The sequence below is a fragment of the Megalops cyprinoides genome, chromosome 3, assembly GCF_013368585.1.
Source record: "Megalops cyprinoides isolate fMegCyp1 chromosome 3, fMegCyp1.pri, whole genome shotgun sequence".
Classification (NCBI taxonomy): domain Eukaryota; kingdom Metazoa; phylum Chordata; class Actinopteri; order Elopiformes; family Megalopidae; genus Megalops; species Megalops cyprinoides.
Window position 1 is genome coordinate 48,682,266 of NC_050585.1, and position 123,203 is coordinate 48,805,468.

Genomic DNA, 123,203 nt, shown 5'->3' on the forward strand with positions numbered 1-123,203 from the left:
TCTCTGGGACACGTGGATAAAGGCTAACACCCCAGCTTCAGTTTCGATCTCAGTGTATTTACAGAGCTGGTGTTCTTACCACTGCCTGTTTCCACCTGCACATTTCCATTTGTCATTGTGGCTGGTGTATAAGGATAAAGGCGTTACATTCTAGACTACTGTGGTAAGAAGGCCTCTTCCAACCAAACAATTTGCGATTTTATTATACGCGCTTTTGTGGTCTTACTTCATATTTGCTCTGGGTAAGATCGAATAGATGTGTTGGATGTATCTGTTGGATAACAAAACCTAAATGTAATATAAACAATAACTGCAAATGCTTTAACCGCATGGATGTTTTCTCCTCTTGCTGCTCAATACTGAGCAAGTATATAGCATATAGCATCAAGCATCATATACTGTATATACATAATACACAATATATGCTTGTTTATGTGTGAATGCTCTCTTTGTCCATCTGTTGTCATTGGTCCATTATGGTACTGCCGTCCATCTGTCTTGCTGCATCTAATTGTCCACTGAATGTTCCTGGACCTGGCATACGCATGTGGCAAGATACTTAGCTGTAAGGTTTTTGAGGGAATCATTAGGCAAGCCAGAGGGGTCTGAATGCCAAAAGACAAGAGGCAAAGTCTCAAAGGGCCACGGACCAGCGGGAGCTCCGAAAACACAGAGGAGAGATTAAGAGGGCCAAGCAGAGAGAACATGCCGTGACAAATGATATACCTTTGGGGTGTCCCTCAGTTGTGCAATAAGACTACCGAACTGGAACAAAGCTCAGAACTCTTATTATAGTTATTAGAGCTATAAGTTAGAAGCAAAAACAATGGGACTGTCTTGCTATTTTGTAACAGAGAGGGCGTTCTCAGAATCATAGTAGTCAGACAGGACCTAGATCTTATGTGCAGCCTGATTATCATGAATAAAGGCTAAGATGAAATTTTTTTACATCTGTCATATAACCAAACCCATACTGAAATTCCCATACACCCATAATTCATTGAAGCCCTGGAAGTAATTGATTAATTTGTTTACACCACACAGTGGATTTCTCTGAAACTGTGTCAATGCATTTTCCATTTTATAAAAATTAATGAGCACAGACAGTAAAAGAAACATTTTATCACAGTGATTACAATGCATCAGAATCGCTCATTACATTCCAGCAATATGGGTTTTGTAATTTTGGGGACACACTTATAGTGAGGTACTGATTCTTAACTGTACATCCACTGAGCAGAGGTAACCACCTCACCATTGACCCCGTTCAGTAATCTGATTTCAGTAATCATGCTCATTTCTTGAGGTGTGGACTTAGCGGTGGACGGTAATTGCAAAATGAAACTGGTTGAATAGGTCTATTCTGTATATATTGACTGCATACATGATTGTGTTCATGATTGTGATCAAGGCAGATTCTCTGCGGGCTCCAAATCAATACAATGGATCGAGCATATATCTATATCTGTATCTATATCTATATGTCTATATCTAAACACGTATATTCCAAATCAATACATATTATGGTACTTGAAACAACACAGAGATTTTAAATAACATTCTTGATATATACCCTACATAGCAGTATCCCAAACTACACAGTCCAATCCTCTACCCTTCACTGCTGGCCACACACTGTATGGCTTGTTCTGTATTAATGAAGTTTTTCAAAATGACAAATAAATAACAATAACTCCATCTCCCACCCTCATGTCAAGAATCATTAAAGTGACTGCATGTGAAACAGCCTGTTGGTCACAGTGGATATAATGTATATAAAAGTACAAAGACTGCATTAAAGTACAAAAGCAGAAAACACAGTTGCATCTCTTGTCAAGGGCAAATATTTATGATGGACTGCTCTGCCCTTTAAATTAGAGCTTTTTGTCATCACAACATCTTCTAAAACTGTCCCTGCTAATGTTTATATTTGATAGGATGAAAATCCAGCATCTTCAGTGGCTAGGTTAGTATTTCACAAAAAAATGTGAGGAGTATTTTTCAGAACACCACTCATATCATACACCTACTGGAAAAAAAAAAAAAAACATTTGACTTTATATGTGGATCCATCAAGGTACCAGGTTAAAAAACACTGAAGAAGTGGTCTAGAGGTCAACAGCTATCAAGAAATCCCCTCAAAACCTCCAGTTCACACTGACTGCCAGGATATAATAATGAGAGATTTATCCTCTAAAATCCCCCTTAGATTCTGTGAACAGCTTTTCCTGGCTTCTCGTTCACATCACTATGTCTCCAACTGCAACTACAGCTAGAGCAAAAGTGCAAAGCTATGATACCTGCCCTACTCTGTAATTACATTAGGCTTTGGTACTTTAATGCTCATTTTGTTGAAAAGTTTTAAAATGGTTTAAGGCTTGACCTGCTGAGGAGGACACTGATCCTGTTTAACTGCATCTCCCTAGGCCATAGGGCTGCTATCAGGGTACCAAATATTTTGTATGAAACAGGAAAAACAAAAAAGTTGGCCAGGGTTTGGTGCCGTTTAAGAGGATGTACTCCAACCATTATAAAGATACTGTGTGTCACCATACAGGACATTATTCCTTAATTCTTCCACACCTTAAAGAAACACTGAGACAGCTGTCATCTCTACATAAAGAATCATATGTAATTCATTTTCTTAACTTACGCCATACTATGTGTTGAGCAACTATGTAGTTATGCTTTTATTGAACCCTTTTGTGTGTGTGTGTGAGTGTGTGTGTGTGTGTGTGTGTGTATATGTATACACACACACACACAAATGAAGTAGAAGGCTTACAGCAAATATGTGCTTGCAAATACTTGCAAATATGACAACAACAGAGTAAAAGAGTAAAACAGAGTAAAAAGAAATAAGCAGTTCTGACCTGAAATGGTGTATCTCTTTATGATACATACTGACATCCTTGGCACTGTGAGCACAGATATCCAGGTGATCAGTGGGTTGAGCGTATGGCAGAAGGATATCACAGTAAAAATGAAATGTTCCAGCTGAAGGAAAAAATATTTAACAGAAATGCATAAAAGTATATATCCGGTTTTCTTCCTTTGAATCAGTTCGTTGAAAAGGATTTGCCACCTTTTATCTCGCTTGATTTTGAAATCAAAATAAAATCACAGACATCTTTCTGGCCCTTCAATACCAGAAGTTAAAAAAAGTTTATCCTTTATCCAACTGCTTATTTGTTTCAGTTTGTTCAAATTCCAGACAGAATTCTTTCAACCTTGCACTGGAAATTAAAAGGTACTAATGGTGGCTGCCTCCTTTTTGGAACTGGCCCCTGCCTCAAACTGAGAAGTGATTGACAGTCAGGGGAGTGCCAAGAACAGGCTCAGCCTCCCCAAGCCTCTCACAGTACTGGAATCAGAGGGAGAGACTGACAGAGGGAGAGAGGAGGGCAGGAGAGGAGACTGCAAGCATTGCCTCCTCAACCTCTTTAGCTTTTAATCTATGAAAACAGTGTGGGGGCCCAGTTTCTGTGTGTGTGTGTGTGTGTGTGTGTGCGTGCGTGCGTGTGTGCATGTGTGTGTATGTGTGTGTGTGTGTGTGTGTGTGTGTGTGCGCATGTGTGATTCAGTACAGTGTAAATGTGGTCTGTAGACATCAATATATTAATTTTTCATTGCATCTACTACTGAGGGCAACACAATACAAAAATCCACATCATACTAACATGCACACAGTGCCTCACACTGATGTGTAGCACTGCATCAGACTTTAATTCAGATAAATGGTGTTGATGTTGTCAGCAGGTAGGCAAATAATACGGTCTGGTTCAGGAAACCATAATTTAGTCCCAACAGTGGCAGCAGTGGCATCTGATTGTGGTTGCAGATACCACATTCCACCACTGGGGGGCCACTGAGGGAAAGAGGAGAGTTTTGGACATGTGGTCTGAGCAGGCAGGGATTTTTCTCATCTAATCCAATGCTCTGTGTGTAAATGATGAGGATGTCTGCTAAATAATTACATTAAAATAATACAACACTAATGCAACAATCTTTTACTTTAATTACAAGCAAATTATGGCAACAGTACTGATGAGACTATAGAAAAACAGCTTGAAATACAGTTGCTATTTTTGAAAGAAAACAGGGGTTTGAACACAGAATTATTGCACCAACAATCACTGACCACAGTGTAATCTTCTACTGTTAACATACAGCATACATACAGGTAAACACTATTTTTAAATGGTGTTCATTTTTCCTGACAGCACGGATGTCCAGACAAGCCTAAAAATTGAAAAGGAGTATCCGGCGTCTTATTTTAGTCTAGTGGCATTCACTGTGTACTGCTCTGAGGTGAGTCAACACACAGACATCTTCTGAGCAATTATGACATGCTTGCCAACCAGTGTTATTTTTAGCTGATATTTCTTTGCAGACAGGGAAGACCTTAATTCTCATAAATACACCACTGCCGCTACAAACAGTGTACACACAGACACATTCTTCTCTCTCCAAGGTGCGGGAGAACTGGGCATCACAGTCCAAATAGACAAGAAGGCACAAACCGGATTTTATATGGTGGAGCAAAGAACACCGGTGGAGGAAATATATTCAGACAGTGTAGTCCTTTCCACGATATCTTACAGTTAAGATCTGGTGTAACCCAAATCAGGCATTAGCTAGTCAAAACCTAAACAGCACCTCACATTATATTTGTTTAGCACCTTATTTGGTTGCACCTATGCAAAGTGACTTACAAAGCTCACATTTTCACATTTTCACCCATCATTCCTGTACATTCTACAGCTTCAGCTGCAGGTAAAGGGCAAGTACAATGTAGAGGTGGAGGGTTAACATACGATGCCAACAAGATTCTGGTTTGTGCATAGCAGTTGGCTAAATAAATTCCTTTGTTTGCAAAGGAATTCAGGTTCAATTTTGTTTTCTAGAAGTGAAACAAAGCTTAAAAGAAAAAAAAAGGTGCATTTCAAAGAAGATCCAATACAAATCAGCTGCAAGTACGAAGGTACCCTTATTCTATGTATTTTGGTAAAAAATTAGCACATTTCAGTACTAAACATATGTGATATTGTTTTATATTGTTAACCTACTACTGTACTGTACCTAACATTGTATCTAACATCATATTAACCATTGTACCTAATATTACAGTAAGCTTGACAATAATATCTCATCTTCTTTATGACAATTTAATACACTGTTTATGTGTATGACACATCCAGAGCACTTTCTAATACCACTGCAGCACCACATCTCTCTGTGTTCAGTCAGAATGGTTTCTATTTGCTACCCACGGTGTAGTATTTGTACTAAGTACTAAGTATTTGTACTAGGTGCTATAAGTAAGTAGTACTATAAGTACTATAAATTTGAATGACACAGGAAGAAATCCTGGCCTGTACAAATTACTGTTAGTGATCTCTCTGATGACAGCACAATTAAACACAGTGAGTTGGGTTATGCCCATAGGTGGAAGGTGAGATTAGAGGCGTGACACAGAGGCTGAGCTCAGATGAGGAACATATGCTCCAGATCTGATCTGCATCTCTGGGGCTTATCGTTGGCAAATGTTGGCTTTTGACCTGGCACATGGCAGAAATGTGCCAGGGTGACGTAGTCAGGAGATGTCATGGTACATGAGGGAGCTCCCTAGGTCTGGCGCTATAGGGGGTGCTTAGGGGTGCATTGTACCCCCAGACGGACCTCAGAGCATCCCCAGTTGTCTCCTTACATCCTGATGTCTACATAGTATTTATTGTGTTTTTTTAAGATATGACTTCTTGTGCCACCTGTGGATTGCAATTGTACCTCTCTGTATTTTCTCCTGGTGCCAAGCCTGGGGGTCCTGTCAGGAGCAAGAGATGGGCTGAGGGAAGCAAGACACAGAGCTGACTGAATCAGATGGGGGGCTGGTATTGTATACTAGATCTTAAAAACACTTGGAAGGACCGGAATAGGATACATAATGTGCTCAAGCACACTTGCCACTCATGCCCATGTGGGTGCAATAGGAGCTGAAAAGTAATGTGGGAATTCTATCAGTCCGTAGTTGTCTTTAAATGTGTGTGTGTGTGTGTGTGTGTGTGTGTGTGTGTGTGTGTGTGTGTGTGTGTGTGTGTGTGTGTGTGAGTGCGTGTGTGTCTGTGTGTGCGCGCACACACGCATGAGACCTGTCTCTCTCTGGTGACTCGGAATGCTCCTGACCGCTTACAGTAATAAGATTAGTCCAAGTAGGTCCTGCTAAACTCAGCTGCCACTTGTAAGATGCTTAGCAGCATGTGAGATGGGCTGACAGTGATGATGGAATTCTTGTTACTGCAAGGTCACAGACAGGCCTCACATCGGTCCTGGACTACAAGGAAGTGGAGGAGGATGAAGGAGAAGGAAAGGGTGTGATAACATCAGACTGGAGAGTGGGAACAACACCATGAAAGCGTGAAGAGGAAGTATAGGAAAAGGATCAGGAGACAGAACAGGAGGGGCAGAGGGTACGAGGAAAACCAAGGCAAGGGCTAATATTGGGGAGGGATGGAAGGAGGAAGGAAGAGGAATATGGGGACATATTAAAGGCAGGAGCAGGAGGGAGGAGAGAAGAGAGCTGCATGCGGAACAGGAATTGGACAGGAGTGTTGAGCTTAAGAAACCAAGGATGCAAAGACTGCAAAACCTGAAAGAATATGAGTCTGGAGAGTATATAGTAATGGAGGACAATGCCCAGCCCCCATCCATGACTCCTGGCTGAGAGCAGTGATTGACTGTCACAAATAGCTTATTGAGAGAGGAACCCCAAAAAGAAATGAACAGGTAGCAGATGAATTTTAATATTTTCTGAAATAACATTTTGTCATGGCTTGTCAATGCAGTCTAAATATAGAGTATAAACTTTGTACTCTATTGGTCACCCGTTCAAGATAATTGTACCAACCAGTCAGTGCCACATACAGTATAACACTCTACAGACAAGCTGGTATCACACATATAATACTCTCAAATTACTCGTTACAGTTCACCTTGAACAACTGAAACATACTGCTTCACTATGTTGCAGCAGAATACTTTGTCTTCAATTATAGGTGTATACCTATACCTATACCCACTGTATACTTAATGTTGGAAATTATGAAATACAAATTGATTAAAAATAAATAATTATACACACGTAAGTTAAGCTGAGGTCTTGACTCACTGAGGTCACTGGCTTACTGTGGCGATTAACAGTCATAGCAGGGGGTTGCCTGGAGTCCTGGCCAAATTTCCAGTCTGCCTCTCTGAACCTTCTGATCTAATTATACCACAGTTTAATTGGCTAAATGGTAAATCTTTACTTCTCCACCTAAATAGACGTGTGATGAGCATTCTTGCACAACACGAGAGCAAATGCACCTAAAAGCGACACACAGCCCTACTGTGTAAGGTGCCTTGATGTCCTCGAAAGGCATTGTATAAAAACAATCAATGCACTTATTAATTTAATCATTCTTGTCAAAAAACTGGTCTGAGTACGAGGTTAACAGTTCAAGCTGCCCAGCACACTGCAAGGCTGGCTGTGGGAAAAGTTCACGGAAAGAATTTTTCATTCATTTTGGTCGCTGTTATCATAATGGTAACAGCCAATGTGTGTCGTAATGGTATCAATTCAATAAATGGGGCAGTAGTGTGACAATGAGTGTGGTAGAGGTCATGAGCAGGGCTCATAACCAAAAGGTTGCTGGTTTGATTACCTGCTGGGGCATTGCTGTTGTACCCTTGGCAAGCTGCTTATAACCCATATTTGCCTCAGTAAATATCCAGCTGTATGAATGGATAAAACTGTAACTCATGTGAGTTGCTCTGAATAAGAACATCTGCTAAATGACAGTAATGTAATGTCAATGTAGATGGAAGGGAAGAGGAGACAGAGAGAGAGCAAGAGGCTAGAAGTGGAGGAAGACAGCAGATTAAGAGAGAGAGTGTGTGTGTGTGTGTGTGTGTGAGAGAGAGAGAGAGAGAGAGTGAGAGAGGCGTATGTAGCTGCATGAATCATCCATAGCTCCATTACATGAAGCTGCATGCCTGGGGCAAAGTTCACATATTGCTGCCCCCCCCTTACCTCCATGCTCACAATGAGCTCAAAGAGTAAAGCACATTCAACTGTCTGGCAGCTGCTAATCAGGCCTGTATGGGCGGCATGAATGCTGCTTTAACAGACAAACCCTCCCCGCCCTCCTCACCACTCAACACTGCCCACGCTGCCCAGCCACGCACGCACATCATGGAACCCCGTTAATGATTAGGCATGATTAAACACGTAGAAAACATTGCATGTTATGAATTTTACTTTATATATTGAATTATGCATCAAAATAGCCCATTAATTGCATATGTATTATTGATTGCCGATATTATATACCTGTGTGTAGATATCATATTATGTATTTGGTTTGTTTGTACAGTATCCACTGCAATGCATGAGTATAATAACAACCATGTATGGAGGTATTAAAACAGCAAATAAATCAACATTTATTGTAAAATTCACTAATTACATATTTGATATTATATTTATATATTTATTTTTAGGCGTTGTTGGGTATCAGGGTAAAATATACCAAGAAAAGAGACTAGATTCTGTATTAAGATCTGCGGTATTTAGGGCTTCGGGGCATGTGGCTGGCATCCAATTAAGTGTTTCAAGGAATGTTCCGTTCATCAAATGGAGCAGGGGACCCTCTTCAAATAACCGCCTTGTGCTTAAATCCACTGTAGAAAACCCCAGTATATTCTGGCACTCTCCTTAAATAATCTTCTTTTGCAACACCTTTAAGCCACTGTGGAAACCCCAGTATATTTATGGTACTGACCTTGTCACCTGTGAGGATTACCGCTGCACACCCGATTCCAAAGAGACGTTGCATTTAATGAACCAGCGCACACGGCTATATGTTTTGTGTGGGACTGAGATATGCACTCATCCATTAAGAGTTGGCCATACTGGCTTTGATTGCTTCCTGGTGTCAGAAGCAAACTCAGGACAGTTTGTAAGACTCATATCAGCATGTCACAATCATTGATGATCCAACAGTTCTGTGTTCCAGACTGGGACATTTGTATTCCATTTGTGCTGTTCAGAAGCAGAGGAGAGGGGAGATGGCTTCCTCTCTCCCAAAAGAGGAAGCAGGAGACAGGAGACAGGGTGTGTGTGGAGAGTATAATAGAAGAACAGGAAGATCTATCCCTCTGCACCTTACTCACCCAATCTCTCTGCTCTTGTACATAAATAACAGCGTGCATGACAGTTACGTTTTAGGCAGTTTTCACGAACATTCTTGGCCCACAACAGAAAGAAGGTTTATTGTATGTCACCCGAGTGTGCAAAGTACAATTGCATTAATAGCGCAAATTATCATGGCAGTAAAATATCTACTCAAGAAACAATGTAGCCATGATGTTGTTCGGCTGTGATCAATTTTGCTAAACTGAGCTCATTTCTTTCTAAAATGGCTGCGATGCTGTAAGAACATGCTGTGATGTTTTTGGAGGCATGCTATGAGAATGAACTCAGATGCTCAGAGTTTCCTATTCCCCACCAGAACTATCATCATTATACTCATTCTCATTATATTCATCATCAGCAGTCATCTTAAAATGATATATTGATTCTCCAATTTTAATGTTTTATAACATGGATCCTTCTCTTTGTAACCAAAAATTATGATCACTTCACAATAATTCTCTGTCTTTGCCAAATCAGAATAAGCAATAATGAGTTAATGGGTTTGACTTTTAAAATAAAGGGGCTTTAGCGCCATCCTCAGGATAAAGCGTCCTTTACAAGTCAGAGGGTTTAGAACAGTATTTCTCAGTGTTGGCCCTGGGGACCTGCTATTTCTAGCTCTCAGTTATTTAGACTTTACTGTACTATTAAATGAATGCTGATTTGAATTTGGCATCCCTCAATAAGTAACACTTTAAGGCTTCTGTTGCCTTATCTTTCAAAAACAAATTTCAGAAAGTGCTGCGTAAAACAGACTATTCTTTATTTCAGGAGCAAACTAAAAATCTACTGCTATTTCAGCACAAAGGTATATACATCATACGACACTGCATCAAAACACAGAACCCATTATTAAAATAAACTGCATTAATGTATAATCAGCATAATCTGCATTAAAGTCTATCTGAAAACCATCTTTGAACCAGACAGTGAACAGTAAACAGTGACTTGCATTAAATCAAAGAATAGTTTTAATATTTAATTCACTCACAGAGCAGATAAAACAGTACAGGTAGACTCACCACATTAACAAATATTTCTATATGATTTCAAATTGGTCATTGGTCATTTCTGGTCATTTCAAATTATCACTCTCTATTGCACAGGTACAGATCACTCTAATTTAAATAGCTACTAAATGTTGCCTTTCTGTATTTTGCACTGGTTGTAATACGCCTTCTACAGTATGTACAGATGTACACCTAAAACTCCAATTCTCTTACAGCCTCACTATTATCAACTATAGTGCAAAAGTAACCAACATCATCCATAACATCAACATCAGCATCACCATCAAGATCATCATCAAGATCATCATCATCTCCATTGTCATTGTCGCCATCCTTAATTTCTACGTCTTCACCATCCTCATCATCATCTTCTTCTTCGTCATCTTCATCATCACTATCATCATCATCTTCATCATCACTATCATCATCATAATAATTGTCATAAATGTAATAATCACAATCCTCCTTAAGGCAGCGAAAGCAGAAAAGTGTATTGCAGTGTGGACATGTGATATTTGGACACCCCTCCCCAGAGTGTGTTAGAAGGTTCTTACAGCTGGGGCAGGCCCGGAAAAGGGGGCATCCCACCACGGAGCTGACCGGATCAGTGATGACATCAGAGGAGAGGAGAGCAGCCCGTATCCCACAGCCAGGAAGGCTGCAGGAGTCGCCCCCAGTCCCCTCAGTCTGGTGCCATTCCCGCTGGCATGCTGAGCAGAACTGGTAGACCCGCCGCAGCGCCTTGGAGCAGAATTTACACACCGTGCGCTGGTCCCCGAGTTTTTTAGGCCGCTCTTGCTGGCAGCGGGGACACTGTGGTGGAGACATACACACACACACACACACACATATTCAGAAAAATACAGAAAAAAACACAGCAAGAAGGAACATTCACATACATCAGGACTTTCAGTTAGCCTACCACTCTAACAAGACATTTTTGGAGGGTGGGGGGTTAAGTATGTACAAAAAAGATCAACTAATACATTCCAAATGTATAGGCATGTGCTGTTTCCTAAAATCAACAATCATTATCAAAGCAGATACAGGATACAGGTGAGTGCATAGGAAAGGGCCAAGGGGGGTTGAGGCCCTGCTCTTTTGGTTCTGCCTTTGCTGCCAGATTGAACATTATTTGATACCCTGCTCTCCAGATATGGAGGAGCATCAGAGGGAAATAGAGTGCTCTAATAGAAGATTTACACGAATAATCCATTTTAATTGATATACTTCACTCCAATTAAATCTAGTATTTCGATAACTTACAAGTACGTTAACTTAACAACTATCTTTAATGTCTTCATGCAGGTGCATGACGCTTTAACCTACCCGCGTCAGTTCAGGGGAGTCACTGAGGTCCATGATGCTGGCGGAGAGGGGGAGAGAAAGAGGACAATTCACATTATAATTTATTTTTACTTCGCATGCAAATGTTTCACTATCGAGTATTCAAGCACAATATTCAAGACCGAATAAAAATGGCAGCTGGACTAAACTGTCCGTTCTCCCTGATGCCCAATACAGCCTGTCAAAACTAAAGTTGTAGTTACCACGAAACTTTCATATTATCTTTACCTCTCAGTACATACGCATATAAGCGCTGAGTAAGCCACAGTTGTTGGAAAACAAATACATTTCTTTATTGCTCTTTATTGGTTCCATCTAAATACGGCGCACATGAACATGGGCGCACATGTCATTTCAGCAAGGTAGCAGTTGAAAGCACAATGAGATTCACGAAATACAGGTAAGGTGTAGCAAGTGGTCGACTCGCATATTTAATTATATACTCAGATATTTCAAACGATGGTTTTATACTACACTAACAGTAGCCTGAAATGTCCATTCATTGACGGTAGCTGGAATTCTGACAACGTCGCAACGGAAGTATTTTTGTATCCTGAAAGCAGAAATTAAACGGTCTGTTAAGACAGTTTTCTTGGTTAACATTTTTTGGGGGGCTTTTGGTGGTTGTTTTGGCAATTGTAAAACCTTTCACACTGATTTCTTTTGAAGATCTCTAATGCAGCCTGCTTCCGAATCCCTTAACTGTTTTTACGGGGATACTAATACCTGGTCTTGCTTGCTTCCCCCTCTTCCCGAATCATTCGCGCTGATCATAGAACTTAAGGACTTCCTTTGATTAATCATACATGGCAACAAAAACGGTATTCATGAAATGTTCTTCTTAAACCCAGAGATACGTTTCCATAAATCAGCTGCACTCCCTTCAACTCGGCAGGCCTGCACAAACTGTAGGCTGTCAGCGCTCTAGTCATTAAGCTGTGTTTTTGGTTTCGCTTTTCCTTACAAAAATAAAAAGAAGAAAAAAGTAACACGTGTGTGCCAAAATGTTTAAGGTGACATAAACGCGTCTAAACTTGTAGAATTCCGTATCATTCTCAGTCATTAATATAAAACAACATTTTAATGCCTATACTGTAGAGGAACAAAATGATGTGTAAGAAAAGATTTTTGACCAGGAACGTATCAAAATGACCATGCAAACAGTTTCCTGTTATAAGCGATCTAATTTCTTTACCAGTTAGATTTTTTTTATTCTTTCAACACATTGATTTTTTTTTTTTTTTTTTTTTTAATTTTAGGAGTTTAATCAAAATTTGCGACATTTTTTTAAACAAATATCGCTGGCAGACCAAATAAATATGAGTGATTCAGATGTGAGCCTTGAAACTGAGCCTCGTTTGTTGCGATTTCGTTTGTCAACACTTATGTTCAAATATTCAGCTTACTGTAACTTACCTGAGTCAATCCTCCCAAAATTAGTTCAGTTCTAACTTTCAAAAACAAAATTAAGTTCCCGCAGTTTTTAAAATTAATTTTAAGAAGAAATACACAAAAGTGTTAATCTTGTTTTATTTATTCCCACAAATTTGTATATATTCACAAGTCAGTGCAAGAAAAATAAAACACAGAAATGAATTTTGAGTAAATTTCAAGATGTTACATGCCAGTAAGCCCACTCATGAAATGTAGTTTTGATACAGCAGGCATACAGTAAAGAACCAAGCAAATATATGTAATGAATCAACACTATTAACATGTCTTTCACTCACAGACCAGAGAGAAATAGTACCATTTGTCACAGGACAGAATTAAATACTTATATATGATTTCTGTGAAATAATCTGTAAAGTTGAAGTATCACTCTCTATTGCACAACCACAGCTACTTCTAATAATAACTGAACTGTAAATGCACTCTTTCTGTTTTTCGTAATTGCTGCAATGCCCTTTCTATAGCATACACAACACCTAAAACTCCAGTTCACTGACTGCTTGATTATTATCAACTATAATGCAAGAGCAATCCGCATCATAATGATCATCATATTCATTACCATCATCATCATCATAAACATAGTCCTCCTCATCATCATAACAGTCCTGCTTAAGACAGCGAAAGCAGAACTCTGTAGCGCAGTGTGGACACATGATATTTGGACACCCCACCCCAGAGTGTGTTAGAAGGTTCTTACAGCTGGGGCAGGCCCGGAAAAGGGGGCATCCCACCACGGAGCTGACCGGATCAGTGATGACATCAGAGGAGAGGAGAGCAGCCCGTATCCCACAGCCAGGAAGGCTGCAGGAGTCGCCCCCAGTCCCCTCAGTCTGGCGCCATTCCCGCTGGCACGCTGAGCAGAACTGGTAGACCCGCCGCAGTGCCTTGGAGCAGGATTTACACACCGTGCGCTGGTCCCCGAGTTTTTTCCGGCGCTCCTTCTGGCAGCGGGGACACTGTGGTGGAGACATACACAGACACACAGACATATTCAAGTAAAATCACAAAAACGACAGGTAGGAGTCTTCACATATGTTGAGCCACAACTTTTGTTAGCTATTTCGGGACATTTTTTGTGTGGGAGAAATTTGACCCTGTACAAAAATGATCAACTGCATTACATACTGAAGAGCTACAAGCATGTACTGGTAACCTTCAAAATGAACTAAAAATGCAGGTAATACAGAAAATCTCACAGGATGACATCCAACACGATGTTCAGACTGAAACGTGACATTTTGCTTCATGTATTTCCCTTAAATCTATTCTTTCTGAAAACCTGCATGCAGGTCCTTGTGAAAGTGCATATGGTTTTAACTTACCCGTGTCATCTCAGAGGAGCCACTCATGTTCGTGATGCTGGTACAGAGGGTGAGAGACGACAAATCACATTATGACTTATATCACCTGCAAATTACAAAACTTTGCTCCCTGATGCCTGATGTTACATTACATTACATTCATTCACTCTTATGCAGTTAAGTGTATCCATTGAACTTCAATGAGCAACAGTGAAAGACCGGGCTAACAACACGCCCAGACCAGTATGTGCGAGCATAACACTATTCAAGCCCTACCACAAGTTACTTGTCATTTGCTTAGGCCTGGAGCTATAACAAATCTTCCATATTACCTTTGTACCCATTATACCGCTCACTAAGCGTGTGTGTTCTGAGTATGTAACTATTTTTTGAAAACAATTTTTGTACAAATATTTCAGTGTGGTGTAGTGGTAAGGAGCAGGTCTTATAACCCAAAGGTTCCTAGCTTGATTCCCAAGTGGAGCACAGTTGCACGCTTGAAGTAAGTATTTAAACCGGATTGTTTCAGTAAATATCAAGCCGTATAAAAGGATGCCAGGATAGGGGCATCTGCTAAACAAATAAAAATGTCATGCCACCGCAGGATTCAGGAATTGAGATTCACGAAATATAAAGCAACATTAACATAAGTTACAGTGAGTATTAGCTATTATTGAGATCACTCAACGCTATGTCGGGCTATACCACAATGTACCCTAAGACTTGAAATCACTTGAGGTCTAAACGAGATTAACGGTCTGACATCACGCGGAAAGCCCACATCGCATCGACCAGTGAACATTAAAATAAATTGCTTGAGTAACAGAGTTGTCATTTTGCCTCCTGGAAGCTGTTTGAATGAACACTTACTTGTTTTGCATAAGGATAAAACTGAATATTTGTTATTGTGTTTTGATAATTCCCTTCTTCTTTCCGAAATTGGCGCTGACTGTAGACCTCCAGGACTATACTTCCACTTAAAAAAATAGAAAAATCCAGCAAATCTTAACCTCAAAGATATGTAGCTTTACAAATAGACTTTTACACAAGACTTTCCTCCCATCAAGATGGGGAATTATATGTATATATATTTTTTACTTCCGTTATGGTCGCTACCTTCAATCACCAAGCCTCGTCTTTTGTTTCGCTTTTTATTTCGCAATACGCATGTACCAACACGAAGACAACATATCCAATGCCATGAAACGTCCAGGTTGTTTCGACAAGTGGAGGACAACTTCGCTTCAGATCAGGTCTAACACCGTTTTTAATTTTATTTATTGTTTAAAATGCTCTTAACTAAGCTGCTACAAAATACATTTCTCACTCTGGCAGAAAAAAAGTAAAAAAAAAAGTCTTCGTGTACCCAATGTGTTGTCGCCAGACAAATCGTCACACTGTCAAATCATACTTTGATTTATTTAAATACAGTTAAACAATATCTGGTTTTCGGCATCACTGGCTATAAATTGCCAATTATATGCTTTAACGCATGAAGCACACTAAGAACCAATTCTGCCCCCCTGTGGCGGAAACTATAATGTCACAATCTTGATCATGCATCGCAGTATACCCTTCAATAATCCGATTTTTCTATTCGATTCATATGCAACATCGTTGCCACTGACAGAATGTTTTAAAAAGGTGAAATTTACAAATACATTAATTGGATACATCATATAGCAAATGTGTACAAAATGGTCATGTACAGTTCATTTCAATGTGGGCCTGGTGGACTGCACAGTGGTTTACCATCTATCTAAAATGCCATTTTGATAGTCATCTTCTGTATGTCCTGTAACCTGATAGACATAAATTCATGATGCACATTCAAATTAAGCTCAAAACCTTATACCTTATTTTATAACACTGATATCCCAATCATAATAAACACAAAATATATCACCCTGAATAAAACAGTAATGACTCCAATTGACCAAAGTGAGAGGCACTGACACCAGTTTTCATGATACTACCCTGAGTTCAAAAGAACCTTCAAGAACCTTAATTTCTCCTGACTAAACCTGTAGGAAAGTGCAACTGTTAACTGATTTATACTAGGTGAACTAGGTGTACCAAGACCAGTAAAAACTTGACCACTGGACCATACAGAAAAGGAAAACTTGTGAGGAGTGTACACATAAATGTTATATACATGCTGATTAAAGAAATATCACACAAAAAAAATAAAATTCAAGTAAACGGATTCTCCAACACTGTAAGAATAGCTAAAAATGCCTGTGTGAAGCTGTGTGGCAGACCACTGTAATCACAGTCCATCTCAGTGGTTCCCCAGTGAATAGTCTGTCTCTTGCTCTCTCCTTGAATGGCATGGCTCATTCACTTCTTTGATTTAGTAGTAACTGATTTCCAAGACAAGAACCATTACTGGGAAGAGAGAGAAGGCGGTATATGCATCCATCTCCCCCCCTCTTTTCTCCCTGGGCTCAATCACAATGTCATCTTTGTGTTGCGGAAACTGGAATTGTCCCTGTGGGAGAGCAAAGAAATCATTAGCTTACAGAGAGAGATGAAGCAAGGCTAACCATGGAGACAAGAAAGCATGATCAGTTGTGTATGCATGTGGATTCATGTGAGGTATGCACAATATTTTGACGGTCCTTTTAATTTAAGTGCCCACCCCACCAGCAAAAAGATTACCCAAGTTTATGTTTATTTATTGGTGTAATGTTTACATTTACATTTACATTTATTTATTTAGCAGACGCTTTTATCCAAAGCGACTTACAAAAGTGCATACAGCAAGTATAGCGACAGTACGGGGACAGGATGTGTACAGTTCCACAATGAGACAGTTCTCAGCTGAGAGCAGCGTCTGTTTGAGGACACAGTACTATTAGATTTGTACAATTACAGCCTATAGGGCAACTAATACGATACACTTTCAAACGGCAGACTTCGACAACTTCAAACGGCGCAATGAGCGTCAGGGTAAAGGCGGCAACAAGAGACAAATTTAAAAGCACAATTTAAAAAGCACAGCAATTTACGACAGCACTGATGGGCGTGGGGGGGTAGCAATTGTGTGCTGGGTCAGTCCAGGTAGAGTCTGAAGAGGTGCGTCTTCAGGCCCCGTAATGTTACATCTGCCTGCTTGTTCTGCTTGGCAACAAGCCTTAAAGGCCCTGTGAAAAATGTTTATAGGTGTGGTCGTGTGACGGCGTTCGTGTATGTGTGCACATACTTGTGGTTAGTGTTGTGGGTCGTGTTGATGTTGGAGGATTTGAAGAGTTTCTGTGAATGTGCGTACGCGTATGTGTGTATGCGCGTACCTGAGGCTGTCATTGTGGGTTTTGTACTCCATTATGGTGTTGGGAGGCAAGTTGAGGATGCGACGGAGTGTGTCCCGGATGCGCGAAGTGGTCACTTGGTCATTGGCCGTCTTGTTCCAAATCGAAAGGATGTCCTCCTGGAGGGTTGAAGCAAAACTGCAAATGGTCAACAACTAGTTTCCACAATGCAGAGAACACATAGCCAGTAACACACAGCACAGCGAACACTGTTGCGATTTACACAGAAAATCACGTGACCTCGCTGTTGAATATGAACACTAAGAAAGTTCTAGAAATGAGAAAGGGTAGTCTTTTCAAAGTTGGGAACCTGCTTCCACACATGAACTGCAGCTCCAGTTTTAAACTACAGCAAAAAAAGAGCAGTTGAGTTTGGGAAAGTGAATGGAAGTTAATTATTTGACCATAACCTGGCTTCCTGTGCAGTATAATATAGTGTCTTCACACAGTGACATCGTTTCACCCCTCTGCCTGTGAACCTTGATGTCTGACCTGGAAATGCTCTCTCCCTCAACCTGCAATTCTCAACCCCCTCACCCCGTGGTCTGACCTGGAAGCGGACGGACACCACCACCCCGCAGATCTCCTCTCCCACCATGAACTGCTCCCCCAGCATTGCCAGGATGATGTTCTCCCAGAAGCGTGAGGCCAGCCCCTTCCGCAAGCGGATGATCCATTTCCCCCCATTCTTATTTGCCTCATCCTAAAGACATGAGGCAAATGCAGAGATAACCACATCAACAAAAAGTGTGAACGTGCTGCTATCAGAGAAAACCATCATCAAACAAAATGTTTATATATTTACTGAAAATAATTATCTATATATAGACATGCCGCCACAACTACCTACCCAACACAGCCTTGGCCCCCACGCTCTCTTTCGCTTACACAGAAATACAAACACACACACACAATAAGCCTAACCCTGGCTCTGCTCACCTCCCACATGGGCTTGATGCCCTCCTTGAACAGATGAAAGTCACTGTGACCTGTCAGGTCCCCTGGCCGCACCAGGTGACTGTAGAACTTCCAGAACTGTTCAACCTAAGAGACAGAAAATGAGTTTCATTTGAGACAGGCAGAGGATTTAGTCTTAATTGATGATGAGGTGCAACCCTGACCTTGACAGAATGTCAACTCACCAAGTGTTCAGATGTAAATCAGCTATCTGAGATTCACCCTAAACCCAACAGGACTCTGACTTGGAGAAAAGGAATAACTGAGAAGAGAGCAACCCAAGTTTCCCCAGCTCAGAGCTCCTTAACCTTGGTCCTGGAGGCCCACCTGATTCAATTTATCCTTGTTTTAATTCAACATAAGTAAATTCTACGCAAGAGAACTGGAAAAAAACATGCTTCATTAAGGCTCTCCAGAATCAGGATTAGGTATTCCCTGTCCTAATATTAAAGGAATCCTTTACTACAGTAGCATAAGCTTCAAAAGCGTTCTGAGATGGCTTCTTAAAGGAGACTGACCGAGGCCACAGTGCCTATCTGACGGATGCTCTGCTCATAACTCTGGCTGTTGGCAGGACGACTGGGTGTACGGCGGAAGTACCAGAAGGTGTAGTTGTACTGGAGCGGGTGTTCTCCTGCTCCTGGGGAAACGGCCTGATACAGAGAGAAAAAAGGACGTGTCTAATTAATAACAGGGAGAAAAATCCTATATACTTTCATGTTACTTGGTACACACACACAAAAAAACATTCAGCTGAGTTTCATGAGATCATTCAAAACAGCCATAAGTAAAATTGAACACTGAACAAAAAACGGTGCTTTTTAGATATGTAACGTATATGAACGCTATTTAATGTGTATGTATATGCAATTGGAGCAACCTTGCAAGTAATCGGAAATTGGAAAAGTGTCGGCGTTCACGTTTGAATCAACACAAGCGGTCCGTGATTCCTCATCCGTTTATGTAGGAAAAGAGGATGATGTTTAAGTTACAGCGGTGCTAGAGTACGTCAGAACGTTCTGACCATATAAATTTATACCCATCACCAATTAGGCAATGGAATAATGGAGGTACTTCTTGGCCGGTAACAACACTTTTAGACAAAAACTCGAGGCGTTCAAATGTATCTCACTCTAAATTAACTAGGACAGTCTGACCACATGAAACTGTCATTGATGCTATCGTCCGGCTACAAGTTACGGGATCTCTATCAGGGTGGAATCGTTGTTTTCAGAAACTGAACAGCCGACCAAGTCATTAAGGCGACACACACAGCCCCCTGATAGGATACAATGCCTACATATAATAGCACCAAATTCGACAACTCAAACACCAACCTTTCGTCGACCGACGTTACTGTTATTGTTGACTAACGCTACTACATTATTGTCGCTCATCTCTTCTCGACTATCTGCTGGGTCGTCGTTATCTCCGGCGTCATCATCCTTCAGACTGGAGCGGAAGATTGGAGAAGAACTGATGAAACATCTTTAGCAGTGAAATCATTAACATTAGCTAAGCCAATTTAACATTGCTATATCTATAAATGGCTAGTTTGCTTACAGGCAGGGATGTTAGCGATCTGGCAATCTAACGTTAGCTGCGAGCTGGTTCACTTACTGGTCAACTTGATTCATCGCCTGCTAGCTAACTAGCTAACTAGCAAGCAAACCCCAGGACAGCAAATCTCCCTTGTTTTTCCAAACAGCTAGCTTGGTATAATACGCAAAACAGCTTAAAGATATCTATCGATTCTTGAAACATTTGTCGATGAAAGAAAAGATGAAAGTTTGAATTTCATATTAGTTAGGCAGTTCCGTTGTGTGTCAGAGCAGCCTCCATGAATCCTAGCGCAGCCGCACTTCGTAAATTCTGAAAGCACGACTACGGGAAGAGTGGTGGGTCGAAACACCACGATACTTACTAAACGCGTATTGGAAAATGTACGTCGGTGCCGAATAACTACTGTGAACGCAAGATACCCTCGTTACATGACTTCCAAATTACTTATAAACACGAAACACCCGTAGTGGGCTAATTCACAGGTCTTTTTGGGTCGAGGACGTGCATAGATCTTTGACAGATTCAACGAAAACATTTCCATCTTTTCTCAGCGCTGCGCAAGGCGTGCCAATGGAAATGCTGGTTAGGCCACTGGTAATTGTTAGCGAGGAATGGCAGAACCGTATTTCATACTGTGTTCCGTCTGTCAGACAGTGGTTCAAGAAAGGGCGTCTGTTCTGTACAATTTATGGTCGTAGAATTTCAGACAATACTCTTCCTGACAGCTGATATCTCACACAAAACACGTCGCAAATGTCAGTACATACACATTTGAAACACACACACAATCTATTCACGTAAATTTGCCTCTAATTTATAACTAACAAATTATGGCAACTAATTTGAAAGAGGAAGCACTCCAATGATGATCTGTGGGCCAATTCGTTCTTGTTTCTTCAATCCATTTATTAATGCAAAGTTCTTGTATTCACTTTTAAGCAAACTAGAAGTTGACTAACTGAAGCCTACATATCCCCTTTATGGCGTGGCTCTTCAAAGAAAGTGTTTTGCATTCACAGAAGCCTAATTTGTAACGTTAATGAAAACCTGTTGCAACCACTTCTAGGGTTTAGCGTTTTAGTACGGTGAAGCGTTCTAACAATCACTTTCCCTCATTAGTGGAAACTCAATTGTTCTAAGAGGAAAGGGCTTCTCGCAGGACTAAGTTTACTGTTTGGGATTTTATTTACTTACACATTCTGTTCCATATTCTTTATTTATGTAAGTATCTTTTATCCCAGTCAAAGATGTGAACTCTGAATATTCTGTCATTAAATTGCTATTTGGCTGATCACTCAAGATGACGCCGTGAACTGCTTAAATTTAAGCAATTACGCCCGTTCGGTGAAAAACACATACTGAAGTAGCCATCTCGGAATTGAAGGCGCCAGTCTGAGGAAACAGCAGAGAATAGGATCACAGGTTTCACGTGTTGATTTGCTGATAAGATACATCAGTCTCTTTTAGATGAGCAACGCTCGGATGAGAGTAGCTGGTTCTCCACAGGCATCGGTTTAGGAAAGACGCCCCGCACTAAGCATTATCTTACATTGATACGTCAAGCTGATAATCATGTCCGCCGGTAACCAATCTAGATGATTTAAGGATCAGTGGGCGTGCACAGCGCCTGCTCTGGACTGGTGCCTGGGAACAGACAGTAGGTGTCGAAGGGCGGTACTTGCATGGCATAGTGTATGAGGTGACCACCGCCGCAGCACCGTTAAAGGCATATAGTTAACCTCCCGTTTACCTTTACGGTTTAATTGATAGTGTCTCTAGTGAATGTCGACATGGATACAGTTTTTAATTCTTCGGTTCTTCTGCATGGATTGGTCGTCATAGGAAGTTTCACGGTGTTGTTTTATCTTTTTAAGTTTTCTTGGAAATGCTGGTGCGGATTCAGGGCATACGTGCTGTCAGAATATTGGCAAACTGACCTCAAAACATACGGGCAGTGGGCGGGTAAGTTTGTATAATGACAATATCTACGGTATTTGATGGAGTTTGCTTGTATATTTTTGTGGATGTATGGAGTTTGTGTTTTTCGGTAACAGTCACGTGTTAATGCACAGAAAGTTCATACAAATCCGAGCTTCGTAGTGAAATTGCGCAAAGCAGTAAAGGGAACTTTCTCATCCTTGAAGGTTAGCTAAGGTTACCTCGAAAATGTGTAACCTTACATTGACCTCGCAATAATATGGTGTTTCACCTTTTGAAGCCACACTATACAGTACTCTAGCATATCATTTTTGTTTACACGGCAGAATTATGATGTATGGTAGAAGAATACAGTTAGTAGTCTACATTAATCTGGATTTTCGTAATTTTCCACCATACATTTTTTTTTATTTTTACTCGTGTTAAATAAAAACTGTTATTAGAAATATACGTTTCTTTAGAGTTTTAATATGTACATTTTCCCAAAAATGACGATAACATAATGAGGACCACTGTGATTGTCTTGAGTAACCTTGTTGACCAAGGTAGGTGAGTGGTGCAGTGTCCTCGAGTTTTGTGGTAGCAGTACAGGGATTTGGAGGGATTTGGAATGTGTGTAAGCACGTTTCTAATTGGGTGTTCTTGTGCATGTGTATGTGTGTGATTGTGTGAGCGCGTGTATGTGTGTGTGTGTGTGTGTGTGCGTGTATGTGTGAGGCTGTGTTATTGTTTTGACATGCGTTTGATTAACAGATCTCTGTCAAAGGTTGCAGAATGTGCAGGTGACCAAGAATGCAAACAAAATGTATTTTGATCTCAAGATGATCAGGCCACCAATCAGTTAGCTACTCATTGAAATATGTGAACATTGTAAGGGGGTGGGTGTATATCTGGTACAATGTGTTTGTACTCTCAGATGCATTTTTAAACAGTTCATTCCATCTCATTCCAACACAGTAAACAGGTGCATACCTCTAAGTGTCCAGTATGTGCTAACTAGTGTCCATGAGTCTTCTGTGGCATGCTGTCACACCTGAAAAAAGGAATGATCATCCTGATAATTTTACAGGTTCACTCTTACACGTGCAAAATATGCATCACGCATACGTGAAAAACCGCCTTGACAGAGTCTCAGAGCACTGGGTCACATTCGGCTTAGGTCACAGGGCAAGACTTGAAGGTGTATGCACTGTTCCACTTGAATCCTGGCAGAGGCGGATTTGTTTCCCCATTTTGTTGTTTTCATGCTGTAGTGTGGATGTTGTTGCATTTTGAAAGCTTTGCTAACAATATTGAGCCACCGAGTTAATGACGTTGAACTTACTCTCTGTTATGTATTAATGGCAGTGTTTCTTGGATTAATGAGTGCAAACGGAATTTTGGCTGCACGCCATAGCTTTACCCTGAAAAACCTTAGACAGAATTTGAATAACAGATGGGAAAAGATATAGTCAATTCTCAGAAACAGTCGAGGGATGAATTCATCTTTTGAAGATGACCAGAAAAAAACATTAGGAGGACAGTCTAGCATGACGGAGGGGGGAGTTTGAGTGCAGCAGGGAATTGCAGGGGCTTTCTTTCCCGCTTGTGGGCTTTCACCATCAGCAGGAAAGATTTTTGTGTCATGATGATTATAGTGATAGTTTATCCACGGCTCCTTACCCACCCCCTCCCTGTGGACACAGCAGTTTATCTTTGACTTGAGGTTCCTGGAAATGTTTCATAGTTGTGTCCTGACATTGCTAACTGTAATTCGTATGTTTTTTTTTTTTTTTTTTTCAGTTGTTACCGGAGCAACCTCAGGGATCGGGAGAGCCTATGCCAATGAGGTTTTTTTTTTTTTTAAATTAGACAACACCACACAAATTAGAGAACTCTTCCCATGGCAATTTGACAACGCCAGGCCACGAACATGAGCATGTACTTTCATCACAGAGATTTCAGGGTATCCCTACTTAATATGTGGTGGCTGAAAGAAATTGGTTGCCTTTCATAATTTCAGAAAAGTTTCATACATCACAGTTTAATTGGGATTATTTATATGATTGTATCCATAATACCTCTCAGAGACACACTCATATGCTCACATGCTATAAATCATGTGTATATAACATTAGCAGTTCCAATTTGCCATGTGATATTTGTACGCGATTGTCTTGTGTGTGCCCTTTATAGTTGGCTAGAAGAGGACTGGACATTGTCCTGGTCAGCCGTTCAGAAGAAAAGCTTCATGCTGTCGCCATGGAGATTGGTGAGTGATGTTGTGAGGACGTGCAAAAGATGGAGGGAGAAGGAGATGGACAGAAAGACAGAACTGTTCTGGGAGTTTCTGAGCGTGAGCAAACATTGAACATCTCAATCTGTGTCTTTCAGAGAGGTCCTACGGGAGGCAGACACGGGTCATTCAGACAGACTTCACAGTGGGCCATGCAATCTATCCAGCCATCGCAGAGAAGCTGGGTGAACTGGATATCGGCATACTGGGTACCGTGCACAATGAGGAGAGTTGGGAGAAAGAGACAGAGAGCGGGGGAGGGGGAGGGGAGCGTAAGAGAGAAAAGAGGGGATGAGGGGAGCATTAGTGTACTGTTCAGGGTGTTTCATCTCTGAATGATTGAGAACGCAATGGTTTGCGTGCATCTCTTACAGGTTAGTTTCTTCTTTGATTAGTTAGGTTCTCTGATCTTTGCAAAAGTTGAAGTAAACTTGCTCTTACATTATCTTTGGTTGCCAGTAATGTGTGAGTCTTTAAATGCCCTTAGGAGCAGATCTTATGTACAGTAGCTCACCGTATATAACTGCAAGTTGTTTCATTCTAATACTGTCGCCTTGGGTAATTTCTGTTGGCAAAGAACCATTTTCTTCCTTTTCCATCTACATGTTATACCTGCTCCCGTCTTCATGTTATAGTGTATCTGCTATTACTCACATTGTTTTTCTGCTGTGTACTCTGTGACAGTTTCTTGAATAGAGTGTAATATTAAATCAAATTTAATTGAAAGTGCTTGACTACAGGCTAGTCTTATCCTGTAGGGTGGCGTGTCACTGTATAGTGTTACACTGACAGCATTAGTGCTGAGGTATAAACAAGATTATATAAAATGTATGTGTTTTGGCCAATACTGTTGCTCAAATTTCTTTTTTTCTGCACATTTTAAATTACCATTGTAACATTTTCATTTTATCTTATTTTTGTGTAATGGACTTGACATTCAATTCATATTCGATTTGAAAGAGTCAATCTTTTGTGATGACAAAGGTTTGACATCTTTGTCTTTGCTTTCACTGTGTATATTTTTTGGTTAAATTTGAAAGACAATCTATATATTTTAAATGCCTGTTGCAGTGCATTAGATAGCTGTGCAGTAATACCACAGTTTGTTTGGAATATCTGCAGAAATATTGTGCATACATGTGCACTCATAGTTGACAGGATTGTTGAATGTTATCTCTTCTCTGCCTCCAATTTTCCCTCTGTCCAGTTAACAATGTAGGTATGAACTACGCTGGAATGTTAGTGTATTTTATGGATATTCCAAACCCTGAGCAGGTATGATTCTCATTTATTTCTGTTATTATCATTCTAGATTAAATTGTATTGTTTTGAAATGCACAGCAATGTTGTGAGAATGTTACATGTCAGACTGGATTGGACAACCTAAATCTAGAGATCTAAAACAAGGGGTCCTCCAGGAGAAACCGTCGTGGAAGGTTTGTTCTTCCCAAACAATTCTCGTTGACTTGATGCTTCTCATTTTCTGTGATTCTGAGAAAACGGAAACCTTGCATGGATACCAGGCCTTTAGCATTGCCCTTATTATCATGTAGTCTTCTACTAAACTTAGTCCACGCAACGTGCAGTTTCTATTTGAACCTGTATTCCTCTTTTCCCAGAGAATCACGGAAGTCATCAACTGCAACATTCTGTCTGTGACACAGGTCAGAGTCATGCCTGTCTTTGTCTGTCTTCTCACTATCAGAACCATCTGTCTTTCGTGTGTCTCCTAAGTTCCCATTCTGAAGTCAGATTAAATTCATATCTAACCTCCTCTTCACAGGCTGTAAGTCCAGATATATTTGCATCCAAAGTGTCTCAGAAATGACACAGTAGACCTGTGTTCATCTTTAAGTGTTTACAGACCTCTTTTATTGTTATTATAACTATTGAAATACATGATCAAATATTCAGGTATCTCCAGTACATTTTAAGTCACATTAACTGAAAGTAAATAAATGAATGCTACTGTCAAAGAGAGTATGTGGTGGTGAACAAACCGCAGCAAACAAGACTGCCCGTGTCTGGGCAAAGTTACAGCATGCAGAAAAGCTTGCAGATTGAGACACTGAAGTATTGTATCAATCACACACACATCAAGGCCTACAGGCATGCACCTGGAACAGTTTCACCAATGAATATGTAATGAAATTGAAAGTGTGAAGAAGTGTATCTAAAAATAGGACAACTGTACTGTCTTAACAATTAGCAATATAACGGTTAGCAATGGTTTACCAAACTGGACAGTGTGATTCACAATTACAGAAACAGTATAAAGGGAATGATGATCTAACTGATGGATCAATAGTTGAACTGATTGCCAGGGTGGTGGACCAAAACTATACTTAAGATGGTCACTGGGCAGCATGCCAACAAAATGCAACAAACTTACATTTCGGGAAAGTCTATGTATTATCAGGAAATGGTAACACTGTAAGTTTGCAGACATTAAACAATTTAATATAAGAAGTAAATTTTAAAGAGTTGGTTTAATTCTCAGATTTTACAGAAATAGCCGATGTCTGGTCATGCAGTATCGGAATGAATTTGTTGTCATACCATGTCTATTGTCTGGCATTTATACAGCTGTCTAAGTGCCTGTGAAGTATTGTTAGGTTATACAACATTTTTCATAGAAACTTGCAAACAGGAATGTGATAAGGACTTCGGTAATGATCGTACCATCTCTTTGTCTATCTTCAGATGACCAGACTGGTTCTTCCACGCATGGTTGAAAGGTACATGCATAAAGCCATCAAAATAATATCTATCAGAATAGAACAGAATGTAACCTGTTCTTGTGCAGTGACTGTGACTTGGTGCATGTTTATGTGTGTTTATTTGGAGTGGGTGTGGGGTGTGTTTGTGTGTGTGTGTGTGAGAGAGAGAGTGTGTTTGGGGGGTCAGGCACACCCCCAGTTGTCTCCTTGTATCCTTATATCTATATACATAGTATTTATGACTTTTTGTGCATCCCCGTGGATTACAATCGCACCCCTCTGTATTTTCTCCTGGCGCCAGGCCTGGGGGGGTGGGGGGGGGGGGGGGTGGTGTCTCTGTCTTCTCTGTCTGTTTGTCTGTCACCTGTGTCTGTTCCCTTTGTCTGCCTGTATGTGCCTCCTGCAGGGGTAAGGGCCTGATCATAAACATATCTTCAGAGGCTGCCTCTGAACCCCAGCCCATGCTGTCCCTGTATTCTGCAACCAAGGTGAGGCTCTCTGTCTGCACCCACATGCACCGCTGCGGTTACGCTGGCATTGGAAGATGGTACTCCTATTAACACCAGCCCTTCCTCTCTCACCTGATCCCCTGAAACGCTACCACCTGAAGGAACTTCTCATCTCTCAAAACTGTCTCCTACTAAACTATAAAATAAAATTATTAAAAAAATGTAGTCTAATGGTTTAACACACTTAGTTAGTTGTACCGGCTAGTTTGTACTTCGCCTGGCCAACCATTGAAAGCTCGTCATGCAGCGCTTCTGATATTGTTGACTCCTCATGGTTTTTTCGCTTGTGTTGTACTCTACCTCATTTGTAAGTCACTTTGGAAGCATCTTCCAAATCAAGACATGTAAATGTAAATTATAAATGTAACAATACATTAAAATTAATTGCAATTAATTGTCCGTGTAACAAATCATCAGTATTTATGTTTACTCCTCTAATGTGGAGTCATTACTGTCTTAGAGTTACTAGTCTAAAGGAACTATTTTTAAATTGATTGTATTCAATATTGCCTGCATGAGTAGATGAAGGTCGTGTCTTGGCCATATGCGGTTAATTTTTCAGGAATGAGAAATGAATCTAAGAAATGAAATGGTTAATCCTTTCTTCTTCAAGAATAAGATGAAGAAGCTGGTTTTTCTTTTTGATTTTATTAAAGCACTTCGTAATAATAATAATTGCCAATATTTCATACACAGAGAAAAATAATGTAAGTGATAATAAAAATAACTGCTTTCTCAAGCCTAGAATATATTTCACTATCTTATCTTATGAGCTTACTCTTTTTGCTTAGCTGACTATAAAAACTGGCCCATGAACACGTTTCTTCCATTGCATCATCATCTGTTGCAAGACTAGTCGATGCAGCTGTTAGCAGTGAAATATAGTATATAGTAAATATAGTAAATATAGAAGTACATCATCATCAACCTAAAAAAAGAACTTAAAAAGCAGAGTACTATCAGTTGATTCACAAACATACATGGGCATTTTAAATCTCACTAAAACTTAATTGTGCTCAGTGGAAACCTACCAGGCGCCGTCCCACCAGGTGCCAGCACTGCCCTATTTAACTGGTTCCTTTACAAAATACACAGGGAATACTGAGGAGCCAGATGAGCTTCATGTTTGAGTGGCATGTGTCCCATTCTGCTTTGCCTTTGCAGAGCCTTGTAAAGGGGAGAATGGTGTGCTTTGTAGGCAGGACACACCCCTTCCTCCATCACCTTGCACCACAAGTAAAATTTGTCAAAGAGATGACCGCCACTCCAAATATCCATGAACCCCACACAATAGTGAGAGTCCAAGTCTGATAAGAGATGTCTCTCCTCATTTGTGAACATTTGCATATGTTCATCCTGTTATGACTGTATGTCCACATTGTGTACTGCAGTATTAAACAATCATGAATCATCATCTATCAGTACTTTCTATATAATGTATTATATGTATAATATTCTATATTGTATTATAATTGATGTAATTTCTTCCTCCTCTTTAGATTTTTGTGACATACTTCTCCAGGTGCCTGAACTCGGAGTACAGTCCTCGAGGAGTTACCGTACAGGTAAAGGGTCAGGGTTCAAAGAAAATAAAATGTGTCCTTGTCTTGTATCTTCTCCTGATTCACATCTTCATCCTGATTCACACCTTCCTCAGACGTGCAGGATAATCTGTTGTTTTTCCATTATGTCCTCCTCTCTTTCCCTTTCCTTCCTGTCTGTGCTCTGCCACTTGCTCCATTTCCCCCCTTTCTGCCTGCATACTTTCTTCCTCTCCTCTTCTCTCTCCCCTTCTCCTTCATTTTCTACTCTCTCCTTCCTTCCCTTCTCTATTTCCACAAACTCACTCTCTCTCTGTCACTCTCTCTCTCTCTCTCTCTCTGTCTCTCTCTCTGTGTCTGTCTCTCTCTCTCTCTCTCTCTCTCTCTCTCTCTCTCTCTCTCTCTCTCTCTCTCTCTCTCTCTCTCTGTCTCTCTCTCTCTCGCTCTCTGTCTCTCTCTCTCTCTCTCTCTCTGTCTCTCTCTCTGTCTCTGTCTTTCAGTGTGTTGCTCCCTTCGTTGTGTCCACAAACATGACCCACAACGTTGCGGTCAGTGCCTTTGTGAAGAGCGCCCCTGATTTTGCCCGCGAAGCCCTGAACACAGTTGGCCACTCCAGCTTCACCAGCGGATGCCTATCTCACGCCCTCCAGGTCAGGACCTGCACAAACAAATGCGCCCTTCTTTAGGTGGCTCACCTGGGATTCTGTGTTTTTACTTTGGAATTAAGTTAAATCTTTGATCCACCATGAAGCAGGTGTCATGCAGAATTGGAAATGTAGGATCTTAGGAAATGTCAGGCTGCTTTCTAAATTGCAAGGGAAAAAGTTGCTATGCAAGGCTGTGTGGCCACAATGGATCAATGAAATGTCAGCTGCAGCTAATTTCTGTGTAATTGCTAACAAACCAACTTTATGCCTTTGTCATCAACTTCCCAGAAAGTATTCATCCTAGTGACATAAAAAAATGATATATGTGATGCTTGGAATATAAATCAAATAAAGAATAACACATTTCTATGTTAAAAGACGTGGTTATCACAGGGCCATCAGCAGTTCTGAACTGTTGGCTATGAATGCTAAACAGTTAAATGAAAATGACAAGACACTTTACACATGAAAAGCCAAAATTGTGAAAGTGAAAATGGTGTTGATAGTTCACAGGATATGGCTACCATTCGATAGGGGTTTCCTTGGAGTATTCAGAAAACTCCTATTTCAAATTATTAGATAGTTGGAACATTTTGTGTGCTATCTGCTTTGAAATTGAATTCATAAAGGTAAAGTATGTTGCATAATGTGATGATAATTTTTGATTTAATAGTTTCAACATAAGGGCACAACATCATATGCATTTTTTTTTTCAGCTAGCAAATTGTAGAACAGGACTGCGATAAGCAGTAGTTTTTCAGTATAGTAACCTTCCTCAGGCTATGGTACTCCAGATGCATTTATGCAATAATGTGAAGTATTATTCCTTCAGAATAACTTGCATATTATTCAGTCTTTCAACTTACTCTATGTCCTTTTATTCAGACCTAATATGGAAAAAAGAATTATTAATTATTAAATATTAAGATGTCCTTGTAGACTGTAATGTAACTATGGATGTAGACTGAACTTTCTTTTTCCTCTCCCTCAGCACGTTGCTCTGTCTATCTTTTTTCCTGGCTGGTTTCGTCTCTCTGCATTCTGTGTGAGGCAGACAGAGAAATTTGCCCAATCGAAACGGAAGGAACTAGAGGAGATGATGGCAAAATGTGAGAAGAAGGAGAACTGAGAGGACCATTAACACTGGGGCAGAAAAGGGATAAGCAAAAGCTCTCTGTATTTAGGTTTTTGCTTTAGTTGCATTTTCACGGCTTGCTATTTAGGAGATGTTTTGAGTGTAACTGAGCAGAGAGCCCATCTTAATCCATCCAGGAGCTGTCTGAACCTTTGGGGTTATGATTGACAGCTGGTTCATTGATGCTTCCCATTCTCCTTTTTGTTCTATGAAATACAGATTTTGTTAGTGTTACCACGTCTGTATAATCTTGTGAAATTTCTAATCTTAATCAATATGCACATGGAACCGTCGATTACTGTGTGTCTGAGCATACACCAGGGGGTGCTGTTGATGTAGGGGGGGGGTCTCAGAAATGATGAGTGTGTTGGACTATAATTCTGTGCTCTTTCTTGGGTAGTACATAGGCAGTAAAAGAAACCCTCATGTAACTTTCCCTAAAGAAGATGGCTTGATCAGGAAATTTTTGATTAAACTGTAATACATAAATATCTTAATCATGTTTAGCAAGGAACTGGGTGTGTTCCCAGAATGCTGTGACAAGCTAAAGAAATGGGTGGAGTACTGTTGTTTTACCCTACAAAACACTGATAGTATGTAAAAACACAGCACAAGCTCCTTACGTAATCCCAGATAAGATCTTCTAAATAAGATCTCCCTTTTGCTTATACCAAGAGCTTCACACCCCTTTGCTGTTGACCAAAGTTTACAGAGATCCCTGGTTTAACTCCATCCTAATGGGGTTTTCATGTAGTCCAAAACTCCCAGCTGTTTCCAATGGCTCTCAACTGAACTTAATCAGGCAAAGGTGGTGACCAGCGCAAACCCACCTCATTCATTCAGCTCCCACAGTGTGAAGTGGCCTTATATTTATGTTATTCATGTCTGTAGGCTTTTATGGGTAAATGCCAAAGATGTGCCAATGAACATTTACAGATCGTGATGCCAAAAGATCAAGGCATTTTAATAATGTTGTGTTTTGATATAATATGTGTTGTATAGGTAAATTTACCATATCAACATCAGTGGAGCCAGGCTGAAAGACAAAAGGATGCACAGTAATAACTGTTTCACCTGACATGCTAGAAATCATTGAATACCATTACTGTGATTCTTCAGTGCTTCTGTTGAGAATTAAAAATCTGACGTGTTCCCCATTGATTTGATACTGGAAAATTTTAAACTCTCATACATACACACAAGCCAAAATATTGCTATTGTTATCATTCTTGAAACTTTTTTCCCCACAACAGTTATGGTGTATTTTTCTATCAAATAAAATGTATTTTTTTACACCTGTTTTATGTATTTTATTGTCTTAAACTATCACTTTCACACTGTGTGTGTGTGTGTGTGTGTTTGCACACATCACTGTTGTCTCTTTCCCTGGTTTCTCAACTTGAGCACAATCAGAACGGGGAAAGGGGCAGTGTGGCAGCAGGATATCATGCATACCATTTTATTAGTTGTGTTTCTGTTCAAGCAAAATGCATTACTGCAGGTGCATGTGGGAGCATGAATGATGGTATTTTTAACCCTGATCATGAGAGGGCTTGTCAGGTTTCCAAATTTCTTTCTGCCATGCTCCTCTAATTCGGCGGGTAAAATATCCCCTTTCTCTTTCCGCCTTCTATGCCTCAAGGATAAACACATTCATGCATCAGATTTGTCCTCTGAATGCCCCACGTAGATCCATTCGTGCATCTCCTGTGACCTGTACCACGTGGCACGGTGAGCTGGTGTGAGCAGGCATTGTTCCTGTTGGGAGAGGCACGGCCAGAGAAAAAACTCTCACGATGGGAGGTTAGTCACAAATTGCCCAGAGTGTCACACGCTTGAATGGCTGTCAAGGAGACCGAAGAGAACTGCACTGCCACAATGCTGATAATGTGAGCCAGGAGAAGAAGAAATGTGAAATAGTAATTAGGGCAAGGGACTCGAGAGTAATGGGGCTGAATCTGACATAGTACCTTTCCCTGAATTGCAAAGCTAAAACTATGTTGTATAGTTACAGTAATTGCTACCTGCTTCGTATACAGGTATCTGCCAAGCAAATATGGTGATTATGAAGAGGCTTACACCTTTTTGTCTTCCCTTGTCAGTTACAGTGAATCCTCTTTCAACGGGATTCACTCCTCCAAATCTACATGCATTGCAATCATGGCTCGATTATGAACTTGATTGTGTCTCTTGATTGCATCTATGACTCAGCACCTGTCCGTCACCCAAAACGACCCTGTCTTTACCCATCTCTCTTCCCTGCTGTTATTTGTCACTTCCTCTGTGTGTGTTTAGCCATCTACTTTAACACATTAGCTCTTAGGTGCCCCTCTGCTTTAACCAAGACTTTGAGGGTGCCAATACCAGCTAATAATTAGGGAAAGGTTGTTCAGGAATGGAGGAAAACTCATGATGTACTCGGTGTGTGGACTAAACATTAAACCGAATTACTCACCTTACCCATTTGAAGTTCACTGGTTCAGGCATAGTAGAGGAATGTCTCTACATTTCAACTACAGTCTTGACCAGAACGGTTTGACAAAAGCAGAAAAATGAAAGGGCACGTGCGTGGATGCAGAAAACACATGAATAAAGTAAAACAAAGGACAGATTTACCATTTTATTGCACACAGGTAATAAATGGTAAACCTCAACAACTGCATACACTATACATTGTCATGACGTGGCTTTTGGTTAACACTTGCAAAAAAGTGTAACAATGCTCTCATACCTGCATGCAGAACACATAGAAAAACACAGATACATCCATACACCCATAACATACGCTTGGCTAGTCACAGTTTACAGTCGTAGTTTACGCTGTGTGTTCTTAAGCCAAAGTGATGCATTTTCACCATGAGACATGAATTTCATTACAGGTGTGCCAGAGTTATCTCCAGATCGAACATATGGGGGGGGCTTAACCAAATTCAGAGGGGAGATCTCCCTTTCTTGATAAAGCTGTGCGCTATGGTTTGTGTTCGTCCCTAGACTCTCTCAAACTGAACAGCATTCATGTAAAAAGGAGATTTTCATCTGGTCCCTGAATGGCCAGCAGGTTTCCAAATCTACCAAACCACCCAAATGAAGTAATCATTCTGGTTTCAAAGATAGCTGGGAAAAAAACCCTGCTGGTCTTTCGGGACAAAAGACTACAAGCAGCGGCCTTTAGGGAATAAGGATGAAGCTTGACTGAAGCAGCTGAATCTGCACGACTATGTTCCGTTTCTAACCCATAGAGGTAGATAAAGCATAGCAGTAAAAGAGATAAACACAACCAATAATTACAACGGACCTGAGTTTACACTGTGCCAACCAAAACATATCTCACACACAATTTCAAATTTCCAAAACAGGAGCCAACTAGCATACAGTAGAAAACCCATTCCCATATTTAAATACCTCCTGTTTCTCCCTTAATGTACTCCTATCCTGGGTATGCTCAGATACAATGTAAAAAAATGATTATACATAATACTTATGATCACTTAAAGCCAGAGGTGATGTATCGTAATGCATAATGAACATTTGTTGATGGTGAGACAGTTCTTTCATATTTGAGGACTAACAGTATTAAATCAGAGAATTAACAAAGCATGTTCTGAAACACTGGGTGAATAAAACAATTACATTGTTTCCTGTGATTTTCTTCCGGTACTGTAAGATGTGACATGTTTACGTCTAGAAAAGTAAAATTTCAAAATTGACATTCTGAGAAATTGTGGCAGAAAGGTTCATAAAGGTTGCAATTTCCTCAAAACGGCTGTTGCATTTGTTGTGGTCAATTGCACATGAGGCAACTGCAACAAGCTAATGTCAGCCCAGTTACCCCACTAGCTCACACTCCAAAAAAGAGATGACAATTTACTTCAGCCAGCTAGCTAAATAAATTATGCGAATAGCAAGCTGTCAATAGCTATTGTCTCTTATACTGAGGCTGAAAATTCATCTGCAAGCACTAGTATGTTTTTGTTAAACTACCATTTGTTGTATTCATGACCTATTAAGCCCAGGTATTCCTATGTATCAATCTATTTACCATCTTGCATACCTGCCACAAGAAAAATATTTCCCTCTTTCTCAGCAACAACGATCACTGCATGATGCAACAAAGACCCTGCTTTGTGCAGGCTTGTGTAACAAACAACAAAGTAACACTTTCAAATTAAGTCTATAAGGTCCAATGCAACACACTATCAGTAAACTAGCGAAAACCATAGGAATGTGAACATTTAGGGAAAATTATCCACATCTGACAAACCTGTATTCCTTCCAAAACCGAAGTGAAATGTTTATTATAAAGAAATGGTCGATGCATAAATGGGGCCAAAGCCCATTTCTAGGAAGCGCTAGTGGGGTGATGAATCCGCTGTCCTAGAGTAAAAAGGAGAACTTTCAAATGTGTAACTGTCACTGCCAAGAGAGCTTGCGTAACGGTTCATCAAGGGGCACATGATTTTCCATGTGAACTTTCTGACAATCAGTTGTCATAACAGACTAGAGTGATGATGAGGCGGGTCCACCGTCACACACAGCAAAATCATCAGCACCAGAATTCTGCTGTCTGCTGGTGTGGATATCACCACTTTGGGGAAACCCATGAAACTAAACCTATTCCTGTATTTGAAAATGACAGGAGCATGGATCCATGACTCAGCTTAGTTAATGATCTGACAAACATTTGTTTGGTCCACTCAAAAACATAGGTTATCAATAATATTGAGAATAAAACCCTGAGAGAAGCAATAGCACTACATGCACTTAGTAATTAACTGGGAATGTATACTGCAAAACAATGGGGAATGTACCTGCAATAAGCATCCACCATTGGTCGTGACCGCACACAGGTCACCGTGTCCACCTTTCAAAGAATTTTTAGTACATACAAGGTCCCTTTCCCAGTCTAATCACTGATATGATGATCCTTTGTGCCTTATAGTTAAAAAGGCACCGAGAATAGAAAAGGGGTTATGATACTACCACCCTCTCCTCCTGTTTCTCCAAAGCAACACTGATTTCTAATCGTTGGCCAAAACATCTTCTAAAATGTCACTGATGGGGTGGTGTCGGAACCAATGGAGCTTAGCATGTCTGAACAAACATTTTTCCCAAGGTTTAAAGTCAAACACCTCCTAGCCTGTAACAGATTGCCTCTATACCTTACAGAACATAAATTACATGTCAAGCAAAGATAAACAAGAGAAATATTACAATTCACAACGTAGACAAGTGCAGACATGCGGTAAAAGCTCCACATATGAACCTCATACTCCTGTGGATGATGCAATTTCATTTAAAGCTTTTCTTCTAGCTTTTTACAGCTAAAAAGATCCCAAACTGGCTGTAGACATAATTCATCAGTATACATGTGTGTGTGGTTAAGTCAAATCCATCGTCCACTGAAAAAAATGCTACTGTTGCAAGAACAGCCAGCTTTTAATTACCATATTATTAAATAAGTGGATGCCAGAGGGCAGTCAGATTTTAAGCAACCTGTACATTTCCTGATCAACTGAAAGTTAAACAAAATGTCATTCTCAGTACTGTGTCAACACAGCAGAAGCTGTAGAACTGGTTTGCGATTCTCTCTGTCACACACAAACATACCTTCAGAGCTCAGTGCAAGTGACCCGTGTGAGACCATGGATGAGGAGGGTGGGGCCCAGGCCATGTGTCACAGCCTCCAGCTGGGCCAAGTACTGCTGGGATTGGCTGGAGGCAGCAGGGGGGCGGGGCAAATACAGGAAGCGGACAGCAGCATGGGCGCTGTGTTCCGTTAGCAGGCCGTTCACTCCTGTCAGGAAGCTCTCTGAGAGGTGAGGTAGCGCCCTTGCCCCGCCACCCAGCCCCTCCTCTCCTACACCCCCGTCTCCCGGGTTGGGGGCACGCTGCTCACTCCCCCCTCCGTGCAGCCCCACTACCGCATCCCACTGCACGATCTTTATGGTGGCCCGGATTCGCAGCTTCCTCAGCAAGTCGCGCAGGGTCTCCTCCTTCGCCATCCAGCCCTGGTCGCCCAGCGCGGCCTCCACGCACAGGAAGATCCGCATCCTGGCGCGGCGCCACCTGTTGGACATGTTGAGCACGCACGCCATCTGCAGCAGGAAGAGGCTGCAGACGTCCACGTAGCTGCTGCTGCTCCCGGGCTGCAGCAGGTCGAGCGGCCACACGTCGATGGTCCTCTCCACCCCGTCGTTCTTCACCGCGTTGCTCTCCCCCTCCAGCTGGTAGAAGTAGCGCCCCAGGCACACGTTCTTGCCCATTTTGATGGCGTCGGAGATGATGCCCACGTACTCCTCCACGGACAGACAGTGCGGGGTCTCCACGTCACGGACAGGGGGGAAATGAGCTTGCAGAGAGGGCAGGTCCACCCCGAAATTGTCCCCTCCACCACCATCCTTGTGTCCCCCTGTCCCCTGAGAGAATGCAGGATCTTGCAGGAAGTAATCATCTGGGACACAGTTGTCATAGAAACCCAAAACCAGGGTGTTGGGCTTCATGCCTCCTGTACAGGTGATGACAGTGGAAAATCAGAGAAAGAGGAGAACAGAGATAATAAAATAAAACAGACAAGACTGAAAGACATTAATGTACTTGAAAAAAACACTTATGACACTCACTGACCTCAGAACAACTGTACAATTGTTTCTGCAAGGATAAAAATAGCCTCAGAAAGACAGACCTTCTAACCTACATCAGTATCCACTTTTATATTTTTTTCCACTTTGGTTTATCATTTTCTATTTCGTATCCATTTTAATTTGTGTTTTTGGACCTCTGATCCAAAAAATGTTACTCACTTTATGATGGATATAACTCAACTTTGCACTACTGTGCTGAACACTGAAGGACATGGAACTTCTCTAAATCTGAAGCATACTTCTGCTTTCACCTTTGGAAGCTCCTCTGTACACTCTGACATCTGGTACTATAAATGGATTCTGCACAAGCTGCCTGTGTTGTCATCACTGTAAATGAGTGGTGTGTAACAGAGCAGTGTAGCGGAAAGGACACTTCCTACTCACCCAGTCCAGTGATTCGTAGCAGGTGCTGGGTTCCCTGTCTGACAGAGGGAGAGAGTGTCAGGTCCACAAAGGCCTTCACCCCCAGCTTGTCCACCAGACTCAGCCAGAAGTTATACTGGGGTTGGACAGGATCCGAGGGCAGGGAATCTGAGAGACCCCAAAAAAAGAGCATGTTACTTTCTCTTATGCTATCTCAAACTTCACAGGAATATTCAAACATTCAAAAAATGGGAGCCTTCACTTAAGCTTCTTAAACTTAACGTTGTGTTTAAGAGCACAACTTGATATTGTGTTAAAGAACACTTAAACTTCTAATACTGTGACTCCTTGTATGGCTTTTGCTTCTGTTGTTCTCTGCCTCACTTGTAAGTCACTTTGGAGACAAGCATCTGCCAAATGAATAAATGTAAATGTAAATGTAAATGAAAGCTTCAAGTGTCCCCTGCATGGGCAACCATTTATTGGACAGGCACTTTAAAGCTCAGGTCTCGGCCCCCTTCCCTCCACCCATCCTACCCAGGTCACCCAGCTGCACGTGACCCAGCACGTAAAGCCCTCCTTTCTTCATCTGGTTGACGAAGGTGATGAGCTGGCAGGAGGAGCGGGGGTTGGCCACCATCAGCAGCACCTGTGGCCGCCAGAACTTCACATGCTCCTTCCGCACGTCCAGCATCAGCAGGTATTTCCGCACCTGTACGAGCAGCAACAGACTGTCGGCCTGAGATGGACACACAGCGCCCTCTCTCCAGGAGGAGTGGGGGAGTCTGACGCTTGGTGATGTGTGCTTTTGAGTACACTTCAGTAAAGCACAGAACCCCCACAGTACAATTAACCTTCATGGTTTGGTGGTTAATCATCAACTGACACCTTCCACAGAAAGTCGAGGATTTTGCTATTTTAACCTGCCCAGGTGAGTGTACCTGGTGGAAGATGAGTGCCTGGCTGACATAGCCCCAGCTGCTGGTGGGTGACCTGTAGTGGAGGAAGAGCAGCAGGAGGAGGAGGAGGACGATGCTGGCGGAGGAGTAGAAAGGGTTAATCACGAACATCATCACCAGACAGCTGAGGATGCCCAGCAGGCAGGTGTGCCAGGAGAAGAACTGGAACGTTGGCCTGGGGGGGAGGGGAGGGGGGGCACGCGTGGTGCAGGGGAGAAAAAGGAGAGAGAGTGATTATTAGAAACACACAGGAAAAAAAGGACAAGATGCCCGCTAGAGCAATTAAATGAACATCTCAAGAAGGGCACAATGCACTATGGTCATGCTATGGCTACAACCAAAGGTGTGGCCTTTTCAATTTTTTGGAACCCTCCAACATTTTTCTTGTGTACTGCTGAATGGAGAGAGGAAAGGACACAGAACCAGGTTTCGGTACCTGAAGTTTGGAGCCGAAGCCCATTCAAGTGCCAGACAGGCCAGGTCAACAGCAGCATAAGCTAGCAGGTAGAAGACTGTGACCAGACTGGCAATGAAGTTCAGCTGCCCCGCAAAAACCACACACTGCAATACAGGGACAAAAAACACAGACAATCAAGCACCACAGATGTGCTGCAACACAGGGATGCCAGCATATATTAACATCCATTCTTACCAATATCACAGATGAATGCAGGATGCAGTCATAATAATCCAACAGTACTTTCTGATGGTCATCACTGCCCTAATATGCAAATGTCACACTGTACAACATGACCAAAACAAATGTATGTGCTGAGGCCAGTTATGAGAAAAAGGCAGATAAGCACCCCAACTCACCTGCACCAGAGCCCAGGTGTAAACCACTGACACCCAAGGGTTCCCCGACTTGGAGGTGATAGCTGCTGGTGCCAATGGCAAACCTACAGCACAATGTTATTACGTTTAGCAGACATTTACATTTAGCAGACACTCTTTTCCAGAGCAACTTACATTGGTTACAATTATTTTTACAACGTTACAATGTTATATACAATGCTTTACAATGTTATCCATTTATAGAGCTAGATATTTACTGAGGCAACTGCAACACCCCAGCGAGGAATCGAACCAGCACCACATCAGCATTAAAGGCTACCAGTATTACACATAATATACATGCACATGCAACTCAAACGAACACTCAGTTTTCACTAATGAACCTCCCCAAATCACAACTATCAGCCTCACGATCCCGCCCTGTCCCCCTCGCTGTCCCCCACCAAAGAGCTGGTCCAGGGCCAGGGCATGAAGGATTCGGGAAGCTCCAATCAGGGCGCACATGGCAGCGGACAGGGAGGCACAGTACACCCCGATGATCACGAAGGGTGGCCAAACGTTGATACGCTGGAAGAAGCCGTAGTCCTGGGTCAACAGGGACCTGCGAAGTGTGTGTGTGTGTGTGTGTGTGTGTGTGTGAGTGAGTGAGTGAGTGAGTGAGTGAGTGAGTGAGTGAGTGAGTGAGTGAGTGAGTGAGTGAGTGAGTGAGTGAGTGAGTGAGTGAGTGAGTGTGTGTGTGTGTGAGTGTGTGTGTGTGTGAGTGAGTGAGTGAGTGAGTGAGTGAGTGAGTGAGTGAGTGAGTGAGTGAGTGAGTGAGTGAGTGTGTGAGTGTGTGTGTGTGTGTGTGTGTGTGTGTGTGTGTGTGTGTGTGTGTGTGTGTGTGTGAGTGAGTGTGTGTGTGTCAGAGAGAAGTTAGACAAAGAGAGAGAAAGAAAAAGACAGTTTGTACAGCGAGCATTAAGCTGCAAAAACATAATGAAAAGTCCCATGATAATCACAAATTACTTTATCATAGCATAAAAATCAATTTTGTTGATGACACCTCCTGAAAACTACTACTACTGACTGCACTCCTTAAAAAGCAAACCTGCATATGCACAGGCTGGCAGTAACTCCCACACCTTTATCCACAACCACACTTGTCACCTTCAGCTTCTGACGCACCAGCACCCCCTATCAGACATACAGACCTGTCGCACGTGGAGCTGACAACAATGAAGAGGACCGTATAGACAGTGAAGGTGTAGAGGACTGCAGAGATGGTTCCCCACGGAATCGCCACGCTGGGGTTCTTCAGTTCTCCTACAGACAGACGAGTCAATAAGAGACAGCATGTAAGAGAAAGGGCAGAAAACAAAAGAAAGACAGCTGCCGTCACCAATGCACATATTTACCTGCTGTCACAGCATATAACATTCTAGGCAACTGTTGCCATTTTCATGTCAAATCAAATATCCATCAATTGCTATTTATTTAAGATACGTCTATGCTGTAGGAGATCTCCAGCTGATGCATTAAATTCCTCCTAGCAACTTGCCAGACCTACACTCTTCAGTGACAGACGCATTGGCACCTCCAGCTCTCCTGTCTCACAGTCTACTACGTAACCTGTACTGTGAAAATGTAGTCACAATGGAGGTGTACTGAGGAGTGCATAGGCCTTGCTCTGCGATTCGTGTCTGAATGCAGTAGACACGGAAGGCAGCCCTGTACAGCCTGCCTAATTGTTGATTCCAAAAATAATGGAGGAAAAGAAAATGCCTCTAACCTAAAATGGCTCCAAGCTGAAAACTCAGATCTATGTTCACAAGCAATCGTATAACAGCAGAGAACTATAACAACAAGGACTACGTTTTGAGAATCAATGACATTGATGATGATAAACAATGTTAATGCGATACAGTGCAACAGTAAAAATATGCCTTTACCAGACATGTTTGCCCCGGCCATGATTCCTGTGCAGCTGGTGAACATGACGGCGAACACCGTGGCGAAGGACATGACAGTGTTGGTGCTGTAATCCCGAGAATAGCCCGCTTCAGAGGAAAAGAGAAACAGAAGATATGCCGCATCATGCTGTGCGTGATTCATGCAGACAGTTTAAAAACACACACTGAATTCTATCTATTCAGCACTTCCTGTTTTCACATGGGGCGGCATCATTCTCACGCATACCCCTCCTACAGTGCCAACGGCAGAGGCCGTATGACTTAGAAATGTCTCTTTCATGTGGTATTTCTCAGAAGCTTTTGGATCATCTAAACATCAAATAATAAAAGGCTGAAATGAAGCGTTTAGTAACTTCCATGAGATCCCATATAATAATGCCATTTTCCTCCAAACTTATGCCTCATCGCAAATTCCAATTTTTTGTGTAGGACATGTTAAAATAATATGTACACTTACAGATTGCGCAAATAATATTTCTGCTGATGGTTTCTAGATTGTCTCAATATGTTCTCTAAGAACACTCAGGGTTGATTGGTCTTTGCTCTCTTTAATTTTTCAATATGCAACATCTGTTAATGCATTTATTCCATGCGCATACAACCAGCATTATTTTGGGGTGGCAAATCCTACTTCCACACCCTAAACATGCCTTATGTAGCTGTCTCCTGAAACTACACTTTGCCTGCCACAGACACCAGTCCACACCCCGGGCTCCGCATCACTCACGCCCCAGGTTGCTTCTGAGCGTGGTGGAGTTGTAGCCCGTGTAGCTGGCGTTGTAGACGCAGGTCCTGTTGGCGCCGCACTCGTGGCTGATGAGGAAGTGGCGTGGGCGGACGATGAAGGTGCTGATGAAGACGGACAGCAGCGAGACGGTCACCACCAGCAGGATGAGGAAGGAGGCGCGGGAGTAGATGTGGGCGCCCACCAGGCAGACCACGAGGCAGAGCAGCAGCACCACCGCAGAGTACAGCACCGTGTACCAGTAACCCTGCGGCAGGACCCGCAAGCCCTCCGACACCGTGGCACCTGGAGCGGGAGCGGGAGCGGGGGGGGGGGGGGGGGGGGGGATACATTACTTTAACACTACATTTACATTTATTCATTTGGCACACGCTTTTATCCAAAGTGGCTTATGTGTGGAAGTCGCTCTGGATAAGAGAATCTGCTAAATGCCAATAATGCGATGTTGACAGGTTTTCACACATTTTTGTCATGCAGCGCTTCTAATATTGTTGACTCTGTATGGTTTTTTTCCTCTTGTGTTGTATTGTTCCTCACTTGTAAGTCGCTTTGGGTAAAAGTGTCTGCTAAATTATTAAATGTAATTGTAAATGAGTGAGTACAACACAAGCAAAAGCCATACAAGGAGTAACAATATTATAAGTGATGCATACAGCCATTCAGCAGATGCTCTTTTCCAGAGCAACTTACACAGGTTACAATATTTACATGTTATCCAGTTATACAGCTTGATATTTAACTGAGGTGATTCTGGGTTAAGTGCCTTGCCCAAGGGTACAGCAGCAGTGGGAACAGGGGAATCAAATCAGCAACCTTTTGGCTACAAACCCTGCTGCTTACCACTATGCTACACTCCCGCCCCAATAGCACATGAAGTGCATGACTCAGCTGAGAACAACGGGAACTCACATTCAAATGGGAAGGTTTTGGACAAATTAAAACAAAAAATAGCCACCACGGAATATTAGTAAAAATTCACTGAAAGACAAACCTGGCTCCCGCCCGAAAATGTCCAGTATGGCCTCTACCAGTCCCAGCACATAGACGCCACATGCACACACTTTGGCCAGGTAAAACATGAGTCCGATGCTGCCCCCAAACTCTGGGCCTAGACACCGACTGATCATAACTGCCACACAAATAAGTCAAGGTGTCAAATGTTTAACAACAAACATATGTGTTCCCTATTCAGAGTATTCTTTAAGAGACTATATTATTCGCTGAAAGGTCTTTTTTCATTCTGGTTATGTCTCTGGGCCTCTCACTGGACCAGCAGGATTTGTGAGCAAGCCAGTCTGGAATAACTATGCATAGTATGGTGTGTGCTTCACGTCCTTTATACATTTACCGTTTTCTTTTCTGAGGTGATTACAAAAGCAATGAATGAGACTCAGATAAATGTGCAAATAATCACAAAATAGAAAACAGGCTGAATGTATTCTATGCAGCCAGGTAAATGCATTAAAATCCAGACGGACAACAACTAGATAACTTAACATGGCATACATTTACCTAAAAGTATCTGCTAACGTGTTGAGGCTACTTCGCATCAACACCGCTGTTAACAGTCAGCACTGGCCTCCATTTAAACTTCCTCATTTAACTTACACATATTTTAAGGAGCAATATTCTAACTGAGACTCAAGAATCAGACGTTTAATTCCAATTCCAGTTTCCGTTTCATGAATTCCAATTTTTAAGTGATTCCTCATGAATTATTCTCCCTGCCAAACTTTCTAGCAGAAAATAACCTGACAGTTAGCAAATCATAACAAACTGCGTGATAATTCAGCTCAAGGCGAGCAACAGCATAAGTGAACTGAAAGGCAAGAATGGACCAAATACTTCTTCAAACAAAATTCCTATCCATACAATCCTAAAACATCTATATTAATACATGTATTTTATACATGTATAAAATACATGTATTTTATCAGACGGCTCTTAAGGATACAGTAAGCTCCACCGCCCTCCACAGCGCCATTAGTGGAAATGGCACAGATAGACAGGATGGTCAGAGAGATGATGAAGTAGGCCACAGCCAACATGAGCAGGCCCTGGAGCAGACCAGCATGACCGACCACAAAGCCTGGGGGAGGAGACACCATTATCACTATTGAACTGCTACCACAACTTACCACAGCAATAGACATGTATGCATTTTACAACAAGGCGGTAGAGTCTAAGCGCTGAAATCCTAAGTATGGAAACAACTGTTTTACTTTTGAGCAGGGTCATTCACTTGAATCACACGAGAAGGTAAAACTCTGACCATTCTTAATTACAGAAGAAGACAGACATACATATACAACCTTATGAAACATAATATCTTTTCATTAATACAAAAACAAATATGGAGAACTTTAGACACAACTGCTAGGGGTTAAAAAGACCATAAAGTTTATTAAGCCATGGAGCATGTTGGAGCATTCTCCTTTGCCAAAGCGAAAACGATTAATTCAATGATTAATAGTTCAGATGCAGCTTGGCTTACTTATCTCATCAGTGGTACTGAATATCCTGTGCACCGCTCGACGTTTACCCCAGCAGTACTCACCAGTTCTGAGGAACAGCACGATGCTGAACATAGAGAGCACCGTGGGCACGATCACGCCGAAGAAGGTGTTGAGGCTGCGCGGGGTAGCGGTGGGGCCGCCTGGGTTCCCCGCGTCCGTTCCCTGCGGCCCCGAGTCGGACATCGCGGAGTCGCCGGCAACGCTGTACACGCTATGGATCAGGAGGGCGGTGCGCTCGTCTGACATGGCTGCAAGAGAGAGCAATCGACCAACAGCTGGTAAGGAAAACCTTTTACTTTTTTGTTACATTTGTGATGTCAATGAATTAGAATGCTGAAGGGACTGGGTTCGTTTGTATACAGGGGTGGACACTGTATAGCTGCAAAACTGAAAATGACAACTCAATGATTTCACATTCCATAAGAAAAACTTGTGGGAGTGGTCCATGCAGATGTGTTGCATCTGAAAAAAAAATCTAACACTAGTCGGGAACAACGTGAACATAATTTGAAATTCAAACAGGGGTATAGCACGCGAGTTCAACATATAAAATATCAATGATGGATAGATAAGTAATCAGAAAGCATCGACTGCATCATTAATTTTGACTCGTGAATTCAACCCACCTTGATTTCCAGTTGTATTGAAACTGGAAACTTCCTCAGACCGGGTTGAAAATGAAACTATCCCTATCGTGTAAGCGGAAGCGATAGGACTGCTGTATGTGGCAAACTACCAACAACCAGAGCTCGTTGATGGGGTCACAGGAGAACTGCAGTTCACGTGTCAATAAATGTTACAGTAACAATATGGTATTGTTAATTGCATAAATTATTATCTAGCTAATGAGCCTTCTTCGGTTCATTCAAGTAAGTTAGCGGGTTACTTCGTTCCGGAAATAAACAAGACGCAGACAATCCTGTAACGTCTCCCTCTCTCTCATGCTAGCTAGACTGTTTTTTCGTTTGCAAAAAATATGTTCTCATCTCCCAGATATTTAACACTAAGTTAGCTACGTAGAACACGCATTCAGTAGGACTTACCTGTTACTGATTTAAGTTGTAGAAATTTTATCGATTTGCAGCACTTCCGTGCAGACAATGAACTGATTCGCCCAAGCTCAGGACGACACTGCTTCGGTTGTTACAGCTGCTCAGACAAATAAATCCACCAAACTGCCTAGCGGGGATAACAACCCAATTTTTGCTAAGTTACAGCAAGGTTGCAAATGCTATCATCATCTTGTAGCCTGCTAGTTTGTCATCCTAAATTACAGACTCATTTCTAAAATTCTCTCATCCGTGGTCACACAATAAGCCCAACAGCAAACTGCGTCTCACACAAGCAAAGACATGTGCAGGTAAACTTCACTTGGGTCCACGGACCAGTTTGGCTGTTATCGAGCAACAACGGTTATCTTGCTCCCTACCCTACCCTATGGTCAAACGGACGGGAAAGATGTTACCCCACTCCTCGCATTCTTCTCCTATGCATGTGACGGGCCGTCCAGGGTCAGCGCAAGAATCAGCAGACAGGAGTAAGGGGCGTTTCCCCGGCAAACTTTCATTGGTTTATTGATCTATCCGTCTCTCGCGGGGGCGTGCAGACCAGAGAGCTCAACAAGTGGAACTCTGTAATGCGGTCTCGGGGAGGGCGTCCAAACAGTGGTTAGCATTTTTTTCCCCAGTGCTCCACCGTCACTTTTTAATATTCATTTTCAAAGCACTTAAAATAAACAATGGTAACCACGAGCTGAGACCACTCAGTGAGAAGTAACATAGAGTTCCCTAAATGTTGCACACAGCAGTCTGATGTGTCTCATTTTCCAGATGAGCTACCAAAGGCGGAAAAAACATTAATCCCCGAACAGTGAGAACATTTTGGTTACTGAAAATGTTTTATGCTTTTCCATCCCTAAAGAGTGCACACAGGCGCAATTGATATTAAGAAACAAAGGAAGTTGAGATGGTATGCTTTTGGCCCCAGGTGACCTGTTAAAGGCAGGAGATAATACAAATTTTAATTGTGTGACTAAATTGGTTACTGAAAAAAAAAAAAAAGATGAACAGCACTTGAGTACTTGGAAAGGGGTCTGACATCATGACTCACCAACTATGCTGCCTTTTATGACAAGTCAAATGCTTGTCACGCACATAGCTGCTACACATGAGCTACTTCCTCTTAACACAGTGTGCATCTTGAGTTAATAGCCCTACATACCCCATCTGACATAAGATAGCAATATTACACAGAGGACATCACCTTAACTTCTTTTAATTTGAGTTGGATACTTTCTGCCCAACAGTGAAATGAGACTGCCCTTTTGTGAGACCAACAGAGAAAATGAGATTTTTGTGCCATTCACATATCAGAGAACAAACACAGCACTGTAAAGCCACATATTGATATTGCTAACCAAGATCTCAAACATCAATCAAACATCTACTGCTTGGCCAAAATCAAAAGTGATAAAGATCAATATTAATTCACACTGGCAATTGCATGAGTCTTCCCCAGGCCTTCTCATAGTTAGCGATGTTGCTAATTGAGATAATCAACATGATTAAGTGGGGGGATTGGGTAACAATCTGTAGAGGTGCAGTTTACAAGCTCTTACTCCTTAATAAGTTTGTGGATTGTATCAGACTGCACACCTGAAAGAATCATGCACGTGCTTACCGCGCACACAAACTTACCACATACAACTCATGGGATGGAAAGAAGTGGGTTTGTGCATAACACACATATTTATATTGCCAAAGACTAAAAGCCTCTGCGCTTGAGTGTCACGGAGCATCCATGTCACATGATAAGTGGCGTATGTAATCCTGTACAAATGGAATATATATTTTGGTGGAGAGACAGCTTCAATGTAATAGAGAATATTTATGCTATGAGAAAGCTAGCTAACATCTCAAGTGCTAGGTGTGTAGTCCTTAAGTGTAGATCCCTCCTAATACAATTCTTTGTTTAGAATGAGATTTTTCAGGCAGCTTTAAGTTAGCTCTCAGCTAAACATCTGCTTTAGCTAATCAAGGTGAGTTTATATCTCTCTTAGTTTGTATCTCTACCAGCTAGCTTGTGCCTTTTCTGGCCAACTACTGAAACTTGGTCATGCTGCACTTCTGATATTGTTGACTCATAACATGGCTTTTTGCTTGTGTTGTACTCTGCCTCACTTGTAAACCACTTTGGATAAAAGTATCTGCCAAATGAATAAATGTAAATGTTAAATGTATAACTCCTTCCCACTAAGTCCTCTGATCAGGAACAGGGAAACGTCAGCTGAATGTCTTCTACTCAGAAAAGTATTTTACTGGCATTCTATCTAAAGTACTGAGGAGTGTCTTCGCAAGCACCAGACATCCCTGACAATGTTATATTTAGAATGTGATAGCTGCTGTATTGGCCCACTAACTTCCTCAGGTGAGTAGCTGCCTAGATTTAATAAAAACTGCCAAGTCATACTAAGAAAAAAATGAATTTGAAAAAATTGATTCAATCAAAAAAAAAAAAAGATTAGTCATATTCAGTCAACTCACATGGATCACCTCTCTCTTTATAAGAAATCCACCTTATGCTTCTAAGTGCACAAAATGAACCATGAGCTGTGGTTCTGCCAGAGCATCCTTCAGGTTATAGTCATAGTGCTCTGAGTAGATACGTTTGTCCTCACTCCCGCAGTGATTCCTCAAGCTTGCTTAGATCGCTGTCCATGCATAACTCTTCCTCCTTTAGATTGCTGCGGCAACCAACGCTGATGTCAAGTGGTGCCTTGCGTTTGGATTTCTTTGTTTCTGTGTCGGCCAAATCCTGCTCTAGCTGCCGCAGGGCCCTCTCTTGGTCTGTGGTGTTGCAATCCAAAACCTCCTGGAGAGCTTTGCCTTTGCTTCTCTTCTTCCCAGATCGAATCTTGTCCTCACTGAACGCGTCCATTTTAGCCACAGTGTCGTGTAAACATTTTTCCATGCTCACCATTGCCTGGTCTTTCATCTTCGCCGTTTTCTGGGCATCCTGCAACTTCAGGTAAAGCGTCATGTACTCATTTTGCACCTGTTCCAGTTGCTTCTGCAGGGCATCTTGTAGCAGCATGACCTCCCTCACCTTCTCCTTCTCAGCACGCAACTGCACCTCTGTCTCTGTCAGTTTTATGTGAGTAGCTTGAGACACCAAACTTTGACTCTTCACGCCCTGAATGAGCTGTTCCTCCAAATCTTTTTTCACCTGTGTTGCCTCCTCAGCCACCTTTTGTAGCATTACAATTGTGTTGCTTTGCTGTTTGGTTGTGGCCTCCAGGTTGACGTTTTCAGCCCCCAGGCGCAGGACAGTCTCCTGCAGCTCTTTGATAGTTTTTTCCATGCTTGCAGAGCCTGAACAGACCTGCAGACCTTCGGAGGAGGTAATAATATTAGAGTTCTTTTCAGCAAGGGCTGCTGCCATACTTTGCATATTCTTTTGCATGCACACTTTCTCCTCCTCAAGATCTTTGCACTGGCAGGTGCTAGCTTTGAGGGATGCCTCACACGTTGACAGCCTCACTTGTGCTTCAGCTAGTTCTCGCTGAAGTTCACACAGAGTCGTCCGTTTGTCTGTCTTCTCCAAGTCAAGAAGCTCCTGTAGCTCTGCATTCTTAGAGGCTAATTCTTTGCTTATTTTCTCTGCCGTCTGTACTCTGCCCTCAACATATGCTTGCCTTTCGGTCAGCGTGTTATTGAAATAATCCTGGATGCCCCGAACCTCCTGCTCTTTCATCTCCGCCTTTTTCTGTGCCTCCTCTAACTGTTCACGGAGAAGCACGCACTCCTTTTGGACCTGTTCAAGCTGTGCCTGCAGGTCCTCTTGAAGGTCCTTGGTCTCACTAGTCCTCTCGCTACCCATCAGCAGTGCTGGCTCTATTTCCATCAGTTGTCCTTGATCAGTTTGTATCTCTGGAGTGAGTTGTTCCTTCATACCTGGTTTCGCTGTCGTGGCTTGCTCAGCCCCTTTCTCCAGCGCTGCGATTATGTTAGCCTGCTGTTTGACTGTTTCCTCCAATCTGGTATTCTCAGCCTTTATCTGCTGTAGGGACTCTTCCAGCTCTTTGACAGTTTTCTCCATTCCTGCAGAGGCCGACAGGACCTCCTGAAGCTTTTGGGAGGAGGCAATGACCTCACACTCCTTGTTCTTCAAGGAATTCTTCAGATTGCGAATGATATGCTCTGCTTGGATATACTGGTCCTTACTCTCCTGAAGCATTCCCTCCAGCCGGTCCATACCATTCTGCATGCAATTATTTTCATCCTCAAGAGCACTCCGGTGGTGAATACTGACATCAAGAGACACTTTGCACATCAAGAGTTTCTTACGTGCATCGACCAATTGCTGCTGTAGCTGCAAAAGGGTGGTCTCTTTGTCCGACGTTTGGAGCTCCAGGAGTGTCTGGAGCTCTGCATTTTGGTCGGCCAGCACCTGGCTCTGCTCATTCAACATCTGCGCGTTCTCATTTTCTGCCTGCATTTTACCCACAACGCTGTTGAAACGAGAGTACATCCTCGTCAATTCCTGCTCCTGATCCCTAGCCTTCATCTGGGCCTCCTCCAGCTGCTCGCGCAGCAGCATGGCCTCGGCTTGCAACAGTTCTAGCTGTTCCCGAAGGCCGATTTGCTGGACCCCGGTGTTGACGGCTTGCTCTTTCTCCTGCAACAGCGCTGTCGTCGTCGGCCTCTGAGGGAGCTGTGCATCTAGGGACAGTAGGTCTCGCTTCTGCACCTCCCAACTCAGCTGTTGCTCCAAACTTTGCCTCACTTTTGCTGAATCTTTGGCCTCCTGCTGTAGTATTGTGATCTTGTTAGTCTGCTGCCTGATTATGTCCTCCAGTCTCAGGTTCTCAGCCTCCATGTGACGCAGAGACTCCTCAAGCTGTTTGACAGTCTTCTCCATGCCTATAAATGCTGACAGAACCTCTTGCAGCCTTTGGGAAGATGCGATAACCTCACACTCCTTTTTATCCAGGGCGCGTTTCAAGTTGTTTAAATAACGCCCTGATTGGATAGACTGGTCCTCTCTTTCTTGCAGCATTTTCTCTAGTTTTTTCACATCCTTCTGCAAGCGACGGTTTTCCTCCATAAGGTCACTGCAGTGATGACCCTTTTCTTTAAGTGATGCTTCGCTCATTGAGAGTTTCCTCTGCATGTCAGTAAGCTCCTCTTGCAACTGCCTATTAGTACCCTCTCGCTGGGACCTCTCATACTCCAGGTGCTGCCAGAAGTCAGTGTTTATGGTGGCCTGCTCACTGGTTCTCACCTCCACCTTCTGGACATTTTCTTCTATTTGGGTTATTACCCTGACCAATCTTTCCTTCATCATCTGCTTCTTGACTTGTCTGGCTTCCAGCTTTTGGAGGAGGAGCATGGTCTCAGTCTCCATTTTAGCTTGCGCCCACTTGCTATGCTTCACCTCCTTTAAAGCCATGGACAGCTCCATCTCCAGCAACTGTCTGGCCTCTTTCTCCCGCTCCAGTTCATCATTTCCTGGTGGCGGAGCATCTTTCTCCATTGCTACAAAGCAAAGGGAGAGCCACAATTCTTATACAGTGCATTGACAAAGACATAACATTAATGTTTATGACATCACAAAATAATAGAATTATAGAATAGAAAAAGAGAATTCTAAAAAACATTCCAAACACCAGAATTTCACATTTCACACATTTTCTTATTGTGCTTAGTTCTAATATTTTTACCAAAATGTTGGTAAAATTTCACATTCTAAGGTATGCTAGCACATACACCTTAGGTACATATAGAACTTTCTGAAATTTAGTAGAATAGATAAATAAATTGATGTAAATAACTTCCCCCAGGAACTGCCAAAAGTATACAGAAATTGTGAGTAATTACATACTGTGATATGGGGAGTTTATTGAGCTAAGTAACTTGACTGCACAGTATTTTCAGAGACAGGTTAAATAGGTCACTAATATTAAACCCTTCATCTTCTGTATGTGGGTTACATCAGCACTTCTGAGCTGTCTCCCTCTTATGGTTGCTAAAGCTAAAGATAATGAAGAGCTCCTTGAAAAAGCAAATTAAAAGAGTGGGTGAAGTATCGGGTAAAAACTCAGAGAACTGCCCTAAAGGAATCTTCTGTCAACTCCGATTCTCTTTCTTGATGTGCTTTATTGGGAAGCTGGCCAACACCTCTCACACAACACACAGAAGGAGAACAATTTACAATAAAAATCAAATTATTTATTTGAAAAATTACAAATCCACACCAGCCTGGAACACACATCCAACCTGCTCATACAAAAAAATCAGATGCTTCTCAGCCATACATTTGTTTTATCATGACCAAAATTGCAGCAGGTGTTGCTCAATAACCAACAGTTTCTTCAAGTACCAAACACAGACAATGACAAGCTGCTGGCAATGAAACTGATTGAATAAAGATAAACTATTTAGTAGGATGGAAAATGGAAGAGAGATGATCCTCAGAAACAAATACAAATGACGATTAAACAATTACACAATCAACAGTTTTAGGGAGAGGTGGAAGGCTCCTCCTTTAAATGCCTCTTTGGGGGAATGACTAATCAATTGGAACACTGTGACATGGCACTTACTCTCCACTCACTCCTTTATGTGGAAATGCCACTTAGTCTAGTGTGTGGAAAAACTTTTTTCAGTGACGGAGAAGGAGGAGGCTAGATAGAGGACAAATATTAAGTTAGCAAGAGTGCACTGCCGCAGCTGACAACAATGGGGGTTAGCCAGGACATGACAGATGGATAAAGTTATATTAAAGAAATTATTAGTGCTAAGTTGTGGAGACGTGTGAAGCCCTATCATATTGTTTCATCTGCGAACCATTCTAATGGTTCCAATACTTGCAAGCGTGTGTGTTCAAGGGGTTCGAGGCCGGGTGGGGTGACTGCTCTCGCCCTTCACTACAAGGTCTGAATATGTGACATATTAAGAAGTGGGAGGGAAAAAAACAGTGTGTTTAAGGCACCCTCAGGACCAAGACATATCCCATGAGAGCTCTCACAATCCCATATAACTAATAAAGATGTGAAGTCATGGCTGATAAAATACAGCTACATTGTATCAATTTGAAAATGTCAAAGTCAGTGAATATTCAGTGCTATAATGCTTCCATATGGAAATTAACACTTTTTGTTGACTGTTCTCATTATGATAGTTCTTACTATGAAACATACTAGATACATATAAGGTCCATGTCAGCTGATGATGTATGACCTGTGACAGCCAGGAAATGCTGAGGGGTGTATGACGACTAGGACAGATGAATTATGAGACAGAATTTTATTTTTCAACCAATACTTTTCTTGAAAGTATGTATTAAAAAGAGAAGACACAGCAGGTGGTTAACCACCCCGATTGCACAAAAAAGAATCTGAGAAGATAATCTCAATTTCTGCTATTTCCTTAATTACACTATTCCATCTTAATCTGAGAGTAGTATACAACAGGTATCCAAACTATGGGAATAACAGGAGTCTAGTTTAAGAAAAAAAAAAACCTGATGTGCACCTTGAAATAAAAGTTTGTCACATGTAATCTCCAACTCCTGGTAGCAGTGGTTCAATACAAAGGCACTATACACAAAGTATTGAGCAACATGCAACTTTGAGCAATATCAATACATACACTTCAATTACAAAGGTTTCCTATGCCATAAGGTGCACCATTTCTTGATTCTCTTGATTTATTCATATATATTGTTTGGTTCAGAGTTTCCAATAGCCACTATAGCCATAGTGAACATAAAGTTTCAGTATCTGATTTGATCATTTCACCCATGAAAAACAACCCATCTTTCCAGTACATTTTCTCCTGAATAATGAAGTCAAAGGCAACTGATTCATTTGTCAATGTAACATCACAGACAGCAGAAATCCTGAAAGCCTGAAAAGGAACTGGGTAGCACTGCATATGCACTTCAGTGCTGCCTTGGGGTCAGAGCAGAGCGGGGCGGGGCAGGGCGAAGCGGGGCGGGGCGGTGATGGAGACCAGTGGATGGCTTGGGTGTGGATATGAGTGGAAAACTGTATGAGTGTCACAGAATGAAATCCCCAAAATTCAGATATTTTCGCTCCAACTTAACCCCTACATTATAACACATTTTACTGCAGCCAAAACTGGCTATGTTTTTTTTTTTTTTTTGCACTAATATAATGAACTCCGAATGTGTAAGACCGCAAAGAGCTCTTTAAGACCAGATCAGCCACTCATTATCTTCCCATTTGGTACTTGCAGGACATTCTGACACCTTAAACATTGTTTCCAAAAAAAAAACAAATACTAAAATGAATTGATTTTACCCAGCATAACAACAGGAACAGCAAACCAATGCTGTGTAATAAAATAATTAACTAGACTTTGTGTATAGGAGCATTTTTAAAACTACCTACCATATAAATAACCTTAAACATGGGCTACAAGTGGAATATGTGGCGGTTTACTTCTAACTTCAGCATATCTGCATAAATTCAAGACAAATCAAACGTCTATTTCAAAACAGCTCTGGCCAACACTACACCTGAATATGGCCTTTGAGAAAAAGCCATTTGGCAACTGTCAACCTTCATTTTGGAAAACGAATTCTTTGTGTGGAAAACTGGTTTATTCTGAACCCACTACTGTCCTTTAAACTTGAATGGATACCCTTATGTTCTGTCGTGCTGGAAGTCGCTCTGGACAAAAGCATCTACTAAGTGAATGTAATGTAATGTAATCCTTGTACAGAGAAACACAGCGGTTAAAGTCTCACACAGGACAGTCAAAATCCCAGTACTGTGCACCATTAATTTAGTGCAATTTACGGCACAGAAAACCTTGGTGAAGGAGGAGATGATGCAACCACGGGATTACAAAAGGGTGCCACGGGTTCTGCAATCGAAGAACAGGACAGAGTGCAGACTATGTGGTGTCTGAGGCTGAAATTGCTAGAAGCCAAAACCAGGGAGTGACAGACCCAGTCCTTTCATATTTTACATTTTTAAATATGTTTTTCAATTATCAGCTAATCTACACCAGAGAGTAACCAGATTTCACGTCCAAACTGCAACTTCTGTCAAGCATAAACTCTGCATGAGGCCCTCAAGGGCTGGAGTTACTCATCTCATTGCCATCCTGTTGATCATACTACAAGCAGCCTGAAAAGCAAAAGATTTCAGACATATGATGGGAATATTAAAAAAAAAAACATAAAAACTTATTCATGTAATTACTGCATCTTGAGTCACTATTGTTCTTGACAATTCAGAATCCATGGCTGGACACTGAAGGTATTGGAGTTCATTCCCACAGAATGCCCCTAACTACCCCTACAAATCCCCCTGGAAAAAGTATGGGAGCTTTGTGTTGGATAAAACAAGTATTAAAAATATCTAATATACAGTCACTGTATGCCTAATTTCTATACACTTAACACACAAGTCTCTCACAACTTTGCCACTACACTGTAGCAACATTAAAACATTAAAGTAAACTTTTGAGAACATAATGCATTTGGTAGGATTGACCTTTTCAGGCCTGTGAATCAGTTTCATGCTTAAGTCAAACCCTTATGCACATGAAAAAGTTGCTTTCCGAGAACACGTCATCAGATAGGCAGACACGCTCTTAAGTGGAATCCAAGGCCTGTGAGTTGAGATGAGACCAGGCGTAGGAGTGCGCAGCGGGGGGTAAGGAGAGCGTCGGGTGGGGCGGGGGCGGAACAGGGGAGTGTGTCAGCCTGTGCTTCTTCAGCTGCCCCAGCTCCCGAAAGCAGCAGCTGCATTGGGTGCAGCGGTAGGGCCTCTCCCCCGTGTGGATGCGCTGGTGCTTGTGCAGGCTGTCGAGGTGGCGGAAGCGCTTCTCGCAGTACCTGCACGGGTACGGCCTCTCGCCCGTGTGGATGCGCTGGTGGGTCTTCAGGCAGTAGAAGCGGCGGAACCCGCGGCCGCACACGTTGCAGCGGTGCACCTTGTCGGGGCTCTCCCTCTGCATCTGCATGGCCACCAGATCGGGGTTCTCCGCAGAGGCCGCCGCGAAGCCCAAGCTGCCGCCGCTGCCGCTGTCTCCAGCAGGGGGCGATATCTGCTGGAGCGAGGCTGACGGTTCCGCAACAATGGGCTCCAGGGCAGGCCCCTCCGGGTCGTTCTCGATTTTAACCGTCCCGTCTTTGACGTCCTCCCCGTCGTCCATCACCCGGATCAGGCCCAGCTCATTCACGTCCCCAGCCGGGGCCCCCATCTCAAACTCAAACTTGGTGACTTCAGGCTGCTCCTCGGCGTGTGTCACTGCCCCATCGTGCTCCTGCTGAATTCTCCCAGCATCCTCCTCTCCCCCCAGAGATCCTGTGTACTCTGAGGAAATCATAATAGTTGCTTGTCAATCACCAAGCAGATAGACATAATAATAGTCTACTATTACACCACTACAAAGAACAACTTTGAAGTACATGTAGAAGAAGTGTAACTATCACTATTCAATCATACCAATAGTATTCCAGAGACACAAAAGGTAGTTAATATTCTCCTTTCTAATATGTAAGAGCTCAGATTATGTGGTCTTCAGAATTTTCAGATTCCATGAAATGCCTGTACAAGAATAATAATACTTCGACATGTGGCACCTCTTCTGATGGCTAGCTACAAGTTTTAACACTGACTGGTTTACCAGTGTACAGCAATGAGCACGGTCCAAAATTCAGCTGTAGTTAAAATCTAAGACCATACCGAGAGTTGTACCTTTATCCGCGACTCCTTCGTCTGTGATGTAGAACTGGTTATCCGTATCCTCTCCGGTTCTCAACAATACGTGTTCCGTTTGCAAATCGGAGTGTGTGTTCCGTCCATGGTTTGGAAGATATGTACTAACAGACGCGGACGACCGCATTCTCCTGCGGTTCGTTCCACTTCTAGCCCATTCCGACTGTACTGTTGGCAAACAGAGACCAACGCTTGGAAACGACTTTGAAAACTGAGGTCGTGAAGATGAGTTTCGGAACTTCACTGACCTACGAGAGGCGCCGCTGCCGTAAGCACCGAGAGGCGGATCAGATGTGGAAGGTAAGGAAAATATGGTGTCGCCGGTATTCGGAGACTCTGTGTTTATGGTGTGTGAACGTGGCTGGGTTTGATTAAGAAGCAAACATTGTTTAATGTTCTTCTCGGCCGCTGTCATATAGTAACGAACAGCCTTCAGTTCGCTCTCGGAAATCTCCAGTCTTTCCCTCAAACTCTGGTTCTCTCGATGGGACTCTGCAGCAGCGGTATGAGCGGCAGATAGTTTACTTCCCACTACTCTTGCAGTTTCCCTTAAAACGGTCTCGACGGCGCATCTAACCGCCTGCTCGATGGTGGACGCCAATTCGTATTTTAAAAAAGAGACGTTCGCATCCATGTTCAGTTTATGTAAAACAGAACGTTTATGACCGTATACCTTCTTCTGAGAGTGACTGGCTAGCTAGCAATCCGTCGTTTGTTGTCAGTCTGATACTTGCGTATCAATAAAACCAACGATACTGTGTATCTCTTGATGTAGCTTGACAGTTAAGTTGCTCATACACGGTTTCAGAAACAATAACTGAAGCTAGCGTAACATGCGCAACTAAACGTTCTATATTTTGTTTGTTTCAGAATGGTAGCGCACAAAGAGCACTGAAAACATCCACCATTTTTAAACACTTTCACGTCACGACCTCCCTAACCACTATTCCCGTCGTCGCAGTGTTATGACGTACGCTTGAGAGCGATATGACACATGTGATTTCCACTTAAGTTTTATTCACGAACGTCAGTTTACAATAGGCACTGCGGATCCATTGGCACGTAGGCTATGTCATTTGGATGGGCTATTCATAGACTAATAAACCGATATCCGCAAAACCTGGTAAGTATTTTTATTCTGTTGACTCCTCAGAAGAGCACTATCACTACGACCATGACCATGCTAGAGGCTGCAGAAAGTTGATCCAGCTCCACTCACTCATCCAATGAACGACGAGAGACTGTTGCTAGGGGATACCACTGAGGTCCATGTACAATATTGAATTTTAGCAGCAGAACTGATTTATCAGATTGCTTGCACTGAAAACAAGGTTTCCACGTGGTTTTGCCGGGTACACATTCTTTACAGGGCAATTCACAACAGACAGCACTGCTACAGACTGATGAAATAATTGTCATCACCGCTCTGAAGTCACGACTTCCCAATAGCAACACTACTACACTGACCACTCTAAATGGCACGAAAAGAGGCAGTAGCTGAAAGTTTAGATGAGATCTTTCTGCATCTCAGCGTATTGTTTTCAGAGACAATAACCCCATATGTGCACATCTGAGCACAGCTGAGCTAGGCGAGGTGGAACGATGGCCAACTTTCAGTTCAAAGTAAAGTCTACAGGCCTGGCTAAACCAAGGGTAACATGGATAACAAGTTTAGCCAGGTGGGACTGGGGGTATGTGCAGTGCAGTTGTGGGTCCAGGGTCAGTGTGCAGATTCAGCAATCAAAGCAGTCCAATCTTTGGCTAAGAAGTGGTCATCTTAACCCCAATCTTATCCTATCTGTGCCAATACAAATTAGTAAACCATAGGTACAAAGTGATAAATCGAGGGTACAAATTAATAAACCATGGGTACGGATTTATGAGCTGATTAATATTCGTATAGATATTAAATGTATATTAAATGTATACAATGTTAGTCGGGTGATTAATGGGTGCGGGACAATTGCGTTAATGTTTTACGCATTTGCCCATATTGATATTTCACATGTAACGTTACTTCCGAGAGATTGATTTAATTTTACCTCCCTACTGTCAAGACTGTCCTCGTGGGATATATCACTACGAGGGACCACAAGATTTTTCAGTGTTGTGCAGTGTTAAAACCTACTTTTAGGTAAGCAATGTTTCTCAACATGGTTAGATACGATTTCGATGTAATGCCACCGCTTCTGTCGTTTCCATGGTTTCGTGGAATGTTTTTGGAGTCGCTCTTGTTTCGTCACGAACCCCGGCGCTAGAATGATGACGGCGGAGTGTGGCTCATAAACGGCCCCAGGTAACAGCCTTCCTCTTCCTCCTCAAGCATGTGTTTCTGTCGTGTTACATAAAATATGGACTTGCGCGGTCACTTTCGAATTGGGACGTTTTTTTTTTTGAGCGCGCAGGTTTAGGACAGTCTTTTCTTTTGTACTAATGTAGATTTTTCCGCGAACGACATTCTGTCGAATTTCAACAGACCGTATATATATATATATATATATATATCGAAGCAGTAGCAAAGGTTTCATCATCGACTCTGTACAGAGTTCATTTTGCGTTGGTTAAAAAAATTGCCCTTAGTCTTCGCTGTGGTGTTGCAGGAAGATAAACACATCCACTCTCTGTGATGGTTAACATCAGAACCAAACAATGTCTGCTCTGTGCGATAAGCTGAAAAAGTTGAAGTTGAATCAGAGGGTTTTCTTCCTGATTAGCTGATGTTTTGCGGAGTGTTTCAACACTGGATACCATGCATGTAATCTACATTGTAATAGTACATTTGGGCAAAGGAAAAAACGCTTTGATTGCATCCTGATTGTGTTTGGCTGGCGCGCGCTTCAGTAACTGTCCACCTGTATAAATGGATAATAAATTAAACATGTAAGCATATCATACAGGATAAGGTGAACAAAAAAGTGAAATAATTAATACCTCGCAATTGGTTGCCTCTTGAAGAACAGCATTTTCTTACTTACCCCAGTAAGACTTATCCTTGACGCGTCAATGGTCCAAAATAACCACTAGGTGTCCCTTCTTCCCTTTCTTTCCAAAACCCCTGAACAAGCTGGAAATACACAACTATCATGTTTTATTTGACGTAATGATTTCCTGGACCCGTGTCTGCATGACAGACAGCCATCTTCACTGTAACGAATTCCCTCTACATTCTATGTGCAACCTAAGCCTCCTCAGTGATCGTCCTTTCTCTATCTGGGGCTTTTGACATGATGGGCCATCAGGGCCTTCTGCCCACATTTACTGAGCTGAGGATTTAAGGCATTGTCGTGATCTGGTTCTCCTCCTGTGTGACAGAACACTCTTACACTCTTCTACCACCCGTCATCACACTTCCCTCACCTGGTAACCAGTCACAGCCTGAGTTTGTGTCAGAACCTCATTGCTAGTAAACTAGACCCTTTTAAAAGAAATAGATCACATTCCACTGTGGTCCGTGGTGTCTACCAAACTACCCCAGTTGCCCCCACGTGACTCATCCCCTCTGCATGAATGCCAGGCTTTGTGAGATTTCCATTTTGTCACTTGGTTGCCTGACCAGGGCAGGAATCCATCAGTGTCTTTGCAAACCAACCCATGGACCCACCCCAAAATCACCTCCGCTGCGGGATCCTGATGTGGCAACACATTTCAACAATTATTGCTTGCTGGGTACCGTCAATAAATAGTTGTAGGAGAACTTTGTTTTGGGAGTTGTATTACCTTTCTGTCTAGGCTTGGCATTTCTGTGTGTGCAGTGTGGCAATGTCTACGCAAGTTGCTAGAGGCTCTTATTTTTCTCCCAAAATAATAATGTTCAGTTGGGAAATAAGCTCATAAGAGCTTGGAGGCTGTCCATTGATCTCTGGGTTGGATGGGTGTGTATGGATGTATGTTGTATCGACTAATGTGATTACCAGTGCTCTGGAATATTCGTACTAACTATAATAAAAGAATGTCTGACCTTTAAAACCAGTTCAATGACTTTGTATCAACATTTTTATTATACAAATATGAAATGTGTTCACTGACAATAATACCTTGACACAAATTTGGGTTTTTTTATAATGTAAAAACATTTTTGGAGTCAAGTGCTCTTTATGAACATGCAAATGTTTTAACAGCTGGGTTTAGAACATTTAATGTTAAACCATTAGGATAATGGGTGTAGTATTGATTCGAAGATTGGAAACACACTTTTTCGAGAATTCAACATACTACTGAAATAAACTCTGAAAGAATGATGTCTCACAGCTAATAATTTATCTGTCTTCAGAGGTTAGTTTCTACACTGGCTTATCATGACAAGGCATTTAAGAAGGATGTAAGTGGAGAAATCTGAAGACCTGTCTGTCAGTTAGCTCTGAATCTGAATATTTTGTTGACAATAACAATATAGTAACATAACAAGGGAGAAATGATTCAAAAATATTTTTTGTCCCTTGGCAAAGAAAATGTTTCATAAAAACACCTAATATAATGAAAATAACAAAAATGAAAAACAGCCTGACTGCACATATCAGTGTATAAAAGGTACTAAGATTTGATGCTGGTTTTTCCTCACACTTGTTGAGTTCTAACGTCTCCCTCCCATTGTGTGATGACATTGCAATGCATTCACATTTACAAGAAGTATCAATCAGCATTACGGTTATAGGACGTAGTTAATCCCTAATGATACTGATGTGCACAGTAGATAGCTAAAAACATCTTTAACCACAGGTTTCTTCCAGTCATTCACCAATTTATTCACATCTATCAAATAGAGGATTATTTAAATAAATTCTGCATTTGTCATATTGATTATAGCACATTATGGTGCTGTTGTGTTAGTGCTGGTTCACTAGCTATGAATGGTCTGTATCTGGTCATGTCACTTCAGGGATAACCATAACTGGACAGCAAATCAAGTCAATAACGGTAGAAGGAATTTACTTTTTTAAGCACATCATACTGAATATCTATTCAGTAGAGTATCTATGAAGAGGTTAACCAGACACTTGTGAAGTATAGGATCACCCAAGAATCTGAAGTCAAAGGGGTATATGATATTTCACTCTCTCTCTCTCTCTCTCTCTCTCTCTCTCTCACACACACACACACACACACAGACTCACAATTAAAACCACACTAACCATTCCTTTGAACGTACTACACATTTTGTGAATCTAGTTTTCCATGCATTGGTAGACTTTACAGATTTGGTTCAAGCTTAGATCACATGACCTGCCCCCTGCATGAAATTGGGAGTATTCTTATTTCTTCTTTTCTGTCATGATGTGCTTGGATGTGGTATGGTTGTGCAGAGGTGTTTTCAATTGTGGTGTACATGTTTATACCAGAATGTGCACATTCACTCCTCTGAATTTGTCTGTGTGTGGGTTTATGGCTGCCTTGTATCTCGTGTTCCAGTGTGTAAGCCCTACTGATCTATGTCGAGTCCAACTCTTTGCCCATACAGAACCTAGAACCATTGCGAAGGCAGTTGCCAGGCAACCCATCCTCCTTTACTACATTCCCTAATGAGGCTTGCTGAAGAACCTTTCAGGTGGGATGTACCATTGCTGGACTTTTCATAGGGGGAGAGGGGGTGTCAATGACCAGCACAACAGAGTAGGCTATTATTGATTAAGCCCATGACAGACTCAAGCCCCATCATCCAAACTGACAAAACATTTGCACTAACCAAAAACTGAACACTCCATCCAATAAAGAATTACTCCAATAGAATCCATGGAAAACTATCTTAATTTTGTGGAAAATAATGTTTGCTAGTGTGCATGCCACCACACAACAGGCACAAATTTCTTTGCTCTAAACCAGGCAGGTCCTACTATGAATCTGTCTGATTTTTTGGGACGTCATAAAAGCGTGATGATACCATATACATTGGCTGAATTTAGAGAAACCTTGACATTGGTCATTACTATCTTAGACAAAAATGTCAGAAGGCAATAAAGCACTGGTGGTTTATGTGGAAAATAAGCAAAAAGCACACACTGACATTACTGTTACACCCACTAGCTACAAAGGTGGATTAAAGGTTTTGCAGGCTAACCTTTCTGTGGTTGTTTAACATTATTTACATAGACTATTTCATGTGGAAGCACATCTCATGGTAAGGAGTTCAGTAGCTGACACTCTCTACCTCTAACCTGGAAAACAAAGAAAACTGAAAAACAGACAGAAATAGAAAACCTGCAACTACTCTCCCATATTCCTTATGGTCTTCAGCTTTTCTTTTCATGAGAGTGTAGTTTCAGTCAGGCTGGCATGGAAGCATTTATTTCCAGTGATGATGATATGATCCAGAAGGCATTATACTCAGAAATAGGCATAACAAATCTTGACCTTTTATCTTTATCTTAGCAGTTTTAATTGATCTCAGAATCTCTCCCATGATGTACTTGTGATATTCTTATACCCGAATTTACACTGATATGTGCTTTATTGCCTTCTGACATTTTTGTCTAAGATAGTAATGACCAATGTCAAGAACAGTTGCTGTGTTGTGACTGAAGTGTGAAAACCCATCCTTTTGGACAGTTTGGACCTTTTGGGTGCAGTACCAAATAGTTAAACTCAAAGGCGGTTATGAAACAAATCGGTTTAGAACATATTCTATTATTCATTTCACAATAGTTATTAATATTTTTATTATGAGTTGGAGCGGGGGAAGTAGCCTTCACGTGAAACTTGCCATGGCAATTGGAACCTGACAGGATCTTAAACCCTAACTAGTATTCAAGCAACATGCATCAAATTTCACAAAGCAATAAATATAGCTCAGATGAACTTGTGTTGGTCTAAACATTGCACAATTTTGCCAGTCCCATTTCAGATATCAACAGCTAGTTGTGTTTTAGCACTTCCAAGATTTAAAATCCTCATTAATATCTGAATATGGTCTATCCAGTGCCGTGAGGAGTATATAGCTCCATTAGAGGCATGTATCAGTGACAAAAGTGACTGTGTAGTCCCTGTGAGAGTATCCTAACTCTTGTGTATGAGTGACAGCATAAGGGAGACACAGAAAGACAACAGATTGTCACAACGAACCACTGATAACATCCAATTGGCTCAACTACATTGACTAAATCCAGTTTCCCGCTATGTGTGCATGCAACACTTTCTGGCTCAACCCATTACAACCACTTTCCTGTTCCTGTTTAATCACAAAAATCCAATCTTAACCTCAATCCCATTTGAACAGAACTCATCATTTAATTATCAGCCGAGTGTGTTAGCGCTCCCTTTGGATTGTGTCTTTGGGGATAGACTACTTTAGGATAATTACTGTAAAACATTAATTACCATTGTACCTACATGAAAGTGTGGAGAGAAGGTGTAAATCTTAAAATATATGGTAATAATGTTAAGCTCCTGCTAAATAATGAGCCATCATACAAAGTTAAATTCTTATAACACTTTATGATTCATGATAGTTAATTACCTTTATTTTACATAAAAACCCTTTCATTAAAACAGATACAGTGACTATAGCGTGTAATTGGGTCATAGGTATTAAAGTGGTTCTTCCAAATAAAGAATGTAAGGAGGAGAGTCCATGGATCGCCGAGGGAAATAATTTTTAGGAGGCTTGTTTGCTGCAAGGGTTTGGATTTTTGACATCATGTTAACAGATATAATGTGTTAGTCAGGCTAAAACATTTAAAACCAAGTTTAGCAAACATTTTAGTCGTAAACCTGTGAAGAAACAATTTCGTAACCTTCTGGTTGTTGCAGTTCAAACTGCACCTTTGAACGTAATGCCTGCAACATGCATGTGCAAGTAGCACAAAGCCCGCATAATCAGTGGCGGAATAAACTACTTGAAGGTTAAAGGAAATGGAGAACGTGTGGAAAATTGCTTTGAAAATTGTTAGGACTGATTTGTTGGCAAATCTAATGTCATCTTCATGCTGTCTGTCGCTAGGTCCAAGTACTAGCAGCCACGTGATTATTCAGTCTCCGGCGGCTGACAAACCATGCGTGCTCAGTCCGTTGCGAAATAAAGTCAGAAAAAAACGACAGCAAATTCTTTATAAGGGATCAAACACAGTTTGCTCAAAAACATAGGAAAATAAGTCATATACCTGCCTTATGAAGATCTAGGTGGTTTTTATTTGCCATACTCTTCCCAATAAGTATACCCGGATGACTGTAAAAGCCAAATTGTGCCGTGAGTCTTATTGACTTCCCTCATAACCCCACCTCCTCAGTCCTATGGACTGGAGGGGTGTTGAGTAATGGTACGGTCTCTCTGTAAATGGGTGTGGTTGAATCGTGCTTAAGCGAGCCATCGGTAGCGCTGAACGTATGGTTACATTCGCATAATCATTAAGATTGACCTGTATGTGTGCGTGCATGTATGTATTTATATATAACGTACAGCTGCGTGTGTAAATATATGCTTAATTATTAGCTAAACCATTCTGTCTTTATTTATTGCACTAATAGGTGTGTTTCCTGCTCCACCGGCAAGATAAGTAGCTTTTGGTTGCAAGTTAGTTTTTATTTTATGTTTACCTTTAAAGCGCCCTAGCCCTAACCCCTAACCTTTTTCGGTGTTTGGCGATTTATTCAGTTGCTCCTTTTTGGACAAGAAGGCGACGGACATAACGGAGCGAGGAACAGTCGAGAGGGAGGGAGAACAGCGAACTAGCAAGGGAGGAAGGAAGCGAAGGATCACGAAACACAAACGGAACGAAAACGAAGGCATAGATAGCATTTATTAACCACAAAAAGAATCTTTGTGAATTCTCTTTGGTGCTTGGACTGATTTCTGCAGAAGACTGTAGGTTTTTACGAGGACTGCCTTACGAACATTCTTTTATACACCCCAAAGTCTACTGGAGTTTTTAAAAAAACATATTTTCTGAAGAGGAGAAGGGAATACAGCAGCTTGTCTCTCATCTTTTGAAGAGGCCCAATCAAAAATAGATGATCTCGCAGCATTTCTTTTTAAAACCTATATAGGCTAATATGTATTTTTTGCTTGTTGAAAAAAGCCAATATTCGCGGAGGGGAATAAGAAACTGAAAGCACTGAACTACTGAGAAATTCCAAATTTTTTGTATATCATTTTCAAAAGGACCAAGGAATAAGGACCAGTTGTATGCCTTAGCCATTTAAATATCGCATACTAGTCTTTTTAAACAAACAGATCAACCACCACACCGGACAGATTCAAGTAATAAACAGGTAGCTATCGTTTAAACATTTTCGCTAAAAAGATTTGTGCTGATATAATTGGCTAGTAATCTCCACTAATTCGCTTACACCCATTAAATGTGATGTAATATATGTATTTCTTTTTTGGAATTCTAGCGACTACAGACTATTTGTTCTGTAATCATCGACGGTAGTATTTATTTGTTGAATGTGAGCAAACACGGTCAACATTGAAAAATTCTGAGCTGACAGTTTGGTCAATGAAGTGGCAATGGAGGTACTTAATGCAGCACCGTTAGTTGCTATCTTTCTGTTCTAATTGTGGGCTGTGCAATTTCTGTATTTATGATAAACTGCAAAGTTGATTTGTATAGCTGGCCATATCTGATGTAAATATGAAAACGTATGCGTTTGAATAGTAATTAGAATGCTATGTACCAGTGGGTTTCCTGTCCCCTTTTTGATTGGGGCACACGGACGGTAAAATTGATTTGATAGATCCTGGCCTTGCATTTTTACGGTGATGTTGCCCTGCAGAAGACTGAACTGTGGTGGTAGCTGGCTGTCTGGTTATTGTGATTTTTTTTTTTTACGATACCGTAGTTATTAAATCGGCGTAACATACTGCTATTGCAAGGCCATCGTCCGTGCATCTGTCTTTGAGATGTTGTGTCTTGATGGCAGTATCTGATGGTTTTGGCTTACCCTGGTTTACCCTGACCTATAATCCCTGTACTAACGGGGCTTACAGGCCTTTAGAAGATGCTTGACGATGTAAACGCTAACGAGAACACAAAAAAGATCGGATAAATACAACTACCGACAGAACTGTTATGCGATGATGTATCGCTTACAGATACAAATACATTCAGCAAATCTTCCCAATACTGACGTTTAACATGAAGATGTATCCAGTATGTAACGGGTGGGGCCACACGTTCATACGGCATCCGTGAAACTTATTTACAATTATTATTGTGTTCATATGAGTGTTGTATCAAATAGTATGCCCTTGCTAGGTAGACATCGTCCAAACAAATACGATGCAGATATAGGGTAATCGATTAAATTTATGAGAGATGGTTGCCAACGACGATAGGACAGTAAGTTAACTATTCAGTCCATTTGACGGTGTCTGAGCATTTCTGATATTGCATCGAAATGACACTACTCATGGCGCGTAGAGGAGGCTACATCCTGTTTACAAAATAGCAAGTAGTCAGCGATGTTGCATCTCTTAAATAGCAAGCTAAGGTTAGAAAGGATATCGAAAAGACTGTTTGCGGTCACACCTAGCATTCCGCTTACTTTATCTGTGTTATGGATAAATGGTTACAGTGTTATGTGACTGAAACGACAAGTACAGGCTCTCTTTAGCAAACTATGAAACGCATCCTTGGGCCTAGTTTTTACGCTCTCGCGTTCTGTCAGCCTCCGCACCTCCTCTTTCTTAGCTACCGTGACAACGACAATATCGCAGCAATTACCGATACTATCCAGTACTTGCGTTACGTTAAACCATGGTAATTCCACTTAAGTTTACGTCTGAAAACAAGGTCCTTCGGCACCATCCTGGAGAATAAATGTGCAAGCACCACTGAACCACCAGTTTTGTAGCTGCACTACTAGTTTGTGAAAGTTAATTTCCGCACATACTTGTCGCGACGGCAATAACGCCTTTTATTTCTCTGGATAGCCTACTCCTGTGAGCGTCAGGATATTTCGAAGCTAATTTCGGTGTACCATTTGAAATCCGTGCTTATGATTTCACCCAGACGTAGGAGGTCACCTGCAAAAAAATCCAATGACTAGATCGTAGCACAGAGTTATACGAACACTTTCGCCACCCGTGCGTAGTAGCGTGACACGTAGATTCTTCATGAGGGAAGGGAAGCTCCGATTTAGGGGTGTTGCTGATCTTTCCGCAATTGTTCATTGATAAGTCAGTGATGGGGTTGAAGTCAATTAATTTACCGTTTACAGCTATAAATCAATATCTTATTGAGAAGTAACTTAAAACCCTGTGGCCTGAGCACCTGCACTTGAGTCTGTGGTTCTTGTCCCGCTTCTTAAACATTGCAAAGACGTAGCTACACAATTGTGTAATTTACAACATATTCGTCTTTCTGACCGTGCACACATTGTTTGTGTGGGTGGCTGTATGTGCGTGTAGAACCTTTGTGTGTCTTTGTGATGCAGTCCACAAATCTGCATGGTGCACTCGTGGACATTACTTTGGTATTTATCGAAATAAACAAAGAAATCACTTAGATGCCAGCAGGCGATGACTTCCTGTGCCTCTCACCTGTACTCTCTTTGTGCTTTATTGCCTAATTGAGCAACAGTGCAATGAGACTGGGACCGACTCATTCCCCCCCTGTCGCCTTCCATTAGTGGTGTGTAATCCATGTGGTTGGAGGTCCCCCCAGAGAATGAGGATCCAGCTAATTGCTCTCTGCAGTGGATGGTTGTGTATGGAGGACTTTAAAAACACCACTACATGCCAGTGTGGTGTAATGCTAATATCAAGGTTTCGTCTGCCCGAAACAAAATAGTTTTATATGCTGTGAAAGTTAGCCAGCATGTTTTAGATGGCAGTTTCTTCACACACAGAATTACATGCACGTATGTGTATTTCTGTGTCAGTCAATAATGACAATAAACTTCTGTAGCTTGTGTAAAACAAAAGGAACATAGAAATCACTCACAATACAGAACAGCTACAATGCAAATTTTCTGCAAAGTAGCTGTGGTATTGAAAGCAACACAGACAGTTTGTATGGCATAGGGATGGTTTTGAATGGGCCTATGTCAGCATGCAAAACCTTTGTTTTGTATTAGTCTGACTCTTGGTTTGAATTACTGAGTCCAATATCTTTTTGATAATGCAGAAAGGGATATATTTGTTTGTATTTACAGTGTCCTGTCCTACATATTTATTAATACCTCTGACTAAATACAAACAAAAACATGCTATAAATGGAAAAAAATACATTCTGGACATTTACTGGATATTATTGCTTACAAGTGTTAGAAAATGGTGGTACCTACATTCTGAAGTAAACAGGTACTGAGGTATGGAGACTGAGATCAGTTGAAAACATTTGTTTTGTACTCAGTTAACTATTTCTGTGTGGCTCAGAACCTGGCCCTGAACTTTCATGCATGCAAAATTGCAAGATCTCTTTTACACTGTGTAACCTGAAGATGCAGGCTTGTTCAGGAAATCTGTACCTATTGCATTTGGATTGGCAGCCTCCCAAAACACTTGATCACATAGGTATGCATCCTCCTCCTGAGAGGGTTTGTCACGGTACCAGTAGCCCTCTTAATAATGGACACTACAGTGTAATAGGATTGCACACAGTTTTTTTTTTTGTGAGTTCAATTGTAGCCACCTTCCAGCTTGTGGAGACCATTTACCTGCAGTTGTAAGAGAGGTCTCTGACCTTAATGTATGCTACAGATGAATTTCATGCCTTTTTTTACCACAGACAAACAGAGAGCTACTGTATTGCATAAGATGTATAACTGCCCTGCATAAGCTTCATCTGCAATTCCAATAAGCAGAATGGTGGTGATGGTGTGCCCTTTATCAGATGCTGTTCTAAATATTCCTTAAAGGTGTGAATTAATTTGACCCCCTTGTTTTATAGAGTAAACTTCATTATTCATGAATCTGAATTTGGTCCATGCGGTGCCTGTAAGACTGAAGTATAATTTAAGGCGGCAGTGTACAGTGGTTGAGGAGCAGGACTTGTAACCGAAAGGTTGCAGGTTTGATTCCCCAGTGGGGCCCTGCTGCTATACCCTTGGGCAAGGTACTTAACCCATAATTGCCTCTGTAAATACCCAGCTGTATGAATGGATAACATTATGAAAAAAACTCACAGATGTAAGTTGCTCTGGATAAGAGTGTCTGCTAAATGCCAATAATCTAATCTAATCTTAAGAAATGTAAGCGGAAAAAAGATCCAATATGTACTTTTTTTCTTACAGGTCTAGTCAGGAATATGAATAAATACATATATCACTGTAAGTGTTTGTTTAGTTTCTACATGCAGAAGATGTAGATGTACATCATTCTTTTGTTTTCAAATCATATGACCGGGAGGTAAGATTTTTATCTGTGACACCCTTTGTTGCAAACAGAAAATAATAAATGATACAAATGTGAAGTCATAGTTCTGTTGTGAATTCAACTGTAAAAACGTACGTGCCAAAATTATGCCCTGTCACAGTTAAAAATATAATATAAATATATAATGCTATAAAAGAATGTGTAAAGTAAAGTGTCGACCGAGTAACATTTGTAATGTCATCAGATACCAACAGGGCATGTTGGCACAGTGGTAAGGGGTAGGGCTGTTAATCCTGAGGTTTGATTTCCTGGTGGTTGAGTTCCTTGATTAAGGCACTGTGTAAATATCAGTGTAATGGGTAACATATTAAGATGTTAAGATATGTAAGTCATTCTTGGACAAGAGCTGCTAAACAAATGTCTGCTAATCAAATGTAATGTAGCATGGTTCTTGCTTTTACATTTTGGTATCTTTCATAAGTGATCCTAAACACTTGTCGTGTGATGGAGATCAGATGCCTGTAAATAACTTGAATGTAAAAATTGGGACAGTGATAAGTGTGGGCGTCATAAGTGAGAACTGAGCGGAAACACATGTTTTCTGACCACAGATTTCATATGAGCTTCGAAAAGCAATAGTGGGAATAAGGCAGATAAAATCCGAAACAGATTTTCACACTAATACCGAGAGGAGAAGGTAAGAGAGGAAGTCTTGGAATTTGTAGCGTCATGTGTCTGTTACTGCAGCATGTACAGAAAACACAACTGGCAGTTTTAAAATCTATCTAGATTTGTTCAGTTGGAAAAGTGAAAATGTAAGACTGTGAATAAGCATTCATATATCCGCCTTCTAATGGCCATTTATTTAGTGTGGGCACAGTGTGTCCAATAGTGCTCTTTCCCTAGGGATCATTTTCCAAGATTGAATGTAGAGCGGCTGTAGTTGTCCTTAAAAACTTCTATGGCTTGATAATTTGGTCAGAACTGATTAGTTTTTTTTTTTTTTTTACTTATTGTCTGATTTGAACTGTTTTAAAATAACTTTATGGAATGATACCAAAGTGTTTGTACAACACCTCCATCACGCTTTCTGGGTATCCTCCTTCTCCTGTGTCTTCATTATCTGCTCAGTTAATCAGAGCTAAAGCACCGCTGGGTATGTGCATTAAACGAAATCCATGGTTCCTTAAAAGAATCCATTCGAGGTTTGAACTTTGTCTGTACTTACAATCGTGACTTTTTACCAACACATTTTTGCACATAGATGGTTGCTCTGTCTCTCTCTCACACACGCACGCAGGCGCGCACACGCGCACACGCGCACACGCGCACACGCGCACACGCGCACACACACACACACACACACACACACACACACACACACACACACACACACACACACACACACACACAGAGCATTGCATCTTTATTTAATCCCGCCTGCTAAAATCCTGATCTCATTTCTGTTTTTAAGGGGTTTATGGTTTAACGTCTTAGAAGCGACACTGTTATCCAGATTACATCAGATTACAGATTACATGACAGACAGTAAAACCCATCACTGCTGTATTTTCTGTCGCAAACACACAGATTAGCGTACGATGTCTTTTATGTGCAGTGTCCACAAACCTTTACTGTGAATACAGCATTTAGTTTCAGGTAGGACTAATTTATCCATCATCTGACCCAATCCCATTCTTGTACAATACAGTGCAGTTTTGCCCCAGTCCCAGTTGATTGCTACTACAGTGGTCTCCCACAGTAACGCTATTGTGACCATTCTAAAATCAGCTCTTTTTCTTTCGAAATGATTGCATTTCAAAAGATGCACGGCATGATCAGACTAATTGGTGCACAGGATGATCAGACTAATTGATAGTTGGGTTCAAATCAGCAGTGTCATGACACCCAGCAATATCTTGATCTGGACTTAATCAGTGACAGGAATTGCAGAAAGTGTGAAAAGGGAGTCTGATGTCTCCGAGGCCATATCATATTTTGACTGGTCTCTGCTAAATGTCTGTATTTCTTGGTTTCAGCCCTGTCGTGTATGGGTGTAATTTTCTGTGTAACAAACACTCAATGCATTCAACTTTGATTGGCCCCAGGCTCCCTGTTGAATGCCTGAAAGCCAGTAAGAATTGGAAGAGTTGTTGAAAAAAAGTTTGCCAGAGGTCACAGTATCAGAGGTCTTTGTGCATAAGGGAATAAGTAACAATCAAACATAGTTTTATGTAGATACTAGTCCCTGGAGCCATGCTGATGATTTACTTATACTCAGTAAAGGCTGTTGTTGATTCTGTTATAGCCTTTATTTCAACATGTTCCTCCCCCCTCCGTTCAGTTTGCAGATTGGCTGAGCTGTGGTAGGAGGGACAAGCAGGAGACCAATCAACAATGAGTGAGCTGGAGCAGCTGCGCCAGGAGGCGGAGCAACTGAGGAACCAGATAAGAGTGAGACCTTCTTGGCATTGGCATGGCACTGAAATCCTATTCGAATCACATACGAATTCAGAAAGCCTTTTGAGAGCAATGCAAGTGTAACTGCTACATTTAAATGGCGCTAAATATAGCGGGGGTGGACTATTCCTTTAACATTAAACAACATAAAATTCCTTTCTTCATTGTCAGTCCTCTAAAATTCATAACCCCCCCCAATGGCCTGTAGTGATAGTAAAATCTCTGCATTGTGTCTTGTGCTGTTGAATGGTGGTAGCTATCTAGTGTTGACTCCAACGAAGACGGGCAGACACTGGTGATGATTCAACCAGATGATCAGATTTATTGCTCATTCAAACGCACTTAGGATCTCTGGGGCGTACAAGCCCAGTCTCAGTATTAAAATTCAATCAATTAAATAATAAGAAATGGTCATAACAAATATTAGACCTGTATAATAAAACAACTGCTCACTTACTATCCTAGTGTAAACAAAATGTTTGTTACAACAAGATAGCGGCTGTTTTTTGGATTGGATTAAAATATATCTTCATATTTACAACCCCTTTGACACAAAGTAACACCACACAATCAAAACATATAGGAGATTATATATATAATCTTCTTATAGTGTCCATATATAGAAAATGACACTTAAAGTTTATAATATTTTAGGGGTTCACTGGACTTACTTGGGTGATACAAGCCAGGTGTGACTTGTTCCCCCAGTGCTTGGCTATTTACTGTTGCAGCAACCATGGAAACCATAAAATGGAAAAAATGTAAACAAAATATCATTGGAACAGGACTGTAAAATATGTAAAATATTACAATAACCCTAAATCCATTTCTCATTAGACAGCAGTATAGCATTCGAGTTCAAATCAAGTTCGATTGTAACAGCACATCATGCATCTGCTACAACAAGGCAGCGGGCTTAAAATGGAGAGCTTGGAGAGGAAGTGCCGTGGAAATGAGAGGAATAGGAAAAGACACCGGGCGAATGATTACATCAGGGCTGGGAGTTATGAAGGGGTGTAAAGAAAGAGAGAAGGAGGGAGTGGTGTGGAAATATCGTTCCCACCCCTGATGTCTTTCACACTGTGTGTGATTCTCTTTTTCAGGATGCAAGGAAAGCGTGTGGGGACTCCACCCTGACGCAGGTAGGCTTCACACCTAGGCACTGTGGTTCTGCGAGATAGAACGTGTCATCTGGAAGTCCTGTTTCCTGTTCCAGTTCTCTTACAGACCGAGCTGCAGAATATTGTTCTCAAGATATGCGTTACAACTGTTAGTTAATGAAGAAGTGCAAATGCACATTTGTACCATCATTTTTGGAATTAGAATGATTATAACTTATTTTGAAAATTCTTTGTAGTACAGTTGAATGGAAATTTCTGAGCCCAGACATAGATGTTCCTCCCACATACAGAATATGTGTATTGAGCAACATAGTCAGTAAGATAAAAACTATTCTCTTATCACAGTGTCCAGATGGTTAATATCAAGTGTGATGGACAGTTGGGACAGACATGATTAGCAGCAGCAGATAAATGGTAGAATAAATCGTTCTGTATCTTACTGCTGTTTTTTTTGCTCTTTCATGATAAAACGTGAAGTTATGTGCAACAGTGGTCTTCACAAACTATTTCACAAACTAAACATTGGTGCGGAATTTCATTGTCTCTTTTTGACTTTTTTCTATGTGTGTGTGCATATGTGTGTGTGTGATGTGTGTGTGTGTGTGGTACGTGTCTGTGTGTATGCAAAACTGTGTGGGTGGGGGTTAGATAACAGCGGGTCTAGACCCCGTGGGGCGGATTCAGATGCGGACACGACGCACCCTCCGTGGACACCTGGCCAAGATCTACGCTATGCACTGGGGCTCTGACTCCAGGTGTGTATGCCCCACTTATTGCATTCTTCATAGGAAATACATAAGCATTCTATACATCCATTACTCTTACTCTTATCTTGTATATCCAATTTGGATTCAAGCCCACGGTGCTTGGTTCAGGAGCCTCTCGTCCTCACTGCTTAAATCCTGAAGGAGTTGGGTGCTGATCCCAGCCCTAAGTCTGTCTATCTTTATTTGTCTCATTAAATATCTAGCTGTATAAATGGGTAACATGTAAAAAATTGTAACCTATGTAAGTTGCTCTGGATAAGAGCATCTGCTAAATGCTAATAATAATAATGAATTAATTTCTGAATTTTTGGGTTTCACAAACCAGTGTGAAGTTTGGTATCTTGCACTGATTATGCCGCTCTCCTGAGGTATGAACTTGATGAATCCAGCACCAAATTTCTTAAGCCCGTTCAGTGCTTCTGAGTTGAATGGTAACTTTGGCAGTGGAAAGCTAGTCAAGCTGCTGTGGGTCGTGTACCCCAATTTCCCACCCCTCCAGCACAGACCTATATCTGAGTGTCTCTGTTTCTGCAGGTTGCTGGTAAGTGCCTCCCAGGATGGGAAACTGATCATCTGGGACAGCTACACCACTAACAAGGTAACACACTGTCTACGTGTGCAAGTCGAGTAACGAGAGAGCTCATTTTGCATTCCTTTTAGTGGCTTTTGAGAAACCCAAAACTAAGTCTGAGACAGCCCTATTCATTTAGGAGGTTAGGAAACAAATGAAAATTGAAAATTGAAAATTGAAATTGAATTAGCTGCCCTATACGCTGTAGTTGTACAAATCTGATAGTACTGTGTCCTCAAACAGACCTTGCTCTCAGCTGAGAACTGTCTCATTGTGGAACTGTACACATCCTGTCCCCGTACGGTCGCTATACTTACTGTATGCACTTTCGTAAGTCGCTTTGGATAAAAGCATCTGCTAAATAAATAAACGTAAACGTAAATGTAAATGTAAATGAAAAGGATGTGTTACATGGAAGCCCAAAGCTTCACAGAAAATGTTACGTGTCACTAGATGAATATGCATAAGTTTTTTTTTTGGTTTTTGGTGTTACACCTTTTAGCCCAAAAGGACAGTTTGGATGTGTAACACAGTGGAGTTTTTCACAGCACCAATGCTTCTGTGTGTCTTTCTGCTCGTCTGTCCGCCCCGCCCCCAGATGCATGCAATTCCACTGCGCTCCTCCTGGGTGATGACGTGTTCATACGCCCCCTCTGGTAACTATGTGGCCTGCGGAGGCCTGGACAACATCTGCTCCATCTACAGCCTGAAGACTCGAGAAGGCAATGTGAGGGTCAGCAGAGAACTGCCGGGACACACAGGTACCAGCACGTTCATACATACAGTGTGCAGTGTGCATAATACCATACAGACAGTGCACAGCCTGCATAATACCATACAGTCTGCATAAGACCACCTGTGTCATGCAAAGCAAATGAGGGATTTAAAGTGGGGTGTGATTTTAAGGGGGGTTCCTTCCTTACACCCTAGCAACTTAATGAGAGGCTGATATTTGACTGAGGAATAGATGTCTTATGTTAGTTCTCCCCTTTCGATATGAGCTCAAGAGGACTATGGAGCTTTTTCATTTCATATCATAATCTATCTTGTGGTTTATCTCATACCTGTGTAACAGACAGAGAATGTTGCATATAAAACTTTCAGGTCTTCTGATGCTGGATGACATTTGTGAAGAGTGGACTCTTTGCACCTTTGTGTTCACCCAGTCTGAGCCATTTGTTACACATTGATTAAGAAAATCAGGTGTGACCTGTTCCTGCGACACATATTCAGAGAATTAAAAAACCCTGGTATAGTGATTGGAGTTTCAAATCATCAGGGGCAACCCATATTATCCCTGGCATCAAATCATTTTGACAGGAGTGTTTGTCTTTAGGTTAGACCCACACACAGCTTCCATGAGGACAGGTGTGTTTTGTCAGTTTCTGAAACTCCACAAACAGCTGCTCCTCTGAGACAGAGTGTCACAGCGCTAAGCCAGGCTGGCTTTTATTAAAGGGGATAATTAATTACAGGAAAGCTTAATTGAAACCAGTCAGGCGAGCTCAGCTGACATTACGGCTATTCCCTGTGCAAGTTGAGTTCCTTGTGGGATTAATTTTCTGCCCACTTTACAAAGTACCCAACCTGAATGACTCCATTAGTGTTTCTAAACTGTTGTGGCCCTGAGTGAGGTGATCGGTGTGCCCCACCTGACTCACCCCACATAAAATGGCAGTGCTGTTGTGACCGGAGAGAGCGTGAATGTTAGCTGCCACAGTGTTTTTGTTCGAGCTGCACTTACTTTTACATGGCGTGCAAAACAGACTGGGCGTGGATTCCGTATGAGTTAGTGACTGTGATGTTAGTGACTGTGATGGAACAAGTAAATGGATCAGAGAGAGAGAGGCAGGTTCAGGACTGGGAAGACCAGAGTGGGTGAAAAGGCTGTTGGTGCAGCATGTGATGAGCACGCAGTCAGAACACGCTGCAGAGAGTGAAGCTCTCCCTCTTTTGCTGTCAGCGTTTAAATCTGAACATCTTAATTCACGAATGGTCCGCCTTTTCGACAGTACGATATACAATTTATACGCTTGCGAGAGAGTCATTGTGATTCAATGACTCATTGTCATTTTCTAAATGCAGTGTATTCTCAGGTGTCCCTTGCTGTCTGTCTCTGAGTGGCAGAAATTTGAGTCAGTGAAAGCCTCCCCAGCCTTTGCATAAACAGAACGGCTGGGTGACTTGCCACTTTATTTGTCTGTGTGTCTGTTTATCAGGTTACCTGTCCTGCTGTCGTTTTATCGATGACAATCAAATCATTACCAGTTCAGGAGACACAACATGGTAAGTCAGTCTCTCTGTCATTTTTTAGCCATTTAAGTAATATTTGGGATAATATATTTGCAGTAAATAATTTACCATGTGTTTGTGTATTGTTTGTTAGCATATTTTAGATATTATTTATATATTTTGAAGTTAGTATAATACTAACAACAAAAATAAAGATAATCACTGACAGATTGGCTGTTATATCAGTAATGTTTTATATTATTAAAGGCCCAGCTAGTCTGTCTTTCTGTACGTTGGAACTGGAGGGTCACATTTCTGCAGGTATTAGTTCCTCATGAGCAGCTCATCTGTCTTCACTTCATTTTGCAAGTTTACAAGTCAGAAGCCTTGGCCACCTCATAGACCTTTAGTACACTCAGAAGATCACACTCAAAGGTGCATTTGCGCTAAGTGAGCTTGTTTAATTGTTGATATCATTAGATCCTTTATGGGGGTGATAATTGTAGCCTTTCTAGTTTTTTTTTTGGAGAGGATGCACCTTGTGATGTTAGGATCCTAAATTAGTGACGGTTAAGCACAACAGGGGAATGTGCAGGAATGTAGTCCTCCAGGGCCAGGACTGGGGAGGTCTTGAGAGTCCAAATGAATGTTTGTTCTGTGTGGTTCCGACTGTCTCCCCCAGTGCATTGTGGGACATTGAAACGGGCCAGCAGACCACGGTGTTCTCGGGCCACAGTGGTGATGTCATGAGCCTGTCCCTGTCCCCGGATTCCCGCACTTTCGTGTCGGGGGCGTGTGACGCCTCGGTCAAGCTCTGGGACATCCGGGACAGCATGTGCCGGCAGACCTTCACCGGCCACGAATCGGACATCAATGCTGTCTGTGTGAGTGGGGGGTGGTGGGGGTGTGGAGGGGGTGGGGTGGGACGGGTGTTTGGGGGTGGGTGATTTGACAGTCTTCAGATTTTCCAAATCAGTTTTACATTTACATTTATTCATTTTACAGACGCTTTTATCCAAAGGGACTTACACGTGAAGTAGAGTACAACACAAGCAGAAACCATAAAGAGTCAGTTTTGTTAAAAATCTTGCAGTTTCATTGTATTATTTTCACTTTTTTTGCACCCCCGTGCCTCCTTTTCACTCTCTTGACACGCTCTTTCTCGGTCCTTTCAGTTCTTTCCCAACGGCAGCGCGTTCGCCACGGGCTCGGACGACGCAACCTGCCGGCTGTTCGACCTGCGCGCGGACCAGGAGCTGAGCCTCTACTCGCACGACAACATCATCTGCGGCATCACGTCTGTGGCCTTCTCCCGCTCCGGCCGGCTGCTGCTGGCCGGCTACGATGACTTCAACTGCAATATCTGGGACGCCATGAAGGGAGACCGCGCAGGTAGGTGGTGGAGAAGAGTATGGGAAGCCAGTAGGTTGGTGGATAGGTCAACCAGAGAAAGATATGGGTAAGTTTAGTGAAAGAGGAGGGCACACTGCTGTTGCAAGAAAGGGTAGTTCTCTTCACATGCTCAAGCACTTGTCCACCTGTATAAATGACTGGCAGAAAGTATACAGTACCAGTTAAAGGTTCATGGAAAGGTTTTTCTTTACTTTATTATTTTATACATTTTAGAATAATAGTAAACACGTCAGAACTATTAAATAACACAAATGGAATTACGCAATTACCAAAAAGTGTGAAACAAATCATCTTAACTATCTTATATTTTAGATTCTTCAAAGTAAATTTTTTTTTTTAATTAAAGTTTTTTGGAAAGAAATTCATACATAGGCATCAATTTCACTATTTATATTTGTCTAAGAAAAAAATTCTTTAGATCAAAATGTCTTTGAATGCATGTTTCCCTTTATCTTAATCAGGTGTGTCCAAACTTTTGACTGATACTGTACCTTTGTAAGGTTGTTACCAATGCAAGTCTTCTTGAATGAGATTCTACAATATATATGGAATTAAAATTGGCTGGTTTACTCATATCTCTAATCACCTGGACTGTCACCAAGGGTTGCTTTGGATTATGTAATGGTAGATTTTATCAAAATATTTTTTCATATTTGTATTTAGTGTATTTTTAAGTCAACTTTTTTGGCATGATTTGTGTTGCTTAAATTGATTGCGAATGAATCCTTTTTCCTCTTTTTTTCCGTCCCTGGTGCTCACTTAGGTGTACTGGCCGGCCATGACAACCGTGTCAGTTGTCTTGGTGTGACAGATGATGGCATGGCAGTGTGCACTGGATCCTGGGACAGCTTCCTCAAGATTTGGAACTGAAGAGTTGCAATTACACAGCCCCCCCCCCCCCCCCCCCCCCCAAAAAAACACACACGCACACACACGCACACACACACAGTCCAGTACATAAAACACAAACAACTGTGCTATATGCAGATCAAACTCACATTCCAGTACACATAATATGTACACACACTGTATACACACTGTAGCGACATAAAGATAAGGAAGACAGACACAATGCATACATGGTGAACCTCATTGTACATAATACATGTCTGAAAGTATATATAAGTTCACACAAATGCACACCAATGTACATAATACCACCCACCCACCTAGTGTTTATGCTATGGATCACACTGTATGCTATACAGGGATAGTGTCCACTTGAACCACTCACACACAAAACCATAATTGTGTACACAGTTGCACTCAGACAAACCTGCAGAACTTTCCTGTTATCGTAGGAAATGAAATTGTGCAAGGTGACCAAACACATTTTCCATAAAATGTACAAATCATGTGAAACCATTGATCAATTACATACAACATTCAACATGTACAGATACTTCCAAAAAATACATTTTGAATTGACACTCAGTCAGTCCCTCTCTATGTCACAACACACACAGACACAGACACACACACACACACACACACTCACACACACACTCACACACACACACACACACACGTACGAACCCCAAGCGTGCTATTTTTCTAAAGAAAACAAGAAGATATTGGACATTGTGGAAGAACCCATTGGGAGCCGAAAAAAGGAGGAGGAAAAGAGATTCTGGGACTGATCTTTGCTTTTCTTTTTTTTGTTTTTAAATTCCACATCTCCTTTGAACCGATTTCCTCAATCCCCCTCTCTCTGGGCAGCTGTATTTCTTCAACAGGTTGATGAAGGGAGGGAAAAGAGGCAGAGGGAAGATGGAGGATGGCTGATTCCAGCAGTACCTCTGAGAGAGGGAGACAGAGAGAGAGAGAGAGGTGGAAGGGAAGGTCCTTTTAACAAGTCAGTGCAGCTGGTGGTCACAAATGACTGGCAGTAAATTTGTTTCTGTTGTTAATGGGTTTCTATCTCTGTATATACATATATATGTGTATTTGTGTGTATTTGTATGTATGTATGTATGTGTGTGTATATATGTGTATACACATATACATATACACCTACATACACACACAGTTTATATGTATATGCACACGAGTCACACACACTTAAACACAGGTTTTTGTTTTGATGTTTTTTTTTTATTTTGGAAATTTTTGTATGCTGTTTTATTCTGTTTTCCCTGTGTGCCTCAGATACTTTTAAATGATAATTAATGAATAAGAATGATAACATCGAATACAATGCATACGGTAATGTACAAAACGATTATCAAGGTGAAAGAAAAATAAAAATGTGGTAAATCGTTTTAAAACAAAAAAAAAATATTGGAAAAATAAGCAGGAAGGGTGTTGATGCTGTTGACTTTGTCAGTGTGTTACGTCTACATTATAACGGTATACATTGTACATAATAACAATAAATACCAGTAGCCTTTCTTGCCATTGGTGAGTGTGTGCGGTCATTACCACTGTCCCCTGACCAGTGGTGATTTTGGACTGACATGGACAGAAACAGTACGGCAGGGGTGTCCAAACCTCTCCTGGGGGGCCACTTGTCCTGCATGCTTTAGATCAGCGTTTCCCAACCCTGCTCCTGAAGGCACACCGTCCTGCATATCTTCTATCTATCCCTGCTCTACCTACCTGACTGAACTCATCAGTGGCACTTTTGATTAGCTGAGCACACCTGATTTAGTCAAGCAGGAAGGATACATAGAAGATATGCAGGACAGTGTGCCTCCAGGAGCAGGGTTGGGAAACACGGCTTTAGATCTCTCCCTGCTCCAACACAGCTGATTCAAATGATCAGTTTGTTATTCAGCAGCTTCAGGAGTTCATAACGAGTTGATCATTTGAATCAGCTGTGTTGGAGCAGGGATGTTTGGAATGAATGTGGAATGTTTAGGAACCCTTCTGCCCAACACTGTACTGGGACACCAGCTGTCTGCTTGGTTCAGAGCGAAAATTCCACCACACCGAACTACTAACACCACTTCCAGCAATAACCAGGTTTTCCTGAGAATTTTCCCATACAAACATTAATCAAGCCAAGCCCCACTCAGCATTAGCACTTTGCCGAAAGGCCACGTAATAGTGTGGTTATTAACTGTTATTTTCCCATTGCTATTCTTGTGTTGAGTTTGTTTGTGTATATTAATGCAGTAGCCTAACCTGTTAAATGGTTTACTGTACTATTAATTTGCTGCTGCTTCATAAAATGACACGGCCAGGCCTTGGGCTACATCAAGGCCTTGGTTTATGTTAATGTCACAGATTTTTAATACCTGAAATGAAGCCAACTGTGAGCATTTTTTCCCAGTCATACAGCCTATGACATATGTAATTTTTCTTAGTTGTTGAAATGTTTCAGAACAGCTGAGCCTGAAAGAACCGCCAAATACAACACACAAACTCCCTGTGGGTGAGTCCTCACAGTGGTTTAATATGATATTTAAACATATTTACATCTAAACTGCTACACGGTGTAAGCAAAAAACAAATCACCTTCATAGTCTGATTCTTGTCGCCGAGCGATGGAGTAAAGAGCTGTATGTCACTGCTTGATGCGAAAGGATTTTTAAGAGAGTTTGTATTTCTGCTGTTTGAATGTTATGCAGTATTTGATGAAATCATTAGACTGAGTCTACAAAATTGTTCTTATAATGGTAAGTACTGCCTATATGTAACCCTTTCACCTGTGCGGTTATTTTCACTGTTTGGGGTATATTTTATCAGCCATAAGGCTAGAGACGAAACAGAGACACCTGGCGGGGAGAAAAATAAATACAAGGAAGCCAAACAGATTCTCAAGGCCTTCAAATACCAGAATTTGTAAATCGTTCTGGTTTGGTTCTGTTTTTTGTAATTTATTACAAAAAGAAAACAAACACAAAAAATTCAAATGAATAAACCACTCATAGTTCAAACTGAGATCAAAGTATTTTATTTTTAACGACTTTACAGACTGATGAGGTCATTCAACACAATCTTATAAGACTTGAAATTTCATTAGTCTAGTCTATTAAATACAATCATGTAAGTTTTTTCACCTCATAAAAAGGAACAAAAACATGTACATTAAAAAGACATTTTATTTTCCAAAAAACAACATTTCAAAAGAAACAAAAGTAAAATAATCAACTCATCAAAGAGGATATGAACTTTCAGCTTGTAAATTGTCAACTTCAACCTCTTTTGGCTCACTACAGTACAGCAAAATCAAAAAAAAAAAAAATCATAAAACCATTCACATATTGATCGTAAAATTTACAAAAAAGGTCAAGCTTAATTTTGTATTAATATATATCTATACATAGTCTATCAGGTTTCTGTCTTTCATTACAGCAAAGTTTAAGACCAATCTTACAGCAGCAGTCAGAAGCCCAGGGGTTGTATTCATAAAAATTCTCAGTGCTGGAGGTTAAAAAATGAAGGTAAACCTCAGGCTAAGAGTAAAAATCACTCAATAAGTAATTAAAGAAGCCTTTAAGACATAAGATTGCTAACAAAATGGCAAAAGCTGGGAGCACCGATGAGAACTCCTACTTGAAATTGCATTCAGAGAGCAGACTTTGAATAGATTTGCCACTGCAGGTCATGACTGATCTCAACCTTTTATGGAATGGTGGAGGTCTACAATGACTACAAGTCAACATGAAGTTTCCAATTTGATTGATCAGGGATCCTGTTTGTGGCAGGTTTCGTTATAAAGACACACCACAGACATAAAGGAATAACTCTGTTCACCTATTAAAGAAGATGACCGTACTGCGAGATTTGGCAAATAGAGTATGGCTACCCTAATGTGGGTTCATTTTTATATTGTTAACAACTTAAAATACTGAGATGATTTGCTTTTAGCAGAGATTGCAAATATGTATTTGCTTTATGTAATTTCATAAAGCACTCAGGTGACACTTATGCTAATATTTCTTTGTGCATCTGTATACTCGAGCCAAGCAGTTAGTATAGACATTCATGGTAAAAACTATAAAGGATGGGGATAGTCTTATTACTCTGTTCCCTACAACTGACTGGGCACAACTTTTAATTCAAGGAGATTAATGACGAGAGGAAATGTCTATATCCCTACATGTTAGGAGATGTCAGTATGCACAGACATCACGTGGCTCTTCCTATCAATGACTTAAGGCACGCTTCATATTTCATCTGAAAATTCGTCCCAATTCTTCGCTGCAAGTTACTCACAACCCCTTTACGAACAGACCCCATGATACAGCTTTTAGGTGAGAATGAGTTCCAAGGCTCAAGCCCTTTCTCAAGAGCGACACTGAGAATTTTTACGCAAAACAGCCCCACATCCTTAAGAGCCCCAGAGATATTCAATAAAAGAAATAAACTGAATCAAAGCTTGAAAAGCAGTATGCATAACTCTAGCTATTGTATACTAAATTTCAAAATTCATTGAAATAAGCAAAATTTCTGGATAAAAACATGAACTCTTACAGTTTAAGAGTGTGATACTGAAAAGGCAAACAAACATTTAAACGTAAATCTTGTGACATTATGCTGTAACCTCTTACAATTAACAGTGGGTGTTATGTTCTAACAAGTTTATGAATGAGAAGCATAAAGTAGATTAGGAGCTGAGAATTCTGGGATACAAGGGCTCAGAGTGATGGGCTACTGACAGACAAGCTGGATTACATTCATTATGCCAAGGCCGCCCTTAATCTCAGTTCCCCCCATTCACTGGGACCAACAGGCAGACTCCTTACCCACAGATTACATTAATGAAGTCCATCTCACAGAGGTTTAGTTTATTAAAAAACTCTGCATGACCCAGCTTGGTAAACTCTTCCAACAATGTGTTCATGTGCCATATGATTGCCAATGGGGAGTGAAAACTACACTTAAGTCCTTTTTGTTCCAACTTTCAGGCCTGTTCACAAGCGAAATCATTCTTTAAATAGCATTTAGCATTATTATTATAGGAGCATTGTTTTGGAAGATCAAATCAAATCAAAAGGGGTACACACACTCACCAACATGGTTCCACTATGACCCACACCTTTATTTGATGAAGCTACCATAGAACCACCGCAGCTAATCAGAGACAATAGGAAACAAGTAAAATAAACCAATTAAGTTGTGATTAAGTTAAATAATAATGTTCTATGATTTGGTATTATTAAAAAGAGATGCGAGCAAATTTAAATGAATTTGTTGGCGAATTCTGTAGCTGGTAAGTCACAGGGTCCCGATTAGTTTAACCTGGAGTCACAGCAGTCTGGAGAATTCCTGCCACTTTTAGCAATACACTGACCCCCAAGACTACGTGAACACCTGCAGGGTTGATATGTTCATAGATCCAAATATAAAATTGGGCAGTTATAACTGATCATAATCAGGTAACAGGATTCTCCAAGTGGAATATGCATTCCAAAGCGCACACACACAAACATACACACATACTCATCATGCATTCCTAAAACTACACATTCAAATTCCCTCCCTCAGGTACATCGCATATAGCCATATTTAACGCACTGAGCTTCATAAAAAACTTTGTGCTCAAATTCTTTATAAACTTACTAAAAACAGGTTGTCTCATACAAATCTGTTTTAATTAACATATTCAATCCAACTTAAATCTCCCAAGACCAAAAAGTACTAATAAAAAAAATCAATTTTGAAAGAAACTGAACACATTGCCTGTCTCTCACCATCTCTCGCAAGCTCCTTAAATGATCTAGCACTCCTCATCCTATATCAGTCAGTCCATTTTACTTCTTTCAACTCTGTCCCGTTTCAACCATGTTTCGCGCGATAAATATCCATGCAACAATTACTGCCTCCCCAGCCTCAGTCCCGCTTCCTCGGGTTCTCGTCTCTAAATCCAAACCAAACCACACGTTTCTGTGATCAGTTCTGGTTTGCACCAGCATTGCTGAGAAACACTGCTCGCGCCCAATAAATTAGCCTGTGGCATGTTGCACAGTATGTATGAGTCAGCATATCGCCCTCTGCTGTTAATATAGGGGTATTACACTCAGTGACACTTCGCCACAGCCAGGCCGGATGCTGCTCTATAACAAATACTGTATGTCAGTACATTTTCGACAGGAGCCAGCCCCTTTCTAAAGCACAGCGTCCCAGCACTGCTGGCTGTGTCGGTTATTTTACACGCATTAATACACATCTATACACAAAATGAGTACTTCAGACATGGCAGAACGAACACACTGAAATAATGCAATGAATGATGTCTTGATATTGCCTGACTCTTTTCCCACAGTCTGTTCTATTTATTCTATTTGTGATATTGAAACCCCCCCCTCATTTACTAAGATTTATTTTGCAATAAATGTGCTCTATCCAAGGAAAGCCTGACAACGTTGGGCATGTATTTGCTGAATTATTGACCGTTAATATTAAAAGTATTAAAATCATTCTGGTAAGGTGCACTTTTGACACTCCCACACCAAGGCACTGCATTAACTATAAACCTGGCAGTTTGAGAAATTAATCAACACAAACGATCATGGCTAACTAATAGTTGTGAGTTCCAGATCCGCTACATATATAACTGACGACACTTTTATACTGCTGTGTTTTAACAGTACAATTCACTGTACAGATCAGTATTAAATTGGAACACATGGCTGTGCTGTTGTTTACCAAATATTTCCAACACATTACCATGTCCAATACATTCGGGATATGTTTTGATAAACTGTGCTGATGATAGCATGCTATGTTTTGAGAATTTAAATTGATGTTAGAACTAGCCATGTACAGCAGTGTGCATTACAAATGCCCTGGAAGAGAAATTAAAGCCCACGCAAAGCTGATCTTTTGAAAATGAAACCATTCTTTGTGAGAGATTAATTGTCTTACGAAATCAAGGTAACAATCATTCCTTTTATCAGTCATCGGTGGGCCAGTAATAGGATGAAAAATACCGCGACATGACTGACGTACTACAATGTCAAAACGGCGATTATAGAAAAGAAAGCTCCATGTTGAGCTCGAACAGAATGCCTCTGATTTGCCGTGCCGTGTCGTTCACTGTGGTGATCTCATTCAGAATCCAGAAATATATCTGGAGCAGAAAATAAAAGCAAACCTGACAGACAGGACGTTAAAGTGAGATAACCTTTTATGTGCCACTAAAACCTCTACTGTGTTTAGCAGGATGGATAAAAGTAAGACGCTAGCAATGGAAAAAGTGCTGACAATGCCATTTTACAATCCGTTCTGTGCTATTTAGACACTATAGTTATGCGTCTTTGATTCAAGTGCTTCTGTTTAGACACAATTCTATTGCCAATAAAAAAACGATAAAAGAATGTCTTATTTAAAAAAATCTCTCCCTCCCCACCCTTCCCCCTCAAAAAAATTAAATAAAATCAATTAAAAAAAAAAAAAATTCAGGTATACGTGATATTCCACCCATCTACAAAACTTTGGTTTACAAAACAATACATACATATATAAAGATGTACACATATATACTCCTACACCAGCACTTGCAATGCTTAATCATAATTATTCTGAAATAAAGGAGTTAGTGTTTCGGTCCAAATGCCATTAAAGTCCACTGATATGAGCTGGCTGTCCTCTCATCGGTAATAAATTACAGACCAGTCAGTGCAGTGTCAATGCAGGCTCAGGAATCGCACACCTATTGCTTAACTGGCCGTTACTGCATCCCACAGACGGATAAAGCCCACCAAACCCCCTGAAAACACCTCAAGGAACGCCCATGGAACGCCCTCAGAGATCTCACCCGACAGTATACACCGTACTGTAAAAGAAGCGGGTAAAAATATATGTCCCCTACAAACACAAGCTGAGCAGAGGGCAGGGCTGAATCTAAGTGGAAAATCATTTAATCTAAAGCACTTCCAGCCGTACACACTGAACACAGCTCTGCTTTCTTTTCCATCACACCACACACTGCTCCCTGCCACGCCCCTACCACTCACGCCTCAACCCTGAAGCTCACTGTAAAATAGCTAAATATGAACACCCTCTTAAAACTACGAACACTCACAACGAATAATAACAAATACAGATATAGTGTAGTAGATAATATCAGATATTTACAGACAAAATGTAACTACAAAAAATGTTTTTAAAAGCCTTCTTACACCAACTTTCTCCTCTTAGAACTGAAAAAAGGAATAAACAAAAAGAACTGGTCCAGCTCGCACAGAAAGTACCACTGAATGATTCCTGCGTTACTATAGTATACAGCTTACTCCAGCATTTTCTAGCCTGTGTGAATAACTTTGTTCCTTTCTTAGGGAAAGCCCCCTTTCTATGACAGTCTCTCTATGTAATACTCTTCATTCAGTTACAAAAAAAAAGAAATATAAAGTCATCCACTGTGGAGTTTGAACCTCTTGAAGCTTCAGCTGTTTCCCAAAATCCAGAGAAATTACTACAGTATTGCTACAACACTCCACACCAACAGGGTGTGACCCACTACAACATACTTAAAACCTAATCAGCTCCCTGTTGGGACAAACCGTATGAGAAAAAGCTTGTCCCCTCTGAAAATACTGGCTGCGAGTTGCCTTAAGTACTTTTCCATTTTCCTTAACTTTTGATAAGCGTGAACAATTCAATCTGCAATATGCTGTGGGCCTCAGACCTTGTAAACAATAAGAATAGCACTATGTAACTGTGAATCAAGTAGTTACACAGTTCCACCACGAGATGGAGGAACAGTACACAGATATATACAGCGTATGTGCTTTATGTAAAATTTAGGCCATCTGTTGATCAAGTTGGGTGGGGAAAATAAATCGGTCAGTGACAGGGTGTCAGCATCAGACAGCAAGTGTCTGGCAGCTGCTTCAGAGATTAAGACACTGCACCGAAGTCAGGTCATGAAACAGACTGGCTTTGTGGAGAGCTCAGGGGAGAACTGGAGCAATAATTGTGCATTTCACACAGCAGTTTGCCCCTCCCCCCTTTGCTCCCTGACCCCTCCTCGTGTGGGTAAGATGTGTGTGGGGGACCCAGAGGCCGGAGGAGCAGGCGCTGATAGTGTGTGAGTGTGTGCATGTGGGGACGAGGGGTCAGTTATCTCGGCCGGGGCGGACAGACACACGAATGACAGCAAAGACAGACGCACAAACCCAGGGGCCTCTGCTTCACCAGTTCATGATGCAGTTCCTGTTCAGAGTCATGAAATATACCTGGCTGCTGCCTCCAGAACGCACTGAGGCAAAGAACACCTGAGGGAGAGGAAGCGAAGAGTGAGGGGGGGAACGGCATAATCAACAGCGTAAATTCAACACCTGAGTGCTTAGCAAAATAAACTCACTATTGTGTATGACAGTGCGTATGTGTAGAGACCAGAGAATCAGTACACATAAACACGCTTCTGCATCAGAGATGCACAAATTTATCTGCGTTTGCTGGTAAATAAAATCCAGATAAAATTCATCGATCGGCAACTGGTTCTGTTCGTGACCAAAACTACCATTAAAATAGGCCTTTGCGTCACCGCATGTGTTAGAATAAGCTAGGTCAGTGGATGCACAAGCAGTGTCAATTTTAGCGAATGCTATGCGTTTCTGAAACTCAGAGCACTGTAGGACTCCAGCTCCCCTTTCATCCTGAATTTGAAAATGTACAGACAATTTGGCAGGATGCACGCTCTGCGTTCTGCCTGCTGTATAGGCTGCCAGAGTTAAGATACATGGAAGCCTGGTACACAAGGAACATAGGACAGGATCTGATGACCTGAATATTTATTAAAAAATCTTCAGCTAGGACAAAAAAAGCTAGGAAAAGCACAGTGTATTAAAACTAAGTAAAATGCATCAAAATGCCTGATGTTGCTTGGATGTCGGTACACCCCCTTATCTGTGTGTGTGTGTGTGTGTGTGTGTGTCTGTCTGTCTGTCTGTCTCACCTTGTCATTTCTTTCACACAGAAACTTGAGTCTCTGGGCTCTCTTGTGCATGAAGACACCGTCCAGGTGCCCCGTCTCCACGGAGCGGATCTCGATGGCCTTCTCCCCCCAGCCCATGATCTGATTGGAGCAGATATGTGCTACAGGAAGAGAGAGGGGACTGTCACACACACACCCTCAATCAGCATGCAAGTTACGGAAAAGGATTCAGATACAGGACACCTAGACTCTGGCATCAAGTGTTCCCCTGTGTCTCATTGCAAGTACATGACACATAATTAAGGGTCTATCACTGTATCTCTCGGTGCTTAGGGGTACATATGGCACCATCTCTTCCAAATGAGCAGACTTCCAATAATCGCTAGGACAGTGTAATATTTTCTGAGCTGTTTGGCTTTCCTCTCAGGCTCACACACACACACACACACACACACACACACACACACACACACACACACACACACACAGACACACACACACACAGACACACAGACAGAGACACGCGCACGCACACACACACACACACACACACACACACACACACACACACACACACACAGACACAGACACAGACACACACAGACACAGACACAGACGCACAGAGACACGCACACACGCACACACACACGCGCACACACACACACACACACACACACACACACACAGACACACACACAGACACAGACACAGACACAGACACAGACACAGACACAGACACAGACACAGACACAGACAGACACAGACACACACAGACGCACAGAGACACGCACACACGCACACACACACACGCGCACACACACACACACACACACACACACACACAGACACACACACAGACACAGACACAGACACAGACACAGACACACACAGACGCACAGACAGAGACACGCACACACACACACACACACACACACACACACACACAAGGTAGAGGCTGAGGCATCTGTCGACATGTAGAAGCACTTGCACAAGCACAGACACACACATACTGTACAGAGGACTCAAATGGACAGGAGTCTCTGACTGCTAGAGTGGACAGGGAAGTCCACACAAAAGCAATCGGTCAGCGGGGCCCTCTCACCGACAGAGGTGGGCATCTCCCCCCACTGCAGCACCACGTCCTTGATGATGCGGCCGTAGGTGTTCACGTAGACGCCCTCGTCCTCGTAGCAGAGCAGCATCTCCATGCCGTCAGAGCTGGGCAGGAACACGATGGCGTGGGGCATGATCTGACTCTGGATCTGGAGGGGAAGGAGCAGGGGGAAAGAGAGAGAGGGGCTCATCCGGGATCAGTACCACTCACACACGCTCCTGAACACTACAGGCCTTGAGCAATACAGTACCACAATCTTCCATTTTCCATCAACTAATGGGCTAAACGGGCTGAAACAAACCTGCAAACAACTGTGCAGGATTTAGGCAGCCAAGCACTTAAGGTGCAGGGGCGTTTGTCCGATTTTAACTGGAATAATAGCACACTTCAGCTTAAGAATGCCATGATTTAAAAGACTACCAACACATACAATTCCTTCGTAAAAGCAAGAACCGCTCTCAGTTCAAGGCAAGTATTATTCAGCATTGTTCTTATTTTTACTAAATGAAATTATTACATTTATAATTATTTCTGATTATTACATAATGACAATTATTGGCATGTTAACACGACCGCCTGTGTAAATTACAATTATGACTGTTAACATTTACATTTACATTTATTCATTTGGCAGACGCTTTTATCCAAAGCGACTTACATAGGTTACAGTTCTCTACAATGTTATCCATTTATACAGCTGGATATTTACTGAGGCAATTGTGGGTTAAGTACCTTGCCCAAGGGTACAGCAGTGTCACTGTTCCCATTATTAGCGTTATTGCTAGCATAATTGTGATTCTTAGCAATATTAACACATTAGCACGCTCAGCAGGATAAAAAAAGACAAAAAAGGTACCTATATAAATGTATTAAAGACTCACATGAACTGGGATGTAGATGTCATAGTTGTTTCCCGAGTCCACATCGATGGCATGAAAGCCGGCGCTGGACCCATAAATAACCTTTAACCTCTGACCCTCCTCCACTGTCAGGTCGACAAGCTGAGGCCTGTGCGGCAGGTCACCGAAGGACTGACACAGAGGGACAGAAGAAGAGAGAGAGAGAGAGAGAGAGATGGGGTGAGACAGGAGGGGGGAGAGAGATAATTACCACGTGCTGTTCTAATGGTGTCTAGCAAGACAAACGAACTGTGTTAGTCATGCCAATAAGGCCCGCTGGAATTAAACCGAGACGGAAAGGGGCAGACGGAAAATACAGAGTGAGAGGGTGAACTGTACGGACAACAGACAACAGAAAGCCACTGACTGCTACAAGAAAATAACAGAAACGACGTGGTGAAGATCCGGTTGCACAGATGCCTACCTTGAAAGCCATGAACTTGTGGTAAGGCTTGGGAGCCCAGGCATACACCTCCACTGCATTCTTCAGAGCAATCACCAGGAACTTGATCCTCTCATACTTCACTACAGAGAGAGAGCGAGGATGAAACAAGAGTGTGTGAGAAAGACAGAAGTGAGTAGGCCTAGATTTTGTTTGAAGTGTGTAATGTTTTATGTACAATTACTGGACATACAATGGATTACAGATCCCATTAACTGTGTAAATGTACAGGTTAATATGTGATCTCTACATGTATGGTCTGTAAATGTGCTGCATTTTGTGTATCAAGAGCAAACGACAGTGTCACAACATAAACATTGCAAGCCACTGCCATGTTACCTGTACAGCACCTGGAATGAAAATAAAAAAAGGTCCCCCTTTCCCTCCCGTTGGTCTCGCACTTTGCAGTACAACTCAAACCACCCCAATTTCTTCCAGCTACCCCGTCCTCCCCCTGGTCAGGACTCACCCACTTTGTAGTGCACACAGCCCTCCATCTCTCCCACGGTGGTCCAGCCCTGCTTCTTCTCCACCTCAGGGTCGTTGTGCAGAATCTTGTTCCGAAGCCAGGCCAGGTAGTACACCCGCACCTTGTTCTTTTTACCTGAGAGAGAAAAAGGATGGGGGAGGGGGCACAGGTAATTACACACAGACACATAATAGGCCTTCCATATGAATCATTAATCTAATCATTGTTAGTTGTTACTATACAATAAACTTTATTAGCATGACTGCTAACAGATTAACATTATTTTCAGTGTTAGCATCATTAGAATATTAGCATATTATTACAGAGATTAAAGCTCAGACTACTTCTGTGAGAACCAGATGATCCTTCCTCCTCTCCTTTGGTCAACAGATTCAAAATCATTAGGTTGACACAATTAATTAAAGAAATTTCTCATGCTATTGTATATGAAACATTATTTCTTGTGATTGAGACTTTTGATTTCTGCTCCAGAACAATCCTGCTACAATGTTATCACGTAGGTGAAATACATGCCAAAGTATACGGGAACCCTGCAAAAGAGGCTATTTTAATGAAGTATGGAGATATATAGCCTATAGGCAAGGTGCTGGTAGGGCCCTATTGTGTATTGACAGACAATATTAGTAACCTGATATGGTGATAAGCAGGTTGAGGCCTTCCAAAACATCCATCTGTTGGAACCTGCGAGAGTTGATAAGGGGATAGACCTTCCCCTGACCACTGCGGTCCAGCAACTTCAGCCCGTTTTCGGTACCCACCAGGAGATTCACCCCTAGAGAAGCACAGAATCAGCCATGTATACACATATATTTCTCACACAAACACACACAAAAACATACATAGGTATTAATCAGTCACATAGCTGTCCTACTGCACATACCATCACCCTCTTTCTCTCCAGTAAACTCTCCAACACCCCCCTCCACCTCTTTCATATCTCCTCCACAGGTCTATATCCATTCACATCACTCCTCTCTTTCCTCCCCTGTACCCTCTCTATAATACCAACAATCCCTCATCCCCTTCCGTGTCCTTGTTATATACCTTCTCCATGCTCCATTATCACTCCCACCCCATCCACTTCCCCTCCTTCCCAATCCATCCGTCTACGATACCACCCACCCCCCCCCCCCCCCCCCCCCCCCCTCCTCACCCCACAGGGCGGCGCACAGGATCTCCGAGTTGAACCTCTTCTTGTACTTGCGGATCTCCGGGGTGTCGCTGTGGGGGCGAGTGTTGGTCGGGTTGACGTTCACCATCGAGCCCTTCCTCACCTCCAGCTTTAGCTGCTCGAACCTGGAGCCCAGGCCTGCACAGACCAGAAAGACACAAAAAAATACAGCCAAACAGGGATATCCTCTCCAATAATTAATTCTTTCCCCATTGGCCTAGACAAAAAGTTGACTTCTTCCCCAAAAATATACACCTAAAGATGAAATTCACCCACAGCGGATGAGTCAAAATTACATTACATTTACATTACATTCATTTAGCAGACACTCTTATCCAGAACGACTTCCAACTCAAAAGAACAGATGTGTATCCATTCAAGCTGAATGAACACCAGCGTCAGACCAGGCTAACGGCACTCCCAGACCAGTGAGTGTGAGCACAACACTATTCAAGCCATACCACAAGTTAACTAGAGTTACCTGACTAGACAAGGGAAGGGAAATATACTACCATACACCAGTCACTAGATCACAAGATTGGCCATACTAATACTTTGTGGTGAAATGTTGTGGCATAAAACAAATTCATTGTGGTGGATATATTGTGCATACAGCAGACCTCCCCCTTTTCCACCACAACTTTGGAATTGCCAATTGAGTATTAAGATTACCTTACTGCAACACCTCCTCACCCTCACACAAGAGGGGCAATCCCCTAACATACTTGCCAGGAGGCAAGGAGGGATGGAGGGGAGTGGATGTCCCACAATCAGTACAGGAGAGCCAACACCGATTGGAGGATTTGACGCCCCTCTCACAAACCTCAATTTATAACTGCCTGATGAATCTGAGAAATGGTTTGGTATTTATTTTATTAATAAGAAACATTAAGTTGTTTCTGCAAAAGGTAAATACTTTGTGGTGGCATATTGGATTTTAACCCTTGTCACCAGATTGCAGAGTTAGATTACTAGTCACTACATTACAAAGATACAGACTTGCTGATACCTTCCACGATAAAACAATTTCTGTTTTTAGTGCTCTTATGAAAAAATGGTGGGGGTGGAGGTCATGTTATAATCAGGACAAGTGTATATTTGGGCCAATATGGTAATCTATTTCTAAGGTGGACAGAAAACCAGTACTCACACTGCCAATCCCTGTGGACAGTGAGAGTCAGACTGATGGAGTAACAGATGCATTTGTGCCCAGACACAAATAAATGCACAGTTATATAAAAGGCCGCTCAGTGGTTAACACTGGACAGCACACAATGATCAGAGTGGGCTAGCTGAGTTATATAAGCACTCCTCAAGAGCATGCGAGGTAAAATTCAGACAGACTCAAATGACGTCCGTCAAAAACCTCACCTGCGGCAGAAATGTTCTCCCCTGGCCCACCGGGGGACTGGTACATCCCGAGATCAACAAAGGTGGTGAAGGAGGACTTGCCTGAAGCTTTGACCAATCCCCTGGACTGATACTGAAGGCATGAGGAGAGAGGGGACAGGGGAAGATTACTTATGCAGGGGGGGGGGGGGGGGGTGAGAAACACACACAGGAACTGATCCAAAGACAAATTTATCCCCAGAGAGACAAGATGCGACGTGAATCACGATGCCCCCAGACACACTGGCAGTAACGCCAGTGGGTGGACACGCACCTGCACTGTATGAGAAATACAGAGCTGAGGCTGGATTTTGGGAAACGCCGCATAAGAAGCGCAGTTAATGCACTACACGGGAATGAAAGATGTACGAAGGGTATCCGTGTTTACCAGCCATTTATCGTGTGAAGAATCAATGCATAATGGAGAAGCATGGATATCGGTTCATATTATTTGAGGGAGAAATGTAAATGCACAAAAAATCAGAAGCCTACGTGACCTTGACGTTTGACCTTGGGACATGAAAAATCAACAGTATTCTGAGAAAAGGGGAGGATAACATTTAATTCAGTTTAATCAAAATACATACATAATTGGCTGTGTCAGAGAGACAGAACCACTTCTGTGACGGACGCACAACCAGAGAATGTACTATGCCACTTTAGACTTAGATCGTTGGGCATTAAAATAGAGCCAGGCTCTCAGAGAGGGCCTTTTCATACAGTCACAGGAGCTGTGAACTATTGCTGCATTATAAATATTTTTCAAAACAGCCATTCATACAGAGGGGAAAAAAAAAATCAATATCAGAGCCGACACCACTCTTTCACACAGCAGGTTTGCGTGAATGAAGCTTTTTACCTGACATTCTCATAGCACCGAACCCAAGCAAAACAAATATGCAAGCACAGCCCTGCACTACTGCCATGCACCCCTGTTCTCATTAACCGCATTTGCTCACTCTCAAAGAAGTGCAGGTGGCTGCATTTTTAATGGACTGTGTCCACATGTATCGATCTGCAAACAATTTTTATTTTTAATCATTGAAGAATGAAACTGTCCAGGTGACAAATACAATTGTGAAAACACTGCAAAAACAAAATGGGCACCGTTTTTGAAATAATGGATGAAACTCAAGGACGTCAGACACACCCACAATTTCTTCATCTGCCCATAGACACAACTACAATGGAACCTACCAACGTGTGAGAGCCAGTCCAGGCGCTCTCTCTTTTACCATGTTTTACTGATTACACCAGAAATCCAATGACAGATACCACTGTTTTGATTGGCCAAAGTGGTAAGCATAATAGCACAGCAGATCTGGTTTTGATTTTCACTCAGGAAAAAACTGCTGTTGGAGAATATTCTATCAAAGAAGCTCCTAAAAAAAGGCTGGGTTTTGGGAGTGGGCTTGAAGACAGCCACAACAGACCCTCTCACACAGACGCGAAAAGCCGTTTCACAGCCGCTTTGCTTGGACAGACAGACCTAAAGACTGACTCACGTCACAGGCAGCGTCCTTTCCAGGGGAGGAGCTGGTGTCGGTGGGGGAGTGGGAGGGCTGGACCACGTCCGGCAGATTTGTGTAACTATTGTGACTGCGCTTCTCTGGGGTCTACACAAAAGCAACACCATGATCACGACCACAAACCACTGCTCACTGCTGCAGTTTAATAGCATTCTGCATTCTAGCGTGTTCTACAACTTCTCTGCTTCATTCGTCCTCCACTTTCTAGGCACTCAATCCACGTTAGACAATCCCCGAGGGGTGACTATTACAGCTCAGAGACATATGATATTAGTCCATTCACTACTATATACATGCCCATCCCCCTTCTCCTTCAACTTCCTTCTAGCCGAAGGGGTCCTATTATTACTATTATTATTATTTTGCTTGGCAGGCTACCCGTGTGACTTGTCTATCTTACAGTTTCTCATAGTATCCATTCACACTATTGGATATGCGCTGAATGCAACTAAGGTAACTTTCTTAAGTAACATGCTTAAGGGTACAATGGGAGGGTATCAATTCTGTCTGGTTGTAAGTTACTCCACCGCTACACCACACAGCTGCCCTAACTGGCATCTCTTCACAGCTACAGCACACCCCCACCCCCGGCGTGCAGCATTACCCCGGTGTGGTAACTCACCCTCTGCACCAGCATGGTCTGGTCCCCATATCCTCCTGCCTGCTGGTCCTCCCCGCCTTCGCCCTCCTCCTCATGGACCACCATGGTGTTCACGGAGTCGGCGTCTGCTTCCCGAGGACTATGAGACAGGGGCGGGATGGAAAACAGGGATACAGAGATGGGGGACTGTCAGTGAGCTCCCCCTCTTCTCCTGGCTCTTTTTCCCCTTGTTTTCTCCCAATCTGAAATGCCCCAGTGTGCGAAATGCGTAAGTAGACATGCTGCCCCAACTGCTGGACCCCCTACTGCCAAATGCGGGAGGGTAGCACAAATGTTCCTTACATTGAAGCACTTCATATTCCCTCAATCATTTGTGCTGGGAACTGCAGGGCATTCAATCAACCAGCAGGGGTCACTGATGAGCAATGGAGCAGACTAAGTCCCTGGCTGACCTGACTCGCCTATATCCGTCGGCGGAACGAAGCCAATTTGTTCTGCCGCTATTGGACGCCGGTCATCGTGGGCTGATGACACTGCTGGGATTGGACCCGGGCCGTAATTTCTCAGCCTTACACTTGTGCCTGCAAGCACTCTGCTGCCCCCCTTGTCTTTGCTTCCTCCAATCCGATCCTGTGCTTTCCCATGTTCCTCTCACCGCAGGCCCAGAAATCCAATGACAGATACCGCGCTGTTTTGATTGGCCAAAGTGTGATTTAATGCACTGGTAAGCATACTAGCGCAGCACAAAAAAGAAGTCATAAGCACTATGTAGATGTCGGGATATAAGGAGACAACTGGGGGTGCACCGTGGTCTGTCTTGGGGGTGCAATGCACCCTTAAGCACCCCCCAATAGCGGGGGGCCTGTCTCACCGGTCGCTGGGGCTCTGGTCCTCCTCGGCTCCCTCTCCGCTCTCGCTCTCCTCGCTGCTCTCGCTGCTGTCTGAGGAGGATGAGTAGTCGTTGGCCTTAGCAGGGGGTCTTGGGGGCTCCTCCGGTCGCTCCTTTGCGTACAGGCCATGGTCCTGGTGCAAAGACCAGGAGAGAGAAATAAAGACAAAAGAAGAGAGACACAAGCACATTCTCACAGTGTGAGGAAGGACAAGAGGCACACAGGTTCATGCAAAACGGGAAAATATTAAGAGTAAAAAACAATCAACAGCAACAACAAATACAACAAAACTAAATACATTATTCAGATGAGTACAAAATATCAATGTTTATTCCCCCAAGAAATAAGAGACAGCAGACTTGTGCCTGTGACACGCTGACCCAGACTGAATCAGCGGAACAGCACTCACACTTTCACTGTGTACTGCACAGGCCAACTCCTACACATAGGCACGCACAGACACACACACACGCTCACAAACACACACACACACACACAGAGTGTACAGCCATCTCCCATAGATACGCTCACACACACACACATAAATTAACCATGCACTGTACAGGCACATCCTAAACACATACATTCCCCATGCATTGTACAGGAATCCCCCCCACCACATACACACGCACACACGCACACTCACACACTCACACACACACACACACACATCAGATACTGACCTCTCCTATAGCTCTCTTATAACTCTGCATCAGAGAGGCAGGAGAGAAAGGAAGAGAAATGGGGGGGGGGGTACAGGTAGGCAGAGAGAACAATGAAGGGGTCAAACAATAACATGTGAGGTAGAGAAAGAGGGTAGAGGAGAGAGTGAGGATATGAGGAAGAGAGGTAGCAGAAGAGGGGTAGGGAGAAAACGGGAAAGACAGAAAAAGAAAACAGTAAGTTAGCTCACATGCAGGCATTTAGGGAGAGATGGAGTGTAAAGATTGACAGTTTGCAAAGCTCTAGGAAGTAAACAATATTTCAAAAATGGCTCATTTTCATCTCACAAGAGCATCCTACTCTTCTAAAAATACTCAGATCAGCAGGAGACGCATCAGAACTGACTAGAGACGGTAATGAGGAGGCAGCCCTGGAGAAGCAGCCTGGCTCCTTTAATCTCACTTTTCACAGTCCAAAAGCACCCACCCAGTTAAAGGGGGGGGGGGGGGGGGGGGGGGGCTTATTATCCGACTGCTAAAGCTCACCGCGGGACGGCTCGGGCGGGACGAGGTGCGGGACTCCCCGATCTTGTGGCGCCCCTCCTGGTGCAGAATGGGGGGTGACTCCATTTTTGAGGAGCCTGTGGGGCAGACATTCCCATTATCCCCTGAACAACATAACACTTACATTGTATATACATATAATATATATATATATATAATACATTCTATTTATATATACATATATATATATATATACATATATATATATACATACGCATACAACAGCACACAGTATACAGCAGAAGCCAATGGCAGAGGCAGTTGCATCTGTATGGACAGGCACTCCCATGACATCAACAGATAGACATTAACCTCACAGACAGATGGACAGACAGCCACAGACAGACGGACAGGCAGGCAGACAGACAGACGGACGGACACTCACTCAATATCCGATGCCTCTCCAGGGAGCCGGTCTGGGGCAGGTTGGACACCACACTTATGCTGTCTCCCCTCTCCCAGCGGTCATTGCGGCTCAGGTCTGGATTACTAATGCAGGGAGGCAGAGACGTGACAGCTATTTTATCACAGATAAAGATATCAACAGATACCCTTAGGAGAGCACGTCTCATGCCATGTGCCTTACTCAAAGGTACAAGTGTGGTGTCTAAAGTAGAGTAGCAGATGTCCCACTAACACCTTGAACTAGTAGTTAGTGTAGTGACCTAAAAACACTGAGTACAAGGTACACACTAGTGCTTACTTCTGAACTAAAACGACCCCAGAACATAAAATGGCACACCTTCCCAAGGCTTATTCTGCAGCCCTCACCACCACGGGCCCCCACCCACCCACACACACCCAGGCCTCCACCTCCGCCACACTGACCTGGCTCTCACTGGGTGCCTGATGCCAGATGAGAGGTTGGTGTTCAGCGCTGTAGCAATGGAGGTTGTCCTCTGGGGCACCTGAGACAAATAAGATGTGACAACCCTTCATTAGTTCATGCAACTGGCAGACAGTTGCATGAACTGGTAGACAACTGAACAATATCAGGTCAATAGAACAGAGCTAGGCCTCATTTCTCAACCCTGTCATAATATCTCAAACAATGTGTGTGATTTAGTTAGCAGGTGGTATACAGTACCATTCAAAAGTTTGGACGCACCTACTCGTAGAAGGGCCTTTCTTTATTTTTACTATTTTCCACATTTTTGAATAGTAGTAATGACATCAAAACTATGAAATAACACAAATGGAATTATGCAGTAATCAAAAAAGTGCTAAACAAATCAAGGCTAAATATATATTATAGCAATAATATATATTTTAAAATAATATATATATATATATATATATAATTTAAAATTATATTTTAGAATAATCAAAGCACCCAAAAATTATTTTTTAAAATTAAAAAAAAAAAACAGAAAATTTGTATATAGACAAATATACATAGTGAAGCAGATGTCTAACAAACAAATTTCAAGCATTTAAGCATAAGTCTTCAGATCAAAATGTCTATGAAAGCAAGTTGTCCTGTTATCTTCATCAGGCATGTCCAAACTTCTGACTGGTACTGAATGTGTGATGAATCTCTCACCTTAGGCGGCTGCTCCAGTTCCTGCAAGCGGATCCAAGGCCCGCGGTCATCCTTGATTGGCCAGACCTGGGGGGCAGGGCTCTCGGAGGTGGGGTCGGAGTTCTGGCGGACGAGCTCCCTGGAGGGGAAGGAGCGGGGGGTGGGGGTGGGGTCCTGGGTGGGGAAGGCAGACATGTTTTTCGTGGGCTGGTCACACAGAGACTGGGAGCGGGGCACAGGGGCGGCGTAGGGCTTCAGGGGGACCAGGTGGGCCATCTGGAACTGCAGGACAAGGGGCAAAGGAGCAGGGAGGGGTGGATTAAGGGTACTGCGCGAATGAGAAGTCGGAGATCGGGAGGAGAGGGTGGAATTTACTGACATGGAAGGACTGGGTTAAATATGTCAAACACGGAAGGAGAATGATGAGAGGGATGTTGCCTGTGACTGACAGCACACCCACCTTGCCCTGCCCACCCTGTGGCTCCACAGGACGCTGCATGGGCGGGGTCTGGGCGGCCTGTCCGACGCCCGATTGGCAGATAGAATCAGATCTCGACTGGATGGCAGTGTCTGAGACTGTGGTGCAGATCTTGGGGGAGCCCTGTCTGCTCAACTTACTGCGCTCATCCACCTTCCAGAGACGGAGGGAGAGAGAGCCAGAGTCACGGGAGGGAGAGACAGAAGGGAGCAAAACAAGGGAATACAAAGGAAAAGAAAGAAAGCGCAGGGGTGACTGTCAGGGTTTCTAATGACGCACACAAATACACACAGACACAGACACGCTCACTCAGATGGACGTTTAAAACATCTTACAGCTTGAGGGACGAACAAGCAATGAAATCTTTCTTTCAGACACCGAGGTGCAACAAAGTTTACTACAACTACAAATGAAGCATGTAGTTGCTGGGGATGAGTTTTGCATTTGTAGATGTTCATGACGTCAGCACAGTTTCCCCCTGGAAACTGATGCAACCAAACGGAACACTTGCTACCGCGTGAAACACGAACAGCAACGTGGTGGACACCTTAACGGATCGAAACATGAAAGCGCCCGGTTTTTAACAGAGGGACCAGCTTCAGCGTGGACAGAGTCAGCGCTGTACTGCGCGTCAGTGTGTGAGAAGCCAGGGAGGAGTGGATGACACGCTGCTGGATCAGTACCTCTCGGGCCCAGGCCGGCTTGTTGTTGGGCTCCAGGTTCTTGCCGTAGTGGTAGAGCTGGGCCTTCTTGTCTTGCTGCTGCTGCTGCTGTTGTTGCTGCTGCTGCTGTTGCTGCTGCTGCTGCTGCTGCAGGGACACCAGGTATGCATGCTCCTGCTGGAGCTGCCTCTGCAGCCGCTCCGACTGCCGCTGCTCCTCCAGCTGCTTGCGCTTGTACTCCTGCATACGGTGCAGCATTGCATCGCATTACATTACATTACACAACACTACATCGGATTACATTGCGTTACGTTACGTTACATTACGTTACGTTACATTACATTGCATTACATTACATTACATTGCATTACATTACACAACATTACATCGAATTACATTGCATTACATTACATTACATTGCAACGCATTACGTTACATTACATCCCATTACATTACATTACATTGCATTACTTCTACTCAGCAAACGCTCTCAGCTCTCATCCAGAGTGACTTAGACAGCATAGTATAGGGTTGTTACGTGTTATTCATTTATATAGCTGAATATTTATGGAGGAAAATTCCTCTGCCCCCAGGATACAACAACAGTGGCCCACCTGGGAATCAAACCCACAACCTTCAGGTTAAGTGCTGTACACTGCAGTGGTGGCCAAACTCAGTGCAATCATGTAATAGGTGACAGTGTAGCATAGTGGTAAGGAGGAGGACTTGTAACCAAAAGGTTGCCGGTTTGATTCCCTACTGGGGCACTGCTGTTGTACCCTTGGGCAAGATACTTAACCCAGAATTACCTCAGTAAATATCCAGCTGTATAAATGGGTAACATGTAAAAGAACTATAACCTATGTAAGTTGCTCTGCTAAATGCCAATAACATACTGTAATGTAATGGCAGCATAGTATAAATGCAAAACTTTTACAGGTCACCATGAACACTGCTGAACTCCACAAGGTCTGATCAATGTATGATCTACCTGACCAGACACTCCAGACCTGTCAGACCAACAGGTGGACACTCATTCTGGAGCTCATATTGCCCTGTGAAAGTTCTAGAAGAGCTTGGCTTAAAGCAGCAGATCAATGGGAGAATTCTAAGGCTGCCATTTAAAGCACCTTATCCAGCAACACCCTGTGAACGGCCCACCCTATACAGAGCCTGCAGAGTTGAGCTAAATTTCTCCTATTGGCCCAGCGAGGCAGAGCAGGAGAGAGGATATGGGCAATGCGGGACGTGCGTTACCATGAGCAGAGCCTGTTCCTGAAGTAGCTGCTGCTGCAGAATCTCTAACTGCCGTTGTTCCTCCTCTAACTTATGCCTTATGAACTCCTGGACGGAGACAAAGAGGGGGAGGGAGGAAGTAAGGAAGAAGGAAGAGAAAGGGGAAAAGGACAGAATCATTCACAGGGTCGGAGTACGTCAGTAGATTTTACATTATTTGTGCGAGGAAGAAATCCTTGTCAGAAAATCCACAAATGAAAGACTGAGTTTTATCCCTCAACCTCTGCATGGGGAAATATTGCCTTTTACAAGTTTCCAAAGCCGTTTTTTAGGATTGTATGAAGGACTGTGCATGACAGGCGTAATACTTATTTTTTAAAACTCAAATTCCATTTATTATGTTTGTTTGCTCTCTGTTGGCCCTATGGATAATATGTATTCATTGAACATTTGTAAAATTTGTAGACCAAACATGTCTTTGCATAATGTTCGACACCATGGTGGAATATCTGCAGCAAAAAAAAGGTAAGAGGAAAAAAAAAACAGCGCTATAAAAAAAAAAAACCCATCTCAACAAACCGAAGCTGCGCTGTCATTCTGCTGCTATGGCAACCGTTCCAAAGGACATTCCTCCTGTATTCCAGGCTGGCTTGCGATTGCACTGGAGAAAGCAAGCAAGCTCCCATTGGCTAACACAGCACACCTCCCCATTCTGACTGGCTGGCTGCGGCCCGGGGGCGGCTTGTGGTTGGCTACCTGTTCCCTCTCGGCCATCCTCCGGTCTTCCTCCCTCCTCAGCTCATCCAGTCTGCGGTGAGGGCCCTTGTCTTGCTGTCTCACCATCTCGCGCTCCTTTCTCTGTTGCTGAGTGAGAGAGCGAGATAGAGAGAGAGGGAGGGAGAGGAAGAGTGTGAGGGAGGGAGAGAGAGTAAGGAGAAAATGAAATGCGTGTCACATTCACACAGATGCCACAAATGGAGCTCCTCTCCAGCTCTCCGACTCACCAGCTCTCCATACCTCTCTGTGCCTGATGGGACAGAGAATGGCTCAGAGGGCGGGTGAGCTGTGACTCATTTTTAGAACTGTGCTGCAATCCCCATGAGACAACGGCGCTTAGCGATTCAAACAGTTCCACAGAGATACTGTACTGGAAATAAACACGCCTTTCAAGGTTTAAATATTTAATCTTCCGTAATCTTTACCTAAATGCTATTAAAAAGGAACAATGATTCTCACGCATCCAATCAATACCAATATTAGATATTTGTATCAATATTGGAATAATAATAATACTAAACCAAACACACAACCAAAATATGCCACGCAGTCAGGTAACATTTTTAAAACATTATTTCACTGAGGATATTTCTTTACAGTTTGTGGTCAGTGATCACAGTGCAACACTGGTTAGGAATGTGGTAAATGAAACGTACTGTCAAGATAATTAGCTTCCTGGTTACATTCATATTAGTCTTCGACTGCATTTGAAAAATTGGTCATTTACGTTATCACTTGCAATTTTTCTTATATAACAAAGATAGCTACATACCACGTTTAGGAGGAAAACAATGTGATACTTCTCCCTACACAGCTGTGTCTTTCCTCAGATCCACAGACAGCTGTCAGATGAAAAGCCAGTGCAGTGCCGTGACAACCAATGATCTATGCGCCAAAAATGGGGCCCAGTATGTTTTGTCAAAAGCCTAATTTCACTGTAATCCATTTCTAGGTAGCCAGGTTACTCAGTTAACCACCTAACATATCTCTGGGGCTGTATGTCACTGTGGCAGTAAACAGCAGCGGTGTGGCTTAGTGGTAATGTGTAGGACTTGCTACTTGCAAAGGTTGCAGGTTCAGTTCCTTGCGGGACAATGCTGTTGTACCCTTCGAATCGTATACACAACTGGATAATGTATATAAATGGATAATGTGATGATGTAAGACACTCTTATCCAGAGCAACTTACATGGGTTACAGTTTTTTACAATGTTATCCATTTATACAGCTGGATGTTTACTGAAGCAATTATGAGTTGTACCTTGCCCAAGGGTACAGCAGCTGTGCCCAGGGGGGAGGGGGCTCGAACCGACAACCTTTCCAATACAGGTCCTGCTCCTTAACCACTGTGCTACCCTGCCCCCCCACTGAGCGAACGGTCCCGGGCGGGACGGTACCTCCTCCAGGCGGCGGCGCTGCTCTTTCTGCTCCTCGATGCGCTTCTGCCGGTCGTGCAGCAGCTGCCTCTTGTGCTCCTCGGGGTCCCGGCGCTGGGCGGCGAGCTGGGCCTGCTGCCTCCGCAGGGCCTCCGAGCGCTCCTTATTCTCCTGCTGCAGCCGCAGGAAGTCCCGCCTCAGCGTCGACTCGCCCGGCACGTTCAGGATGGAGCTGCGCCGAGACGGGGAGGGCAGAGGGAGTGAGGGGGGGGAGAGGAGGGCGAGGGCTTGGGTGCGTTGTTCACCCTCACAAGCGGCGGGAGAGAATAGAGAGTGACGTTACCTGGACTCCCTCTCGTCCCCTCGGTTTTCGTCCTCCTCCTCACTGCCGCTGTACTCATACTCGGTCTCCTCTGGACAGAGAGAGAGAGAGAGAGAGTGACCACACACAACACACACAAAGTATACTCGCATTTGTACACGCAGACACTTCTGTAGACACACGCAAGCACACACACATGCACCAACATGCACACAAATACATCTTGAACTCCTACACACATCAACATTACATTATCTCCTGTCGCACTCTTCTTGCCTTTTTACACAGACACACACACGCACACGTGCACACACTCTTGAGCCCTCCCGCCCGTCTCACCCTTCTCCCCTCTCTTCTTGCGGGTGCGGTCGATGTGGTCCTTGAGCTGGATGCGGACCTGCCTCTCGGTGGGCTGGTCCCGGATGAAGGAGTGCTTCAGGAGCTGCTCGGTGGAGGGCCGGCTGGGGTACGTCTTCACCAGACACCCCTCTATGAAGTCTATGAACTTCTTCGACCTGGAGGAGGGAGAGGGGTAGGAGGGAGAGAAAGGAGAGTTTGTGAGAGGTAAAGAAGAAAGGGAGCAGAGAGCAGGAGGTAGGAGTGAGAGACAGACAAAGACAGAAAAGAAGAAGCACAGAGGAGATGGACAGAAGGCTGTGGGGATGACAGCATCAGAATGAAAAGAGGAAGGAGGGAATTAAGGGAGAGGGTTTGACATAGGGATCTGGAGCTCCTGAAAGGCAGTACTACTGTCTAGATAAGAAAGACCGCGTCAGAGCAACAGGAGGAAATACCGAGAAGCAAAAAGGAAGGAACGATCACTAAGAGGTAAAAACAGATGCTGAACAGAAGAAAGAGAAAGAACAAAGATGGAAAGATGGACGGGGCAGATGAAAACACGCAAATATATGAAGGAGAAATACTCACCACTTCTTGGATTTGAGTTTAGGAGGGGGGTTCCGAGGAATGAGGAAAAGGGCTCTCATAGGGTGCATGTCACACAACGCTGGGGGGGGGTTAGTGAGAGAGAAAGAGGGAGAGAATGAGGGACACAGAGGGAGGGAAGGGGGGAGTAAGAAGGAGGGAGGTAGGGAGTCGGGGCAATAGAGAAAAAGAAAGAGAAAGCCATAGAGAGAGGGCACACAGTTTACTAAATATGAACTTGTATTCATTGAGGCACATCTTGTGCTGCATGTAGCTATTATTTCTCACGTAATGAGAAAAAAATGCCCAATTAGTGCAAAAGAACATCAACAACAACACACCAAGCATGTTCACAGCTGTCTAAGAGTGTGTATGCAGAATTTAAAAATGAGGTGAAAATAACGATTAAAATATTATTCTCCACTGGTGGCAATTACAGCATGGCTTTGATATCAGTAAGTTGTTTGATTCAACTGTTTCTTTACGCATTTGAACCATACCCTTTTGAAAGAATGCAATGAGCAGATTACTGTAATAAATTGTGTATTGCAATACAGGCAAAACAACTTCATTTAAAAATAATGCTATTGTGAATTATTTAGCTATTACTATTACAGAAGATTCATTATGCAAATTGAAGTCATTTTATGACGCATTGTAATGTTCAATGTACACAAATGTTAACCTTCCTTTGAAAAGCAAGCACTCACAAAACTACCAGCAACCTTAATTGGGCTTGTAGTTAATTCACCTTGCAGATCTGACATTATAATCTTCTGGTTGTACACTGAATAGGTACATTAAATATGTAAAAATAATGCTCTTCATCAGAGAAAGACTTTCTGTCTCACTGTAATCCTTGGAATGGAAAGGAACTTATTACATAAGAAGGTGAAATACAGCTGTGTGCGCGTCTGTGTGTGCTTGTGTACATGTCTGTGTGTACGCTTGTGTGTGCATCTGTGTGTGCTTGTGTACATGTCTGTGTGTATGCTTGTGTGTGCGTCTGTGTGTCTGAGTAAGTCTCTACTCACGTGGAGCTCCCTCCGCCATCTCTATTGCTGTGATCCCCAGAGACCAGATATCACTCTGTAGAGAGACAAAGAGGTGATGCTCTCTGATCTCTTGCACTCACACACACACACACACACACACACACACGCACATGCACACACACACACGCATGCACATGTGACACGTGAGAGAGAGAGCAGTGTTACCCTGAAGTCGTAGGTGGAGTCCGGGTTCTCATCACAGGCTATGACCTCGGGAGCCATCCAGTACGGGGTGCCGATGAAGGTGTTCCTGCGACCCACGGTTCTGTCCAGCTGGGCGCTCACCCCGAAGTCCACTGAGGGAGAGGGGAATGAGCATCATCACCTCTGCCACATAAACACTCACCTAACAATACTACTGTGGCACTCTGGCCCACTTCTGAGATGGACTTGGCCTTAAATCGGATTAAAACTGCCCTGACTTCAGTTTAAAAAGGCATAGCAGCCTCTTGTACAACACTGACTAAGAATAATCACAGCTACATAGCTGTGCACTGTCTGTACCCACTCCCACCCACTGGAGGGAGGACAGAGGAATTGAAAAAATTAGAACAGTTCTCAGAATGCAAGTAAATGTACAGACTTGCACAGTTCTACATCCACACAATGTCTGGAAATGAAGGTACAAATCAGGGCTTGGAAAGGTTTTTGAGGAAGTTTTTTTTTTTTTTTTTTTTGTGGGACATTCTGTACACACACGAGGACAGACTCACCTAGTTTGACCTCCGCATTCTCAGTCAGCAGCACATTCTGACCCTTAATGTCTCTGTGGATCACCTTGTGGGCATGGAGGTGAGAGAGACCCTGTAACAAGACAAACAGATGGGTCAAACAGATGAACAAAAGAGCTTGTACCTTGTCTGGCCAACCATTGAAACCTGGTCATGCAGTGCTTCTAATATTTTTGACTCTTTATGATTTTTTGCTTGTGCTGTACTCTGCCTTGCTTGGATAAAACCGTCTGCCTAATAAATAAATGTAAATGTAAAATGTAAAAAGAGAGAGAGAGGAAGAGAAGGAGAGATAGACAGCACGGAATAAAACCATGTGAAATATTTCATAAAATTAAGCCCTTGTAGCCTACTGGAAGGTAGCAATCTCCCTCACCCTCAGAATCTCCCTGCAGATGTAGGCAATCCAGTCCTCCTTGAGAGAGTTCCCCTTGGTGTTCTTCACCAGGTCTGTGACTGAGCCAGCCCCACAGAACTCCATCACCAGCTGAGACAGACAGACAGAGTTACCAATGCCAACTGACTCACACAAGCAACCAAACACACAAGGACGCTGGCAAGTGCGGAGGCACACTCATTCCAGCCAGCAAGGAAATACAGAGTTTTGTTCTGAGAGAGTTCTGTCTGGCTAGAACGACAGAGAAAGAGTTGCACTAAAGAGCACTAAAACTTGTTTCCAGCACCAGCTAAGAAAAAAATGACCAGGTGAAAAAGGAAGGCAGAGGTGGGGAGAGGCAGAAAGGGGGGGGGGGGGGGGGGTGGCCAGCCACGGACCCAGAGCTGGTCGTCGTGTCCCGGCGGGCTCTTCTTGACGAAGGCCCCATAGTAGGTGGCGATGTTACGGTGATGGCTGTACTTCTTCAGCATGTTGATCTCTGCCTTGATCTCCTCCTCCTCCTCCTCGGTGACATCCATAACCTTGATGGCAGCGAGCTGGCCGGTCTTAACATGGCGGCCCTGTGAGGGAGAGGAGGTGAGAAACGGAGGGAGATGGCCAACGATGTACTTGTGTCAGTGAGTCACCAGACCTTGGTTTAACAGGAGACAAGCAGGATACATGATGGTCTCTAACAACTGAGTACAAAGTGACCACCAGGGAAACTGTAAGCCTGAAGGCTTAATGTCAAACACACCATTTTAATGGTGAAAATAATTAGACATGTATTGTACAAATTGTAGTTGGTAAACTGTGAAAACAAGCTGTCTGGTCTTCCTCCTCAATTACTCCAGTACCGCCTTCCCCTCCGACAGCTGAACTAATCTGGCATAATCGCAGACTTATTACAGAAAGGGTTGGACAAGCAGAGATGTTCAGGCTGTTAAAATCAGTTTGTCTCTCACCTTGTAAACTTGTCCATAGGTTCCATTCCCCACAACCTCCACCAGCTCAAAGATCCCAGCTGGGTCCTGCCAGAAAGACAGAGGTTATCAGAGACAAATAGATCAACAACAGCAAAGACAAAAAAGTGACAAAATGATACTGAAATGATTAACATCCACAGCAAGAAATACAGTCAGCAAGACAGATTTCATTCTATACTTAACATAACAGAGAAAATGTTACCATGAAAATACCTTTTGATTAAAAACAATGGCACTGCCTTTTATTTTGGCGGACATTTTTATGATGTCAGTTCACCTTGTGTAGAATCTAACTGGACTAAAATGGGAAAATTACAGAATCAGAACCATTTACATCTGTAAAATAAAACAGTGCTGGTGTGTATGGGCAAACTGAAAGTTATATAATTACAAATTTCAAAAATATACCGAAATTAAGGGATAAAATATATTCATTCAGTGCGACATTTTTCCCCACGAGTTACATAATTACTATAAAATAGTGTCTGTCTATTCTCTTTGCAGGAAGCAAGGACACAGTCCAAGGCTCATGTTGCAAATCAAAAAAGTACTCTCTCTCACACACACTCAAAGAACTGGGGATATGCCTGAGGTATTCAGCCAAACCTTTACAGCGCAATGATTAGTTACCTTTTTAGACTCTAGTAAAAATAAAAAGCAGACAGCACAACCTGCCTAGGTGAATGGATGTTTGCTTTTAACATTAACCGTGTTAATCTGAAATATGGGCAGTACGGCTGCTGCTTACACGTTGAGCAGAAGGAGATGAGAGATACGGTGTGGAGGACACAGGAAATGAGAAGAGCCAGTGTGCATTCCCTGTGAAGCAGCACCGAATTTGGCATGACCCCCGAGAATTTCTGAAAAGCCGGCACATGCATCCGTGATGTGGAGATTCAGACAGGCGAAAACTTGGAAGTTCGTGTTGTAAATTGCTTTTGAGGTACGATAAATTCAAGTACTGCAATCATTTTTTTTTTACGATTTACGTTACTGACATTTTAGATCTACAGATGCAGTCTAGACATTGGTGTCATATATCTCTTGGTACGCACTGATACACTTCTTGCCTTTCACAGCTAATTGAGAATAAATGCATACCCTTCTCAGATTGCAGAAATACGAAGTGAAATCTTTTACAACGCCATCTGAAAAATGGTCACAAGATTATAACAAGAGTCGAGAGCGACAATACAGCTGGCAGGCAGGGCTTGCTGCACCTATACATGAGTTAACCAACATTAAAATGTTGTTTAAATGAACTAAAATGGCAAGGTTTAGAAGTGCAATTTTATGAAAATCATTCAAAACACATTAAAGAGTGGTGCAACTGTGGTTTCAAATGTGAAATTTAAATGGTTGTTTTTGTCAGTAACACTTCTAGGTTGCCTTGGCGAGAGACAATTTTGAGAGAGCTGGAAGGGTGCCTGCATGTTGAGCCAAGCTCGTCAGCCTCAACCTCAATTCAAGAAGGTGATTTCCGCAATGCCAACAACTGCTGTCGTGGCCGATTGTATAACTTAAATATATTTGTATACATTTAAACATTTCATTGAATTTTGTGGTTTAAATGGAAAAAACTCTTATTCATTATAGTATCCTGATGTAAACTAATGAATGTCAATTCAACCCAAAAAAAAAACACACAACCTAACATAAGTAGAGATGTATGCGTCTGTGTGTGTGTGTGTGTATGTCTGCGTATTTGTGTGTGGCAGTGAGTGGGTGTTAGATAGGACAGCTATCAAACAATGAGCTGAAATGAATCATCCCTCTCAAAGCTTTCTCGCTCCCCCCCCCCTTCTGCTCCTTCTCTCCCTCGCCATCCCAGAATGGCGCATATCTGAGTGTTGCCTGGAGAGGTCTGGGCTAACTCACTATACTAAATCATTAGAGAGGGAGAGAAATTATATCTCCCCCCACCCCACCCCCCCTCCTCACCTAGCTCACCAGTTACATCACGGTCGTCATTTTCTTGCCTGACTGCGCACATACACACACATACGTACACATAGGCAAAATGCACACACACAGGGCTGGCCGGGTTTATCTGCAGGGCTCACTTCACAGACTCTGCCGTTGTCTCCCAAATAGCAACAGGAGTGTTGACCTCTGTAAACTACGATGTTAATTACAGAGTGATTTAACAATGTTCAATTATACTAAAGCTTGGGGGATAACTGCGAACAATCTCTCTCTACCTTAAATGCAACTGAATATCAGTCTTGCTATCCATATCATAAATCTGTGTATGACCATATTCAGAGTAGAATGGCTTTTATATTTAAAATGTTGCCTGTCTAGTACCACTGTGTGCCTTTACAGTGCTCAGAGCAAATTGCAAAAAACAGGTGCTGACATTCTCTCTTAGGTGCACAGTGCAATTTACCTCTCTGATTTCAAACCCACTTCTTGGTCACAAGCTAAATGATTTGAACACTACCAAGGATGTGCATTTCAAAGAATTCAATTTTGGAATACTACATTGCTCCTGAGAACATTAAAGTAATCAAACGACATTTTCCACCCAAGCTCAGTACGAAAATCCAGTTCTTTCTGTGTAAATGACTCACTGCAAAGAAATCTGTATTCACTCAGACGCCCTGGCAGGAAAATGAATAATATCAATGAATTATCTTATTTTACGCAGAGTTCTTAGGCGCTACTTGATGAATATTGATGAGAACGAATACAACTCTGGATATATATTTTTTTTTTTTTTTTTTTTGCTCTTTAACAAGCAAATACCGATATTCAGATAGGTGATCTTTCTCGAAAACTGGGATAATCGAAAACTCTGTCTCGTCCCCAACTAGTAGTCTTTCACGCCTGCTGCCGTGCAAAACACTATCAATTATATGCTGATTCATAGCTGCTTTTGTGTACCTGCAGGATTTTGGTAACGTGAATTACATGGCTACTGACACATTCAGTTAATTATTATCATTTATTCATTCGTTAGATGCCCTTATGCAGTGCGTCATACAGACCATAAGCAAATACACAGCATACAAAGAGGGAAATAAGTTCAACATATCAACTATCCTACAATTAATTGTTAGTCAACACAGATACATCCTGGACTGTCAAACACAAGTCCTTTGGTGTAGAAACTGCAATTTAACATCGTAATTAGGACTTGTTGGCTATCAGCAACTCTGGTTTGAGATGAGGGGTTTGGAACAATGTCTGAGGTAATGTGGTCCACTGTCTTTTTTAGTCTTTTACAGTCTCCTTACAGCTCAGAGTGCAATACCGTCCATTAATACTCCAAAAATCAGCAGCAACGTCGGCAGCGCTTGCCTTTTACTTTCTAATTTTGGCAAAAAGTACCTTCTATAATTTCATAGATCCCCTGGCTGGAATTAATGATGGCTTCACACCACCTCCATGCTGTCAAATGGAGTCTGGGCTGGTTTCTGCTGCAGCAGTCCAGAGTCCTCACAGGTCCCCGGCATTCTGTACTGTTACCTTGGTTGCACTTTGGTCCAAACTATTTTCAACAGGATTTAACCCAGACGATAGTGATGGTCAACTCATGCCCTAAACCCCCCCCCACCCAAGCTACGCCTTCACACCACTGGCTTAGTGACAAGTGTTATCTTGCTATCCAATACCTGCAAAATTGTCTGCCTACACTAATCCCAGGAAAGACCTCTCATCAATTTTGTTGCTTAGGTGGAAAAAAAAAAAAGTATTGTTCAGCATAAGTATGCATTTCTACAGTGTTTTTTGACTGCAGGGCACCTACTCTACAGAACATCAACAAATAGACAACGTAACAATACGACCTTGCATCCAGCTGTCTGTATATATCAGGCTTAGAGGTTTGTATAAAGACAATAAAAATGAACTGTTGGACCATTTCTCAACCAATCAGAAGTGTTTATACAGTACATCCAAGCTGTGGTAGAGTCAATACTCATAAAACAGCAAAATTTGGCTCTCAGTGGCTCAAGGCTTAACTGTAATTTATGCATTGAATAGAGGACAGTTAAAGACAGTCCAAACGTTATCCTCAATTTAATTAAATAAAATCCTTGTTGTTCCTAATGCGAAATCATTTTTTCGACAAAGTTTTCAAAATAACACGAAAATATTTGAAACATTAAAAGCACCTCTATATACTGGCAGTTGATACAAGTATTCAGAAGAATATACAGTCTGCTTACAACATGAATAGAATAAAAATTGAATGGATTAACAGAACAGGCACAATACAAGGTACATAGATGAATCCACACGGTAGAATAAATGAATAATTTAAAAAGAAAAAGTGGAATGGGGTGGCTGACAGCACAGATAGACAACAGGTATAATAATCCTTTCATAGACTGAATGGTGAGATTGCCCTGGGGACAAAGGCTAATTTTGCTTCTGAATAGCAATGTTGACCCCGAGGGGACAATGCAATTCATTAAATATTGATCTTGTCTTACAGAGCGTGTACGTATTATCCAGGCTTTAGGGACCAGATACTGTTCCACTCCAATCATTTTTTTAACAAACATACTCTTTTCTTAGCTTATCTTAGTTTTGCTTTTTAGTTTCAGGTGCCCAATTCATGCGAAATGTTAAAGGGAACAAATAAAAGTAATAAATAAAAACAGGTCAGCATGACATACGTTAATTATTTCTTCAATTTCCTAAGTACAGACAACAACTGTTGTGCTTAAAGTAGCCAAAAATAACCTGGAGATTACTCACACTGCATCTTACAATCTCTGACCATATTCAAGCAAGCGTCCACCACTTAAACTGTCCTTCAGTTATGGTTTAAAAAAGGGTTAGCCGTTTTTCAGTTCATTCATTTCGATGAAAGCACATCACTGATTTTGTCGATGTTAACAAAAAGGAAGGAATTTGCATAACATGAAGTACCATCACTCACGACTGTGCCACTGGCATAATCATCATAGACAAGGCAAATTATAACTGAGTCATTATCAAATTTGATGTTTCCTGTCATAGACTCCACCTTCAGTACTGTATACATTTTACACCTCATCAATGCATAAAACGTATAGAGTATACACCCATCACCCAGGGATATACTGTCAACTTGTCAACCCCCTTCAATAATAAATGCAAACACAATCAGACATCTGTCTGCCTCAAGAAATTCACCCACCATGTCGATGTAATCTTGTATGTAACAAATTAAAAAGTGACAAATGCTCTAATGAATGATTAATCAAGCCTGCTGTTTCATTAGTTTGTATATAAATGGCACACAAACTACTGTTACTCGGCTTGGCTTTTCTTTTTTATTCCCCCATTTGTTCTGAAAATATGAACAACTACTTGTCATACAGCTTTTAAATAAGCCATGCTAATGACATGCCACATGTGCAGGGATGTGATTGTATAGAGGTATGTATTACTGCTTTTACTTGACTACTGTAAAGCAAAGAAAAATGTTTGCGACATCATAATTATGTTAACTGATCTAAAGAAATTTTTTGTGGGGATTTCGTCTGTCAGTGTGCAATACAAAATGTTACCATTTTTACAAAAACAGCACTTCACAACACACAACAAACGTTGAAGCAGTGTGTAGCCTGCTTGAGTTTCAGACAAGAGCAACATATGTGAAAGGGCAAAATAAAATGTCACATAAGATGTCCAGCTGTATTAGACAGCTAAGATGAGGCAGGCCTTGACGACACTGCTGACTACGGCATAATGGATAATATAGTTTTCCAGTTAGCAAAGTGTGTTATTATGGCTGCTTAACTCTTGTTAGCTACACATCAAAAAGACAGATCCAGCTTAGCTACCTATCTTTGTAGCCAGACTGAGAGCTTCAGAAGCTGGCTAATAAGCTAGAAAAAGAACTAAGATCGATTCAGCTTGCTAGCTACAGATCAAAATATCGATTGACATACAGTTAGTTTTGCATATGGCCAAATATCTAGCTTGTCAGATGTGTTCAGGTAAATTTCGGATATATGTATCCACTTATGCAGTTATTCATGAAGATCTTACTGAAAAAATAAACACATTTGAAAAGAAAAAATATATACATTTTTCTCTGCAGGTTTCAAAAGCTAAAATCCAAGTCACACTCCAAGGTGTAATTCACCACGGTTCCCCATTAGGGGTCAGCGTTTTCCATTTTTGCACAAACACACCCACAAGGGTAGGTGGGTGGTGAATTTACCATTTCTCATTGTGTTTGCGACACTGATCACACCACCACCAGGTTATACGGGCCATCAGCTAGGAGCATGTCGCTATTATAATGGGGTGAGGATGCACTCGGTAGACTGGAGAAGAGTCAAGCTTGACTATAAGCGCTCAAAGAAAGCAGAAGTTAGCAAGCCTCTTAGCAAGAACGGCATCTCCGAAGCTAGATAAATTGATTCTTGTGTGGTAGCTCAGGTAATGCAGGCTGCAGCATTACCTGTTTTTGCAAAGTGATCCAGAATCATGCGATAGGGCAAGTAAATTTTGTAAATTTTCATGATCGCGGTCCATGTTTACCATAATTTAATTATTTGCTTCATCAATATCACAATGTTACACACTGACTCCCAAAGAATAACTGCTGCAGAGAAAAGAAGAGTGTGTCTTTGGAAGGTTTCGGACTTGGTGCTGATGATTTTAGCTTGAGTGTATATACCCCTAAACCCGTAAACACAGAGTAGCTAGCAAGCTAAACTGCGGCGGCAGTGTAGCATAGTGGTTAAGGAGCAGGACTCGTAACCGAAAGGTTGCCGGTTCGATCCCTGCTGGGACACTGCTGCTGTGCCCTTGGGCAAGGTACTTAACCCGCAGCTGCCTCAGTAAATATCCAGCTGTATAAATGGATAACATTGTAAAGAACTATGTAAGAACATTGTAAAGAACTAACCTATGTAAGTCGCTTTGGATAAAAGCGTCTGCCAAATGAATAAATGTAAATGTAAACGTACCTGAACAGCTTTCATTCATTGATCATTATTAACCCCTTTCCCAGTCAGTGAATATTTTCTTAACCTAGCCATCGGCCACTGCAGCAGGCAATAACCGATCTCTTACTGGCTTGTGTCGGGACTTGACTGAGAGCACCCATCTGCTACGCTCCCACACCAGGCCATCCATCCTTTGGATGCAGCCCCTCCATGTGTCATCTACACTACACAGCCTCCTCAGATGCTCAGCTGAAAGCTCCGTCCGTGCACTTCGAGCTTAAGGGAGGGATCTCTCAACTGTATTTAAATACGTAGGGTACATCTCAATACCATAAACAGTATCACGTTGTTGTCTAGTTATTCAACTCATTAATAATTCTCACCCTCTTTTTAAAAAGGCAGCCTCTCAACGATGTTCTTTGTGACCGTTCTTTCTCCGACAGATCGTGCTTCTGCACTCATGCAGTCCATGAAGACCCACAGTAACTGTTTTGCTGACCAATGCACACTTCTGCTTCTACTACAGGAGACAGAAGGAGTCCCCATACTTAGGTGGCCATGTTCACAGGGAGAACATGTGCACAGAGAAATACATTTTTTTCCCGGTGACCGTAGAAATTAACAAACCTTCTGAAATAGCAGTCATAGAATTGGCAGATATGGTTGGCAGAACATTGGTTAAAGGTATTTGTTCACCCCTAGTCTAAATAACTTATGCTTAAATGTAGCTAGCTAATGCTATAAGCAAAAGTAGCACTTTAACACTACCCAGGTTTCATTTTATTAAGGTCAAAAATGATAGATTTCCTGGGATAAGAATCTGTAAAGTCAAAAGTGCAGGCTTGGGTTAGCCATGCGCCAAAGCTAAACCATTATGTCAGAATTTTACTGAACACATTCCTGAGCCTGTGGGCAGTTCCACTCATTCAGAAACTAGAAACCTTGGAAACTAGACATGTAGATATACTAGAGATGCCTGCTTCCTCAAAACATGCAGTTTTGTCAATTTTAGTGTGGCTTTTTGCGTCATACAAAACCAATCTATGGTGTAATGTTTAAATTAGAAAAGGTAAACCTACCCTTTAGGGGCATGGATGTGTATTATGTATGAATACTTTATTTATTTTACTGTTATGGGAAACACTTTCAGTAGAATGTATCCAATAAAGCTGTTCGAATACAGACCAATTTATTTCCTTGTACTCTAATGACAAAATGTGCAATGTTTTTTTTACAACATTAAATGAACATATTTGAAAAATAAATGTATTTAAATAAATGTGTTTATCACACACAGTATACTTATACTATAGATACCATATACTTTAAACAATACTGTTTATACTATTTTTTTAAACAGTACTGTTTTACCCCTTCCACTTTTAAGGGCATGTAATATTAACATTACTAGACCCCTAAAATGAGTCACAACAGAAGAAAAATTACAGCAGCATTTCCATCCAAATCTCCTTAGCGCCTTTACGTGTATGCTGCACAAAATATTTCGAGTCAATATGGCATAATTTAACATAATATGACATAATATCAAAATCACACTTGGTAGCAAACACTTGTCAGTAACGGTTCTAAAAATAACACAAAAAGAACACATTATCTTATAAGTCATGTTGAAAAGTGGTTTAAATATTTCTGGCACATTAAAGATTAAACGGAAAAATTATCTGTTTATGTCAGAAAATCAGTTTAGTTCAGAATAATAGAAAGAGCTGAATGACTATCTCCATATTTTTTGTTTAACGTCAAGTGGAAATTATTCAGCATCATACATATATATATATATATATTTTTTTTTACCTTTTATCATCACCATCACCGTAATTTAAATAGTCAAGATACTGAGAAGGTAGCAAGGTCCTCGAGCGAGATAAGTCCGAGTGAGTTAACACCTGTCTTTCAAAATGGAGTAGAGTGCAGCATATATTAAATGGATTTGTACAAGTTATCTTAGTTGTGTCCTCATTAATTTGACAACAGTTTATATTAACATTCCTCCATAAAATAAATAAAGCTAATGGCATGTGACTAACAATACTTACACGGTATATAGCCACAGTAAGTAGAAAGCAATGTTTGTGAGCATCAGCTGTACCTTGATGGTAGCTGACTCAAATGAGCCATCAAAACAAGGCCGATAACCTATCGTACTACGGCCCAGCATATACCTAGCCTGTGTGTACTCCCAGAAGATACGGGAAGCAAGGGGAAAAATCTAAAGTTCCAGTCGGTGGTAGGAACTCGGTCCTTTAGACAGCTATCATCTACAGTATCATTCACACTATTCACAATCCATACAGAAGCTAGCAAATCTTTTATACTAAATACTTAATAATGAGATTAACAGGGTATGTCTTTAATCCAATCTCTGACATTCAGTTTTTAACCCACACTGCAGCGGCTGGACCCGGTAGATAATTAAACACGCTTAGACTAGCTAAGCTACCTACATTATTTGCGAGCTAGGCGGCAAATGAAGAGTTTTAGGCGCTACCTAGGCAGTGTGGAGTCGTGGCCAATACGTCGCCAGTAAGGCAGTTAGTTAGCTTCCAAGCCAGCAATGCTGCGCTTGGTGAAATATGTAGATAGCGACATTAGTAATGATGCTTGCGGACAGGTACCTACTATTGCTCGCTAAATAAATAGGAAATATAACTAACGCAGAAACAACTGTCTTACGAGCGCAATCAACGCGTCACGTGATTAATATCGAGTTCCATTCATTTGTGACGCAGTGAATAGTCTATTTAACCATAACGCGCTAATACAAAACAACCACATGAAACAACACTGAATATTTTCTCTGTTATTTCAAATAACGTTAATCTTAAATGTTACACACTCACCCGCAGGGCTGCGAGGTCTATATCATCCAAGCTTCGCGTAGGGGCGTTTTCAGACATTTCACTGCAAACTTCAACAGCTAGCATACGTTAGCTAAACTACAGACAGTCTGTTGATAGTTAAGATAGCTAGCGAAACAAAATTAAGTTGTAGTTGTATGTATCCAGTTTAGTTGAGGAGTGGCAGCTAGGCAATTCTGAAAGAGTTCTGATGTACTCGCAATGTCCTCAGTAGCTAAGTGGTTAGCAAGCTGGCTTTAAGTTGTTTATTGTCTTACCTAGTAACTTAGCCGGGTAGTCTAAGGGTTGACTTGCTAGAATGTAATATCATTAAGCAGGCTAGTTCAGATGACTAACCAGCTATCTTGCCGTCTATCCCCGCTTCACTGCGTAACGGTGGGAAAAGGGTTTTACAAGCGTTAGTCCAAGGAAAAATCTTAAGCAATTATCTTGCTAACGTAATCTATCTATATAACTAGTTGGTAAACTACGTAATCTTCAGGACTATATCGCTGACTACTTTAACTTGCCATAACCAGAACAAACAACCGTTACTCTAGCAGCGGCAAAGAAACGGAGATCCAATATTGTCTTGAATGTTGCATTCCCATTTCGCCTTCATTTTTGCAACGCTGCATGTTTTCGCAACTGACGTTACACACTTTACACTTCGCTAACATAGCTAAACAAGAAAATGCAAATAATCACACCTACAGTGAAAGCTAGCTAAATGTTAGCCAAAATCCTTGAAAATACCCCGCTGTATAGCTGACGTTAGCTAGTACTAGCTACCTATCATGGATGTCCGTTGTGGCTAGCCAGTTAGCTAGCTACCCACGCACGCAACGACGATGGCTTGACTACAAAATCTAACAAACGTCAGCTAGTTGTTACCAAATTCGATTTTCCCTATAGCTGACACTATTATCCTTAAAGGTTATTGGATTCTTGTGGAAAATTAAAGCTGAAACGACGCCCCGAGTTCAGCATCAAGGACAAGGTGCTGGAATGTTTACATTGAATTTTAGGTATACTCCTCTCTAGCTGCAAAAACTTTCATTCTCTGCGCGTTGACAGCGTATTGATGATCTGAAGCGACGCACCGCCTCCATACTGATCCATCGGGGAAGACGCGAACCGCTATCCCCTGGCACTGGAATTTAGATTTAGCCAGCTAGCTTGGCTAGTTAAACGTCTTCACTCGGCTGATATTGCGAGACAGGTCTTTGCAACCACCAGGTATCATTTCAATGATAGTAATGCTGGCTACCTGTTCTTGATCTTTCTGCCCGATTAGCTAGCAATCAATATCAATCTGATTCAGCCCAATGCAGCACACCCAGTTTCGCTAACTTGTTTTAGCTGTGTTTTGGTGTAATCCTATTACTCTCACTATGGGGTCGTATCGTGACGTTCCTCATTCGCAAGCACACACGAGGACGCTCCTTGCTTTTTTTGTTTTAATGCTCTCTTCCCTGGTTGCAAATAACTACGGTACTAAACCACGGACAAACAATATAACTTGCTAGTTAGCTATGCCTACTGCAAGTAAAGGACTGTACTCTGTAAACTGTCATTTACTAGAACACATTGCTGAATAAAAATTAATACATACTATACATTTGATTAATAAAGATTCATAAGTCTAATAAAACTGTATGAACACAATAAAAGTTGCCCCAGATTTGTAACGAAATGATTTCCTTTATTGTCTTTCTCGATCACAAAATAGTGGAATAATCATTCAGTAGCCTATTACATCTTGCATTGTAATATTTTGTATACAAAGAGACAGAAGTAGTAATTTGTTTCACATTATGAAAAAACAGACGCTGCACAAACTTTTTCAGGAATGTATCGTCTTCAACCCCTCCGTTACATGCTTATGCAGTGCGTGGTCAACATATGCAACATACTGAGAACATTCTCAGTATTCTCCAAATTACGAACATTTCCGGTTGAGATAAATTTACCAAAATCTTTCATCACATGCAAATGGGAACGTAACTGTTAACTACCAGGCTATAACAGAAAAGCGGCTTCGCTGAATATGCAAATATTAAGTACTCTCTTGTTAGATTTATTGACGGTGAACTAGATTCACAGGATTGTGAATTACAAGCAAAGGGCTAACAGTGAAGTCCAGTAGACAAAACAATGATGCAATTAACGCAATACAAAGTAATGCCACAGTACAATATGGCATTATACAGTCAACTCATGATCTACATAAAGTTAAAAAACTACAGTATCTTTTGAATATACTTGCCATGTTACATACTACATTATATAGAAACTGTATTAAAATCACCACAGTTAAAACTGATTGCATATATGATATGAAACAGAAAATAAGTGCCATTGTTTTCTTTGCTCAAATTATACCCTACAGTCATATTATCCTTGATCTGTAAAACTAATGTTGAGAGTTACTGTTGGGTTCAGTTATTAAATGTCTGAATGTCTTGCCGCCAGATGTGGAGCATGTACATAGGAGACAACACAATGCATCACTGTATAAGTGAAGTACACACTACACAGTCAAGCACATTGTGTAATCCCTCGTTTTTTTTTTTTTAATCTTTTTTCTAGTTTTATGTGGCATATGTTTGATGTTTTTTGTATGGAGCAAGCTGTTTTTTACCCCTTTTTCCCTAGCTCAAACTCTCAATACTCCCTGTAAAGATATATCAAACATGTAACAGCACTTCTCCCATGTCTTATACTGTATAGCCCCAAACTCAGAACTACCTCCACCAACCTCTCTCCGCTCAAAACTGTCCCCTAAATCAATCTTTTCCTTGCAGTCAAAATAGATTTTCACACACTCCTCTCCCACTCCCCGGGCCTTATAAACATAGAATGGAAAATTCTGGACCAGTGACAACAGTATTACATAATAATAATTCATTTGGTTGCCACGGTGATGGCAGCAAAAGACGCAATGCTTATTGCACAGCAACACCCCCTCAATCTCTCTCCCTCAGATCTTTTAACCCCCTTTCATTCCCCTTTGCCCATTCTCTCTGCTCACATTCCACCCCCCCCCCCCCATTCCTGTGTTCCTGTCCTCCTTTCCTTATTCTCCCTCCTTCTTCCCCAATTCTGTCCATCTTCCTTCACTCTCTTTCTGCCCCCCCCCGTCAATCTCTCTCTCTCTCTCTCTCACTCTCTCTCTCTTTCTCTGTCTCTCTCTCAGCAACAATCCAGTCAGCTCTTTATATCCGTCTCCATAACAACCACAAATGTTCTGACAGTTTTGCTGGCACTGCATTGAGAGGGAGAGAGAGAGAGAGAGAAAGAGAGAGAGAGAGGGAGAAGAGGCAGGCTAGCCACCCACATACTTGCAACTGTAATGGTACGTTATGTTCCTCTCTTTTCTGAAGCACTTGACTTCTGATCTCTCCTTCCCTTCCACCCTTTCTCACGGCTCCCAGTTAAGCATGTACTGTAATGACTGCCAGTGCGATGTGGCATAAACCCAGACTCACCATGGCATAAACCAAAAAAAAAAAAAAAAAAAACAGGGGGTGGGCTCTAACTATATGGCAAGAGGAACGGTGCAATTAAGCACAGATCATGATAAATTAAGCAGCTGTGGCTAATTCTATCCTAAAAAAAGAGGCAAGGAAGTGATGAGAATATAACTGACTGAACATCAATCAATCATCACATGATGATTTTTATTTTTATTTTTTTTTACAGCTGGTGATCAACATGTATACCACTTTTGGCTCGCTGGATTACAGCTACTGAGCTGCTCGTGTCTCACGTCTTTCCGGCTCTGAACAGGCAGAAGCACAGAAAGTGAAAGGTGCTGTCCTCAAACTAGGTCATCTGTATATCAGTGGGGAGACTGCAAACTCTCCAGAAGACAGGGTTACCAAACTTGACGGTTTGTGTCAAGAAGTCAATGCCTGCAGTTTGGCCAGGGGCTTCAGCATA

At 42.1% G+C, this 123,203-nt stretch overlaps 7 protein-coding genes across 10 annotated transcripts; 2 read left to right on the plus strand and 5 right to left on the minus strand.

Annotated features, from left to right (window-relative positions):
* Nucleotides 1-3,356: 3,356 nt before the first annotated feature.
* Nucleotides 3,357-12,350, minus strand: LOC118774563 (probable E3 ubiquitin-protein ligase RNF144A-A). The gene is made up of 4 exons (XM_036523913.1): nt 12,316-12,350; nt 11,572-11,608; nt 10,701-11,055; nt 3,357-3,364 (listed from the first exon to the last, which is right to left on the minus strand). The coding sequence occupies exons 1-4, from the start codon at nt 12,348-12,350 to the stop codon at nt 3,357-3,359; spliced, it is 435 nt and encodes a 144-aa protein (XP_036379806.1).
* A 2,888-nt stretch (nt 12,351-15,238) lies between these two features.
* LOC118774803 (eukaryotic translation initiation factor 4E type 2-like) lies at nt 15,239-20,463 on the minus strand. 3 transcript variants are annotated; one of them, XM_036524317.1, is made up of 7 exons: nt 20,234-20,463; nt 19,951-20,065; nt 19,132-19,266; nt 18,596-18,700; nt 18,207-18,359; nt 17,639-17,775; nt 15,239-16,836 (listed from the first exon to the last, which is right to left on the minus strand). In XM_036524317.1, the coding sequence occupies exons 1-7, from the start codon at nt 20,248-20,250 to the stop codon at nt 16,797-16,799; spliced, it is 702 nt and encodes a 233-aa protein (XP_036380210.1). In that variant the 5' UTR covers nt 20,251-20,463; the 3' UTR covers nt 15,239-16,796. The 3 variants fall into 3 exon arrangements, with proteins under 3 accessions (XP_036380210.1, XP_036380209.1, XP_036380211.1); XM_036524316.1 differs by lacking the exon at nt 15,239-16,836 and having other exon boundaries at nt 17,383-17,775; XM_036524318.1 differs by lacking the exon at nt 15,239-16,836 and having other exon boundaries at nt 17,383-17,775; nt 20,177-20,234.
* Nucleotides 20,464-21,869: 1,406 nt separating this feature from the next.
* hsd20b2 (hydroxysteroid (20-beta) dehydrogenase 2) lies at nt 21,870-32,195 on the plus strand. The gene is made up of 11 exons (XM_036525685.1): nt 21,870-22,138; nt 23,897-23,943; nt 24,290-24,365; nt 24,488-24,598; nt 25,597-25,664; nt 26,009-26,053; nt 27,093-27,127; nt 27,516-27,597; nt 29,118-29,183; nt 29,660-29,809; nt 30,798-32,195. Exons 1-11 carry the CDS (start codon nt 21,967-21,969, stop codon nt 30,933-30,935), a joined length of 990 nt encoding a protein of 329 aa, XP_036381578.1. The 5' UTR covers nt 21,870-21,966; the 3' UTR covers nt 30,936-32,195.
* A 1,434-nt stretch (nt 32,196-33,629) lies between these two features.
* LOC118775608 (solute carrier family 12 member 9-like) lies at nt 33,630-46,387 on the minus strand. The gene is made up of 14 exons (XM_036525603.1): nt 45,953-46,387; nt 44,951-45,157; nt 44,348-44,482; nt 43,385-43,522; nt 42,376-42,678; nt 41,628-41,735; nt 40,890-41,001; nt 40,143-40,300; nt 39,721-39,803; nt 39,341-39,465; nt 38,887-39,079; nt 38,483-38,657; nt 37,967-38,113; nt 33,630-37,446 (listed from the first exon to the last, which is right to left on the minus strand). The coding sequence occupies exons 2-14, from the start codon at nt 45,153-45,155 to the stop codon at nt 36,551-36,553; spliced, it is 2,778 nt and encodes a 925-aa protein (XP_036381496.1). The 5' UTR covers nt 45,156-45,157; nt 45,953-46,387; the 3' UTR covers nt 33,630-36,550.
* Nucleotides 46,388-55,537: 9,150 nt separating this feature from the next.
* Nucleotides 55,538-56,854, minus strand: LOC118774564 (zinc finger and SCAN domain-containing protein 12-like). Its single transcript, XM_036523914.1, has 2 exons — nt 56,647-56,854; nt 55,538-56,262 (listed from the first exon to the last, which is right to left on the minus strand). Exons 1-2 carry the CDS (start codon nt 56,792-56,794, stop codon nt 55,538-55,540), a joined length of 873 nt encoding a protein of 290 aa, XP_036379807.1. The 5' UTR covers nt 56,795-56,854.
* Nucleotides 56,855-64,932: 8,078 nt separating this feature from the next.
* gnb2 (guanine nucleotide binding protein (G protein), beta polypeptide 2) lies at nt 64,933-79,376 on the plus strand. The gene is made up of 10 exons (XM_036524424.1): nt 64,933-65,865; nt 72,261-72,370; nt 73,480-73,518; nt 74,146-74,252; nt 74,799-74,862; nt 75,434-75,596; nt 77,055-77,121; nt 77,750-77,951; nt 78,243-78,459; nt 79,244-79,376. The coding sequence occupies exons 2-10, from the start codon at nt 72,314-72,316 to the stop codon at nt 79,348-79,350; spliced, it is 1,023 nt and encodes a 340-aa protein (XP_036380317.1). The 5' UTR covers nt 64,933-65,865; nt 72,261-72,313; the 3' UTR covers nt 79,351-79,376.
* Nucleotides 79,377-83,992: 4,616 nt separating this feature from the next.
* mink1 (misshapen-like kinase 1) lies at nt 83,993-120,665 on the minus strand. 2 transcript variants are annotated; one of them, XM_036525211.1, is made up of 32 exons: nt 119,262-120,665; nt 109,484-109,549; nt 108,917-109,099; nt 108,519-108,629; nt 108,125-108,215; nt 107,577-107,707; nt 107,391-107,445; nt 106,360-106,438; nt 105,772-105,947; nt 105,454-105,523; nt 105,132-105,342; nt 103,714-103,821; nt 102,979-103,065; nt 101,743-101,961; nt 101,042-101,212; nt 100,603-100,863; nt 99,888-99,967; nt 99,445-99,548; nt 99,042-99,136; nt 98,517-98,540; nt 97,815-97,966; nt 96,965-97,082; nt 96,319-96,429; nt 94,796-94,907; nt 93,407-93,562; nt 92,882-93,025; nt 92,233-92,367; nt 91,746-91,846; nt 91,304-91,453; nt 90,411-90,570; nt 89,330-89,469; nt 83,993-88,646 (listed from the first exon to the last, which is right to left on the minus strand). In XM_036525211.1, the coding sequence occupies exons 1-32, from the start codon at nt 119,343-119,345 to the stop codon at nt 88,563-88,565; spliced, it is 3,969 nt and encodes a 1,322-aa protein (XP_036381104.1). In that variant the 5' UTR covers nt 119,346-120,665; the 3' UTR covers nt 83,993-88,562. The 2 variants fall into 2 exon arrangements, with proteins under 2 accessions (XP_036381104.1, XP_036381106.1); XM_036525213.1 differs by lacking the exon at nt 98,517-98,540.
* Between the last annotated feature and the right edge of the window lie 2,538 nt (nt 120,666-123,203).

What these genes read in the sequence shown, in the direction of transcription:
- mink1 (XM_036525211.1), bottom strand. Translation starts at nt 119,345, where the DNA reads ATGCTAGCTGTTGAAGTTTGCAGTGAAATGTCTGAAAACGCCCCTACG. An exon ending in GGATGGCCGAGAGGGAACAG is followed by an intron (nt 103,066 to 103,713) that starts GTAGCCAACCAC and finishes GTCTCCGTCCAG; the next exon opens with GAGTTCATAAGGCATAAGTT. An exon ending in AACTGGAGCAGCCGCCTAAG is followed by an intron (nt 99,968 to 100,602) that starts GTGAGAGATTCA and finishes TATTTGTCTCAG; the next exon opens with GTGCCCCAGAGGACAACCTC.
- LOC118774563 (XM_036523913.1), bottom strand. Translation starts at nt 12,350, where the DNA reads ATGATTCGGGAAGAGGGGGAAGCAAGCAAGACCAG. An exon ending in GGGGAAGCAAGCAAGACCAG is followed by an intron (nt 11,609 to 12,315) that starts GTATTAGTATCC and finishes CCTCTCCGCCAG; the next exon opens with CATCATGGACCTCAGTGACT. An exon ending in ACTCCCCTGAACTGACGCGG is followed by an intron (nt 11,056 to 11,571) that starts GTAGGTTAAAGC and finishes TCTCCACCACAG; the next exon opens with TGTCCCCGCTGCCAGCAAGA.
- LOC118774803 (XM_036524316.1), bottom strand. An exon ending in GCATCAAGCCCATGTGGGAG is followed by an intron (nt 18,360 to 18,595) that starts GTGAGCAGAGCC and finishes TCATGTCTTTAG; the next exon opens with GATGAGGCAAATAAGAATGG. An exon ending in TGGTGTCCGTCCGCTTCCAG is followed by an intron (nt 17,776 to 18,206) that starts GTCAGACCACGG and finishes TCAACCCTCCAG; the next exon opens with GAGGACATCCTTTCGATTTG.
- LOC118774564 (XM_036523914.1), bottom strand. Translation starts at nt 56,794, where the DNA reads ATGCGGTCGTCCGCGTCTGTTAGTACATATCTTCCAAACCATGGACGG. An exon ending in CGAAGGAGTCGCGGATAAAG is followed by an intron (nt 56,263 to 56,646) that starts GTACAACTCTCG and finishes TGATTTCCTCAG; the next exon opens with AGTACACAGGATCTCTGGGG.
- gnb2 (XM_036524424.1), top strand. Translation starts at nt 72,314, where the DNA reads ATGAGTGAGCTGGAGCAGCTGCGCCAGGAGGCGGAGCAACTGAGGAAC. An exon ending in ACAGCTACACCACTAACAAG is followed by an intron (nt 74,863 to 75,433) that starts GTAACACACTGT and finishes CCCCGCCCCCAG; the next exon opens with ATGCATGCAATTCCACTGCG. An exon ending in AGTTCAGGAGACACAACATG is followed by an intron (nt 77,122 to 77,749) that starts GTAAGTCAGTCT and finishes TGTCTCCCCCAG; the next exon opens with TGCATTGTGGGACATTGAAA.
- LOC118775608 (XM_036525603.1), bottom strand. Translation starts at nt 45,155, where the DNA reads ATGTCAGACGAGCGCACCGCCCTCCTGATCCATAGCGTGTACAGCGTT. An exon ending in GGAGGGCGGTGGAGCTTACT is followed by an intron (nt 43,523 to 44,347) that starts GTATCCTTAAGA and finishes TTTGTGTGGCAG; the next exon opens with TTATGATCAGTCGGTGTCTA. An exon ending in GCTTCGGCTCCAAACTTCAG is followed by an intron (nt 39,080 to 39,340) that starts GTACCGAAACCT and finishes CCTCCCCCCCAG; the next exon opens with GCCAACGTTCCAGTTCTTCT.
- hsd20b2 (XM_036525685.1), top strand. Translation starts at nt 21,967, where the DNA reads ATGGATACAGTTTTTAATTCTTCGGTTCTTCTGCATGGATTGGTCGTC. An exon ending in ATATTCCAAACCCTGAGCAG is followed by an intron (nt 25,665 to 26,008) that starts GTATGATTCTCA and finishes CTCTTTTCCCAG; the next exon opens with AGAATCACGGAAGTCATCAA. An exon ending in CTTCCACGCATGGTTGAAAG is followed by an intron (nt 27,128 to 27,515) that starts GTACATGCATAA and finishes TGCCTCCTGCAG; the next exon opens with GGGTAAGGGCCTGATCATAA.